Consider the following 140626-nt stretch of genomic DNA (forward strand, 5'->3'; position numbering starts at 1 on the left):
ACGCTCAAGTCCAGTGTTCTAGCCTTCCAACCACATGGCTTCCCAAGTAATCTAGCATCTCAGCATATGCTAAACGGATTTTGTGGCCTTTCATGACAGTCACACCTCACTATCTGTGATGCAGCACAGGACTATCTGGTCCAGAACGGGGCTGTTTGAAGAAGTGATAACTTATTGCAGTGCCATAGCTGAAAGTGAAAGATATTAACATCTGCAGTGCTAATCCCAGTGAAAATATCAGCTTTACAGTTAATTACAGAATTTGAGGGTTGTTTCGTGGATTTGTTTGTTTGTTTTTTTCTTCAGCCTCTACCAGTGCAGGTGAAAATACAGCAAATGAAGTGGAAGCAAGATTTAATTCAATGCATTAATTATGGGGCCCAATTCTCATCTACACTGAGACCTACCCTAGCAGTGTAAAAAGGCCATAAAATTGATATAAATGACATTTTCAGGTGCAGTGTAAAAGGGTTGAGTGTATATACCACTCCTGGGGAATTTCTGCACCACTGTGCGCGTGCAGAATTCATGTCCCCTGAAGATTTTTTCACTTCCCTACAGAAAATCACAGGGAAGCTACAAGTGAGATCCCACGCCCCTCCCCAGCACTGTGGGTGCATGGTTTCTGGCACCTGGAGCAGCTCTTGGAGAAGTAAATCATCGGGTGGGGGCTGGGGATGTCCATGGGTGTCGTTTGGGGGAGCAGGAGAGGTATTTTCCCCCAAAAAACAGAGATGAGGCATGTTGGGGCATGCAGAGTCATATGCCACTGTCCCCCTACCCCCCTTTCTGCACGCACAGAGCTGCCCCGGAGAGGGAGAGCGTCACTCTGACTAGCTGACTCTGCAGATGGATGCTGCTTCCTGGGTCCTAGTACCGCTTGTGCTCCCCTTCTGTGTGTGCTGGGAGCCAGCCTGTTTTCACCAGGGGTGGGGTAGGGCAAGGAGGGTGGAGGCATTAGGGGAAGAAGCAGTGGAGAAGGAAGGGGAATGAGATAAGGCAGGGGAAGTGGAATGTAGGAGTGAGAGGCGGCAGATGGGGCGGGGGGATGGGGGAGGGAGGGGAGGGGGGCTGGGCAGGGGACGGTGGGTAGAGGAAGGGGGTGGGGCAGGATGGCAGTGGTGAAGGGATGAGGAACAGAAGGTGATAGGAGAATGGGGGGAGCAGGAGCCCAGAATGTGGTTTCCCCTTGACAGTAGCTGGAGCCCCCCCATTAAGTAGGTCCATTGAATCCCCACCCCAATAACCCCCACACACACCTGGACCACCCTACCCTGAGCCCCCCCAACCCAGAACTCCACCCTGCTGAGCCCCAACCAGCTGTACCTGGACCGCCACTCCATCACCCCCCACAGCCAGACACCCCCCCCCCGCACTCAGCCCCAACCACCTTCAACTGGACCCCCTGCAGAGTCCCGTTGCCCTTGGGCCTGGAACCCCCTAATGAGCCCCTGTGCATCCAGATCCCCCACTGAGCCACCTGCACCCAGACTGCCCCACACAGAAACCTCTCACCCCACACCTGGATCCCCCCACTAAGCCCCTCCACACTTGGCTCCTGCTAGGCTGAGCCTGGCTGCCCGCACCTGGTGTGCCTGGCACAGAAGGGCAGGGCCCCGGGGTGGTTCTGTGGCAGGCCTATCCCTTGTGCTGTGTCAGGGTTGGGTGCAGCCCCACCGTCGAGTCCCTGTCCCGGTGGAGTGGGGTCTGCAGGGTAATCTCCTATCTCTGTGCAGCCAGTGGCCTGTGCTCCCAAGTGCCATGCTAGAGCCATTTATTTATTGACAAATAAAATTTGCAGAATTATAAAATATTGTGCACATAATTTAATTTATTTTATTTTATTGGCACAGCATTCTCTCAGGAATAATATGCCTACCCAGCCCTTATTGTCAGTTTCACAGAAACTGTCTTATCAGACTTTTGGCAAAATATCTATTTTTCTCCCATTGCCAACACAAGTGCTCCACTGCTGAAGGTGCACCTCAGGCAAATATCATTTAGAGTGAGCATCCTATACAGGAACTAAAATTAACAGAACATATTATATATCTTCATTAGAAAACCACAGATTCTATTAAATGCAGAGATTCACCAAAACCAGAACCTTTGCTCTGAATCCTCTTCCTGAACTTCACTAGCTGAAATAAAATGGAATCCAAGACCCAAATCTCATCAGGTTTTGGTTTAGGTTTTGCAAAACCAAAACCTGACTCACAAGGTTTTTCAAAACCAAAACTCATCCTCCTCAGCCCATTTCTAATTAAATGTAATTACATCCCCTGCAGCTTAAAATGAAGGGTTGCTCAAAATGAAAGCAGCTTCTGTTAAATGGAATTACTTTCCCCTCCAGCTTGTATGGTAAAAGTGCAGGGAATCCAGGGAAGCTTCTAAATAAACACAAAGGTAGTTTGTTTTATACTTTGCACCTCTGTAGTGTTTTTCATCCAACATTCCTAAAGAGCAGTAGAAATACCAATTAATCAAGGCTCTGACACACCCATGATGGAGGTATTAATTATTAATTTATTATTATTATTATTATTAAACTACAGCTGAAGAACCTGAGGCATAGGGAAGTTGAGGCCAACACTTTCAAAAATGGCCATTGAGTTTAGCTGCCTCTGTTTATGGTTGCCTGTCTTGTTCCCTCTGGCACCTGATTTTCAGAAGCGCTAAACACCTGCAATTCCAGGTATATTAGTGGAAGATTCAGGTATTCAGCATGTCTAAAAACTAGGACCAAGAAATCACAGCTGAGCACCCAGACCCAAATTTACAAGCTACATTTGAAAGTGTTGTGTGACCTGGACCAAGTTGCTTAGGCAAACAATTTTGTGATAGAGTCAGGAAAAGCCTGCAGTCCTCTGGACTTCATCCTATGCTTTAACCATGTGACTAAGACATGTTTTCTCTCCTGTAGGTTTCTGTTTTAATCTACCACACTTTCATCATGCAGGTCATTCTTCATGCCAAAAGCGCCAAATCTCAGTCCCATTGACTTAAATGGGAGTTTTGTCATTGACTACAATGAGGTTAAGACTTATGCCTCAATGAAAAAAACAAACTGGCTTTTTTTACTTTTCTTCAGGTAATGTAATAGTATTTGTCAGATTTCCCTGCAAGGCATCACGCATTATTTGTAATTTGTAATACATATGAGTAATTTTATAATGAATGCTGCATCGTTGTTGAGCTGGACAGGGATGGTGATTAGCGGTTTTGTAAGCATTTTGTTTAAGATTTGTGTCACACACACACACACTCAGCTTCTTTGAGGTGTGAAGGACCATTCTGGAGATCCCTTAATTGTATCTAGAAAAGTAGGAAATACATTAAACCACAAAAACTTTGATAACCTAACACACAGGTTCTGACTTCAGCCCACAAGAACTTGGAAATGGATTTAGCTATGGAAAAATATTCTGGATTGACAAAACACTATGTTCTGAAACTTATAGATCGCTGGCAGTTCTTTAAAAATAATACCAGGACAGTGAGTGCAGCATGAGATCCAACTGGGAATTTTAGACTCAACTCTAAATTCCTGACTTTTGTGAGATGACATGAAAATCTTGTTTCTTGCTTTAAACTATTTTATAGTTTAAATCTCCCTTTTGGTATGGTTTAAACAGTGGTCTTCTGGAGGTACCTTAACTCATCTACGTATTTGTTTAGTTTTACAACAGGCTACATGAAAAGCACTGGTGAAGTCAGTACAAACTAAAATTTCATACAGACAATGACTTGTTTATCCTGCTCTATATACTATATTATACGGTAACATAATGTGTGTGTATACACACGGTATTAGACATGCTTTTTATGTCATTTATTGATGCATGCAAGCATGTTAATGAGATTGAAGTTGTCATGGTATGTATGCGGTTGCAATTAAAAATGGATAGGTTTTTAAAACGAGGAGCTGGAAGCAGCAATAACAGCGACAGAGAAAATTGTAAGAAATTCAAAATAACTGGCAAAAAAAGCCATTGTCAATTCTGTGAGGAATATATTGCTTTTGGATTCACATCTATAAATAGCGATCCACCCCAAGCTTTGTGTTTCCTTTGCGGAGAAATTGTCGAATAACAGTATGAAGCCAGAGCATTTACAATGATATCTGAAGACAAAATAACTCATGCATGCGGGCAAGCCAGTAGAATTTTTTTAAAGAAAGCTTTGCATTCCAGACTTGCTAGCTTAAAATGGAAAAAAGCTTTTGTAAGCACTATACCATCTGCAAGTAGTTTTTAAGTGAAGTGAACCTTGGGGTACACAAGACAAATCAGACTCCTGAAAGGGATACAATAGTCTGGAAAGGTTGAGAACCACTGCTTTAAGCAACCTGCCATCAGAACCTGTGCTATATAACCAGAGTTGTGAGGCAGCCTGGATAATGTGGAAGACTAATGAGGGTTGATCACTCCTTTCCCACTGGTTGCGACCCTCTCTTGTTTCCGAATTACTGATATTGACCTGCCACCCTCTTGCCCAGAGTGCATTGCTACCACACTTGCAGCAAAAATCATGTTTCAGTTGATTCTTCCCATTGGCAGTTTTGACAGAATTTCTGCAGCATTTGTCCTTTCTGGACTGTATTATTTGGGGAACTACTACAGGTCTTCCCTGAACTCATGGTTTTTGTGAAAGCAGACATTTCAATTGCTAGTTATCAGATTGCTTCACTGTTCTGTTCCACCTGAGTAACTAACAAATTTGGCCTTGGCAGTTTATGGCTGACAGTGATGAGATCTTTCATTTCTCCTTCTTTCAAAACAGATTGCATAGCATTTATTTGTAATGGTCTCGGATGCCCTGAGGCTCTTAATTTTTGCTTGTACTCCATTTCAATGCTACAGGCAGTATTCAATTTTTCCCAAGAAAATTTCATCAGCTACATTTAAATCCTCTAAGTACAGGTTTTAGGTCAGTTTTAATATTTTCATTATGCAACCCAGTCCAGATAGACTATAGAAACTGACTTTGGACCAATTCAGGATTATATTTTAATATAGACTGTCTTCTCTGCCACAAAGATTATTTTTGATGAAGATCTACTGCACACATGAGGAAACCTGCCTTAGTTAATTTTTGATAGAGATCAATGGCATTTGCTTCAAAACAATGTGTTTGTGGGATCTGCCTTAGTTTGGGCAATGTGAGATCACTCTTGCCCTCCAGGTAACTTCAGAGTTTTAATCCGGGGCTGCCTGCACCAATCACATGGTCTATAATGTCTTTCTCCGGCTAACCCTTCTTTAATCCATTTTCAGTTTTGTGTTCCAGATTACTACATTTAACTTGTTCTTCTGTGTGACATCACCAGTCTGCTCGCTAATTGTGACATCTTTCCTAACTACTGATAGCAGGTGTGGATGGAGCTGAGGCAACGTTCCATTATTACTTTCAGTCATTGCTCTGATTCCATTTTCAGCAGCTTAGCTCTAAATTGCCCTGGTTTTTGTTGCTGCAGCACTATCTGTTCCATGTTCTTACAAAGTAGCAAAGTGAGGTTTTCCTGTTTAGCCTTTTCTGACTCTGGTTTGACTTTCCCTTTCTGAATCAGATCCTAGATTTGACCATTCAGATGAATAGACACATGCCCTCATCCTCCATTGAACAGATACACGCTCTAAATACTGCAGAATATACTTGATCTACCCTCTGCTGCTTGTGCGCCTTACATTTGCTAGATTGTATTCTGCAATTTGCATCCATTCTGTCCCGCTCAGGAGATCCTGCTCTGCTAGGAAGCACAGACAGCTTTCAGTCCCACACAGAAAATTTTCACTCTCTACTATTTTGTAGCCTGTTCAGCTGCACTCCTGCAGAAGGGCCCTGAACAAACAGATTCAGTGGGAACTCCTAATCTGTTCCACCCTTCATCATGAGCCTCAGCTTTTCAAAAAGACCATTGGTTATACTGGGATTCAAACTTCTGGCTTTAGGAGCTTCTTGCAGCCAGAGACCTCGTTGATGCACAGCTGTAGGCCAACCGCTTCCTGCAGCAGCAGCAGCTGCCTCACTTTAAACACCCTAGCCCCTGCAATGGCTCACTCACTGGGCCCCCACCCTATTCTTAAAGGGGCAGCTCCCATTTCTTTTATTATAGATTTTTTTCTGGGAAAGTCCCTTTCTTCACCTCTGTCCTGGACGTCACAACTTTTTTGGCAAAACTGGGCATTTGTCCCATTTGCTCTAGCCCTAGGTGGGCACAGAGAATGTTTAGGCAAGAGCAAATGGGACGAATGCCCAGTTTTGCCAAAAAAGTTGTGATGTCCATGACGTCAGCTCAGATAAGCAGCAATGCCAAGTGGCTCTGACTGTCAGCCCCACACAGCAGGGCTGGGGCAAGCAGTGGTGCCCAAACCACCTGAGAGCGCTGCTTAACCGGTGTCCTGTTTTCAATTTAGAGAAATATGGTTACCTTATTTATATCTTTAACAAAAACAGATACAATAATAAACAACTATTCAAAATTACTACTAAATACAAACAATATGAATCTACTTCTGCAATGCCTATTTCAAGGACCTCCCATTTACACAGCTCTTCTGTTGACTGTCTTCATGATGCTATGACATACATGCCCCTTTTAAAAGAGCACTAGTAGTTAACTGTGTTAATTTTTATAAGACAGGGCCAGCTTTACAGAGCCAGCATGCCTAGCTGTGTAAATCTAATCACCCATCGCGTCCTTTGTATGTATTTTTATTTAACCTGTTTTTAAATATGCACCGTGTACTCCACAGATTATAAAAGTGGTTTGAAACTAATGGACCCTAACTACCAATTATTCTCAGTGAATTTCATTGTAAGTGTTATGAGGGTGAAAGAGCTGTTATGCCTCAGGAAGCAGGTGTGCACTTAAGACAAACAATCCTGAGTTACAAAATCTGGATGTAGATTTCTCCAGGGATAGCACTGGATCTGGATGGGGTTGGCTCAGGCCTGTTGCTAATATAAGCACATAAAAATCATTAGGCCATAGCTACCTTTGTAGAAACCAGTGTTTCTATTTCATTATTGATGACATTTATAAATTATTCAGCAAACCCACCAATTAAACAATATTATGGATTTATTTTCTCTGTGAATGTAGTAGCACTTATGAATGATACTGGACTGATGGCCCTGGCGAATGAAGTCTTCTGTGATAGCTATGGCATGAGTAGCAGGGTTGCTTCTCCAGGCCCACCAACACGTCAGCCTTTATTCTCAGAGCCCAGGGGATAGCTCAGGATTATGATTATTCAATACTTGGTCTCTCTGCTGAGACTGCTAACACGGGTGTCACTTGGAGCCAAGTGTGATAGTAATTTTGTGGAGTGGATACCTGTCCAATAGGAAGAGGAATGACATGACAAACTCATTCCACTGCATAGCTGTGAGCTAATAATGATGTTCACAGTGACCTGTGACTCGAACCACATTGGAACCAATGACCTTGAGCTCCATATTCCATTAGTTTACCTATCCATTACCTCTATCTATTATTCCATCCTTGACTTGAGCCCAGCATTTTATTTCACATATATCAGTAAACTGATGGTTAGATGGTACTTTCTATTGATATGTGCTAGATTTGAACTGGTAACTTGATTAAGTTCCTGGAAAGGTGGAAAGAGTAAATGGCAGGATACTTACCTCCACAAGGCAAAAACATGACCATGAAGCGAGCACTAGATAGAAGCCAACTTCGGCAGCAACTGCACTGGAATATACAGACAAGCAGCTATAGGTCCGGTCTCCAGAGTGAATTCCCAAAACTCTCCTTCTTGCAGGACAAATATTGTGAAAACTCTATGTGGACTCGTGTGCACTTTATCCCCAACAGGAGATCATGTAGTCTCAATTTATGGATCAGATAAACATTATTTAGATGAATGCCATTTGTAAGGCAGGAAAAAATTTGTACCAAATTGTTACCCAACTGCTAAGCATTTATTATTGTGACACTCTCCCTCCCACCCTTCAATAAATGACCAAACTTTTTTATAACTGTTCTATTAAAAATGAAGAGCCTGAGTCGAAGTCTATTGAAGGGAATGAAAAGAATCCCATTGGACTTTAGTCGGCTTTGGCTCGGGCCCTTAGTGTCAGAGGGATTGAGGGCTTGCACGCCAAATTCCAGCCTCAAGCGCTTTGTTCAAGTTGAGTCATTATAATCATGTCACCGATAATAACAGGTTTCTAGAGCTGTGAGAAAAATGGAGCCCAGTCAGCAACACCACCAGGACTTTTATTTTGAATGGCTTCACAAAAAGCAAAGTATTTTACAGCTTCTGTTCAAGGATTCAACCCTGCAGCCCTTATGCTTAGCAGTGCTTACCCACAGGAGTCAATGGAGCTAATCACATAACTGAGACAGAGCAGGAAGGAGGCCCCTCCTGCAGAGTCAGGTCCCAAATGGTTTGCTGCTTTTACACACACACACACACACACACACACACACACACACACACACACACACACACACACACACACACACACACACACACACACACACACACACCCTAGACAAAAAACAAACAAATGCTGATTCACAGCAAAAGTGGTGATGTTTCTGTGCAAAAAAGTCTATTTTCACAAGGGGCAAGTATATGAAAAATATGCACTCTGATTGAAATTTGCTATGAAAATGCTACTCATTTGAAGCGATGGAGGAACTTTGCTCTTACCAAATTCTCGTGCAGGGATGGGGGGAGGGAGAAATCCATTAAAGCTTCCATTTTTTGCAAGTAAAATGAAAATGACAGTTTTGTGCCACTGTAGATCCTGATCCACTTCTCCCTTAAGGCCTGATCTAAAGCTCATTGAATCTGTCCATTAAATTCAGTGGACTTAAGATCAGGCCCTTAGACCAGCTTTATGTTGGTATCATGTATTGGCTTCAAGGACACTTCTGATTGGCACAAGGGTAGTGAGAAGAATCAAGTCCTACCTGCTTTCTAGCATAAATGCTGTCACACCTTTAAGGAATCAACCCCATAATATATGATAAGTTATGTTTTAAATCTGATCATAGTTTAGCAGATTCCTACTGCTTGCACATTTCCTTTCCTGTTACTGCAACTTGTCCAAATATGTATTTAATAAGGTTTTAATCGTATATTTTTAATGTCTGAGTACTGTAGGCCAGGAGCTCTTTTATGTTGTAGTCATTCACATTGCAGGGTTTAACTAGAACAGTTTGATCTCTACTGTAAGAGACCAAAATACAGAGTAAGGAGTCTGAATACTCAAAAGTGACCAGAACATTTATGAGTTCTAGAAGAGATACTGGATCAAGATACAATTGTATTTAACAAGGATTAACTAATATGTCATCCACATTGTATTATATTATCTAAAATGTATTTCATGGGGGAAAAAAACAGATACCAAATGACTAACATGCAATAACTGTTTGATTGAAGCCAACATAATGGCATATTTGAGAATGTTGTTTGAAGTGTTCACTCCAGAACAAGATCATCTCTGAAGCCGTGCAGTGAAGCTGTGTGCATATAGGTTGCAAAACTCTTCCTACTGGTTTAGCCTGCTGTGCCTGGCATTTCTGGACCAATTCTGTATTTGTCCATGTGGAAAAGGAGATGGAATTAAGGAAATGTTCTGATCCCCCTTCCTTATATTTAAATATCCTCTTTTAAAGTGCAAAGAGAACATTTTGTTCAATTTCTTTTTGAGTATCATTGCTTTACTAATTCTCAGAAGGTTATGAGAGGAGATGGGGATGCTGTTAAGTATTGTTTTGCAGAATCCCCTGTTGAGCACCTTGTCATTTTCTGTTCTGTGGGACACTCTCTTAGGCCTAGGACTTCGTACTGCCCCCATCATGTCTTGCACAGAGTACAGCTAGGACAGGGTGGCCATAGACTTCAGTGGAGCTTCTCACAGCAATAGGTGACCTGCAGTCAGATCAGAGTGAGTGGACCTACACGCCCATGCAAATCACATTGAAATCAATGGAGCTCAGCAGGGATGCAAAGGATTTAATTATAAAACTGGGATCTAAATCAAAGAGAAAAAGTTTGCAGGCTCAGGCCAGGTTTACAGGTAGGGCAGTTAACAGATTTGGGTGCAGCTTCAAAATTACTATAGATTATTTTCTTCTTTAAATTAAATGGGAATTCCAATAGGGGTGTTGTGGATATTAACATTAGGGCCTGATCTAAAGGAATTACAAACCAGTCAGTTGAACTTCAGTACCCGGAAAGATAATGGAGCAAATAGTCAAGCAATCATTTTGCAAACACCTAGAAGATAAGGTGATAAGTAACAGTCAACATGGATTTGTCAAGAACAAATCATGTCAAATCAACCTAATAGCTTTCTTTGACAGGATAACAAGCCTGGTGGATAGGGAGGAAGCCATAGATGTGGTTTATTTTGACTTTAGTGAGGCTTTTGATACTGTCTCACATGACCTTCTCATACACTAACTAAGGAAATGTAGCCACCTTAGATGGAGCTACTATAAGGTAAGTGCATTACTAGTTGGAAAACCATTCCCAGAGAGTAATTATCAGTGGTTCACAGTCAAGCTGGAAGGGCATATTGAGTGGGGTCCTGCAGGGATCGGTCCTGGGTCCGGTTCTGCTCAATATCTTCAGAAGTGATTTAGATACTGGCATAGAGAGTACACTTACAAAGTTTGTGGATGATACCAAGCTGGGAGGGGTTGCAAGTTCTTTGGAGGATAGAATTAAAATTCAAAATGATCTGGACAAGATGGAGAAATGGTCTGAAGTAAATAAGATGAAATTCAATAAAGACAAATGCAAAGTACTATACTTAGGAAGGAACAATCAGTTGCATACATACAAAATGGGAAATGACTGCCTAGGAAGAAGTACTGCAGAAAGGGATCTGGGGCTTACAGTGGATCACAAGCTAAATATGAATCAACAGTGTGACACTGTTGCAAAAAAGCAAACATCCTTCTGGGATGTATCAGCAGGAGTGTTGTAAACAGGACACAACAAGTAATTCTTCCACTCCGTTCTGATAAGGCCTCAGCTGGAATATTGTGTCCAGTTCTGGTTGCCATATTTCAGGAAAGATGTGGACAAATTGGAGAGAGTCTAGAGGAGAGCAACAAAAATTATTAAAGGTCTAGAAAACATGGCCTATGAGGGAAAACTGACAAAAATTGGGCTTGTTTAGTCTGCAGAAGGGAAGACCGAGTGGGGACATAACAATTTTCAAGCACATAAAAGATTGTTACAAGGAGGAGGGAAAAAATTGTTCTCTTTAGCCTCCGAGGATAGCACAAGAAGCAATGGGCTTAAACTGCAGCAAGGAAGGTTTAGACTGGACGTTAGGAAAAAATTTCCTAACTGTCAGGGTGATTAAGCACAGGAATAAATTAGCTTGGGAGGTTGTGGAATCACTATCATTGTCTAACCTGCTCTTAAAAATCTCCAAATACATGTCAGAGATGGTCTAGATAATATTTACTCCTACCTTGAGTGCAAGGGACTGGACTAGATGACATATTGAGGTCTCTTTCAGTCCTATAATTCTATAAGTGTGTTTGAAATAGTCATAGATTGCTTGTACCGGACACGTATTCCTTTTACTGTTTTTCTGATGATTTTTTCCCACGAAAAGCTCTAACATGATACTGCCAAATTATGCCTTCATTCCAACCCTGTTTTCTCTCTGGATTATATGATCGATTTTAAATCATGGAGTTGGACAAACTTGAAGTTAATTAACTGATTTGGAAAACTGACCTGGACCAGGAACCAAATGTGATCCTTGAGAAGAAAGTGCCTTTTGTCTATATGGAAGGAAAATACCATCATTAATTATAGCTATAATCAAGGTGAATTGCATGTACCTGTTTACAGATGACCCACACAAGTATTTGAAATTCCTATCCCAGACTTTTAAAGCTCTTGTGAGTACGTAATAGGCACCTGAAGTAAAAGTGGCCCCAAAAAAGTCTCGAGCTTTTCAGAGACTTTAACAAGCTGCTTGTACTTTTTACTGACTTACAGAAGGAAATAGAATGTAGAGGAAAATTCCAGTAAAACTGTATGTAAGCCAAAGGTTTGTTTTTGTTTGTGTGGATGAGCATTCACACATTTCCTGATACTAGACTTCCTATTAGTGATGTCTAACTTTAACCACAGATCCAGAGTTGAGGAATAACTCCCAAAGTCAGTTTCCTGATTAAGCTGGGAAAGATCAAAGGTTAATTTCACAGCCTCATGGTTAGACTGCCAACAGCTACCACATAGCCATGTTTTAACTGTAACATATACATTTATTACAAATATTAGTTAAGGGAGGCATTGTGGTCTAGCAATTACACCGAAATGTTGGAAAACAAGGTCTGTGGGGTTCAAATGTGGCTTCAGTTGCCTACTCCCTCTGGGTAAAATGCCCCTACATATAGCCTGTGTGAATGGACAGGATCACTCACTAGTGTGGTATATGGCAGCCCTGAAGCCAGAGTCCCTGACATCCCCTTACACAAAGTTTTGTGACCACTGGAGGCTGTGCATAGTCACAAGCTAAGTATCCAGGACACCCTCCTCTACACCCGATAGACCTCTCCTGCGCACTCACTCCATGGGAATAGGAGCAGGCAGTAACAGACAGACAGGTAAGACTACATGTACTAGAAAACCCACTGTCTCAAACTCAAAATATTTTTGAACTTTTTTTTTGACTCATTCTTTTAGTTGGTGGTTAACATGGAGAATGGATGAATATGCAAATAGTACTGAACTAGATACTACTACCGTACCACAACCAGCAGACATTGACAGCTCTGTCTTTCCATTTAGCTGTCATAAAGGACAATCCACAGGACCGATGCTGTATTGTAAATAAAATAATAGATAGCTGAAAGGTATCAGTGAGCTTGTTGTCAGGAGGAGTGTTTGCTTTTAAAAGTAAAAAATAATGTAAACAATAGAGTTTGACACATACCAACAATTGCCAGGAAACCCAAACTGAAGGCTGACACTCCATGTTCAATTTACACTACTCTGCCTTTTCTTCCCCCATCAAGCCTTGTCTACACTTTCAGATTGCACTGATTAGTTTCAGCTAAACTAACATTCAGAAACTGGCTTCCCTAAATCAGTGCAACCCTATAGTATGGCTCTTCTTAAATCAGTTCAAGAGTAGAGCTGGTTGGAACCAGCTAAAGTTTGGGTATTTTTGAAATTGCTTTTGTTCTATTCGGATTTACCAACATTTCTCAGCAAAACCAGTAATCCTCAACTAGTTCATTTCAGAAACACCAAAATATAATGTTTTGAGTCATGCCAACGTTCTGTGCTGGGAGGTCACAGCGTGTGCTCATTCATGTGTAAGCCAGTGCTGGAGGTGAACACACCTGAATGTGTCTGTGGGACTCTGGGACTTTGCTGATCTCTAAAAATAAACCGTGAGTAGGGTACGGCTAGGGGAGGAGTGCGAAGGGACATTTCTCCAGTAGACTTTCACACTGCAAGTTGGGAAAACAAGGCAAAGGACACTAGCCAAGATACTGTGGGATGGGTGTCTTACCCCCTGATACTTTACTTATTATTTGCATGCTTTTCATTTATTATTACTGTGGTCCCAAATCAATGCTGTGTTCCCTCTCCCCTCAATACAAAAAAAAACACCTTTTCTTTTGTTATACAGAGTCAGTGCTTGAGAGTGGGGAATCGTTGCCTATTACGAACATTCAGGGGAGGTATTTCATTTTCCTAGGTTTCTGGGTGGGTATTCAAGATGGTTTTGTCTTGAAAATTTAAGAGGAACCCTTAGATATTGAATCTGGCTCTTGCTTCTGCAGGCACCAGCTGCATGCATATAAGAGTTCTTCCCTAAATATTCATGCAAACAAAATCCTGTCACCAGAGTACTCACCAGAGAGCCAATGAGTATGAACACGGTCAGATCATATCACAATTTGGAATTCCCTAACAGGTTTGTTTGATCAGATCAGAATTCCCTAATGTGTTTGTGCACTGTTTTCCCCACTGTTTCTCCAGCTCTAGGTACACCTGGATAAACCCAGAGTTACTCCAGGGAAGCCAGTGGCATTATTCCGTATTTACAATAGTGCATTGATAGAAAATATCTGGCCAAGTTTGGCTAATGAGTGGCTATTTTATCTGTTTAGTTCATGCTGTCTTTTTAATGAGACTAAAACAGAAAAACAAAAGTCCTCCTAAAGAGACCAAAAGAAATATATGTATTTCTTTCTAAGCATTATGAATATTTTTGATCTGTGGATTTCCATAGTGCTTATTTACTCTGTTCAATATTTTGAGTTGCTAGAATACATAATAAACAGTGCAACAAAAAGAAATGGAAAGTAAGTTATCAGTGAAAATAGCTTTTGTCATTTTCCCCATACAACACAGAGGCTATGAATATACCTACTATCATTTCACCACAAATAAATTTGGTCCTAAGCACCACAATGTCCATTTGGATTGATACCAAAGCCAAGGTTTCAGACAGTACGAGCTTGACATGAATTCAGAGAGAAAAAACAACAGCAAGACCCAACATTCATGGTCAACAGCTAGCCACATTGTGGATATTCCTGGACTAAGAAGTAAATAGTCTGTACTCAGTAAACTCAACTCATCTAACTAGCATTTATATGAAGGGAATCACTCATTGCTGGCACCGCCTAGTGGTCAGGCATGGCATAGCAGGTTCTCGTCCTTCCTGGTGGCCCCTGTTGACAGCTGCTCTAGCCCTGCAGCAGTCGGCACCTTCCTGCAACTCAGACCTCTGGCCAGGCCATGAATCACATCCACCCTTTTCAGGGTATACAGAGAGTCCAATAAAGGACAACCCTGCTGTCAGGCAAGGGGTCCCAGGCCTCACCAGGCCAAGGTTCCAGAGTCATGGCCTTCCAAGTTATATGATCTTCCAATCCAGATTCCCCTGTATCTGAGGAAGCTTTTCACCTTCAGCCCCATCCAGATGTTGTAGGAGAATCTTGGCTCACCCTCTCCACCAGGTGCCAGTCCAGGGCTCTGTGGTGGGCAGCAAGTTTCTGCACCCCCAAAGAGTGCTGCATCACTGCTCCTCTGGATTGTTTTCCCCTAGTCTCCTTACAGAAAAAGGCAAAGATAGAGAAACAAAATACATCAAAGGACAGAGCCCAGACCATGCAAGCGTCCAGAGTCTTTCTTCCCCTGAGCAGATCAGGTAAATTCTCAATAGTCAGGAACCCAAGGCAGCTGAACCTCCCGTAAATCTCCCTCTGAATCAGGAGGCCCATCGGTCTATTCACCTCCACAGGCTGCCTGCTAGTGAGCTCCTCCTCCAGCCCATGCATGCTTTTCAGATGTGGTGGGGTGGGGTTGCCTTGTTCCAAAGTATCTCTTTAACCCCTTCCTTTCCAGGGAGGGGTTTGTACTCCCCATTACAAGGTGGGTTTCTTTTTTCTAGTGTCTGAAGTCACTGTATTATTAATAGTCTCTTTAAGTTCTAAGGATTTTTTTTAACCCTCCATATTAATATTTAGCATAGAATCTTGACATGTCACCTCCCTGTTTTTTTCTTCTTGGTTCAACAGTGCTAGATTTTTATTTGTATTTAGGTTATTTGTTGTTTACCAATGCTAACCTTCCTCTTTCAAATGCCGGTAGACTAGGAAATATTGGTGATGAGCTGTTTGCTTAGGAAAGGTGTAGCATGCTTGACTGCCCCCTCATCAATCTCTGTTGTGCTTTTCAGCACGAAATAAACAGGAGTATAAATCATATTACTCTGGAGGCCATACCTAAATGCTTCTTGTGGGCCTGCTCTCCACTTTTCAATGGGCCTCCGTAGTAAGGTAAAGTGAAAGCTCTCTTTGTTACCATAGTCTATGGCAGGGGTAGGCAACCTATGGCACGTGTGCCGAAGGCAGCACTCACACTGCCCGGGTCCTGGCCACCGGTCCGAGGGGGCTCTGCGTTTTAATTTAATTTTAAATGAAGCTTCTTAAACATTTTAAAAACCTTATTTACTTTACATACAACAATAGTTTAGTCATATATCATAGACTTATAGAAAGAGACCTTCTAAAAACATTAAAATGTATTACTGGCACGCGAAACCTTAAATCAGAGTGAATAAATGAAGACTCAGCACAGCACTTCTGAAAGGTTGCCGACCCCTTGTCTATGGGATCCGAACGGTGACAAAAAAGACCAACGGATTATTGATTTGGAGCACTTGGGGAATGGAATTCTTCCTCAGACTTCTCCCTACCATCCAAGAATCAAAAATAAAATTATTTTTGTCAGTCTTCACTAATAGCTAAGGCCTGGTCTACACTAAGAGTTTATGTCGAATTTAGCAGCGTTAATTCGACTTAACCGTGCACCCGTCCACACCAGGAAGCTAATTAGTTCGACCTAGAGGGCTCTTTAGTTTGAATTCTGTACTCCTCCCCTACGAGGGGAGTAGCGCTAAATTCGACATGGCTATGTCGAATTAGCCTATGTATGGACGGAAATCGACCTTAGTAGCTCCGGGAGCTATCCCACAGTGCACCACTCTGTTGACACTCTGGACAGCAGTCCGAGCTTGGATGTTCTGACCAGCCACACAGGAAAAGCCCCGGGAAAATTTGAATTCCTTTTCCTGTCTGGCCAGTTTGAATCTCATTTCCTGTTTGGACATCATGGCGAGCTCAGCCGCACCGGCAACGATGCAGAGCTCTCCAGCAGAGGAGTCCATGCAATCTCAGAGTAGAAAGAGGGCCCCAGCATGGACTGACCGGGAAGTCTTGGATCTGATCGCTGTGTGGGGCGATGAGTCTGTGCTTTCGGAGCTGCGCTCCAAAAAACGGAATGCAAAGACCTACGATAAGGTCTCCAAAGCCATGAGAGACAGAGGATACAGCCGGGATACAACGCAGTGCCGCGTGAAAATCAAGGACCTGCGACAAGGCTACCAAAAAATCAAAGCGGCAAACGGATGCTCCGGAGCCCAGCCCCAGACATGCCGCTTCTACGAGGCACTGCATGCCATTCTCGGTGGGTCTGCCACCACTGCCCCACCAGTGTCCGTGGACTCCGACGATGGGACAGTGTCGACGGCCAGTTCCTTGGCGATGTTCGCGGACAGGGAAGATGAGGAAGGAGATGAGGAGGAGGAGGCAGTCGACAGCGCTTACAACGCTGGTTTCCCCAACAGCCAGGATCTCTTCATCACCCTCACAGAGATCCCCTACCAACCCTCCCCAGCAGTTACCCCGGACCCTGAATCAGGGGAAGGATCAGTCGGTAAGTGCTTTAAACATGTAAACTTTTATTATTAATGTAACAGGAATCTGAACTATGTGAAAAGGAGGTCTATATATATGGGGATAGAACAGAAATCCTCCTGGGAGATCTCCACGAAGCTCTCCTGGAGGTAATCAAAAAGCCTCCACATGAGGTTCCTGGGGAGAGCTGCCTTATTGGGTGCTCCGTGGTAGCACACTTTTCCGCACCAGGCTTTCATGAGGTATTCTGGGAGCATTGCCTCCACGAGCATGGCAGCATAGGCCCCTGGTTTGTGCTGGCTTTCACGCAGCATGCGCTCTCTATCTCCTTCAGTGACCCTCCTCAGGGTGATCTCGCTCGGCGACTCCTGCATCTAATTAGGGGAATTAGTGTAATGTTAGGCCTGGTCCAAAGTATTTTTAAAAAAATCTCCAGACAGACGCCATAGCAGAGACTCAGCACACTGCTGCGTGACAAGCATAACGGAAAGCCAAAGAAGCAAATGGACGCTCATGGAGGGAGGGAGGGGGGACTGAGGACGCAAGCTATCCCACAGTTCCTGCAGCCTCTGAAAAGCATTTGCATTCTTGGCTGAGCTCCCAATACCTGTAGGGTCAAACACATTGTCCGCGGTGGTTCAGGGCATAGCTCGTCAATGTACCCCCACCCTCCACCCCCAGAAGGAAAAGGGAAAAAAATCGTCTCTTGACTCTTTTAAATGTCACCCTATGTGTACTGAATGCTGCTGGTAGACGCGATGCTGCGGCACTGTACTGTAACATCCTCGCCCCCCCTCCCTGGTGGTTGATGGTACAATATGGCTGATATCTGTCGTCATCATCAGCCTTGTGGCAGATGGTGTAGTGCAATATGACTGCTATCCGTCCTCGTCATCAGCCCATGAGTGCTCCTGACTGGCCTCCCGGTCATTCCCAGTAGACGGTACAGAACGGCTGGTAACTGTCTTCATCATAGCAACAGGGGGCTGAGCTCCATCAGCCCCCGCCCTTCATGTGTAAAGAAAAGATTCTGTACTGCCTGGACTATCATAGCAGCAGGATGCTGGGCTCCTCTCCCCCACACTGCTTAATGTCCTGTCTGGACTATCATAGCAGCTGGAGGCTGCCTTCCCCTCATTTCATTTCACTAACAAGTCACTGTTTCTTATTCCTGCATTCTTTATTACTTCAGCACACAAATGGGGGGACACTGCAACGGTAGCCCAGGAAGGCTGGGGGAGGAGGGAAGCAACAGGTGGGGTTGTTGCAGGAGAACCCCCTGTGAATGGCATGCAGCTCATCATTCCTGCATGATCTGACACGGAGCGGCTGTGCTCTCTGGTTCTCTGGTACACTGGATCTCTAGTACACTTGCCCCATATTCTAGGCAGGACTGATTCTATTTTTAGATACCATAAAGGAGGGATTGACTCGGGGAGTCATTCCCATTTTTGTCTTTTGCACCCCCGGCTGATCTCAGCCAGGGGCACCTATGACAGCAGCAAAAGGTATAGTGCAATAGGACTGGTAACCGTCATCTCATTGCCAATTTACAATGGCATGGTAGATGGTACAGAACGGCTGCTAATCATCTCTGCTGTCATGCAAAAGCAAATGAATGCTGCTGTGTAGTGCTGCTGAATCGCCTCTGTCCGCGGCATCTAGTATACATACGGTGACAGTGACAAAAGGCAAAACAGGCTCCATGGTTGCCACGCTATGGCGTCTGCCAGGGCAATCCAGGGAAAAAGGGCACGAAATGATTGTCTGCCATTGCTTTCCCGGAGGAAGGAATGACTGACGACATTTACCCAGAACCACCCGCAACAATGATTTTTGCCCCATCAGGCAATGGGATCTCAACCCAGAATTCCAAGGGGCGGGGGAGACTGCGAGGGGGTGGAACAGGGGCAGAGTTTATGCTTTCCGGATTGCCTGCAGCAGGAGTGCGCATGAGATAGGTGCTGTGCATGGTCTTGTTCACAGAGACAGACTAGACTGTGTTCATTGTTCGCAAAAATGTATCTTTGCAAGGAATTCACTCCCTTTTTCCCATCACACAGCTTCGACTGTCTCCAGACCTGCCCCAGCATCCCCCTCACAGAGGCTGGCAAAGATTAGGCGGCGAAAGAAAAAGACACGGGACGAGATGTTCGCTGAACTTATGGGCTGCTCCCGAGCCGAGGCGGCCCAGCAGAGCCAGTGGAGGGAGAACCTCTCTCAGTACCAGCGCTCACACAGCGAACGGGAGGAGAGGTGGCGTGAGGAAGACAAGCAGGCGACTCAAACGCTGCTTGGACTAATGAGGGAGCAAACGGACATGCTCCGGCGCCTTGTGGATGTTCTGCAGGACCGCAGGCAGGAGGACAGAGCCCTCCTGCAGAGGATCTGCAACCGCCCTCCCCTGCCACAAAGTCCCCCTCACCCAAAATAACAAGAAGGAGGGGCGCCAGGGGCCGTGAAAACTGTCACAGCACCCTAGCAGAGTGCTCAACTACCCAAAAGCTCTCATTCCCTAAATTTTCAGAAATCCTTCCCTTCCTGACTCACCCAAGCCCCAATCCCAGTTTCATCCCCTAACTGTCTAGTTGATTATTAAAAATACTTTGCTGTTAATTACTGTTTCCGTCATGTTTTTGTACAGAAGACTGTGTTTGAAGGGGGGGGAAAGGGGGTTGGTAATTGCATAGGACAGTCACCTTTACCAGGGTACAGACACAGGGGCAGGATCAGCAGCAGGTCACACACACAGTGCAGTCAGTAGGCACCCTGGTCGGTATGGGAGGTGGTTTCCATGTTCTGGGTGGGTGGGGGGGTACGTGACTTTGTAGCGGGTGAGGGCGGTTACAGATCTTATGCAGTGGTCCTTGTCCTGGACCACAGAGCCACGCAGCAGGGGAATCTGTAACCGTCCTCTTCCGCAACAAGGTCACATAGCCCCCGCACACAGAGTCCCAAAAAGGAGGGATGGCAGGCTCCGTTGAAACGACCAGTCCGGCACTGCGGACCGCTCTAGGAGCAGGAGGCTGTCATTCCTCGAATTTAGAGGCGGTCTTTACATCACTGCACACCCTACCCAGCACAGTCTGCATCCCAGTTTCAACCCTTTAACTCAAAGTCATTAATAAAGAAACCTGTGTTAAGTAACAATGGAACATGTATTTTATTTTTACACATGTGTTGGAAGGGGGGAAACGGGGTGAACGGGGTATGTAACTGCAGAGGATAGTCAACAGTAACTGGGTAAAGAAACAGGGGCAGGTTCAGCTTCTCTGTAAAGAAACTGAACAGTCACAGGTCACACTGCTCGCTGAGGAACCTAGCTTTCAAAGCCTCCCGGATGCACAGCGCTTCCCGCTGGGCTCTTCTAATCGCACGGGTGTCTGGCTGAGCATAATCAGCAGCCAGGCGATTTGCCTCAACCTCCCATCCCACCATAAAGGTCTCCCCCTTGCTTTCACAGAGATTGTGGAGCACACAGCAAGCTGCAATAACAATGGGGATATTGGTTTCGCTGAGATCCGAGTGAGTCAGTAAGCTCCTCCATCTCCCCTTGAGACGTCCGAAAGCACACTCCGCCACCATTCTGCACTTGCTCAGCCGGTAGTTGAAGAGTTCCTTGTCACTGTCCAAGGCGCCTGTATAGGGCTTCATGAGCCAGGGCATTAGCGGGTAGGCTGGGTCCCCGAGGATCACTATAGGCATCTGCACATCCCCAACAGTTATTTTGTGGTCCGGGAAGAAACTACCTTCCTGCAGGTGTCTAAACAGACCAGAGTTCCTGAAAACACGCGCTTCATGAACCTTGCCCGGCCACCCGACGTTGATGTTGGTAAAACGTCCCCTATGGTCCACCAGTGCTTGCAGCATCATTGAAAAGTAGCCCTTTCGGTTAATATACTGGCTGGCCTGGTGGTCCAGTGCCAGGATAGGGATGTGAGTTCCATCTATAGCCCCACCACAGTTTGGGAATCCCATTGCGGCGAAGCCATCTATGATGACCTGGACGTTTCCCCGGGTCCTTTGAGAGCAGTAGCTCAACGATTGCGTGGGCTACTTGTATCACAGCAACCCCCACGGTAGATTTGCCCACGCCAAAGTGGTTCGCTACTGACCGCTAGCTGTCTGGCGTTGCAAGTTTCCAGAGGGCTATGGCCACTCGCTTCTGCACAGTCAGGGCTGCTCGCATCCGGGTGTCCTTGTGCTTCAGGGCGGGGGCCAGCAAGTCACACAGTTCAAGGAAAGTGCCCTTACGCATCCTGAAGTTTCGCAGCCACTGTGATTCATCCCAGACCTGCAGCACTATGCAGTCCCACCAGTCCATGCTTGTTTCCCGGGCCCAGAATCGCCGTTCCACAGCATGAACATGACCCATTGCCACCATGATCTCCACGGCGCGGGATCCCGTGCTTTCTGAGAGGTCTGTGCCACTCTGAGACTTCATGTCCTCACCGTGCTGCCGGAGCCTCCTCGCCCGATTTCTCAGCAGCTGACTGTGGAAGAGGTAGACGATAAGGTGCAAGGAGTTGACAACGGCCATAAGTGCAGCGATGATCGCAGCGGGCTCCATGCTCGCAGTGCTGTGGCGTCCGCGCTGTCTCTGACCAGAAAAGTGCGCGAACAGATTTCCCGCCGGCGCTTTCAGGGAGGGAGGGCGGGAGTGATGGTTGAATGATGACAGTTACCCAAAACCACCCTCGACACATTTTTTCCCCCAGCAGGCATTGGGGGCTCTACCCAGAATTCCAATGGGCAGCGGGGACTGCGGGAACTGTGGGATAGCTGCCCACAGTGCACCGCTTCCAATGTCGACGCTTGCCCCGTTAGTGTGGACTCACAAAGTCGAATTAGTGTCCTTAGTGTGGATACACAAATTCGACTTTGTAAAGTCGATTCCACAAATTCGAGTTAAGTTGAATCGAACTACTCTTGTAGTGTAGACATACCCTAAGACAAGATTTCACACACCCCCCTAATTTGCATTCAGGCAATTTCCATGTTTTCTCTTAAACTTCTGAGTCTTTTTGCTTCAACATGAAACCTCACCACTTTCCATTTGATTTCTCAGAGTTGTTAATTGCCTCCAGTAGGGTGTTACATCTTAAGGTCTTAAGTGGATTTACTTGGTATCCTTATAATTCAGCAACTCAACACTGGGCCAAAATGTGTTATCTAAAAATGCAGTGGTTTCAAAATTTACAAATACTTATTTCCGAGGGAAATATAATTTCTCTTTTTACTACAACAACCACATAACCTCATCAGGAAGATTTTGAGTTTAGGGTATTCATTATACACTTAATATTTTGCACTTTTCCAAAAGACTTTGCAAACATTAGGAGCCAGATCCGGCCAGATCCTTTACTCACAATGAATGGTACTGAATAGTGAAATAAATGGAACTACTCAAAGAGCAAGTTATTACTCAACACAAATAAGGGTAGGAAAATCTGGTTCTAGGTCATTAACCATCACAAAATCTCATCAAAGCTGTTTTCATTATATATATTTTACAGATGGAGAAACCAAAGCACAGCCATTAAGGGACTTCTCCAAGGTCACACAGCAAAATGGCAGGGCCAAGACAAAAAGCCCAAGAGTCCTGGTCCCCCTGATCTCCCATTTAGTTAGAGATTTTCAATGGCAGAAAGGGCTTTCAACCACCAAGCAACCATTGAAAAATCAATGGCAGCTGGGCACCTAATTCCCATTTTTCCTTTGAAAAATCTCCCTTTTAGGAATAGTTTGGACAGGCCAGCTTTTTATTCATGCATTGGTCAAATATCTGATGACACACCTGTATGCAGAAGACAGGAAAATTAGTTAAGAACAACATCCAAAAGCTTGAAATATTTCAGCTGTACCCTTCACACAGCAAAAGAGCTCGGTATTTACTCAAACTACACACTTTGCAAAGACATCAAATAGCACTCAGTGTAGTTAGTCTCTTCTATATTAAACCTTTACCTTACAGAAGGGCAGATACTGAATATGGTACATCTACTTAAATTAGCTAAAGTATTAGCAGAAATACTAGCCAAGCCGCTGTGACTGTAGACTCAAGGTTGAGTTGTAAACTCAAAATGCATTATCTGTTTACAGAAACTACATACTCACCAAAGCAATGAGCAAATATAAAAACTCAAAATATATTTTGATTCCATTCAGAAACCCTCAGTTAGGTTGTTGGAATAGTGTTGAATCATATTTTAGTAGTTTTGAAAGAACAGCATAGATTCATGATTTCCACAAACTAGGCAAGTGCTTAAAATATTGGTCTTGCCTGAATTTCCACAGGAAAGTAATTCTCAGAGGAAATTATCTGTCATGTTACTTCCAATCTGGAGATCTAAACACAGTCTTTCCTCTAGCCTATGGCACAACCCATAGTAATTGGACCATAGGAAAGAGCAATAAAAAAAATGAAACAAGATGCATGCCAAACATCACTGTTTGCGATATGACTTGTTTTATCATACCCTCCCCTCAGGTAAAAGACACCAAGTATAACCAGCATCCTAGGTATTAGATGACGTGTATAAAGGTAACTGATAGATGTCATCCTTGGGTCTCCCGATGACTAGAATAGTCATGAAGATGCACTGTAATAAGAAAGAGCCACCCACCTGCATGCACTCATTATGATACAGATTATAGTTACTGATCATGCCCTCAGAGATGACAACCAGATCTAGCTAATAATAACTTGGAAATATTTCATGCGACCTGGAACTTTTATGAATATCTTACTTCAGAACCTTCTAAGTGCAATCAATCTGGGTTGGGTTTTGACCTACTGTAGACTAAGCATGATATAGGTCTTGAGAGTAACTGCATTATTTTAGATGTGCAAGCTTGATTGCTGTTGATTATCTATGCTCATCTATGATAATTTCCCTTTGACAGTAACACTCTGTATGGTTTTCTGATGGGGTGCAGCTTTTGAGAGTTGTTTTTTCCGTTTTGAGAGATGAAGATGTATTCCAATTACCATGCATCATTAGGGCAGAGGAGGGAATGCATTCCTAATATTGGGGCAGAGGATTCATTCCAAAACGCATTACACTAGAGTAACCATGAAGCGAATTCTTCTTGAAAAGCCTATGGGGAAGGGGGGGGTGTTAATTGGCGGAGTTATTGTTTTCACCTATGAAGGGGAAAAATCACTTAAAATAAATAGATAAAATACTACCATCTATTGATATCCTGTCTGGCTAGTGTCAGGCTACAGTGAATTTTTATGGTTCAATTACTAGCTGCACAAAAAAATTGAATTTAGAACCAAAATATCACCAGTTGAGCCTTAAATATGATGACATGGTGTAGCTGACCTTACAAATCATTAAGCCATGTTTCTTCAGTGTAATGTTGTCATTAACAATATTGTCTGACTTTTATAAGTGCCTTTCTAATGAAGTTTAACCCCACGTAAAAACCCTGTTCCCTTTTTATGTTTTCATTGAACAATGAATGGCAGATTTGTTCCATTATTATGCATGAACTCTGCAATAGCTTCACAACTAGGTCTGGTGAAAAAAATTCCATCAAAACTGGTTTTCAATGGAAAATTGGGGTTTTGATTAATTTTTTTCACAAAAAGTGTCTGCTTTCTGCAGAAAATATTGACTGTTCAATGAAAAAACAAATACCTAAAAAATAAAAATTGGAAATATTAACACACTGACTCATGGGAGCTGTAGTTTGGATGCCTCATGCCCACGTTTCCAATATGGATCAGGCTCCCCAGCCAGACTATATCTCCCATGATGCATCACAGCAGTTCAGCAAGAGGGGTGATCCTGGTGCATTATGGAAGATGTAGTCCTGCCAACAAACCCAGTTTATAAATGAGAATGGAGTCATGAGGCACCTGAACTATAGTTCCCATGGGGCACCACAGCAGCATTTCCAAATCGATATGTGCCATTTTACAATTTTCCCAGAAAGGTCAAAAATTCTGCAGAAAAAAAAATTTCCACTCAGCTGTATTCATAGTGTTCCTCAGTGGTTTGAGCATTGGCCTGCTAAACCCAGAGTTGTGAGTTCAATCCTTGAGGGGGCCATTTAGGGAACTGGGATAAAAATCTGTCTGAGGATTGGTCCTGCTTTGAGCAAGGGGTTGGACTAGATGATCTCCTGAGGTCCCTTCTAACCCTGATATTCTATGATGTCCCAGACACCCCAGGGCTCATGTGACTGCTAGTCATAATCAAGAAAGAAACCAACACACCAAACCACAGTGTCCATGAATGATTTAATCCATCAGATACTGAGCATTTTGTAAAATTACTACAATAGCTTCTCCTGGAAAATGGCCACAGTTAAAATCTAACGTGTTTTGTTTTTTTTTAAATGGAGAAGCCCTTTCGTTGGATTTGTGTATCTCTTGTATTATATTAAAACAGATAATAAAACATTTTTTCTTAAGGCAAAGTACCCTAATTCTCCAAAGAGAAGATGAAGCTTTTGTTTTATTTTCTTGATAGTAAATTTCTTAGCATCCAAATAGCAAAAACAAAGAAATCTTCAATCAAAATGAATTATGTAGCAGCAGGTTAATGTCATCTTAATTACAGAATGTAAATAAGAGCAGAACTAATTATTTCAAAACTCTACACCAATCTGTTACCCACACATGTTTTCAAAATAGAGATGGCTAATTTTGGATTTCTTGGTATTAGAGAATGAAGTGGTCTTTAAAAACAAAAACAAAGAACTGAATGTAGTGATTTTGAGAGGTGCTATATAGGCAGTCCTGGAAACTAAGGCCAAATTTTTCAAACTTGAGCGCCTTATGTTAGGCTCCTAAACCCATATTTATGTCCACTTAATAACAGGCCTCATTTCCACAGGTGATGAGCTCCTACGATTGCCCTTGAAGTTAATGGAAGCTGCAGGTGCTCTTTGCCTTTAAAAAAATCAGGCCATTTATTTAGGGGGGCTAATTAGAGGTGACGGGAACTAACTCTAGGCACTCACATTTGAAAAGATTTTGTAGAGGTTTTAATTATTTTTAAAAATGTATTTTTTATAATTAAACTCTTTCTGTCCTTTGTCGCCCAACTGATTTAAATGCATCTATGACCCACAGTTCCCATGTCACAAATGAAGTCTGACACTCATCTTTACCTATTTCATTTTAATGCACAAGTTTTCAGCATGCTTTTGTGGGGCTTTGCTCCTACATGGAAAGAAGGAAATGCCAGAGATACTCTTGCAGATCACAGCTGTACAGCTTTAAAGCAGCCATTTCATGGACAAAGTCATATTCTGCCCTCAGTTACCCCCATGCACGCCACTAACATCAGTGGAGCTAGATGTCCATGAATCAGAGGATAATTTGACCGCCTACTGCTTGAGCTTTAATGCTAAAATGTTAGTTTTGGTCAGTTATTCTAGTGTTTTGGTAGCTTTTTTAAAAAAAATCTCAGAGTTGATCCACAGGGCATTGTCATTATGTTGCTGTCTCACCTTTCAGTTGATAGACAGACTTCCTGCTGGAGAGACATAATTGTTTAACCGGATCCACTCATCCTGCCACTGATTTGTTTTACTTTTGTTCTTGGCAACAAGCAGCAACTTCAGGTAATTGTTTCTTTTCTCATTTGGCTAATTCTTTCAAAACACTTTAGCAAATTAACCCATGTAGTTCACTTCTAGTAAACACAGGATCTCCTGAAAGGATTTACAAACCCAAAGTACCTCAGATTTTTCAGACAACCTTTGTTTTGCTTTGGTTTTGTCCTGTGCACACTTATAGAAAAGGCTTAGGAAACAAGCTGGATTTTGTAATTCCTCATCAGCCAGGAGTTGTAAGCAGATAAAGAGAGAATCAAAGTTGAGGGGTGTCTTTTGTGCAAGACACAGATTAAGACAAACAATATTGTACCTCTGTCTCTGAACTACATAATAAAAGTAAAATATATCAGGCAATGACCTATTTTTACTACAACTGTCTCCTCGAATTAAAGGTTTCCTATTGGACACTGATCCATCTGGAAATTGTCTCCCATCTGACAGACTCCACTTTAGCTCTAACTGGGTTAGAGTTTAAACTATCTTTATTTAAACCACAGTATCACCTTGCCGTGTGATTTCAATAGTATACCTTCGAGCCGTCTCCACAATACCACTAATTGAGTTTATACTAAGGTACACTACACGACATGCTATTGCTCAAGCAGAAGTTATGAGCTTGAGGCAGGAATCATCAGGTAAAAACCTATGGCCTCTGTTATGCAGGTCATCAGTTTAGATGATCATAAGTGTATTCAGCAAGAAAGAGTTCAAGGGATACCTTCCCGCAGTTAAGCAGGATTCAAAAACTACCCTGTAAAGAGGCAGTAAAACAGCTTTAAAACTTTGTGAGACCCATTAAGGGCCCAGTCTAAAATTCATTGTAATCAATGGACAGACTCCCATTGATTTCAATAGGTTTTGGATCAGGGTCTAAATTGTAGAGTGATAAATTAGCTAATAACTCTCGCCACAAATACATATTTTCAGTGTTCTAACTGGAACTGAAACTTATTTTTTTCAATTATTTCTATGCTCCACATACAATATGGGTTGGGTTAACTACTTATGCTAAACAATCTGTTACCTTGCATTTAGTTGTGATACTCTGACTATCTTTCCCAGACCTGAAAAGAGCTCTGTGTAGCTAAAAGGCTTGTCTCACTCACCAATAGAAGCAGATCTAATAAAAGATATTACCTCCCCACTTTGGCCCCATCTACACTGGCAAGTTCCTGTGCAGTAAAGCAGCTTTCTGCGCTATAACTCCCGAGGTGTCTCTCTATGTGTCTCTCTATGTTCCACACAGGGCTGGCTCAGGCTTTTTTGCCGTCCCAACTGGCAAAAAGCCACGATCGTCGGCACTTCGGCGGCAGCTCAACCACGCTGCTTCATTCCTTGGCGGCAATTCGGTGGCGGGTCCTTCACTCCCAGAGGGACTGAGGGACCCGCCGCCGAATTGCCGCCAAAAACCTGGACGTGCCGCCTCTTCCCATTGGCCGCCCCAAGCACCTGCTTCGTTCGCTGGTGCCTGGAGCCAGCCCTGGTTCCACATGAGAAATCTTTGTTACCCTTTAATAAGATGTGCCAATTGTATCTCTATAATACAATCAAGTCTGTAGGATATCATTACATACAACACAGCATCCTTCCAAAGAAATAACTACATCTGTGTGAACACTGCAATAACTAACTATTTGTGATTATTCACGCAAATAAAAATTGCAGATATCCTTCTAGACTGTGATTCTTTTTATTCATTTTCTGCAATCATTTTTCATTTCTGCAAATATGTTCATGGAACTAAAAGTCACACAAAGTTTCATGCTGGAAGTGTTTGCACAACCATCTTGAATTTCCTTTGGTTTCCTGTGTATAGATAGTTCAGTCATCTTGAGAGAAAGAAGAAATAATACCATATGCTTTAGGCAGGTAATCACAGAATCATAGAACTGGAAGAGGCCTTGAGAGATCATCTGGTCCAGTCCCCTGCATTCATGGCAGGACTAATTATCTAGAGCATTCCTGGCAGTATTTGTCTAACCTGCTTTTAAAAATCTCCAATGATGGAGATTCCACAACCTCGGTAGGCAATTTATTCCAGTGCTTAACCACCCTGACAGTTAGGAAGTTTTTCCTAATGTCCAACCTAAACTGCCCTTGCTGCACTTTAAGCCCATTGCTTCTTGTCCTAGCCTCAGAGGTTACGAAAAATAATTTTTCTTCCTCCTCCTTGAAACAATTTTTACATACTTTAAAACTGTTATCATGTCCCCTCTCAGTCTTCTCTTTTCCAAACTAAACAACCCCATTCTTTTCAATCTTCCCTCACAGGTCATGTTTTCTAGACCTTTAATCATTTTTGTTGCTCTCCTCTGGACTCTCTCCAATTTGTCCACATCCCTCCTGAAATGTGGTGCCCAGAACTGGACATAATACTCCAGCTGAGGCCTAATCGGAGTAGAGTAGAGCAGAAAAATTACTTCTCGTGTCTTACTTACAACACTCCTGCTAAAACAACCAGAATGATGTTTGCTTTTTTTGCAACAGCATTATACTATTGACTCACATTTAGCTTGTGGTCCACTATGACTCCCAGATCCCCTTCCGCAGTACACCTTCCTAGGCAGTCATTTCTAATTTTGTATGTGTGCAACTGATTGTTCCTTCCTAAATGGAGTACTTTGCATTTGTCCTTATTGAATTTCATCTTATTTACTTCAGACCATTTCTCCACCTGGTCCAGATCATTTTGAATTTTAATCCTATCCTCCAAAGCACTTGCAACCCCTCCCAGCTTGGTATCATCCACAAACTTTGTAAGTGTACTCTCTATGCCAGTATCTAAATCACTTCTGAAGATATTGAACAGAACCAGAACCAGGACTGATCCCTGCAGGACCCCACTCAATATGCCCTTCCAGCTTGACTGTGAACCACTGATAACTACTCTCTGGGAATGGTTTTCCAACCAGTTTTGCACCTACCTTATAGTAGCTCCATCTAGTTTGTATTTCCCTAGTTTGTTTATGAGAAGGTCATGCGAGACAGTATCAAAAGCTTTACTAAAGTCAAGATATACCATGTCTACCACTTCCCCCATATCCACAAGGCTTGTTACCCTAACAAAGAATGCTATCAGGTTGGTTTGACCCAATTTGTTTTTGACAAATCCATCCTGACGGTTACTTATCACCTTATTATCTTCTAGATATCAGAGGGGTAGCCGTGTTAGTCTGGATCTGTAAAAGCAGCAAAGAGTCCTGTGGCACCTTATAGACTAACAGACGTATTGGAGCATGAGCTTTCGTGGGTGAATACCCACCTCGTCAGATGCATGTGTATCTTCTGCATGTTTGCAAATTGATTGCTTAATTATTTGCTCTATTATCTTTCTGGGTACAGCAGTTAAGCTGACTGGTCTGTAATTCCCTGGGTTGTCTTTATTTCCCTCTTTATAGATTGGCACTATATTTGCCCTTTTGCAGTCTTCTGGAATCTCTCCCGTTTCCCATGACTTCTCAAACATAATCGCTAATGGCTCAGATATCTCCTCAGTCAGCTCCTTGAGTATTCTAAGATACATTTCATCAGGCCCTGGTGACTTGAAAACATCTAAATTGTTCAAGTAATTTTTAACTTGTTCTTTCCCTATTTTAGCCTCTTCTGATCATTTTCACTGGCATTCACTCTGTTAGATGTCCAATTACCACCAACCTTCTTGGTGAAAACAGAAACAAATAAATTATTAAGCACCTCTGCCATTTCCACATTTTCTGTTATTATTTCCTTCCCCCTCCTCCCCACTGAGTAACAGGCCTACCCTGTCCTTGGTCTTCTCTTGCTTCTAGTGTATTTGTAGACTGTTTTCTTGTTACCCTTTATGTCTCTGGCTAGTTTGATCTCATTTTGTGCCTTGGCCTTTCTAATTTTGTCCCTACATACTTGTGTAATTTGTTTATATTCATCCTTTGTAATTTGACCTAGTTTCCACTTTTTGTAGGACTCTTTTTTTTATTTTTAAATCACTGAAGATCTCCTGGTTAAGCCAAGGTGGTCTCTTGCCACACTTCCTATCTTTCCTACGCAGTTGAATAGTTTCCTCTTGTGCTCTTAATAATGTCTCTTTGAAAAACTGCCAACTGTCTTCAATTGTTTTTCCCCTTAGACTTGCTTCCCATGGGATCTTACCTACCAACTCCCTGAGTTTGCTAAAGTTTGCCTTCTTAAAATCCATTGTCTTTATTTTGCTGTTTATTTGCTGATAATCACATATCTAAAATGATGAATGGTTAGTAGCCAAAAACATAGCCAAAGAGAATACTTTCTGAACACCCACAGAGTGAAATATGTTGACATAAAAAGTGTTTGGACAATTTCAGATAACTAAATAGTTCATAAAAATCAGCATGTGTTTGCAGGCTATTTACGAACTGAATGAAATGGCATGGTGACTATCGGAAGACAGGATACTGAGCTAGATGGACCATTGGTCTGACCCAGTATGGCCGTTCTCATGTGATAGTCTTGCACACTAGTACAGTGGAGATTTGTGAACTTGTTACTCTCTAAACAGGTCATCACCAGAGCTTGAAAAATGAACTGTTTAGCCACTGGGGAGAGTTTATGAGAAGTCATAGAAGTGCAGTGCTCATATTTCACCTTTATTATACCCTCCTCGTCTTGCCCCCACCTCAAATACTTCAAGTATCATACACAGTGACCTTGGATGAGACTACATTATCTACCATGCTGATAAATGCAGTAATTACTATCAGTGTTGTGCTTGCTAAAAGAAAATAGAAGCAATAGCCCCAGAATAGAAAGGGGAAAGGACAGACCTTCACATGTAGACCAGAACTAATTGTTATTCTCATTTCTGGAGACTTAGTAATTTTCAACATGTTTATCCAGAACCTAGAACAATGGGGCCCTGGCATACCTGGCTACACAATGTAAGTGTTAAATAATAAGAGGTTCACATTTTTCACAAATAAAAATGAGTTTGATGGCTTCACCCTAAAATATATCACAATATGTCCACTCCCGTTGAGTGGGTGTAATAGGGAACAACTGGCAACCTTTATTCAGAAAGGACTCAGTCCTGCAGTGGGGTAGAAGAGGATGATAAGAGACAGAGGTGAGTTGTTGAAAAGTACATAGAACATGGTGTTTTGTGACTAGAGCTGGTCAAACAACGGGGGGAAATGTTCCACCAAAAAAGCGTTAATGTGTTTCTGTCAGACTTTGTCAAGAATTACTCACACAGCTCTCTACTTTGTTCCTTGTGGTCCAGTAATATGAAGTGTGGGAAGATGGGAGGAAGCACATCGTGTTAACAGGCTAGCAGGAACACTGAGGCCAGCAGAGGCCAGGAGGCCTGGAGCCAATGGCTGAGGGAGACAGAACGTTTCACAGGAGCCTTCAGAGACAGATCAGTCAGTGACTGCTGCTGCTATCAGTTTCTTCTAAACATGATCAAATAAGCCCCAACCCCACAACAGCAGAGGAACAATTGCAAATCCTAAAAGCAATCACTGCATAGACCCTTTGCATTCACTGGATTGTATTTAAGCAACTATTCTCAGCTCCCTGGTCGTGCCACACATACTCACCAGTGCTCTGTTCTGTGTGGACATAGAGGTTGCTCACATTGCTTAGCAATGTATATGTTTCTCTGAACTATGCTCAGGCTCTCTTCACAGACCCTGAGCAAACCCAGCATGAGGAGCACCAGCACTTTGGCAAATCCAAGCCAAAATATGCAGGATTGAAACACATCCAGGCTCCAGGCCAAGGCTGGTACATAGGTAACGCTGTGCAGGGGACTCTGTACAATAATGGCCTACACTCTCTAAGTAGTTCAACCCAGTGCCAATTGCCCCTTACTTTATAGAGCCACTAAAGTCACACAGTTTTTTTCCCCTTTTACCTTTATGTCAGTATATTAAAAATGTGAACATGTGAGGTGAATAACTTTTGACTTCGACTCACAGATGCAGTGGGATCAATTTCCTAATTATGTATATATACAAAATCATTTTCCCCTCAGCAAGAAAACAAATTAATGAGCTGACCACAGCCATTATAACATCACCACCTCCCAGACACTTATTTATAATGAAGTCAGGACACCAGAACCAGAACGGTTTGCAGTAACAGTTTTCAAGGAAGTATAAACTTGAATTCCCTCCACTTTCAGTCTTCCTGCACTGTTAACAATTACTGTACTTCAAGCCAAAGCTGCCTGAAGGAGAAAAAAAGCTGAATTGCCAGCACAGAGGCTTAGAAAGCCAGTTAATAATTTAGTAGCAGCAAGTGATCAGGCTATTCCAGTATGAAATCCTCCCTCTCCCCACAGAAATATCTTCCTTGTGAGGGACTTTCTTCCGGATATTTCTGCTAGAGAGGAACGCAGATAGTTCTGTCTGTAAGCAAATGCAGATTCCAGACTCCAAGAATGAATCTGGAAACAGTGCAGGGTTTTTGGTTTTTTTGTTTTGTTTTTCAAATTAATGGTGCTTACATTTTTCTTTAGGGATATGAAATCTTGTATGCAGTCCCTCTTTAAAAGGTCACTTTTCTGCTACACTGTAGCATTTTATTTATTGTCTCTTTCATTTGAAAATAGTCTAGTTCTTGCACCTGTGAAAGTCCATCAAGTATGCTTGGTAAAACACTTAAAGAAAAAAAGTGTAATGAATCTCTTCAGAACCTACAATTTTAGGTTTAGATGGAGAGAGAGCAAGTGAGCAACTTGTGCACCCAAATCTTAACCGCACACTTTGTATTACTGTGCATTATTATTGCTCGCTGGTTATGCCTTAAACACTCAGATCTACATAACTGCCAGTAAATGTACGTACAATCAGGGCCGGCTCTGGCTTTTTTGCCACCCCAAGCAAAAAAAAAAAAAAGGGGGGGGGGGGGCGCCGGAGCGGCAAAGCAGGGGAAAAAACAAAAACAAAACCACAGTGCGGCCAGAGCGGCAAAGCGGGGTGGGGTGGGGACAAAAAATGGCGGGGCTGGAATGGCAAAGGGGGAGGAGGGGAAACTGCAGCACAGCCGGAGCAGCAATGCAGGGGAAAAAAAAAAAACAACATAAAACACGGTGGGGCTGGAGCGGTAAAGGGGGGGGGAACAGGGAGCTGGAGCGGCAAAGCAGGGTTGGGGGGAACAAAAAAACGGCGCAGCTGGAATGGCAAAGCAGGGAAGAAAAAAACCAAACCTGCAGCACAGCCGGAGCGGTGAAGCAGGGTGGGGGAAAAACAAAAAAACCTGCACGGCTGGAGCGGCAAAGCAGGTGAAAAAAAAACAACCTGCGGCGGGGCTGGAGCGGCAAAGCGGGGGTGGGGGAACGGCAAAGCAGGGGAGAACAAAACAAAAAACCCTACAGGGCGGCCGGAGCCAGGGGACTCCCTGTGCTGCAGAGTACGCGCCCGCTCTAATGGGGGGAAGGGGAGGGAGCGGGGGGGAAGAGAGAGAAGGGGGCAGCCAGGGCTTCAGGGGGGCGCTCACCACCTCCGTGCTGCTCCGGTCGGTGGGGAGGGAAGGACGCGGGCTGCCCTCCTCTGCCCCCTACAGGGCGGCCAGAGCAGAAAAAAAAAGCGTCAGTGCCGCCCTAGGACTGGGCGGAAGCCGCCCCCTAGAATCTGCTGCCCCAGAATCAGCTGGTGCCTGGAGCCGGCCCTGCGTACAATGGTATTATTCTATATTTCCCTGTAAGAAAGGGAATGCAAAGCAGATTGAGTTTTGTCACTGTTTTCTACAGAGGACAACTATTACAATACATGCTTAACAATATATTTATTGAAAATTCCAAATGCACCTCTCCAGAGTTTAAGTCCATGTTCAAAAATAGTTATGTTAAAAATCAAAATAGACCAAAAGGAAAAATTAGACTCTGCCTTTTGACTAATCAATTCAGCAGCATCATTGCCAGCAGAATTTGGCCAGATGTGAGGTGAAACTCATATAAAATCATGATTTTAACCACTGATTCGCATCATTAAGAATATCACACCTTTCTCTTAATCTTACAAAGGCCCTAATTGCCACTGTATGGGCTATTGCCACATACAGGAGAGGAAACTGAACAGGTTTTAACTGACTGAGGTTCCTAGGAATTCTTCCAATGAGAGGTGGTTGGTCCCTTTTCATCTCTACTCCCTGAAGAAGCTTGAGGTTCTCCTCAAGCACCCATGGGACATAGCTTCTCTCTGCCACCTGGCCCTGACCTGTAGAAACACTGTCCTTACAGGTGCCATACCTCCAGGGACACCACCTAAGGGAGATGCCTCAGACTGTATTCACTTTTGCTTGATTCCCCTGGGGGTCTGAAGGGAAGAATCTAGAGGTCCCCTGAACTTCAGTCTGCCATTTTCAGACCAGGGGCGGCTCTATGTATTTTGCTGCCCCAAGCCCGGCAGTCAGGCGGCTTTCGGCGGCGCACCTGTGGGAGGTCCGCTGATAACGTGGATTCGGCAGCATGCCTGCGGGAGGTCCCACAGTCCCGTGCCTTCAGCGTACCCACCGCCGAATTGCTGCTGAAACCACGGGACAGGCAGACCTCCCGCAGGCATGCCGCTGAAGGCTCCCTATCTGCCGCCCTCACGGCGACCGGCAGGCCACCCCACCACGGCTTGCTGCCCCAGTCACGCACTTCAAGCACTGTGCCTGGAGCCGCCCCTGCTCCAGACTCCTCCCTCCATTTCCACATCACTGGAACACCATGGGAAGAGCATGGAGCAATGTGGTGGCAAAGGATCACACTTGGTATCAGAGACATAAATATTCATATAACCAATACATTGGAATACACATTTACTACCCTCCACCTTCAAACTACACAAATACAGCAGCCTTGCAAACCACCATCATGAGCAGGGCTGGCTCCAGGCACCAGCGCAGCAAGCAGGTGCCTGGAGCAGCCAACGGAAAGGGGCGGCACATCCGGCTCTTTGGCGGCAATTAGGCAGCGGGTCCCTCAGTGTCCTCTCGGAGGGAAGGACCTGCCACCGAATTGCTGATGAATGAAGCGGTAGCACCGGTGGAGCTGCCGCCGAAGTGCCACCAATCACGGCTTTTTTTTTTTCTTTTTCTTTTTTGCTGCTTGGGGCGGCAAAAACGCTGGAGCCAGCCCTGATCATGAGTCTCATCAACTCAGTCAAGTCATATATTCTTTTTCAAAGTATATACAAAGGATTCACTGAGGGCAAGTCTACACTGCAGTGCTACATAGACTCAGCTGCACCAATGCAACTGCACTGCTGTAGCACGTCTGGTGAAGACGCACTATGTTGGCATAACTACCTTGGTGAGAAGCTGCAGCCATGTTGGCGGGACAGTGTCTCCCACCAACATAGCGCCTGTGTGGACAGCACAAAACTTGAATCACTCAGGGAGCAGGGGGACTTTTTCACACTCCTGAGTGATCTAAGTTAGATCAACTTGGGCTGTAGTGTAGACCTGCCCTGAGAGGAATATGGAGAGTTGGCTGCAGTGATAGGGCTGCAGAGTCAAGATGGTTTAGGAAATATTAACCATGAATTTTTGGATTTCTAAAGATAGTTTTTGAACAAATTATATTCAATTAAGGGTCTTTTCCCAAAGTAACAGAATCTTTTGACTCTAAAAGGTGATCCACAAAAGGAGGGAAAATGGATGTATTTCTACTTTATTCTATACACAGAAGACCTACAACGTTTTTTTTTTAATCAAAAAAGGAGGATTTTTTTTTTTGGTGGGGGTGGGGAGAGAGGGGTTGTTTGTTTTTAAACACATTCAGAATTCAAGTCTTTTCTACACCACAACATTCTATAGTGACTGGAACACTTCAGAAAGTAGAATATAAGAGGCAAGAGACTGAAAAAGAGAACAACTGAAGAGATTTTTATTCAGATTATCTAAAGCTCTTTGACCAAGATTTTCAAAATTGACCAGTGATCTTGACTGCCAAACTTGAGTTACCGTAAGGAGGACTGATTTCCAAAAGGTACTGAGCACCTTGCCTCTAAAAATCAGGCCTCTATAAGGCATATCTAGTTGGGAACCTAAAAATCACTAGTAATCACCTATTGAACTCCAGTGACAGAAGAAATCTTGGTTGAAATACGATAGTTGTTAAAGGTTCAAAACTGACACCAATTCAATTAAGATGTAACAGCTGACAATAAGTATCCCTGAGATCGTCCAGAGGTCCTTGATCAAAATTAAGGAAGACTAAAATTGACATTTCTGATATTTCTGTAGGGTTAAAAAAACAAAAAACCCTTTCGGGCCTCTTTCTACAGCATGAAGAAGTAAAAAAACTACAATTAAAAAAATTCCTTTGCAGGTCATGTTTTACTCAATATTAATGAAGTTTCTTCCTGCAATTTACTATCAGTTTAATTTACTATATTAACATTGCTACAAATAAATTACATTATTTTACAATAGCATTTTTGCAGAAACAACAGGATTATTTGCGCTACTAGGGTTTCCAACAGTCCCTTATTACAAGAGACGTCCCTTATTTCCTCATCTCTGTACAACAAGATTGGGAGTTGTTGAGTGCTGCAAAAAGCAGCAAGAAATACTCCTGGGGAATGTAGGTGAGTACTGCTTATTATTATTTTGCTATTATTTGTTTATTGAGTATGATGATAATAATAATTAATAATAATATCAAGAGGAGGTGTGGGGCTGGGGTGCTAAGAAAACAGTCCCTTATTTTTTAAATACAATGCTGGCAACCCTACAGAAGTCAACAGGTCTGATAGTCATTTACACTACAGCCCCTCTATAGCAATGAAAATCAGGCCCAGCCAGACTACTCACATGAATAAAAATCAGCAAATGCATAAATCTTTGCACGCTAAGTATCTTACACATGTAGCATCGTATTTACTACAGGTCAAGTATCACAATATTTATTATAGGCCCATGAAATATGTACTGTAGTGCACACTAGCTATTGCTATAGTTTATATAGCAGTTTTTACCATCACTATGGTTTCTGACTTCACTGGGAATTGAGGGAACTCAGCAATTTACCAGGCAAATACAGCCCCTTAAAGCAGTGATTCTCAGCCAGGGGTATGTGTACCTCTGGGGGTACTCAAAGGTCTTCCAGGGGGTACATCAACTCATCTAGATATTTGCCTAGTTTTACAACAGGCTACGTAAAAAGCACTAGCAAAGTCAGTACAAACTAAAATTTCATACAAACAATTACTTGTTTATACTGCTCTATATACTATATACTGAAATGTAAGTATAATATTTATATTCCAATTGATTTATCTTATAATTATATGGTAAAAAAGAGAAATTAAGCAATTTTTCAGTAAAAGTACGCTGCGACACATTCGTATTTTTATGTCTGATTTTGTAAGCAAGTAGTTTTTAAGTGAGGTGAAGCTTGGGGTACGCAAGACAAATCAAACTCCTGAAAGGGGTACAGTAGTCTGAAAAGGTTGACAGCCACTGCCTTATAGGATCAGTCCCCTAAATAATGATACTACATATGTTGTTTGACACAGGTTGTTCACACTCTAGCTCCATTACACAATGTGAAGTGCCCACCTGTCAAATTACGGTGAATGGTGCCATACCAGTCATCTGTTTGGAAGATAAGAAAATATGCTGTATATATAAATTAAGTCATTAAAAATTGCACCCTTGAATTCCTTTTTCAGATTAAAAAAGTGTGAGGATACTGATTTATCACTCTAACTATGTGTTTCTTTGAACATACCAGTGCTTTAAAGTAAACACCAATGCCAGTTCGTTATGACTACTAAAAGCAAAACATCTCTCCAAACTAATCTGTAGAGTGGTGGGAATAGCCTTCGATTCAGTATCGTAATTAGTAATGGATACTGAAGAAAAAAATACTAAAAGAACCTTGACCATTTCAAATGGAGTTAACAATTTTGTTAATCAAATCCCAAGGCTGTCAGACAATACATTGAGTGGCTTTGTTCAGATCACTAAGGGGGGGTTTCCTCAAGGGCCACAAATTCCATCAGCCACCCAAAATTCACAAGATTAAAAAAAGGAGCAAAGACTCCAGCTCCTGTACATTTTGGTGGCTGATGTGGAAAGATAGGTGCAATTTTACTAACAATGGAAGAGCTTTGCTTTCCTATAGCCAAGTTCTTTAGTACTAAAAGGGAAGATTCTTAATAAGAGACAGAGTCTGCCTGGTTTTTACGTGGGTGCAGAGTAGAAGTGGGAGAGTGCAAGGAAATTTCCTGCTCTTGTGAGGCCCACAGCAGGATCTGGCAGGACATGTAATGATCATCTTGTACCTGTTGACCTGGATGCACAAGGGGAGGTGGGCGAAAGTTCTGAATGACACAAGAGGCAGCAAAAAACTATAAGGTCTATTCTTTATTGGCTTGGCTTTCAGAGACACTTACCCCTCACTGCTCCCACTGAAATTAGTGAGGGCTGCAGGTGCTCAGACCATAAATGTCCACAGTTGAATCACTTTCCCTGTTTCCTCAAAAGTGCCTTCAGGTCAGCATTTTATTTTTCTAGTATATAGCAGGGAGTTTGGAGATCTCCCTGCTGCTCTGTAATTTGTGTCACGGGAGGACTGATGCTTTGCTGTGAGATTTTTGGTTTAGAAGCACTGTGTAATGTGCTTTGTAAACAATTAATTACGCCTCTTAACATCCCTATGAGGTAAGCAAGTGCAGCTGAATCCCCTTCACCCTTTTGATAAACTGAGGGATGTAGAAGATAAGTGTTTTGCTCAAGTTCACATAGAAAGTCTGTGGAAGAGGAAAAAACAGAATCCAGGTATCCAAACTCTGAATCACCTGTTCTAAACACTAGACCTCACTACAGACAACGCAGCCAGCTTAATCCTCAGGAGGTTAAAAAAGCAAGTTGCATTTGAAAGGCCATATGACTGCTTTAATATTATACCACAGTAACAAAATATATGAAGGAACTGTGATATCCTCATGCTATAAAAGCATAAAAGAATCGCTGTGGAGAATATCAGTGTCATGCCACAACACATAGCATTGGTTTGTGCTGGTGGGTGCAACCAAAATGGAGAAACTGAAACTAAGGATTGTCTTTTAAAATAAAGTGCTCCTGCATGGATCCAGCATAGAACATGTATTTAGCACGGAGTGTGGCAATAGAGATCATGTGACATCACTAGATTACAAAATGTTCCTTAGATTATAGTTTATGAATTGTGAAGGGAAGGAATTTGGGTTACCAGTGAATAGCAGAAGACTCTGCCAGGCTGCTCAAATGATTGGGGAGATCTCAGATGGAAGCTCAAAGAGATGGAAAGATCTCCTTCTTTCTACAATGCTAACTATTCCTGATGAGGATTAGAGGCAATTAGGCGAAGTTGTGCATGCTTCAAAATCAAAGTTTTCATCCTTTGGACTTCACAGCTGTTATGCATCCTGATGTCTGTAAAACATAAAAGTAAAGCAACAGAGATTTTTTCTCACCCGTTATTATTAGACACAGAAAGATTTTACCTATGACAAATTCAGCTATTTTGAATTTGTTAAACAATATCAAGAAGCAGCTGTGTGCTTCTGGGAATATGCCCATTTTCAAAAGACTGATACTAATGCATGTCCTTTTCAGTGTCTCTGATCTGGAGCCCACTTCCAGCATGGTGAGGAAGGATAAAATGGAATTATGCCAAATGTACCAACATAAAACCGCTGAATTCACAGCAGACAATTAAAATGAATGGGGAAAGGGATCATTTCCATCTTAAATGGCAGTAAAGGAAAAGCTTGAAGAAACAAAACCCACCACCTCATACACCAAAGATCTTTCAATCACAAGTCAGTGCACAGCCTGCATAATATCTAGGGACATGTGACCAAACAAAAATAAAAAATATGCCTTGTAAATGGTGTATTGAAAAATTGATACGTTCTTGGCTCCATTCCAACTCTGGTTTTGATAGTCATTCATTTAGGATTAAAATGAAAGTTGTAACGCCTTCAGTCATAAAACACTTTCAACCTAAAATACACATTATTCAATACCAACATTCTAAATTACATTATTTACCAGGGATGGTTTTGTTTATGAGTCCATTACAGGTCTGAAGATTCTGCAGGAGGTTTTGATTCAAGTTTCGTGCATTTTAATTTTTGACATTGACACATGAAGAGGTTGAGATTGAGAGGCATGAGGATATGGCCCTCCCTGCCTTCAAAATGCATAAAAGCTGAAAAGTAAGTCAATATAAGAAAAATCATTATCTGTGTGCACATTAAGAAAGAAGCAAAGATTATGGGATTTAGGAAGCTACAGGCTCATGGTAAATGTATTTTTGTTGGTTATAGTGGCATTTAGACAAAAGATTTCCGAAAAAAATCACAGGGTTTTGGCTAAATTGTTACACTATTTCTAGAAGAAATACGGCTAGAAGAATTACCAATTCAGGTCAAAAACTAGTGAGAGGCAAACCAAACTGATTTCTGACATTTGGATCAAATAAATAATGAGAAGTATGGCTGCTTATCCAACCCCTGAAGTCTCTCTTCTCCTCTTTTCTTCCACAGTCTTTGTCTCTCAATCTTCCATCTCATTCATACATCCCTTTGCCCTCCCAGTACCTTTCTTTCTTTCTAAAATATGCAGCAGAAATTCCACAACACCCCTTTCTCCTGACCATAAATAGGTGTCACATATTGGGTCTTTGAAAGAGGGAAGTGGCATTGCATTCAGGAGATGCCCTCTAAGCTTTCAAACTTTGTCTATGCTGGAATGAATTCTAGTTTAACATGCATTAGAGTTTCTGCAAGCCAGACATGCTCTAGAATTAACCCAGCCCCAGCCTTTGGAGATGCTCTAGAATCAAAGAAGGACCCAGTCCACAAAAATTCAGATCCACCTCTGAATCTGAACTTGCTCAAATGTTTAAGTTGCTTGGATCTGGAGTTTTGTTTCAAGCTGGAATTCTACCTGGAATTCACATGATTTGAGGATAGAATTGACAACAGATATCTATCATAATGATTCATTTGCAGCTGGTATTTCTTAATGTAGAAGAGTAGCTACTTCCTCCTACCAAAGCAATTATCTGATTTGCAGGATAGATGGTTCAGCGGATAATAATGAGCTGTTGCAGGAGCCTTTCATCACTTCACATTTAGTCCATGTTGATTGTAACTGGGGTCCTGTTTTCAAAATTGGGCACCAAATAATAGGCACCTAAATCCATATGACATTTTAAGTGTTTGAGACACTTAGTAGGCTGATTTAAGCATCTGGATACTGAAGTTGGTCAAAAAGTTCTCACTGGATCAGTTTTCTGTCTAAAAATACAATTTCATCCTAATTTAAATGTTTCATGGGAAGGTGTCAATTTAGACAAAATTTTAGACAGGAAAGTATCAAAATGAATCATTTCAACTTTCTCATTTTGTTTTGATAAGGTGATATTTCATTTCTACTTTATCATTTTGTCTTAAATTATATTAAATATAACATTAAATTTAATAGTTCAATCATTTGTGTATTCTATTTAATAAAATATTTTGACATCAAAAGCAAAACAATATAATGGTTTCAGAATTGCCATTCTGCATGAAATTTGACTTTTCATTCAGATTAAAAATAAAAACAAATTTCAAATGTCATAATTTCCCACAGAATGGAAATTCTATTTTTTGACCAGCTGTACCGCATACCTACTTAGAAGTGTAATTGAGCAGATCTAATTTGACGCAAAGATACCTAACAGTAGATTTAGGCCACATTTGGGGAAGGGCTCGGCATGCATTAGCTCCATTGAGAATAAGAGGAGATGTTGGGTACTGAAGTCTGGCCACCTCATTTGAGCCAAATATGAGCTCAGCTCTTGTTGAAAATCTGGCCCCAGTTGAGAGTGCTGATGTCTTTGGAAAATCTGTCTCATTAGGAACAGAGTTTTGAATCTGGTACCTGTTTAGTGGCTTACATAACATGAGGAGGCCTTCTCAGTCCAGTTCCTAATGGAAAGTTATCCCTACCACAGAAGCATAATCAAAATTAGCATTCTTGTTAGGTAATCTCATCATGGAACCCCAGGGATGAAAAAGATATGAAAATTGACCTATCCTATTATCCTTAGGCCTTGTCTACACAGGTAGACTGACCTGCATAACTATAGTAGAATAAACTCACACAATGCAGTAAATATTCCAGGATAAAATCATTTTTACTCCAGAATAAAAAGAATCCACATTGGAAGCTATTCTAGAATAGCTACAGTGAAATAGCTTATTCTGCTATAGCTATGCCGGCCAATTTCCCAGTGTACACAAGGCCTTACAGGTGGTCCCTTCCAGCCAAGTGGAGGCAACTTGGTAGAGCAGTGCACTGCCAATAGCCATGGTGCACCTGACCCTGCTGTCAGCCCAGCTCCTTGCAACGGCACAAAATTCACTTAAGCTAAAAAGAAAAAAAAATGCTTGTCACCTTCCACACCTCTCTAAAGCACTGTCATTGACTAGAAAAGTGCCTGCAATGAAGGTCAGTATGGAAACTATTCAGTGACCCAAGACCTAGTATTTGCTGTGGAAGAAGTTTACTGGGTTAAAATTTGCTCCTGATCTGATGTAGCACAGCTTAATCATCACTTCTCAGTAATTTGATTGATGAAACAGATTCCAAATGCCTTTGAAAAGACTATTTATCCTGAAACCCAGCTACACTTAAATCTGCTTTAAAAGCTCATTTTTTATCTTGTGCGTTAAAATATATTTTCCTCACCATTTGCAAGAATTTGTAGGAGTCTGGCCCATTTCCTTCAGAAGTCATCAGGGTGCAATAAACGGAAACCATACACAGTGTGTCATTGTGATTCTAATTCCATTAACAACTTTATTTCAACAGAATCTCTGGCCCTCCATATACGTGTTTTTAGATTCTGGGTTTTTCTGCCTGGCATTATTATAAATATGTGCTCTTATAGCAGTTCAGAATTATAGCACTCAAAGGGGAAAAACTTCAGTGGAAGGAGTTGCAATCAGCAACATTCCAGAAAAAAAGGGAGCAGGCAGGAGTATTTTAATAGCTTTTTCATATTGGTACTTGCTGTATCTTCAGAACAAACATATATGGAAATTTAATCAAGACTTTTTCAGACTTCCTGCTTTCTTTGCAACCTTCTCTCCTTTTTAGGCCTGTGTACTGGAGAATACATTTAGCTCCCTGTTAATTTTCCATCTTAGATCACGCTATCCAAAAGGGCATTTGAAGGACAACTGTGCCAGTTTAGCTCAGCCCAGCAGTACAAAATTGTATGGAGTAAGAAGCTCAGTGAATAAACTGTGACAGGTATTGTTACACTTTTAATTATAGCCCAGCATTTCTGAGTTTAGAGATGGAGGCACCAACTGAAGGGCAACTGTGCCATCTTGATGAAAAGTAATGTTATTTGTGATGTCACCATGAAAGGCCAATACCAATGGAAGTCTGTGTGTACAATTAAAAGTTGCTGTGTTTGATGCCAGATTTCCCCTCTACCTATCTTAGTGTCTGGCTACCTATCCCAGGCCCACCTAAAACTAATGTTAGAAGTGTTATTCCATTTGTGCAGACAGGACCGACCACGTTCACCCTTCATTGTATTGTATAATAGTGTTATCAACCCCTCCTAGAACTAGGGTTTGACCATGCTTCCTTACAATCAGATTTGAACTCACCTGGTGGCCCTTTCTCCAAGTGGAACAACCATTTTCAACAGTGACTGGAGCCATGAGGCAGCTGTACCCGATAATGAGTGTCAAAAAGGGTACTGTTTCCTAGTGCAGTTGTGGCCAAAGAGACAATAAGCCAGTATCAACCTTGATTTAATAATAGTTATGAATCATAAACTGAGTGCTGATGTTTAAACAAAAGTGTTAGCTGCTTCTCTCTGTAAAGCAGCTTGGAATCTAGTTGACGCACACTTCTGCGAACAATGTCACCAGCTATTCAGATATGACTGGATATAAATAGCTATGATGACTGGGTAGTTTAGACAGATTAGATAAACTTTCAGAAAAATCGCTACTTCCACCTAGACTCAATCATTATTGTTCTTTGTATTACAGCAGCACCTACAGGCCTCAACCAAGATCAGGGCTTCATTGTACTAGGGGCTTTACCCGTCATGTTAAGAGACAGTTTCTGCTGTATAGAATTTACAATATAAATAAACAAGACAGACAGAGTGGAAAGACAGGCAGACAGAAAAGAAATACGACTATCACTAGTTTACTGGCGTGGAACTCAGGTACAAAGCGATTGAGTCACATAGGAAGCAGGGGTGCCAGAACAGAGGGGGAGGGGCAAGGGGCCAGGGCCCTCCCACTTTTGAAAGTGGACAGGCCTCACCTATCCACTTTTTGCCACAAGCCCTGCCCCCCCTCCTATGCAGCCCATGAGACCCCACACCCCGGCCAGGCTGGAAGCTGGAGCCCGGCTCAGGTAAGAGCTGCCCAGGGAGCCCAGGCAGCTGGGGGGAGCCATGGACCCTCTACTTGGCCCTGGGTGGAAGGGCCTGAGAGCAGCCCCTGGCCCATGTCCTCGGCCCCTGGTTGCCCCTTCCCAGGGCAGGTGGAAGGTCTGTGGCTCCCCACTGTTGCCTGCATGGCTCTTACCATTGCCCAGCTGCAGCTCTTTGGCCCCGAGGCCCCACCCTCAGGCCAGGCCAGAAGCCAGAGCAGGGTCAGGGTAAAAGACACATGGGCAGCTGTGGGGAGCTGTGGACCCTCCACCTGCCTTGGGCATGGACAGTGGCCAGGGGCTGCTCTTGGCCTCCCCCGCCCTGGATAGGTGGAGGCAGAGCCGGCCAGAGGATTCAGGGGGCCTGGGGCAAAGCGGGGGAGCGGACATAGAAAAAGGCGCCACCTGCTGCGGCGCTTGTACTCACCGGCCGGCGCTCTGAGTCTGCGGCGGCGGGTCCTTCACTCGCTCCAAGTCTTCAGCAGCACTGAAGGACCCGCCGCCGAAGTGCCGCCGAAAACCTGGAGCGAGTGAAGGGCCCCACCACCGGGTGAGTAGCCAGGGAAGGGATTCTCGGCCAGGGCTGGCGGGGTCCCTGCAGGGCCTAGAGCCTGGGGCAAATTGCCCCACTTGCCCCCCCTTCTGGGCGGCCCTGGGTGGAGGGGCCCAGGCTCCCTGGCCCAGCTCTGGCTTCTGACCTAGCTGGGGGCAGGGCCTCGGGGGGAAGAGGGCGGGGCCTCATGGCTTCCCTACTTTTAGGAAGAATCCATCGCCCCATAGGAAGTCTGTGGCAGAGCAGAGACTTGTACCCAGAACTGGAATCTCCTGTGCCTTAGCCACAAAAAACTCAGTCCTCTTAATAATGGCAATTAATTACATGTTTCATGCATTATACATTTTACTCCTGCTGAGAAGTGCTTATTATGTTGTGAACGTCCATATTTCTGGCCTGAATAATATGCCTTTAAAAAAGTAGCCTAACCCTGAAAAATAGACTTTTAAAATTAAACCCAGTCCTAGTTTTCATTTATCCTCATTCAGGGTTCAATCCTACAAGGTCCTGAGCATTTCTTGAGGGTTCACAGCACTTCCCATGACCAGACCTTCCTTGCAGTGTTGGTGGCTGGGTTTGCTGTGTTAAAGGATTCACACCATCCCAAAGTCCCAGTTCTAGATAGTGTGTGTAAGGGTGAGAGGAAGACATGTTTTGTAATTATTAAATTCATTTGATAAATTATGTTCAACCTAAAAAGCATATCTTGCCTAAGTGTTCATGCTGCTGAGTGACATTTGTACAGGCACATTTTCAAGAAATAAATCTCCATGTCACAAATCTAGCCAACGATGGCATCGATATTTTAATTTTACTTGCTGTTTGAAGCTGCAAAGATCCCGGCAGTTTGTCCATAAGAGATGCCAAAAGAACAGAAACTTTTTACACTATGTTCACAGTGTGGGTGCAGCTACATTATCAGCAAAAAAGGGAAAAGGCAAATTAGGCCATAGCAGGAGAACACATTTTTTAATATTACAGTCACAATGAGCTAAATTGTCACAACTGGCTGGGCAGTGAGGTTAGTCTGTGCACTTGATGAATTACAATGATAGCTTCTGGGCACAAAGCACACAAGATATTTTTGAACAACTATTCACACATTCAAGTTGAGAAAAACTAGGTACAAATACACTCATTAATTTACCAGGTTCACATGTGCATTTTTCGTGCCCTTTTCCAAAAGAAACAAACTGTGCAAACTCTCAGTACTTCTAAGCACAATCCATATTTGCTGCTCATTCTGTATATATTCTCCCACAGTGGTTTTCAACATTTTTCATTGCGGACCCCTAAAAAACCACTGTTCTCTGGTAATGACAACCTTTTGAGGACCCCCTAGACATAGTCCACGTCCCACAGATTGAAAACCACTGTTCTACCCAGTTGGTCATGTGTGTCCAATGTCAAAAAATGGCATATCTCGGAGAATGTCAACATACCCACACAAGGAATTAATTACCACCTAGAGGACTCTGCTATTGCCATTATGCGCACACCACTGCCGCTTGGTACGACAGGGCAGCAGTAAGATAGAACTCAGATCGTTATCCTGCAAAATCATAGGACCTTCTCACTGGAGCTAGAGGATAATGCTGGGTTGCTCTCTGCAGCATATTCTCCATTGTTTTTGTTCAACCATACCCCCCAGGATTAAAGTGAGCCACCAAGGAAAAGAAAGGGATGCAACAGTCACCAGGACAAGCAGAAAGAAATAAGAAAGGAAGCCACCAGGGAAAGGATTGTAGCAAATGGGGTAGGAGTAAAGTTATACCACAGACCCACTGTGGAGTACTGTGCTGGAGGGCACGCTGCTACCTTTTGGATGAGATGCAAGAGTAACTTTGTGGTTATATATAATGCATCTTTTTCAGTGGCTTGGCCAAATTCTACCTTGGGTAATTATGTTTTGCTTACTTAAAATTTCCCCAGGAATTTCAACTGAAGAATTTCCTGATTTAGAAACTTCTATTTAGTACTCAGGGCACAAAACAGCATCCCAAGCGGTGACTAAATGCAAATTAAGCTATACATTTATTTGTTCAGAAAAAATACAAGGCTACTGATATACACACAGGATGGTCTGATCTGGCTAGGTGGAAATGAACAGTCCACTATAGGGCAAGAAGTGCAGAGTATATTGATAGAGGACTTCAGTATTCACAAGTTCACGCAACATTGACAGGTTCAATATCCTGTCATTTTGTAATAATTTCCAGAAGAGACAAGCTTATCATGGCTCACCTGGTAGAGTTGCTGCCTAAGGATAAAGAGTTCCTGGCTCACGTGCTTACTTTGTTAATATGCCTGGGGAAGACAGACAGAGAGAGAGACATTTCATGTCCAGTCACCAGTGGACATATCTGCTCTAGTGTCTGGCTACCAACTGGCAGACACAGTAGCATATGATTCAGAATTGTAACTAATCTCCTGATTATTAAGCCAATGTCTCATTTAAAATGCTAAAAGTGAATCATTGTCCAAAGTAAGCAGCCTGCTGCCATTAAATATTTCCTTTATGCAAACTAAAGAATTCGTACTACAGAAGGAATTCAAAACGGCGTCATAATAATCAATTTAGAAGTCAGCAAATTGTTATTTAAAAAAGCAAAAGGCTAGCTGCTGTTCACGATCGATATTCAACGTGTTTGCGCCTCTCCTGCATTTCTGGGCTTCTTCCAGGAAATAAACTATTTGAGACCTTTCAGTCTCTATTCTAGTCCAAAGTATTGCGTTACATGAGCAAACAAATGAAACACAGCAATTAAAGTGGGGAAGAGGTGTTTGTGATTCTTGGTATCCTGAAATGGAATTAAGTTAGCAGTGGCACTCATGTATCCAACATATTATCATCACTGGATATTTACTTAATAACATTGTGGGGCCTCAAATCCCTTACATTTAATTTCTGTGGCTGTTTTAAAATACTGAATCAGTGGTGTACACACCAGTGTTGTTTGAAATGTGTCTAGTTAGCTGGATTGAATGATCAAACAAGCTGGCACTTATTTTTATGATGAAGGGCAGTGATCTGTTCAGTTATATATGCAAATCCTGTAACAAAATGGGCAAGTTAAAAAGATACTGGGCCCAATTCTCCTCTCACACAGGCAGAAGTCAGGAATAACACTACTGAAGCCAATGGAGTTACACTGTGTGAAAACAATACAAGCAAAAGGAGAATCAGACCCACTCATACTCTGCGCGAAAGTGATGCCAAAAAGAAATATATGTTAGAGATGCCAAATTGAGACTATATTAGTGATTTCAGGTTGTTACATGACAGTGTACTGAGAGGGAATGCCACATTCCCAGTAATTTAAGCTTTTTTAAAAATTCTGGTAAACAAAATATTACCACTTGGTAAAGGCCATAAAACTTATGCACATTAAGGAAGCACAATGTGATTCCAGACTAAAGCAAAAGAAGCATTTACTAGACAGATTTTTTTTCAACATTCTGATAACCCATTGATGCAGCAAAGACAGCACTTGCCCTGCCACTGACTGAAGGAAGAGCCTAGAATATATTAAAGATAGCAGTTTTGGTTATGCAAAAATGTCTGCATGATCCATATTCTGATGGACCAATGAGATTACCAGGTCATGGGGGCATCTACCACTCATTAGATGTCACAAATATAACTGGAAAGTAGATACCTCAAATCAAAAGGATGTTCTAGAGTGAAGTTCAGACAATACATCTATAATGTTATAAGAATGAAAGCTGGTCAAACCGCTCCGTTATGTTTGCTGTTTTGCTACAGTAATATTCGGAGTCCTTATTTTGAATGTTAATCCAGCATAAAAGTTGCTCCATGACTTTTGCATATTAGGTATCTAAATAACTGTAGCTGAACCAAATGCAATCTTCCACTCTTGCTTTCAATATATTCTTTTTAAAGTAACTAATCAGTATCCCTTTATCTGATAGCAATTGATGTTTTTCCATGGTGTAAGAAGATACATACTGTTTGTGAAATGAAAGATTCTGGTACAAGCTGTATTCAGCTTTCAGGTCCTTTACGTATGATAAAGGAAGATTGCTTACCAGCAACTCTTTGAGAGTGTCACCTCTGCATGTTTTTCTTGAGGCAAGGAAGACATAATGGGTCAGACTCTGGGCTATTTCTCCACACTGAAGTCAGTGGAACTACTCCAGATTTACACCCGCATAATGGAGATCAGAATCTGGCCCATTATGTTCAAAGCAGAAAAGCTGCTTAAATTAATTATAAGAAAATTGCTTTTGTCCATGCAAACATAGACCTCTGGGATAAAACTGATCACTAGGGATTCTTTGAAAAGGAGAAGTATGGCTAGGCAAATTAGTTTGTCATGATATAACAACTGACCTTCAGAAGTAATTTAAGGGTAAACATAATCCAATTACCCAAGATGGAATTTGGCCAGGACATTCAAATTAACACTAGAACTAGTCAGGAATTTGTTTGAAAACAAAAAATTTTCTGTTGGAAAATGCTGATTTGTCAAAACCGAACCCTTTTGTGGAAATATATCAATTTCAACAAAACTTTCATTGGGAAGGTTTCTCAAGTCCAGGATGGAATTTGTGGTCAAAATGAGAGAGACCAATTCCCCAGACTAGTCAATTGTCCAGTAGTTAGGGTACTCACATGGGATACCCAGGTCCAAATCCCTGCTCCAACTTGGGTTATTGGCTATTCTGGAGTGGGCACGGTTTCTCTCGCTGAAAAAATCTGAAAGGTCTTGGTTTTGTTCCACATCAAAAGGGAACAAATTTTGAAACTGACATTTTTTTTGCAAAAATGAAATTCCACTGTTGACCAGCTTTTGTTAACGCCCAGAATCTTCTGAAAAATTAAATGGGCTCTCCAACAACCACATACAGTTCAGACATTGGTTTCAGGCCTGATGTACATTTAAAAGTTTTCCTGGCATAGCTATGTCAGTTAGGAGTGTGACAATAAAAAAAAAAAAAAAGAATCACATCGCTAATTGGCATCTGCCAGCAAAAGCCCTAGTGCATATAAACAGGTATATTCCTTTTGTTGGCATAGTTTATTTTGCCTGGGGAACCAGTATGATGTACCTAACAGCAAGGTCCAATGTACACTGGGGCAAGCTAGACCTGAATGATAAATGTTCATGGATTCTGCAACACTATAGTGGAACAAACTTGAAATTTTGAGACAGCTTCATCTACATTGAAATATTGAAGTTTTTAATTAATTAGATTGTAAACTCTTTCGCCAAGGACCATCTTTATAGTATGCCCGTGCAGTGCCTACCACAATGGTGTCCTGGTCCATGAGTAGGGCTACTAATTCAGGGATGGCAGAAGTTTCCTAACAGTGGGGGGCCACAGGCACCTAAACTGTGGCTCCACCTCCTGCGCCACCCCTTCCCCCCAGGCCCTGCCCCTTCTCCCCGAGTCACTGCTCCACCTCTTCCCCCCAAGACCCTGCCCTCTGCTTGCTCTTATCAGCACTACCCTCCTCGCTCACCCTTACAGCCGATAAAAAGTGGGAGGGCATAGCCTTCTCACTTTTAAAAGTGAGGGGACCATGGCCTCCTGCCTCCCCCCCCATTCCAGTGCCCTTGTACTTAGTACAACCCCAGTACAAATAAACAATAATTCTACAATCACTAGACTAGCCCATGCATTGTTTATTTCATGTTAAATTCCCCTCCTGGGGAGGTAATTAGGACTGGGATAAAAACATATGCTGGAAATTTCTGCTAAAATGATCGTTACTGAAATAGCTAAGAGGGTTGATATTTGAGGACTAGATTTTCAGAAAAGCTCACTACCCAAGAGCTCCCATTTAGGCACTGAAATATATTGGTCAGATTTTCAAGAGCTCAATTCCATAAGGTGCGGGGCATTCTGACCCTGATCCAGCAATGCGTAATAGTCCCATTAAAGTCAGTGACACTACTCATATGTTTAAAATTACTCACATGCTAAAAGGCTTTGCTAGGTCAGGGCCAAGGTGCTCACCACATTATAGGATTGAGCCCAAAACAAGCTGTTGTGAGGATGAACTCTTTTGAAAATCTGCCCTAGCAACTGCTCAGGAGCCTCTAAGCTTGTCTAGATCAGGGAAATTTGAACTAGTGTGATGGGTAAATTCTACCAGCTCAAGCCCTTGTTGACCAGTGCAATGTACCTACAGTGGGGGTTGCATTGTGTAACTATATTAATGAATTAACAACAATGCCAGTTTCCTTAATCTAGACAAGCCCTTCATGAAATTTGCATACTCACATTAATTATTACCATATCCTCCCCTTGCTTCTTTGGCCTGAGCGGTTAGCCAATATTTGGGGCCTTCCCAGGTTCTTTCCACTATAAGAAGAAATTGACTATACAAGTCAAGTATTTTTTTGGTGCTATCCCATTTACTTACAAAGAATGCACACAAAGTCCTGTTTCCCTGAACACAGTAGAAATAAACAGAAGTCTAAGTCTGCCTTTTCAGAGAGTTCTGTGCTTATACGAAGCTCTGACTTTCAGCTTCCTCCTGGGACCAAACTCACCTCTGCTTCTCTTGCTCACTCTCCTTCCCTCCCTCCCCATCCCTCTCTCTCTTGCTCTCTTACACACACAATCTTAGTTCCTGTGTTTACGGTCAATCCCAGGAAAATCCCTCAGCCTTCATGGCTTGGTTTCTGATTGGCTTTATCACGCAACTCACCCAAAGTGCCTACATTTATTCATTCTGTTTGAAGGAAGAAAGGGCTAAACTGAACAGAGTACAGCATAAGGAAGTTAGGAGACTGTATGTAAGTGCCACACCACCCCATTTAAAGAGAAGCTGAGGGCAGATTGGATTCAGGTGAATTATTTGCATTGACCTATATAGTCCACTAATGTTTTCTGTTTGTGAGTTATCCATGCACACAGTTGGATACACTGTCCGCTATATGAAATTATTCCACGGATGGTCCCTGCAAATATACTTCAGCCCACAGGTTGCCTCACAAACTAGTCATCAGAACGTTGCTTGGAGTACTTTCTCTCTGTAATTTGCTGGGTTCGCTGTGTGCTTTGCCACCTACATTACATGGTGATGTTTTAGTTCCCTGATTTCCAGGTGAAGAGTTCTGGGTGAAATCCTGACCCCATTGAAGTCAATGGGAGTTTCTCCGTGGACTTCAATGAAGTCAGGATTTGACCCTGGCGCACATTCACATACAAATACAGAATCACATAATTTTTGGCGTCACTTTCTCTTTCCCGAAACATTTTTACAAAACTTCATTAAGATGAATGTTTGTAGAAACTGAATAAAAGGTGACTCATATACCAAGTAACCAAATATATGGTTCTTATTCAAACAAACTGTCACAGTTACCATACTGAAGATTGGTAAAGGGTACCTGCCAAGGGGGAAAAAATAGGATTGTGCCCTTTATTGCTTATATATATGCTTAATAAAGATGACCTAAAAATATTTTTGTAAAATAAAACTAAAAAATGTTTTCTTATTTATTTTTGACATTAGAAATTCAAGTCTTGTCAATGCTAAAATGCCGCTATAGCAGGGTGTCAAACTAATTTGATGCTAAGGCAGGGATCGGCAACCTTTGGCATGTAGCCCATCAGGGAAGCAGCATGGGCTAAGGGATATGCTGGACGCTGCTTTCCGCAGCCTCCATTGACCTGGGACGGCGACCCGCAGCCAATGGGAGCTGTGATTGGCCAAACCTGCAGACACTGCAGGTAAACAAACCATCCTGACCTGCCCGCAGATTTCCCTGATGGGCCGTGTGCCAAAGGTTCCCGATTCCTGTGCTAAGGGCTGAATTCGATGTTAATTTAGGTTTTTGTAGGCCAGAGAAAAAAATTAGGACTCCATACTCCCCTCAATCCACAGCAATCTCCTGCTGATGTCATTGGGAGGTTTCCAGACAGACCAAGGGAAGCATTATATAGCAATTGAATTTTTAGGTGTTATTTATTCAGTACCTTATTGTCAGATTCAGCAGCACTCTATGAGAAAAATATGTTCCCCTTTATCACCACCACTGTGTCTGCTGTTTGCTGCTTTTCCTTCATAGTTTTGTAGAGTTTAAGGCCAGAAAGGACCATTAGATCCTCTTGTCTGACCTCTAGTATATCACAGGCTACTACTTTCCACCCAATTCCCCTACACTGAGCCCCACAACTTCAGTTAAACCAAAGCATTTTAGTCCTCCCCGCCTCCTTTTTCAATTTCCCTGCCTCTTTCTTGTCTGTCTCCTGGGTTCTTTCCTCTTCACTTCCTCCCTGCAGCAACTCCCACCTCCTTGTGGGCTTCACTGACCTGCTCCCGCATTGAATGATCAGCATTCAAATAGCTAGTTGATAATGAAATATCATTGGTTCTTAGAGTGGACACCACAAGGAAATCAATAGGGTGCAGGGGAGTTGATTTGCCTGAGTCATTGTCTCAGGCTCTCTGAAGACTCAGGCAAACATTAGATTAGAACATTGATTTTATGAACGCCAATCTTACAAAAAAACAACCCCCCCCACACACACACAAATATCCACAAGCCGTGATTCTCAAACTTTTGTACTGGTGACCCCTTTCACATAGCAAGCCTCTGAGTGCAACCCCCTGCCCCAAATTAAAAACATTTTTTAATATATTTAACACCATTATAAATGCTGAAGGCAAAGCGGGGTTTGGCATGGTGGCTGACAGCTCACGACCCCCCATGTAATAAGCTCATGACCCCCGGAGGTGTCCTGACCCCCAGTTTGAGAACCCCTGCACAAGAGTAATGTAGACAAAGAACAAGTCAACATCCCTTTATGTTCCAATGCCTTCAGTGCACTGGCAATGGCTTTGCAGTGGTTTGAAGGACAAGAGGAAAGTGATGCAGTGCACCATACTGTAACTTATGCACTGGGCCTTCTGTCATTTTGAGATGTTCAGTTTTATGAACTCCTCAGTCCCCAATTACTTAATGCTATAGGGGTTCTACTGCACTCAGTTCACATTTGGAAGCTTTTCTTCAGAACAACAAGACCTAGAAATGTACCTTTAAAAAAATAAAGATAAGATTCTGAACAATCTGAATATGTCCTTCAGATCACATACATACATCAAGCTGACCATAAGGTGAACAGCGCTGCTCTTTAGTGATGAAACCCTTGGTGCCACTGTGGCATCAGGAGGGTAAAAACTGAGCAATTGGGTGGAGAAGGCATGTATAGGTGTGCTGTCTAAAACTCTCTGGGCCAAGGTTGTGCTGCAGCCTCTTTGCACCAGCTTGAGGTGGTGGGCAGAGAATAACACTGGAACGGATAGCCACTGCATATGTCCCAGACCTAACTCTGCCAGCTCTGTGCCATCTCTGCGGCAGCCATGGACATAGGGGTCACAGGAGGTGGGGAAGAGAGCCGGGTCATGCTAAAGGAGGGAGGGGCATAGCAGGATGGGAAGAGGTGTAGCTGCAACAAATCTGCAACCCAGTGATTCTGTGACTCTGGCAAGCCCTATAGGGACACATTTTGGGGCCTCCCTCCAGGATTACATCATTAAATCTTGTTACCTATTTGAAGTTTGTTGACAGGTAAGAACTAGGGGGCATAAAAAGAGAGACCATTTATAAGAAGAGCGTAAGGATGTGCTATTTTACCAAGTGGTAAACCAGTGAACTCAGCTTCCAGTTGAAGTAGGGAAATTAAGTGTGTTAATGTATTTAAGCAATAATTGGATAGCTACATGGAACTAGGGGCTTGTCTACACTTACAGCACTGCGGCACAGCTGCACTGGTGAACTGCAGTTCTTAGTGAAGAAGCTCTCCCATTGGCATAGGTACTCCACTTCCCTGAGAAGCGATTGCTACGGTGACTGGAGAAGCCCTCTCTAAGCTCGGGGTTAGGTTGGTACAACAGTGTGAGTGACATCTTTATACTGACATAAGTGGCTAGTGTAGACCAGTGCTTAGTAAGATCAAGGAGTATTAGTTTTGTGCTTGTAGGAGCCCATCCATCCTTCCGGAAGTCCAAAGGGAATTTTTTGCTGGTCGTGGTTTTCTTCCCCCGGACTAGCTATATATTTTGCTTTCTGGTTTTATAGGTGAGATTTCTTGACCATCTTTGGCACAAATTGTTTTAGAAGTTTACATAATGTAGGTGAAAGATTGTCAGACATTCCCAGACAAGGAATGCACCTGGTATGTCCCTGGGTCTACAGTCCATTAGGCCAAATGGTGCTGTCCTTATTAGAGATGTGTTCCATTGATGGGAAATTTGTTCAAGAAAGCACAGCATAATGTGGCCTTATGTAACTATAGCCCTAAACCTGCAATCAAATCCATACAGTGGATCCTTATGTCTGCACAGACTTGAAGTAAAGGGGCGCTCTGGACAGGTGCAGAGGTCTGTCTTCATGGATCCATTTCTAGCACTGAGGCCTTTGTAAGCACTAGCTAGTTTATTTCTCTGAAAATACAGGATAGTATCCTACAGTGTATTTTCTACTGCTTCCTCCAGTCAGCTTAGAAAGGCCTCAAATGATGGAACTTCCAGCTCTTCTCCTGGAAGACAATGATTTTCTCTAGCCTTGGGAAAGTAAACTTGTTGAATTGCTTATATATAGACACAGCCAGCAATTATTATGGATCAGGAAAACAAACAGAACCAAAGAAAGAAAAATAAAGCTATTTTATTCTTAAAACTGGTCGTATTTTTGTTGTTTTCAGTTTTTTATACCATAAACTTTATGTATAATTTATTAATACTGGCAGAAATGTATCTCCAGCTATTTGGAGAGGGGAGAATGGGTGGTGATGTGATTAATTACAATTAATAAAATATTTGTTAAAAATATAAAAGTTGTGTTTTTTTTAATGCTGAGGCCAGTATGTGATAGTTCACCCCGCTGCAGCATGATTTCATTATTCCTACACTATCTCTAATAGACAAGTGTCTTGTCTAGTCTTAAATATTTCCAGGGATATTGGTTACAAAACTTTCCTTGGCAGCTTGTTCTATTGCCTAACTGCTCTGATTAGGGGTGGGTGAAGTCTGTGGAATTAGATGCTCTATGCTAGTGTCTCAACCAGTTTTGGGGAGGTTCACAAAAATAGTCTGAATTTGTGATCCATTTATTTTTAACTTAAACCAATTGCACCTCTCTATTCTCCACCCAATGGCTGAAAGCTTGTGCTATGTGTTAGGGATAGAAGAAACCCCAAAAAGCTAGACTGCCATAACTTGGTGCCCATTATATGGTATGCATGCTATATTTTTGCTGTGCAAATTCTCCCCCTCTTCCCCAGCCTCTGTGTTTTTAATCTGCCACTCTCTGCTTCTCTTTTGTCCAAAGAGCCTCTCCAATACAAAATGCAAACAAAGACTGAACCTTCAGTCCTACAATGTGTTCAGAAATTAGGCGAGGGAAGTTTGCCTATTCTTACTTCTCAACAATGGAGTTAAAGGCTTGTTGATTCAGGCCTTGAATAATTTTTTTCCTTCTGAAGCTTAAGACCAACTTCCCTTGTTCTACCCTAGCTGAACAATGAAAATAATTGATCACTGTAATTCATATATATTCCTTTACATATCTGTAGAATTTAGCATGCAGTAACTGCACACATAAAATTCTATTTGGAGCCTCATATTAGTTCAAAATATATAATTTTGGGGAGATACGTAGGGTGACCAGACAGCAAGTATGAAAAATCAGGACAGGGGGTGAGGAGTAATAGGCGCCTATATAGGAAAAAGACCCAAAAATCGGAACTGTCCCTATAAAATCGGGACATCTGGTCACCCTAGAGATATGTTTCATATTACATTTGGAATGAACATTCCTTATACTAGAAAAGGATAGTGCTATCAGTGATGTATTTTGTACTGAGAACAGTTAGCCAATTAAACAACAAGGCACATCAGAGGGTGTGGTTTAAGCTAATACCATGTTTGGGGCAACATGAGGCATTAGAAACCATTGCCCCCTAGAAACTCCCTGGCTGCTGTTATGAAATTTATTTCAGTTTTACCCATAAGTTATTTCAGTCATTTACTTTGATTGCTGGAAATTGTCAATTAGCGTTCTAATGTTTTAACGCCAAGGTTCACAAAGAAGTACTTTACCACTTCGGAATAAAGAACCTGACACAGGCTCAGCTGCTTTCTGTAACTTATAGAATATGACAGTGGATAAATGTTTTAGAATGTTTTGTTGGCAAGCTTCAGTCAGCATTGTTAACAAGGTGCAGTGGGTAAAGTTCCACACAAAGAATATTTCTGTTCCTATGAGCCAACATTATTTCTCCTTATAAATATATGGAAATACCTTCAAATACCTGACTACACAGTCTCCAAAGAAGGCTTTTTACCTTTGCAATTAACACCATCCTTCACTAGTTGTTAGAGAAATCTTTCTTCTTCTACATTTTCTAATGGCACAAGCTGTCAATGTGTAATTTAATGCTCTGATCAGCTCTGGTCACATATTGTGTTTTAACAAGAACGATTCAAGGACATTTCTCACAAATTAATACGCAATATATCCTAAATGCTTAAATCTGCTTCAAGGTTTAATGTCAAACACTTGAAGATGTAATTATTCAATCTAAAACAACAACAAAAAATTACCTTTGAATTAATTCCATGCTCCAGTGCAGTGAAAGTCAAACAAACAAGTTACAGTTCAAGGCATTGTTTTTTGAGTGTTTTGGTTTTTTTCCCCATCTGATTGAATGCTTAACCAAGGCGCTCACTTTCTCAGTTCAAATGTAGCACAGAGTTCACCTACTGACAATTCATGTTAATATTTAACTTGGACTGGTAGAATGGAGAATTCCCTGCACGTTGGAGGAATCAATGCACAGTGACTGGAAGAGCTAGCTCTGACATTACATTCACTTAGAGTAAGGCCAGAACTTTCCAGCATATCAGTCTGTGTATTAAAATGAATGCTGCTGGTTTTCCAGTTTAAACTAAACATTGCTTTGACAGTCAGCTATAAATCAAGCTTTGCTAATAAATGCTGCTTAGTCTTGGCACAATTTTTAATCACACACTCCAAGCATGTATATCTACACTGTGATCTGAGGTGGAGTGGGTTTTTTTAGACATACCTGTGCTAGCGTGGCTAAAAATAGCAGTGTAGATACAGCAGTGGCACAGGCTTCAGCAACACAATTAGGCATGCAGGGTCTCTAGCGTGCTTGTACAGCCTGTGACAAGGTACAAAAGTGGGAGGGCCGGGGGCCCCGACCCCCGAGGCCCTGCCCCCAGCCAAGCCGGAAGCTGGAGTGGGGTCGGGGGCCAAAAGCAGCTCCCTGCCCACCCACCCAATGCCCCCCACCCAGGGCAGGTGGAGGGACCCAGGCTCCCCACAGCTGCCCATGAAGCTCTCCCCAGCCTGGCTCTGGCTGTGGGTGGGGGGTGGGGCCTTGGAGCAACAGCCCGGCCATGATAAGAGCCATGCAGGCAGCTGTAGAGAGCCGCAGTGGACCCTCCACCTGCCTTGGACAGGGGTCCTGAGCAGCCCCCAGCCTGTGTCCCTGCCCCCCGGACCCTCCGCCCAGGGCAAGGGGAGGGACTGCGCCGCAGTTCCTCACAGCTGCCCAGGTTGCTCTTACCTTGGCCGGGCTGTGGCTCCGAGGTGCCCCTTCACCTCCCCAGCTGGAGCCTGGGCAGGGAGAGCCGTGCAGGCAGCCGTGGGGAGCCAAGCCGGAGTCATGGACCCTCCACCTGCCCTCAGCTGGGCAGGGAGCCCAGGGAGTGGGGACATGGGCTTGGGGCTGCTCTCATCCCCCCTCCCCTACAGCCCGGGTAGGTGGCGGGTCCCCCACAGCTCCCCACCACTGCCCAGGCTCCCCGGCGGGGCTGCATGCTGGCCTGGATTGGGGGGTGGGGCCTTGGGGAGAAGAGAGGAGGAAGGAGTGAGTCCACCCTGGTGAAAAGTGGGAGGGCCCTGGCCCCCTAGCCTCCCCCACAGCACAGGCCAGGGTTCCGTCACTCCGGCCTGTGCTGCCAAATCTACACTGCTATTTTTAGCCATGCTAGCACAGGAATATCTACCCGAGCTGCAATTATACCTCAGACTGCACTGCAGACATACCCAGTCAGCAGCTTCCATCTGCTGCACATCCATGTAATGCTTAAAGAGTGGGTTGATCTGACGGACTGAGGCCAAGTTTTCCCATTTCTGAAGCCCCGATTGAGATTGCCTGATGCTGTGTCCCCATTCTTCCAATCCCCACTTCCAAAAACCTAAATTCCATTATACCTTGGGTTCCATCTTGCTGTGCTAGGTCAGGCATAACCGCTACCTTCCATCCAGGATAAATGCAAAGAAGCCATTGCAATCAGGTGGCTGAAACAGTTAAGCATCCTCCACCCCAAACGCAGGCCCATGTCTCCTGACAAAAGGTAGGTACATCCAAAGCCACTCAGGAATTTGAACTATGCAAGCAGGGGATTGGGTGGGTATTGCGTGGGTGTGCGAGTGAGAATCAGGACAGCAAGACAGAAGCAGTGAGAAAGCCAAGCTGACAGGGACAGAAGCACTGGTAATGTGGCCCTGAAAGAAAGAGAGGGGATACTGGAAGAACAGGCTTGTAACAGTGAGCTTTTTCCTACTGTTTCATTCCCACTGTGTTCAGGGAACCAGGACTTTATGTATAATCATTGTAAATAAACAAAACTCTATCAAAGGAAATACTTATTATCAGTTTTTATCTCCTAACTGGAATAATCCCCAATATCCCCAATCTAACTAATTGCCCAGCTCAAATGGGATAAACACTTTCCTTCCTCTTCCTCCTTGTTTCAATTAAGTGAAAGCCTACTCCTGCTCCCACTGAAGTCAATAAAATATTTGTTATTCATTACAGGGAACAGGGTTAAGCCTCAAATCAACAAACTTCAGAATACTCAAATTATAAACAAACATTCAGGTAGCTAAAGAAATTCAGCCAGGTTTTCAGTCAACTGTAAATTACAGAGAAATCTCCAAATGAAAGCAAAGACCAACGATGAAAACCTTATCAATTGCTATCACTTCAATTTAGATGAAAAGTCACTCACTTTCCAGCTCTATCTGGTGCCCAGAAGAGAGGAGGTTAACAAATAAATCAGAAAAAAAATCTAAACAAAAAAACTCCCAAATTTTACAGTTCTAGTAAGTATCCACAATTAATCCTACCATGTAATTCAGACTCCCAGCAGTGGGCAAATACAATTTCCAGAAGGGCTGGGATAGAAAAGGAGTTGTCTCCACTGTTGAACCTTAACAGGAAACTTAATATAGTTTGTCTGCAATTAAAAGTGGATTTCATGTTAATCTGACTATTTGTTGAATTTCTGGCCCTGTCTACAATGGATCTTTGGAACCATGGTTGAAACCTGGTTGGAATTTGGTTACAGGCAAACATGTTTTATACACCATGCCCACACTATTCCTAATCAAAGGCCTGGTCTACACTACACGTTTAAACCGGTTTTAGGAGCGTTAAACCGATTTAACGCCACACCCGTCCACACTAAGAGGCCCCTTATATCAATTTTAATGGCTCTTTAAATCAGTTTCTGAACTCCTCCCCGACGAGAGGAGTAGCGCTAATATCGGGATTAACATATTGGAATAGGGTTAGTGTGGCCGCAAATTGAAGGTATTGGCCTCCGGGCGGTATCCCACAGTGCACCACTGTGACCGCTCTGGAGAGCATTCTGAACTCTGATGCACTGGCCAGATAAACAGGAAAAGCCCCGTGAAGTTTTGAAATTCATTTCCTGCTTCCCCAGCGTGGAGAGCTCATCAGCACAGGTGACCACGCACAGCTCATCTGCACAGGTAACAATGCAGTCTCCTGAGAATCGAAAAAGAGCCCCAGCATGGACTGCATGGGAGGTACTGGATCTGATTGCTATCTGGGGAGAGGATTCAGTGCTAACAGAACTACGTTCAAAAAGACAAAATGAAAAAGTATTTGAAAGAATTGCAAGGTCTATGACGGATAAAGGCCACACCAGGGACTCACTGCAGTGCAGAGTGAAAGTCAAGGAGCTCAGACAAGCCTACCAGAAAACCAAAGAAGCAAACGGAAGGTCCGGGGCAGGGCCAAAAACATGCCGCTTCTACGCTGAGCTGCATGCTATTTTAGGGGGCTGCGCCACAAGTACCCCACCCCTGTCCGTGGATTCTGAGGTGGGGGTTGTAATCTCTGCCATGGCTGAGGATTATGCGGACGGGGAAGATGACGATGAAGAAGGTGAGGAGGACGACCTTGCAGAGAGCACACAGCACTCCGTGAGCCCCAACAGCCAGGAGCTTTTTCTCACCCTGACGGAATTACCCTCCCAACCCACTACCCCAGACAATGAAGCCATGGAAGGGACCTCTGGTGAGTGTACCTTTGCAAATATCAAAGATTGTTTTTTAAGCAAGCGTTTTTTAATGATTGATTTGCCCTGAGGACTTGGGATGCATTCGCTGACAGTATAGTTAATTAGAAAAGTTTGTTAACATGTCTGGGGATTGAGCGGAAATCCTCCAGGGACATCTCGATGAAGCGCTCCTGGAGGTACTCCAGAAGCCTTTGCAGAAGGTTTCTGGGCAAGGCAGCCTTGTTCTGTCCACCATGGTAGGACACTTTACCACGCCATGCATGTAGCAAGTAATCAGGTATCATTGCATGGCAAAGTATAGCTGCGTATGGTCCCGGTGATTGCTGGCATTCAAGAAGCATCCGTTCTTTATCTCGCTGTGTTATCCTCAGCAAAGTGATATCATTCAGGGTAACCTGGTTGAAAATCAGGAATTTAAGTAAGGGGGATGGCCATTTTCCTACTGGGTTCGTGGACTGCAGCACCTTAGAAGAAAACCCTTTCCTGCACGTAGCCAAGCGGGGGGAGGGGAGGAGTGAAATACCGATGATCTTTTTCGTGTTTGGTCAGTGGGGATCTTCCCCAAGCTACCAGACAGGCAGTGGGGCGGGGGGGAGAAGGGTGTTGATTAGCAGGGAGCTAGCATGGTATTAGCCATACATTGGGGGGAGGGGTAAATCACTGCAGAAGCCGAAAGACAGTGGCTTACCATGGCCGCATGCAAGCTGAATTCTGATGCCCGGACCTGTGTCTGTGAGATCTGTAACCCCAGAGCTGCAGGCACTCAGTATTAAGATGAAAAATGCGACCTTGTAGGGAAATCACATGTGCTATGTAAGGTGAATAGTGCTGTTCACTGTGAAAGAGTATAACCATTGTTCTGTAAAATGTATCTTTTTAAATACTTCTCTCTCTCATGCAGCTGAAAAATTTTTCAAGCCTCCCTACTCCATCCCAAAGGCTAGCCCAGATAAGGCGGAGGAAAAAGAAGACGCGAGATGAAATGTTCTCGGATATTATGGAAGTTACACACAAGGAAAGAGCTCATCTGAATGAGTGGAAGGACGTGATATCAAATTACAGGAAAGATGCTAGTGAATGTGAGGACAGGAGAGACACCCGAGATGAGAGGTGGCGGCAGGAAGACCGGCAGGAAAATCAGCGGTGGCAGCAGGAAGATCAGCGGTGGCGGGATGCAACTCTGGGGCTGCTGCGTGATCAAACTGACATGCTCCGGCGTCTGGTGGAGCTTCAGGAACGGCAGCAGGATCACAGAGTGCCGCTTCAGCCCCTGTATAACCACCCTCAACCCTCACCATGTTCCACATCCTCCTCACCCAGACGTGTAAGAACGTGTGGGGGGAGGCTCCATGCTCCCGCCCACTCCACGCCCGTGGACAGCCCAACCAGAAGGCTGTCGTTACTGTGAAATTTTTTTACTGCCCTTCTCCATCCCTCCTATCCTCCTCCCAAACCACACCTTTACTTCTCTCCCTCTTTTTATAATGAATTAATAAATAAATCATGATTTTTTAAAATATAGTGCCTTTATTTGCATAAGTAAGCTGTACTCGAAGGGGGAGGGGGAGTTGCTTACAGGGAATGAGTCAATCAAGGGGGGTGGGTGTTCATCAACAAACACAGCAGTCACACTGTACCCTGGCCATTGATGAAGCTCGTTTTCAAAGCTTCTCTGATGCGCACCACTTCCAGATGTGCTCTTCTAATCTCCCTGGTGTCTGGCTGCGCGTAATCAGCGGCCAGGTGATTTGCCTCAGCCTCCCACCCCGCCATAAAGGTCTCACCCTTACTCTCACAGAGATTGTGGAGAATACAGCAAGCAGCAATAACATAGGGGACATTGGTTTGGCTGAGGTCTGAACGAGTCAGTAATGTGCACCAAAGCGCCTTTAAACGGCCAAATGCACATTCCACCACCATTCTGCACTTGCTCAGCCTGTAATTGAACAGATCCTGACCACTGTCCAGGCTGCCTGTGTATGGCTTCATGAGCCATGGCATCAAGGGGTAGGCTGGGTCCCCCAGGATAATGACAGGCATTTCAATATCCCCAACTGTTAATTTCTGGTCTGGGAAGTAATTCCCTTGCTGCAGCCGTTTAAACAGAGTAGCGCTTCTGAATATGCGAGCGTCATGAACCCTCCTTGGCCATCCCACGTGGATGTTGGTGAAACATCCCTTGTGATCCACCAGTGCTTGCAGCACCATTGAAAAGTACCCCTTCCGGTTTACGTACTGGGTGCCCTGGTGCTCCGGTGCCAAGATAGGGATATGGGTTCCATCTATCGCCCCCCCCCACAGTTAGGGAATCCCAGTGCAGCAAAGCCATCCACTATGGCCTGCACGTTTCCCAGAGTCACAACCTTTCGTAGCAGCAGCTTAATGATTGCTTTGGCTACTTGCATCACAGCAGCCCCCACAGTAGATTTTCCAACTCCAAATTGATTCCCGACTGACCGGTAGCTGTCTGGCGTTGCAAGCTTCCACAGGGCTATCGCCACTCGCTTCTCTACTGTGAGGGCTGCTCTCATCTTGGTATTATGGCGTTTCAGGGCAGGGGCAAGCAAGTCACAAAGTTCCATGAAAGTGCCCTTACGCATGCGAAAGTTTCGCAGCCACTGGGAATCGTCCCACACCTGCAACACAATGCGGTCCCACCAGTCAGTGCTTGTTTCCCGGGCCCAAAATCGGCGTTCAATGGATAGAATCTGCCCCATTACCATCAGGATCTCCAAAGCGCAGGGGCCCGCGGTTTGAGAGAATTCTGTGTCTACGTCCTCATCACTGTCATCGCCGCGCTGCCGTATCCGCCTCCTCCTCGCCTCGGTTTGAAGGTCCTGGTTCACCATATACTGCACGAGAGTGCGCGAGGTGTTTAAAACATCCACGATTGCGGTATTGAGCTGAGCAGGGTCCATGCTTGCTGTGTTATGGCGTCTGCACAGTTCACCAAGCAAAAAAGGCGCAAAATGGTTGTCTGCTACTTTCAGGGAGGGAGGGGTGAGGCTGTACCCAGAACCACCCGCGACAATGATTTTTGCCCCATCAGGCACTGGGATCTCAACCCGGAAATTCCAAGGGGCGGGGGAGGCTGCGTGAACTATGGTATAGCTACGGGATAGCTACCCACAGTGCAACGCTCCAGAAATCGATGCTAGCCTCGGACCGTGGACGCACACCACCGATTTAATGTGTTTAGTGTGGCTGCACGCACTCGATTTTATACAATCTGTTTTGCTAAACCGGTTTATGTAAAATCGGAATAATCCCATAGTGTAGACGTACCCAAAGTTTATAACCATGCTGTAATGCATTGTTCTAGCTCTATTCAAGACTTAAGCTGTAAAGTAGCTGTGGCACAATCAATTTACTCCAAAGCCCTCTCTCTACACTAAAAAATGTTCTAAATTTCCCCACCCCCCACACGCTGCTAGCATCAGTTCAGCTTTACTAGCATTAGCTACCAGATGAACCACCAATATTTTTAACACTGTTGTGTAACCTTGCTCCTCTTGAATCAGATTCTGAGGCCCTTACTCAGGTTGGGTACAGCTTACTCCACAAGTACTGCCATAAGATACTAGTCAGTTACTAGTAGGACTGATAGCACCATCTGTTAAGGTTGCCCAACACTTCCCATTATAAAGACCCTTCTTTCAGCTGCTCATAACTTTGCCAGACTAACTGTCCAGGCTGAAATTTTCCATGCTGGGTGTTTGCTTCATCCTAAATTTTTTTTTGAAAATTTCAGCCTAAATAGTTCAGTCATTTCTGAGAAGGAGGCTAAAGGAAAATACACAGTTTCTCTGTGTTAAAAAAAAAAAGACCCGGTGATCTAGTGCCCCATATTTTGGAGCAAGGAGTTCAAATTTGGAAGGAGGGTGGCCTTTGTGTCAAGGATGCTTGAACAACTGCATTTTAATTTGCCCATGCTCAATAGAGACTTGCTAACTCTTAAAAGAGCAACTAAGTATGTTACACCCCCGGCAGCTCCTAGTTTTAACAAGTTGCAGTTGCCCTAACCCCTCATAATTGGACTGCATGTGTGCCATCACTGCAGAGCAACAAAGCATGCTCCCTCCAGCTCGGGGCTACAGGGGCAAAGGTGGACTTTCCCTGCAATGGCTGCTCCAGGCAAGGGAGGGGCTGGGCACCAGAACTGAGTGGGGAACCTGTCTTTCCTGTGCTCTCAGTGTCCTCGCCCCCTGCTGGCATTCAGGCAGTGTGGAGGAGGTAGCCATCTGAATCAAATGTAGAGAGGACAAGAGAGGAGCCTGGAGCAGAGACTGGGACTGGAGGCTGACCAGGGTGGAGATTGGGAAAAGAAACTAGGTCTGGAAGCCAGGAAAAGAAACAGACTGAGACAGGGAGACAGTGGGGGACTGAGATCTGAGGAGGAGCCAGGGGGAGACTGTGACTGGGATGGAGATTGGTGGCTGTCTGGGTACGCACCACAGAACCTTCTCAGTGCACACTAGCAGGGTCTACACAGACCAATTAATGTGCATCATGTTACTGCACTTTAGAAAATCACACACCTCTAGTTTGCATTTCTGCTCCATATTGACAACCACTTAGATACAGGTAACCATTTTTGGTATTTTTCCAGTGTTTATTGGATAAACGCCATTTTGTTTTGTTTTTTAAAATTGGTAGTGTTTTATCAGGATTTATACCTTAAATACCAAAAATCAGAAGCCCTATATAAAATGCTAGGTCCTAGGTGTCTCTGATTGGGGACCCAAAATTAGCAGATACTTTGACCTTAATTTCTTTGAGAAGCAGCTCCCCATCTATAAAATGGGGAGAACACCATTCCCTCACCTCACAGGAGTGTTTTCAAGTTAAAATTATTAATATTTGTGAAGTGCTCTGATATTATACCGAAAAGCCCCATAAAACACCTTTGTGGAAGTTAACAATTCTGTCTTCAGAGCAGGGTTTGATGAATGTGTGGTAGTTAAAGCATTGGGCCACAATCTGAACAATGAGGAGAAAACAAAATATTGAATAGCTGCTCATTAAGTGAGCATCATCCACTCAGTGTACTGAATGAGGCTGGGGCCTGTGGAAAAAAAATAATATGTGATCATGTAACTAAAGACTGTTCCGTAATGCGCACACACAAGGGAGCTGTACAACCTTACTTTTGGAATTTCCTAGCTTTTGAGTGCTTGACTTTGCAACCTTAATAATGTTCTCTTAAGATATTTTTTTGTATGCGACATAATAAGGGTATTGGAATCTAGCCCATAGGGATAAAGAAAGAAGAGAGTGCATGTTAAGGGAGAAGACTTCCCTTTTATTTCATGATTATTGCATTCCCACTGGATGAAGTGTCTCAAAATGGTAGAAGTTGTCCATAAAAACCTCAACTGCTTTCTTAAAATATTGGTGAATAAAACTTAATTTATTCCACACATTCTGAGTGTGGCCCCAATACACAGAAACTCAGACACTAATAACATTGCTCAGCAGGTAGGATCAGCACTGAATGAAGTATTTTAGTGAGAACAGTAATTAATCGTAGATTTGATCTGTTTTCTGTTGCAATTTGCCACCACACCAAATCAGACACCCACTGATCTATGTGGGCAGCCCCTATGCTCTTACAGATTGAGCAGTGCTCCTGTAGTGAGGTAGGAAGAGATCAGATAACCCATCCTTATACTGCACCACTTTAGTTGCAGGTAGGAGAAGGAAACACTGAGACCAACGCTGAATCAATAACCTACAGAGGTAAAAGAAAAATATCACAAGAAAGAGCATTCCTTCCAAGATCACCCACAGCAGCTGCTGGACAAAGAGGCTGCCAGTTCAATAATACTGATTGTTTCCACAAAGCATGAGACATCGTGGTAAACCCTGAGGACCATCATCTTGCCAATAAAGCAGCTGAGTGAAGTGACCTACTGTCAGTGCACACCAACTGCAGGGACTGAACCTACTTATATCTGCAGGCTAAGTCTACACTATTTACAATGGCTAGCAGTAGCCAACATACCACTCAAGATGACCATTGCTGGTGTCCCCTGAAGGTGTAACAGATGGAGCCCAGGGATGAGAAAGAAGAACAATGACACAAGACTCCTCAAGGAAAAGGCTGTAACTCCAACACATGGCAGGCCAAGAGGGGCAGAAGGAAGACAGGATACAGCTTAACTGATGGAGCCTTTCTTATGCTAGGGCTATGCTGGTGCAACTGCTCTGGTGGTAGCACTAGTGGGACTTTGGTAGGCCTGCCCCTTCTGAAATCAAGGGGGCACATACAAGAGTCTCACTATGAATTGACAATGACATCTAATGGAATAAATGCCACTGCCAGTTAATTGTGCGAGGGTGTGTAGAATATTGGAATTTCTTCAGGTTGTAAGTATCAGAGGGGTAGCTGTGTTAGTCTGGTTCTGTAGAAGCAGCAAAGAATCCTGTGGCACCTTATAGACTAACAGACATTTTGCAGCATGAGCTTTCGTGGGTGAATGCCCACTTCTTCGGTTGAATCTTGGGATCCCCAAGGATTTTGGGGAAGGACTGTGGATTTTGGGGAAGAACTCCAAATCCATGGAGTTCTTACACCTAGGAGAAATAAACCATTCCCCCCTGCTTCCTCCCCCCTCACCCACGAAAGCTCATGCTGCAAAACGTCTGTTAGTCTATAAGGTGCCACAGGATTCTTTGCTGCTTCTTCAGGTTGTAAATGTTTTAGCTATCACTCTTTACTGCAGTGTATTACTTTTAGATAGCCAATTTTTAAGTGCCCAGAGTTACAAATGTCAGCATTTGATTGATCAGTGTGGCTTTGCTGGCTTACCCACTCCGTTGATTTGAACAATTCATTCGTTAATATAGTGAAACACATGTTCAAGATTACAAATTGTTTAACGAGTTTTGACAAACAATTCCCTTGGTGGTCTTGACGTTTCTGAGAAGCAGATGGATGAGGTACAATTTTATAGATTCTCTCTCCTATTTGGGTAAAGCTGCAAGGTCTGAAGTAGGCTTTAGTGTAAACAGGGGACATTGTCAGACAATAAAGAGACAATTGCCTGTGTTAGCACAACAATTAATTTTGTTTGCTGAGCACCAATCTGTCTATTTGTTACCAGGAATGTGCTAATTATTCCTGCTAATTACATGCAAAACATTCATTATCACCTATATGTGGAAGAGGACCCCTCAGGTTTCAGTGACAAATTAATTACTGTGTTTTCCTTCTGAACATACTTAGACTGTCCCTGTTATTATCTACAAAATAAATTGGTTAGCAGGAAGCTTGTCTCTTAGAGACGTTCTGCAAACTGAAAAGTAGATGTACAAATATTGTTATCTAGTTACTATTCCCATTTTTTTTTCCAGGCAGTTATTTTCTGAAGCTCTCATAACTATAATATTAATTTACAAACTCTTAATTCTCATAAAATAGACTATGTACTGTGCTATGTTCCATTATGTAACTGCTTTTAAAAAAGCAGAGCTTTATAGGCATCTACAGTACAGAACAACGGTGAAAGACAGGATGTATTCAGCCAAAAGAAAGAATATAACCAACACAAATCTAATGGTCTAATACTCCACAGCCAAATAAAATTCAGACTTAACCTCATTGACTAAAAGTCACTTAAAATTAAGAATATGTGAAATAAACAGGAGGATGTAAGTGCCTATAGCTATACAGATTTTCATTACCAAATCTCTAGTTCAATAGTTAAGTCATTTTCCCCATGTCCTTTTTGAAATATCCTGAGTTAGGCCTGGTTTACCTGCCTGTATGATTATTTTCAGTTAATTTTAGTTAGATATGGGATTGGGTTATTTGGTTGGTTGTCTTCCCCGCCAAAGTAAGTATATCAGTCAACTTCTAATGTGGACACAGTTATATCAGTATTTATAGGGTTGCCAATTCTGGTTGGATGTATTCCTGGAGATTTCATCACATGACATAATCTTTAATTAAAGATTAATCTTTAAATCCTGGAGACTCCAAATCAATCCTGGAGGGCTGGCAACCCTAAGTATAAATGTGCCCTCTACCATGGTAGCTCACTGCCCTTCCTACATAGGAATAGCTATAAAGACTTTTATTCCCTCATATAGCTGTGTCCACACTGGGGGGTGTATCACTTTAATTATGCCAGTATAGTTAAAGTGGTACAAATTTGTGTATAGACAGGGCCTTAGGGATGGAGAGAGGTTACAATGCCAAGAGCCTTCACAGAGGGTGTACACTACCTGGACGCTCAAAACTTAGCTCCGTGGGTGTTACCAGCATAGCCATATGCAGCCAGCCACTGAGAGAGGAAGGATGAGGAGGGGCAAGCGGGGTCACAGGATCTATCCCTAAACAGATTCTCCAATCCTTAACACACACAATTCTTAATCCCCACGCAAAGAGGGGGATACCAGTCCCATGGTTCCTACTAATTGTCTATTCTGCAGCCTAGGGAGGGAAAATTCCTTGCATCCACAGCGATCCCCAGTGCCATTTTAAGTTGCCTGGGCTTGTTTCTGTGGGCAGTTTTTTGGGCCTTGTCTACATGACAAAAATATGCCATGTTTGAACAGGGATAGGTGCACTCAAGTTAGCTGACATGATGCTGAAAACAACAGTTCCTGGGCTACACTGACTGGAAAGTTGTGGACAGCATGGTGTGAGCTACCTCAAGTACTTCCAGTTGTAATTAAACAATAATGTTCGGCAATGTCAACAAACACCAAAAGGTTTAGTAAAATTAACTTAATATAGAAGTATGAAAGAGTTGACAGCAAAAAAATGAAGGACAATAATCAGAGCTAGAAACCTGTATCAGATGACACAGAATTATTCAAACTACTGTAATATACGAATCATTTCTCTTCCAAAAGAGTAGTCATGACCTTTTCTGTGATCACATCCTCCCCTACAAATCCTTTCTGGTCTACCTCTTGAAAAGTATTGGCATTATAGTTTTATTGCAATTATTATGGCCTCATTTTCCACTGTAGGTTCCTGTGGGTAGGCACCCAAACCTGTTCTGAGGCACTTAAATATAAGTAGCCTGACAGTCAGAGGTGCTGAGTACCCACAATCCCTCCTGAAGTCAGCATTGCTATTACTAAGTTTGAAAGTTTTGGCCTAAATCATGAACATAATATTATTGGAATTTATTTTTAAAAGAACAATATATTTTATATGCATAGTGTAATCCTAGATAATCAAAATCTATATACAGTAAAAGCCAAACTAAGTAACTTTGGAACCATGCAAATTCTGCATTTATCAAAGCTAATTTAAGTCCTACATGTTTCCCTAACATTTACCTTCAAGTTTCTGAATATTCATGCATACAGGATTCCTGGAACAATATTGTATTTGCTCACACCTTAGTTCATAAACACAGATATGTATTCCTGGCTATAGAGAAAATAAGGTTATAGAGAAAAAATTTAGTATCACATAATTTTTCATTCCCAGGCAAGATTTAGAAAGGGACCAGCCATAACTTGTTGTGCATAATCAGCACTGGAAGCTAAATAAATGACTATATCATTTGATTATCCACATAATTTTAAAACGGTTTGAGTGGTAGTTGGCGTATTTCCTGCTAAATGGGATTATGATTGCACAACGAGTTTGTTTTAAACAGAAACAATATGTTTTTGGAGGCACAACGCTCCTGGAATTTTGGTTTAGTTATTTTTTTCCCTCGGACTATGTACCTACCCCAAGCTCTCACTGCTCTCTAGAAGAGTGGTTCAAATGAACCATTCCCTGTTGGGGCTTATATGGCCAGCAGCTACCCTGGAGACACACTCCAACCTTTCCTTCCACATAAATGAGCAGTTAACTGATAGGCTAAATACATTAAGAATAAATAGTGACTAAATGAAGGGGAAGTAAATTTGTAGATGACTTAAGCAGATCGTTTCTTGCAGATGTTGTGGAAGAAGTGGATCTTGAGGAGGAATTCAAACAGGGAGCGAGAGAGAGAGAGACTTTGCAGTCCAGTTCATGGAAAAGAACTCCATGTACAGGGAGCAGCATGGAAGAAAGTGGAGGAGGCTGTTGTGGGAGAAGTGAACAAATAGGTCATCAAGGCTTGCCCGGCCCTATTAGTCAAGTGAGGGTGGGGGCAACACAGTAACACAAAGGTGGATAAGTAGGGAACACAGAATTATGTGGAGCCTTAAAGGCAATCACAAGAATCTTGAAATTGATGCAATGGAGAGGAGAAGGAGTGAGCCAGTGAAGACATTCAAAGAAACAGGAGGTGGGAGAATATTATGGTTAGGACAACAGGGAAAAGGGGGGATTTTAGTTGCTGCCTTATGCATGAACTGAGTTAGAACATAAGAACGGCCATACTGGGTCAGACCAAAGGTCCATCTAGCCCAGTATCCTGTCTTCTGACAGTGGCCAATTCCAGGTGCCCCAGAGCAAGACTCCCCTAGAGATTGTTGTGCCCTACGCAGCTCCCTGGAGGGGGGGCCGGCCCTGGGCCTCTGAGGGGGCGGGGGGTCCCAGGTCTCTGCAGGGTGGGGAGGGCTGCGTCCAAGGGCTTTGGGAGGCAGAAGCAGCCAGTGCAGGAAGGCTCCACTCTGTTCCCCTGGCTCCCAGGCTTGGGGGAAGAGGGGGAAGTGCCCCCCAGGACTCACTGACGGCACGGCTGGGAGCTGGCATAGTGGAGCGGGCTGGGGCCGGGTCACTCCACTTCCCGCCGCCCGGTGAGTGCAGGGCGGGCCCGACCCCAACCCCTGCTGTAGTCCCCTGTGTTCACATAGCTCAGGGGACAGGGAGTGGGGGTGGAGCTGGGGTGGAGCAGGGGCAGGAAGAGGCAGGGTGGGGGCGAAGCAGGGGCGGGGACTGAGGAGTCGGGCAGGGGCAAAGGCAGCTTTTCTGGGCCCTGCTGTGCACAGCCCAAGAGCGGCCGGCTCAGCTTTCCAGGGGATCGGGCTGGCCGCTGGAGCTGGGGCAATTTGGTGCCCCAAATTTCCTGGTGCCCTATGCAGCTGCGTGGTTTGCGTATGGGTAGGGGTGGCCCTGCCCCAGAAGGAACGAATAGAACAGGTAATCATCAAGTGATGCATCCCCTGTCGCCCATTCCCAGCTTCTGGCATAGGCAAGAAACACCATCCCTGCCCATCCTGGTGGACCTATTCTCCATGAACTTATCTAGTTCTTTTTTGAACCCCGTTATAGTCTTAGCCTTCACAACATTCTCTGGCAAGGAGTTCCAAGTTTGACTGTGCATTGTGTGAAAAAATACCTCCTTTTTTTTGTTTGTTTTAAATCTGCTGCCTATTAATTTCATTTGGTGACCCCTAGTTCTTGTGTTAGGAGAAGGAGTAAATAACACTTCCTTATTTACTTTCTCCACACCAGTCATGATTTTATAGACCTCTATCATATCGCAAATCCCCTCCTCCCCCCAGTTTTCTCTTTTCCAAGCTGAAAAGTCTCAGGTCTTGTTAATCAGTCCTCATATGGAAGCCATTCCATACCCCTAATCATTTTTGTTGCCCTTTTCTGAACCTTTTCCAATTCCAATATATCTTTTTTGAGATGGGGCGACCACATCTGCACACAGTATTCAAGATGTGGGCGCACCATGTATTTATATAGAGGCAATATTATATTTTCTGTCTTATCTATCCCTTTCTTAATGATTCCCAACATTTTGTTTGCTTTTTTGACTGCTGCTCAGGGGTGAAAGTAACTGAAAGGACTTACCGGTACGCCAGAGTCCTGAGTGGTGGCATGACCTCAACTGTTGGAAGAAGCATGGCCTCAACCAGAAGAGGTGTTTAAAGGCCCTGGGGCTCCGGCTGTGGCTGGGAGCCCCAGGGCCTTTAAATCACCCCAGAGCTACCAGCTGCAGAGGTGGCTGGGAGCCCCGGAGCTCAGGGGTGAAATAAAGGGCCCAGGGCTCCGGCCGCCGCGGAGCTCCGGGCCCTTTAAAGCACCACCCGAGCCCCGCTGCTGGAGCGCCGGCGGTGATTTAAAGGGCCCGGGGCTCCCCGCAGCAGCAGGAGCACCGGGCCCTTTACATTCCTGCCTGAGCCCAGTAAAGAACTGTCTGGGGATTGGTCCTGCTTTGATGACCTCCTGAGGTCCCTTCCAACCCTGATATTCTATGATTCTATGATTCCCCACCAGCACAACCTGTTCTGTCTTTCTGATATATTTTGTACCCTGGTATTACTGTGTCCCATTGATTATCCTCATTCCACCAAGTTTCTGTAATGCCTATTATATCAATATCCTCATTTAACATGAGGCACTCTAGTTCACCCATCTTATTATTTAGACTTCTAGCATTTGTATATAAGCACTTTAAAAACTTGTCACTTTTTAGCTGTCTGCTACTATATGATGTAATTGAATGGGACTCTTTTTCATTTGATTGTTTCCCATCAGATTCTACCCGTATTTCATCATCTTCCATCCTCTCCTCTTTACTAGGACATAGAAAATCTCCATTAATAGATCCTCTCCTAAGGGAGGCCTCTGTCCGAACCACGTGCTCCTCTGTACCTCTCGACTTTCCCCAGCCCTTAGTTTAAAAACTGCTCTATAACCTTTTTTAATGTTATGTGCCAGCAGGCTGGTTCCATTTTGGTTTAGGTGGAGCCCATCCTTCCATATAGACTCCCTCTTTCCCAAAAGTTTTCCCAGTTCCTAATAAATCTAAACCCTCCTCCCTACACCATTGTCTCATGCACGCATTGAGACCCTGCAGTTCTGCCTGTCTAACTGGTCCTGCCCCAGAGTTGGGGGATGAGTCCTATTAGATCCTTCACTGCTCTTAGATATTCAAGTAGCAATGGTGACAAGAAATGCCTTCTTTCAGCACAGATCATGAGAAAGGCTGCCTTTTGCTCTCAGAGGAGGACCTAGCTATGCTGATCCATGCTCTTGTCTATGTCAGGTTGGACTGCTGCAGTGCAAAGTATCCGACAAGTAACGTTTACATAGCAATTGCAGCTAGTAACTATGCAGTGGCCCACATCCTAAGTAGGACATGCTACAAACACCACATAATACTTCACTGTCCACATCCCACAACTGCTCACCTTACTGATTCTGGATCCAAGTCAAGGCACTCATTCTTACCTTCAAAGACATCAATAGACTAGACCTGTTCTCTTTCTATGGTGGCCTTTCCTTCCACAGAGCGCTGAAGTAGCTACAATCAACTGGGACCGTGTGGCCAAAAGCACCCATACAAAAAAGTCAGAGAATGGATCAAGTCACTCTTAGTGGAAGTCCCAAGTCAAGCCATTTACCACCAAGGATCAGGCTGAGCTTGTGCTGAATTTTGGACATAATGCAAGATGTATTTCTCTAAGCATGCTTCTTCCCACCAAATAAGAGCAGTAGAAAAACCTACCAAGCAATGGTCTCCTCCAAGACAGGCACCAATCAACTAAAATAAGGGTGGGGTAGAGCATTTAGACCCATCTTCAGCCAGAAATCATTGTGTACATTAGTTGTGTAAATGGCACCTAAATAGTATGGAGATGGGTGCATTTTATATCAGTTAATATCAATGCTAATATTATCTTAATATGATCTAACAAAGGTTTTTTCCATTTCCATAGATCCCCCAAACCATCTCCATTGTTTTACTCTCATACTCTCATGCTGCATGTTATTGAAGTAAACAGCAGTATTTAGGAATAATGAGCAAATTCATCTATCATCCATGAATCAACAGACTTACAATGGAATCATAAATAGACCTACACCAAGGATTAATGCTGTTCAGATTTTCTAGAGTCGGACAAAGTAACTGTCTACTCACAGATAACTAAAATGTTATACTCCTAACAGTAGCAGATGCTCTCATCTTCACTGCCATAAGCCTCATGTAAGCAGGTAAACTGCAGCATCTGCAGGAGGAGAGATTTTAATTTAAAAAAAAAAAAGGACAACTTTTAGCATTTTAAATAGGCAGGCAGAAAATATAGCTCTAAAAACATTATTCAATCGTATGCTGATGACAAAAATTGGAGCAGTTATCTCCCTCTCTCTCTCTCTCTCTCACACACACACACACACACACACACACACACACACACACACAGAATCTGGTTCTCACTCAGAGTGAATGCCATCATAGCCAGGGCCAGGAGAGGCCTGCTGGGTTTGGTTCTTATGAGTTATTCTGTTCTATACTGTTCTATATAGGTTTTTATACTGCATTCCTCACTGTAGAGTTTGAGCCCTTAGTGCATTAACAATGTGACTAATATCTGTCACGTGTTTGTTCATTGTTCATGCTAAATCAATCAATGCCTAGTGGGATTTTCAAAACCACCTAGACACCTATTAGCATCATTATGCACTTAAATACATTTAAAAATCTGTCCTTAAGGTCTTTGGGGAAGGGATTAGCTTTTCATTGTGTGTTTACAGGGTCTAACACAATGGGGACCACCTGATCCCCAAATTGGGGCCTCTAGCCAAAACTGCTATACAAATAAGTGAAAATAAAAGTTTGGAATTACTTTCAGTACATACCTATGAGAGTCACACTGCTATTACTTTAGCAAGGGAATTGGGGAAGTTTGCAACAGGCATTCTTTGAAACTAATATGACTACAAGTATAGTGAAAGACAAGGTGGGTGAGGTAATTTATTTTACCAGAACAAATTCTATTGGTAAGAGAAACAAGCCTGAAGAAGAGCTCTCTGTATGCTTGAAAGCTTGTCTCTTTCACCAACAGAAGTTGGTCCAGTAAAAGATATTACCTCACCCACCTTGTCTCTCTAATATCTGGACCAACAAGGCTACAACAACACTGCATTCAAATATAGTCACAGTTACATTTTTTAGTCATTTGTGTATTTTCTCTTCTTTTGGAATCTTACAGTCTTAATTTTCAGCAAAACCATTGGTCTGTGTCCCTGATACCAGACATATATCCATGTCTATATTCTCAGAGAGGAAAAAAAGTCAACCAACCAGCCATCCAGAACCTGGAAAGCAATCTACCCCCAATAGATCTAACTATCATTCTGCCTTTGTAGACTGTCAGTCAGACTGCAACAGATTGGTTCTAGCTGCTTAAGAAAATCAAGATTTTTATTTTTAAAACGTTCAAAGAGCTGTGATCTCTCTTTACACAGCACATAGTATTACACATTTGTATTATAATATACAGACAGTTGTAACATTACACATTTTTTGAAGATTACCCATTAATCTGTTGCCTCCCCAAGTAATATTTCAGTGACTTTGGAGTTATTCATGCCCTTCTGCAGATCACTCAACTCATGTGACTGAACCTGTGTTTCAAAATGTATATCAATATTTTTTTAATTGCTTGCCTTGTGTGTAAAGAATACCCTGTTTATTAATAGCGACAGAAGAGGCAACTTCTCTGGTGGCATCAAATACCACGAGAAATCCCAAACTTGCTTGGGATCAAAATGAGAGCTATGTCTGGTTCAGAAATTGGAAGTGGGATTATTTCCTCAATGTACAGAGTGGATCGGTCCTATTTCCTTAACACAAGGCAAAGCAATGGGAAATGTGACCTTGGAGAGATTTCCTGCAGATTTGCGGCGCTCAATCTGAACACTGATATTCCCAAGATTCAATAGCCCTTAAATGCTGCATAAACAGATGCAGAAGAATGAGATTTCAGACTAGTGGCAATGTTTGGCTTGAACAAAGTACCCTGAATTTCACTCAAGTATTTTATATTCAAGGCACAAGTTATGACCCACATATTTCATTAAATCTATTTAATTTATACCAAAATCCATCACCTTTTTGTGTTTCAAAATTAATATTTCTTATGGGAATAAAATCCAAAGAAGAAGAGAGACAGATTTAGGCTTAATCTTTCTTATTATTTGATAAGAAGGATTTTCTGAGTAAAGGTACAAGTCATTTGTAGTTCTGATCACTCTAGTATGCTGTTCCTTACCTCAGAGTAGAAAATGTTTTAAATATTTAACAAATCAGACTAATTATATAGAATAATTGAATCCTTAGTATAAAGCCTGAGAGACTTCATTTTTCTAACGTTATTTGCTGCTGATGTGAATACCAGGCGGAGAGATAAAAACTACTGACATGTTAATACTAAGAAGACAGAAAAAAATACTTTTAGTTTTGAGAAAAACATTTGACTCAGGATATAAGTTAATTATTAAGTTACATTCTTCCCCCCACCCCTGCAAAAGTTATTTTAATTGCTACTTTATGCCAAATGTGTGTTTTACTTAAGAGTAGGAATGTCATTCTATTTGAAGCAATACTTAATAGAACTAAGAGTTATTCAAGGGCAGTGTTTTATTAATAAAGCATTTTCTGGTATAATCATCATGATATCACATATATAATATTTCACAGGATTCTTGAGGTAACTTTCAAGTAATTTTACAGAGAGAAGGAACAATTGGAGCTTCTAATCCAAAGTGTTAAAAAAAAATCTAATGTTGGGGTAACTTTTGTTTTTTAAATGCTAAGTGATTTAATTCAAGCCGGTGGAGATGGGGGGAGGTTAGTAAGACCAATAAGAGCTATTTGTTGCCATGAGAGCTGCCATTTTTAAACTATTATGAATATTTGCATACATTTACATGCATTGAAAGCAAACCATTCAGAACAAACAAGGTTCACTTTATGAAGACAAACTTGCAGCGTATGATTGAGTGACAGCACAATGGCTGATTTAAACTTTATTAGTCTCCTCCATTCATTGACTATTTTCTGATGACAGAGGGTCAGTAAAGGATGTCTTAGGTCTCTCTGGCCAGTTTTATTTTATTTATTTTTTTGATAAACCCTCTGGCTGCCATTATTGAGTGAGAGAATGTACTGAGCAACTCTACCAAAACCTCAGATACGGTCTCTGATCTTTAATAGTCAGTGCTGTATGAAGCTTTCCAAAATACCGGAATAAGCAGGAAAACTGGTTTAGCAAAAAGACTTACATAGTTCTCTTAACCAGTTCAACATTAAGACATGTCTGCATGCATTCCTAGTGCCTGTGACAATAGCAACACTTCCTTTCAGCCTAATAGGTCCTGAGCCCCATCCTTTGTCTGCTGATTAACTGCTCTATTCATTGACCAGACCACTAATTGCATGCTCCTTATAGTTACCCTACATTACTGTAAGAATTAATGAGACACAATTACAGCTCCCAGAAATCTCAGGCCTAGCCAACTGCAAAGCACTCCAACTGAATAAGAACTCCCCACGAATAAAGAGAAAAATTCAGTCCATTGTTCACAGGAAGCAGAATGTTTTTTGTTAAAAAATTGTATTTATTTGAAGCTGTTTCATAATTAGGCCTTGGCGGAAAAAAAGAGAGAGAGAGAGAGAGAGAGAGAGAGACTAGAGAAAGGACTTGGGAACCAGCATTCATTGAGAAATCACAGTGTATGCTAAGAGACACACAGACACTTCACATATGAGAAAAAACACGAGGAATGGAGTGCATGAAAAATTAGTATTATGAATAATACAAACATATACAGCCCATCAGCTGTTTAAACAGAGCATGTGGGAATGTAAGTGAATCATCTCCAATCCTACATTTCTCCAAGGTACCTGAAATATGTGCAATTTAAACAAAAATGTGACACGTCACAGCACTCATGTTTACGCTTAAGGGCTGCTTTTCTTACCCTAGCCTACAATCTAGCAGGCACCAAAACCTAAGATCATTAGCCATGAAATGAAGCCAGATGGAAGCACTGGCTCAGGTGAGCACTGTGGACTCTTCTCCTAAATGTTGTTAGGTCTTGAAAAATTGGACATAATTATTAAAGAACCTCTGGGCACCTTTAATTTGTGTAGTCAACATTCAGAGATATTCAAGGTCTTGATGCCCTGGGATGTATTATGTAAGGAATATATTCATGTACATTAATGGTTCTTGAACAACTTCTCCAATACACTAGGAACAATCAGTCTTTTCCTCATAGAATCTCAGGGTTGGAAGGGACCTCAGGAGGTCATCTAGTCCAACCTCCTCCTCAAAGCAGGACCAATCCCCAGACAAATTTTTGCCCCAGATCTCTAAATGGCCCCTCAGCAATTGAACTCACAATCCTGGGTTTAGCAGGCCAATGCTCAAACCACTGAGCTATCCCTCCCCCCAATGTTAAACTAATGAAGTCTTCTTCTTCCACCAATTTATCTTCAACATATTTTCATCAGATTTTATCTTGAAATTATATTTATAAAATTCCCTTATTCCAAAGTCACTGAATGCTTAAGATATAGCTTAAATATAAACACTAAAATTTTAAAAGCCCCAGTAAACGCCTCTCTCAACATACAATGCACAACAACCACCCAGAGATCACAAACAAAGAAGGATGTTCTACACTGCCCTGTTCCAGAATTACAACCTTGGTCAGAAAGTATGCTGTCCCCTTCCTTGTAGAACTGTACAGAAGAATACTCACCAATTACAACCCCACTAATTGTAGTGATGGCTTAGATTTGTGAAAAATGAGTGTTCTTCTGATGCCATCACTTATTGATATCACCACAAAACTCTTTCTTCGTGAAGCAGATTGTTCTCACCATGGAGTACTGAATCATGAGTGCTAATCATGGTACCAATATTGGTGGAGCATCCTCATGGCTACAGTACAAAGGTCTGCAATACCTCTGTCTCAGGACAGGCATCATTATTCTCTGACTCAAAGAGTTACGGTTATACTACAGGCAAGCTGTGTTACACCGCATCACTGGGTGGGGGTCTCTGGCAGTAAGGATCAAACCTGAAAGCATGAGCCGCTATTGCTTGAGTTAAAAGACCCAGCTCTATTACCCAAGGGTGTAGCTGGCACATCAACCTCAATGTGGCCTGAGCTCCACTAGAGAGGGACATAATGCCACACTGAATGGGTGTGAGTAGCCTGCAGCTGCAAGTTTGACAGCATTATTTTAAATGGGTCTTCCTGGAGGGCTCACCCTAGTGGTAGAAGAGAAGTCCCATCTCCATATACTGTATTACTGTAACATCCTTGGTCCACACCTCTCTGCCTTTCAAGGCCCAAATATAGGACAAGGGTAAGGGACAGAAGAAATGTATTCCTGCAGAAGGCTTTAAGTAATGTGAGGTTCCTTCCTTTAGCACAAATAACATTTTCTGTTACTTCAATTTCAGCAGTCATCATTTCTGATGCAAATAGTATATAAGGGTAATAGTGAGCTAACACCAACTTTGCGTGCACTTAAGGCAAGGTTGATTTTTACTGAGGACCATCTTCCATACTGAGAAATATTGTGCAGACAATCCTGTCTGCTAGGACGGCTACTAAATGCCAAATTTAAGGCAGAGAGTTAGACATTTTGAGAACATAATGCCATCCACCTAAGATTGACCTAGAACATCTTAAAGAATGATTTTTAAAGATACCTGTGCATGCTGCAACTTGATGCCAGAAAAAGTCTCCCAGGCCTGATTCTATCTCATTTACACCACTTTCACATTGATGCAGTTCTACTCACTTCACTGGGCGTACTCCTGATTTACATTGCTGTATGTCAGCAAGATCAGAATCAGCCATAAAATTGAAAAGCTATGGGGCAAAAAATGCCCCTGATCCTGCAACTAATGGTGTGTGAGGTTAACTTTCTGCACACAACTGATTCAGTTAAATTCAATAGACTACCCATGTGTGTAAAGTTAGGCACGTGTTAGTGCTTGCAGGATCAGAGCCTATTTCCTAGTAAACTATTGATCTAATCCAATAATTTATCTACACTAGAAAGCACTCCACCAAACCCTTTCTAGTGTAGATAAATTCCTGAATAGATTAGTAGTCTACACTGAAATGGGCCCTGAGTCTGCATACACTAACACCCATAGGTGCCAACTTCTGCTGGCACCAGTGGGTCCTAGACCCCCCTCTGCCCCCGGCGCCGCCCTGACTCCATCTCTGCCCTGCCACCTCCCACCCCTGCCACACCCCCATTCCAGCCCCTTCCCCAAAGTCCCCGCCCCAACTCCACCCCCTCCCTGCCCCTATTCCAACCCCTTCTCCAAATCCAGACCCCAGCTCCGTCTCTTCCCAGCCTCCTCCCCTGATTGTGCCACATTCCCACTCCTCTCCCCTCCCTCATAAGAACATAAGAACATAAGAAAGGCCGTACCGGGTCAGACCAAAGGTCCATCTAGCCCAGTATCTGTCTACCGACAGTGGCCAATGCCAGGTGCCCCGAGGGAGTGAACCTAACAGGCAATGATCAAGTGATCTCTCTCCTGCCATCCATCTCCATCCTCTGACGAACAGAGGCTAGGGACACCATTCTTACCCATCCTGGCTAATAGCCATTTATGGACTTAGCCACCATGAATTTATCCAGTCCCCTTTTAAACATTGTTATAGTCCTATCCTTCACAACCTCCTCAGGTAAGGAGTTCCACAAGTTGACTGTGCGCTGCGTGAAGAACTTCCTTTTATTTGTTTTAAACCTGCTGCCTATTAATTTCATTTGGTGACCCCTAGTTCTTATATTATGGGAATAAGTAAATAACTTTTCCTTATCCACTTTCTCAACATCACTCATGATTTTATATACCTCTATCATGTCCCCCCTTAGTCTTCTCTTTTCCAAACTGAAGAGTCCTAGCCTCTTTAGTCTTTCCTCATATGGGACCCTCTCTAAACCCCTAATCATTTTAGTTGCTCTTTTCTGAACCTTTTCTAGTGCTAGAATATCTTTTTTGAGGTGAGGAGACCACAACTGTACACAGTATTCGAGATGTGGGCGTACCATGGATTTATATAAGGGCAATAATATATTCTCAGTCTTATTCTCTATCCCCTTTTAATGATTCCTAACATCCTGTTTGCTTTTTGACCGCCTCTGCACACTGCGTGGACATCTTCAGAGAACTATCCACGATAACTCCAAGATCTTTTTCCTGACTCGTTGTAGCTAAATTTGCCCCCATCATGTTGTATGTATAGTTGGGGTTATTTTTTCCAATGTGCATTACTTTACATTTATCCACATTAAATTTCATTTGCCATTTTGTTGCCCAATCACTTAATTTTGTGAGATCTTTTTGAAGTTCTTCACAATCTGCTTTGGTCTTAACTATCTTGAGTAGTTTAGTATCATCTGCAAACTTTGCCACCTCACTGTTTACCCTTTCTCCAGATCATTTATGAATAAATTGAATAGGATTGGTCCCAGGACTGACCCTTGGGAACACCACTAGTTACCCCTCTCCATTCTGAGAATTTACCATTAATTCCTACCCTTTGTTCCCTGTCCTTTAACCAGTTCTCAATCCATGAAAGGACCTTTCCTTTTATCCCATGACAGCTTAATTTACGTAAGAGCCTTTGGTGAGGGACCTTGTCAAAGGCTTTCTGGAAATCTAAGTACACTATGTCCACCGGATCCCCCTTGTCCACATGTTTGTTGACCCCTTCAAAGAACTCTAATAGATTAGTAAGACACGATTTCCCTTTACAGAAACCATGTTGACTATTGCTCAAGAGTTTATGTTTTTCTATGTGTCTGACAATTTTATTCTTTACTATTGTTTCAACTAATTTGCCCGGTACCGACGTTAGACTTACCGGTCTGTAATTGCCGGGATCACCCGTAGAGCCCTTTTTAAATATTGGCATTACATTAGCTAACTTCCAGTCATTGGGTACCGAAGCCGATTTAAAGGACAGGTTACAAACCTTGGTTAATAGTTCCGCAACTTCACATTTGAGCTCTTTCAGAACTCTTGGGTGAATGCAATCTGGTCCCGGTGACTTGTTAATGTTGAGTTTATCAATTAATTCCAAAACCTCCTCTAGTGATACTTCAATCTGTGACAGTTCCTCAGATTTGTCACCCACAAAAGCCAGCTCAGGTTTGGGAATCTCCTAACATCCTCAGCCGTGAAGACTGAAGCAAAGAATCCATTTAGTTTCTCCGCAATGACTTTATCGTCTTTAAGCGCTCCTTTTGTATTTTCATTGTCAAGGGGCCCCACTGGTTGTTTAGCAGGCTTCCTGCTTCTGATGTACTTAAAAAACATTTTGTTATTACCTTTGGAGTTTTTGGCTAGCCGTTCTTCAAACTCCTCTTTGGCTTTTCTTATTACACTCTTGCACTTAAGTTGGCAGTGTTTGTGCTCCTTTCTATTTGCCTCACTAGGATTTGACTTCCACTTTTTAAAGGAAGTCTTTTTATCTCTCACTGCTTCTTTTACATGGTTGTTAAGCCACGGTGGCTCTTTTTTAGTTCTTTTACTGTTTTTCTTAATTTGGGGTATACATTGAAGTTGGGCCTCTATTATGGTGTCTTTAAAAAGGGCCCACGCAACTTGCAGGGATTTCACTTTAGTCACTGTACCTTGTAACTTTTGTCTAACTAACCCCCTCATTTTTGTATAGTTCCCCCTTTTGAAATTAAAGGCCCTCCTGGAGCTTGTTACACCACTGTTTGCATCAGCAAACGCTGGGAGGAGAAGCAGGGACGTGGCGCACTCAGGGGAGGAGACGGAGGTGAGGTGGGGTGGGGTGGGGTGGGGAGGGGAGCGTGGCTGCCAATGGGTGCAGAACACCCACTAATTTTTCCCCGTGGGTGCTCCAGGGCTGGAGCACCCATGGAGTCGGTGCCTATGCTTACACCCTCAGTTAACTAGTATATTTATACCAGGAAACCATCCTTGTGGAGAGCAATCTTATATTGGTAAAAGTGTCCTTTTGCCAGTATAGCGTATATCAGTTCCTTGAGTGAAATAAACCATACTGGCAAAAGGACTTTTGCTGACATAATTGTGTCTACACTAGATCTTTTGCTGGCATAGCTAGTTACAAAAAAATCATATCCCTAACCATCATTGTTATGCCAGCCAAACTTAAGCATAGACCAGGCCAAAGTGTTTCAACTATGAGAAATCAAGTTCTGTACTAGACATGAAATGAGTCTGCACTCTGCAGCCTCTCAGGACCTGAGAAACCCTAAGCTTTCTTGAAGATCAAATCACATCATCATGTTTTCACCTAGTGTAATCTCTCACCAGCCCTGAGGTTAGTATTGTACTATTTTTACCACTTATAGAGCAGGTGGAAATACCAAGGCAATCTGCAAGCCAGTTCTAGACCACATTCACAGCTAAGTATGATCATTTATACTACAACAAAATTATAAAAAGTGAAAGTATCGGAAACCCCAGAATTTTCCATTTTAATGTATGGTAGTTTTTGGATTAGACTAAAAACAAATTCTAAATATGTAACTATTGAACAGTTTCTCATTTTAATCAGCTATGGTTGACTTTCACAAGGTTGACTAAATAGATTCCCTGTATTTGGTTCTATTAGGTGCCTGATATTTTAAAGGAAAATAAGGAGACTGATTGATACAATATGAATTTTTTAAACCCTGCTAGAGCTAGGTGGAAGTTACTGTTATACATTGGCTTCAGAGACCAGACTGTTTTTAAATACAAGATTCACCTGTATATTCACAGGGCTAGAGTATGGCATTTAGCAACAACCCTATGGCTGAGTAGAGGCCTGGGCAGAGCCTCAGCACGAGATCTACAGGAGATTATTCCTCAGAAGGCACAATCCTCCCACATAGGCCCAGAGATTGTGGACAATGCTGTACAGTTCTTTAAACCACTCCAATTTAATCCTTTCCTATGTTCACTTCAGGATTCTATAGAGGCCTGGAAGGGACATGGTGCTACCTCCTCCCTACCCCCTTTGAGGCAATTTATGGAGCACGGGGATTACAGCTGTCCTTAGGCCTTACATGGAGTGTGCAGTTGGGTGAGGTAGAGGGAAAGCTCCTTAACCACCTTTCCCTTCTTTCTTCTCTGTGCCATACAAGGCCTGTGCACAATCTGGGACATGTCCTTCAGCAGAAGCCTGGTCTTTTAGATGGTGCCTGAAGGCTTCATGAGCTAGGACTCAGACGACTAAGCAGCATGTTTTGTAAGTAGGATAACAATATTCATGAAAACAACAAGGAGTCCGGTGGCACCTTAAAGACTTATTTGGGCATAAGCTTTCATGGTTAAAAAACCCATTTCTTCAGATGCATGGAGTGAAAATTACAGATTCAGGCACCAAGACATCAGTACATCCATAGGCGCCGACTTCTACTGGTGCCGGTGGGTGCTCAACCCCCCTCTGCCCCGCCCCCTCCCACAGAGTCAGTGCCTATGAGTACATCAAGAGTTTTCCTGGCGCTATTCCACCAAGGTGGAAGCACCATGGGGGCTCGTGATGCAGGATTAATGCACTTGCAGAGTTTCCATCCCACCTCACATAACCTAAAACTATGACCAATAAATGAGACTTTCAAAAAGATATTATAGTGTAGAAGTTGAATTTAAAATCCATAATATATCAGAAAAGTAAGAGCAATAGTGAAACAAATATCAGGACTATCTAAAACTCAGTGTGAGGACATCTTCCACGTTTACTTCTACAAAACTCCCAGTCTTTCTCCACACACAAAATGGTATATACACATCAGCAGATGGGAAAGGAGAGTCATAAAACCCAAAGGTGACAGGCCACAGTACTCTTGCTGTAATGTATTTCCATGTTATTGTTTTGTTCTGAATAATTCCAAATGAATTCTGCCTATTGTAGGAGTACCATAAGAGAACATGTTTCAACTATAGCAAAACAGGTTTGGAAACTTTGTGCATACCAATAGCAGAATGAAGACTATCAGATTGTTACAGGGCTTAGCAATGCACAAATTACAAACTAAGTTGCAGTGAAATTTGCTTAGTGATATTGTGTATTTCCCTATAATATAGTTCCACTGTACATGTACTATAAAAAAATATTCCAGGTCACTGAACTTAAAAAACAAAAATGGTGGAATGACAAACCTTGTGACTGAAGTCCACTATTGGCAGAACTTTCCTGAATTGAGATTATGTTCATGTATAAATCTATAATATATGCTCCCCCTAGCCAGGGGGTGGCTCTAGGCATTTTGCCGCCCCAAGCATGGCAGGCAGGCTGCCCTCGGCGGCTTGCCTGCGGAGGGTCCGCCGGTCCCGCAGCTTCGGCAGACCTCCCGCAGGCATGCCTGCAGAGGGTCCGCTGGACCTGCGGCTTGGGTGGACCTCCCGCAGGAAGCCGCGGGACCAGCGGACTCTCCGCAGGCAAGCCGCCGAGGGCGGCCTGCCTGCCGCCCCCGTGGCGCTGGCAGAGTGCCCCCCCCGCGGCTTGCCGCCCCAAGCACGCGCTTGGCGTGCTGGGGCCTGGAGCCACCCCTGCCCCTAGCAGCAAGTTGACCTTTTCATTCTAGACCCCACTTCATATTTGCCATCGTTAGAATCAAAAAACCTCAAAATATACCTTATTCATTTAGCAGCACAAGAAGTTTGTAATTGTTGGACACAGATGATACTACTAAATCTATATTATAGTTGGTGCTAGAGTTCAATAGAGAAGCTTCCAGCTGAAACAGACAAACTATAAAGGAAATATTTTATTTTGAACCCTAAGTTTCATTTTATCTTACCTCACAGGAAAATCAGTAGTTAATACAGGAATCCATGACATGGGTTTTTGGAATTTGCCATTTATTTGCAGTCTCTACTTTCACACTGTCTAGTAGTTAACTGTCAAATACTATAAGAGTTTTAAAAAGTTAGATGTTCTTGTCTTATCACAGAAATGTAAAAGTAAACAGTATAAAATTATATTTCCGCTAGTTAAAATTGTAACAAAAAAAAATTAGGGCTCTGCCTTATTTTACTTTTCCCCAGAATATATAAACTCTTGTAATTAAACTTTTCACCTTTCCAAGTAGCTGACTGTGTATTCCTGCACAGTGGGTGGTTTTCTCTGCAGACATATTGACTTGGAACAATATACAAAGCAGAAATCCCTGAATGGAATTTATGGCTAAATTTAACCATGCATATTTTTTAATAAAATTTGCATATCTTGCTTGCAACATTAAGAAAAAAAATAAGCCTAAATTCAGTTAATTGTAACACCATATTGCTTTGTCAGAGAGAAATAATATGAGATTTGAAGTTATAATTTCCATATTTATTGATGATGTGTGTGAAAGGAAATCTGTGCAAATATTCCTGGTGCTGCCTTAAAGAGATTTCAAGAATAGGAGCATATTAACCTTTCACATGGAGCTTAGATATGGAAAAGGAGCTTCTCCTACTCAAAGATGACTTAGAGGGCAATTATAAAAGTGTTGGTGGAGAGCCTCTGGAGTTCTGGAAAGCGACAGCTCTAACCACTCCTTCACCAGATTATATTAATAAAAAGTTAACTTGTTTTGAAAAAAAAATGCTTTTTTAAACCTTTCAGGCTAGTATTGAATGAAAAGTCTTTCCCACAAACAGATTAATCAGTGTCAATTTCTTGACGCCAGGTTTTTCTTTGATACATTGCCACAGCATCTCTCTACATTTTATTCCTGAAAGCAATTTAGCAGACAGTGATCAGTAGCACAAAAATTCTCACCTTCTCCCACCCTCTTTTTTTACTGTTTGCTATGTTTTAAATAGGGCTCTTCCCATGCACCATCTGACCTTCCTTTAAATCGTTCAAAATGAAATTCTTAGTTATAACAATATAAATGTGCTTAATATCAGGCATGGTCTACACATAAAATGTAGGTCAACATAGCTACATCAGTCCGGGCAGGGCGTGAAAGATACACACACCTGAGCAACATGGTTATGCCGACCTAACCCCCAGTATAGACACAGCTAGGGTAACAGAAAACTGCTTCTACTGATCTAGTTTCCATCACTCAGGGAGGTGGTGTTCCTACACCAACAAAGAAAAAACTCTTCCATCAGTGTAGGCTGCATCTACATGATGGGGCTATGCCAGTATATCTACAGCCTTGTAGCTATGCCGCTATGGTTTCTGTAGAGTAGACATACTCTCAGCACAGCAATTCCCACATATGAAGAGGAATAAGGCATTTTTATACCAGTATAACTGTCTCCACATCAGAGCTTGTACTGGTATAACTTTTTTGGTGAAAAAAAGTCATCCACTCAGTCAACAGATATATCTGTACAGAAACTGCATTTAGACCTGGCCTTAAACCTTCACTGCTGATCTCCTCTTCAACATTGTCTGCTCTCTCCAGCCTGGTCTACACTTAAAGTCTAAGGCCAACATAGCTATGGTGCTCAGGGGTGTGAAAACCTCAACATCCCTAAGCATCATTGCTATGCCAACCGGGCCCGTGGTGTAGATGCAGGAGTTAGGCGCGTCCCTACTTGCCACAAATCGATTTAACCGGTCTTAGCGTGGTTTCTAACTTTAACATTAACATACTTTTTATACGCTTTTTATCGTATTTCATTATCGGTATTATTTGATGTGTTATATTGGTATCGGTTTAAGTGTGGGGCTATACATGCTGTAACGCTGTGCCATTGCTATCGTTGGCATCCCCAGACGCTCTGGACACACCACTGACCACAGTGGACAGCAATCTGAGTCTGAGCGCAGTGGCCAGGGCCAGGTGAACTGCAGCAAATTTTTTGAAGCAGAAAAGGGTGAAAATATTTAAAATTTTAAAAGCAAAAAAAAAAAATGCTAAAGAAAAAAAGCAGTTAATATCAAATCCCGATAAAGAGAACCGCATCGCAAAATCCTCGCTCATAAAAGGAAAAATTGGCAAATCAATAAAAAATCTCCAGCAGAAAGAAATCAAAAAATCCAAAGCAAAAAGCCGCGTGACAAGCCAAACAGCCTGAAATGGAATGGCGTGAGCGGACAAATCAAGACAAAGTCTAGAACACATCTCCTGCATCTGAAAAAAGTATTGCATTCTTGGCTGATCTCGCAGTTCTTGGAAGTCAAACACAGTGTCTGTAGTAGGGGGGTTCAGGTCAAACACAAGTGGGGCACTACACACACCTTAACACAAACAGGCACACACCTACCCCCACTCTCACAAACAAAAAACTCTCCTCCTCTGAACATGTATCTTTCACCCGCATGCTATGCTGCAGACAGATGCAGCATGCAGCATGCCTTGCCAACTTCCTACTCAGGTGTGGCTTGTGTGGTACAAGACTGGTCATCAGCCTATTGTCAGCCTCAGTAGTGCAAAAGGAGTATGAAGCATGACCATGAACCAAGGTGACCAGCATCTGTTAGGTCATGGTAATTGGTGTGGGTCATGGGAGATGTCATGATATCATGGTCAATCATCATGGCATCAGCCCCAGGGGGTCATGCCCATCAGCCCCCACCCTTCATGTGTAAAGAAAGCCCCAAGATAAGAGAGCTGGGCTCCTGCTCCTCTCTCTCTCTCTCCCTACACTCCTCTCTCCTATCCTGTCCTATCTGTCCTATGGAGGCTGCCTTCCCATATCATCTTCACTAACAATTCACTTCTCTATCTTCTCATCTCATTTTATCATCACACATTACTTGCTGCTGTACAGAAGGAAGACACAGGTGGGGAGGAAAGAAGGGACAGGAGGGAACAGGAAGGAGCACCCTGTTGCTGAGGAAGAAGATGCACCTCTCTGCAGGATCTACACACACAGAGCAGCTGTGCTCTGGTTCCTCTCTGCAGTGGTTCTCTCTACAGTTGCCCTCTAGCCCACATTCTAGGCAGGACAGACCCATATTCTGGGGACTTGGACTTGCCCATATTAGGACTGATTCTGATTTTTGATACCAAAAGGAGGGATCATTGAGGGAGGGATTCAAGGATTTACTTTTTTTGCGCTGGCTAAGAGCAAGCCAAGGGCACTTAAACAAAGCAACACAAACAGTGCAAGCAAAAGGACTGGTAACCACAATCATCTTATTACCAATTTATGGTGGGATGGTAAAATATGCTAGATAACCATCCCTGCTATCATGCAAAAAAAGCATGCTGCTGCTCAGCTGCCTAGCGCTGCTGAATGCTGGCATCACTGCCACATCACACTGACAGTCACAACCAAACACAAAGGCAGGACAGGCTCCATGTGATTGCCATCATGGCATCTCTGCGGGAAAAAAAGGGAAAAATGGGAAAAATGCTTGTCTGTTGTTGCTTTCCCAGCGAAGGAGACGACATTTACTGAGACCACACCCAACCAAATGAATTTCTCACCAAATTTTTCAAAGGCGGGAGAGGGGCGGGGAGGGGGGGAACTACTGGGATAGCTATAGAGTAGCTACACATACTGTCTGATGCAAATCTCTAGCTAGCCCTCGGACGTGCACACCACCACGATTTAATGTGTTGTGTGTGGTGCACGACACTTATTTTATAAAAATCTGTTTACAAAAACGGTTTATGCAAATCGAATAGTAGTCGAGTGTAGACGTACCCCCAGATAGGTCAATGAAAGAATGTTTCCTTCAACCCATTGCTCCGGGAGATGGAGTTCGTATAGTAATGGAAAAACCTCTCCCATCACTGTAGTCTGAGTCTAGACCAGGGGTTCTCTCAACAAATTTTTGGTGGCCTCAGAGTGCAGTCACCAACTCTTATTGGTGGCTGCACTGACACTTTTTTCCTAAAATACTTAATTAACTTTAGGGGGAAATTAAATGTGCATGGATTCACATCCAAATCATTGTAAAGTATATTTGTAGGGGTTTTTTTGTAGACTCAATAACAAAAATAATGCTGCCCCCACCACCACCACCAATCCAGGGCTTAGTGGGTCCCGGGGCTTACTGTGAAAAGTGAAATTTGTATATTTCTTCATATCACAGCACACTTAGTAACTACCTGGGAGGCTGTGAAAATTGATAAGTGATATTAACAAACATACAAGTCTCACTTTTCACAGATAGCTAGTAAGTCTGCTGTGAAAAGTGAGACTTGCATGTTTGTTAATATCACTTTTCTCAGCAAGCCCCAGGACTCATTAAGCCCTGGATGTGGGGGGCTGAACGGGGAGGCAGCAGGGACCTGGGGCAATTGGGGGATGGATGTGGGGCCAGGGGAGGCAGCAGAATCATGGGGCAGGGAGATGGATACAGGGCCATGGGAGGCAGTGGGAGCCGGGGCGATTGGGGTGGCTGATGAGCCCCACTGTTGCATGGCCAGAGCCAGAGCCTGGTGTCTGTTGGCATGCAGCCAGGGCTGGGTCTCAGTGCCCACGGCCAAAACCCAGCTGGGACAGGAATTGCATGGCGGAGACCAGGATCGGAGCCTGCTGCCATGCAGCCTGAGCTGTGGGTCAGCGCCCAGGGCTAGTGCCTGCTGCCACATGGCCAGAGCCCAGAGCTGGGTGCCAGGGCCCAGGAGTGCATGGCTGGAGCCAGGAGTCAGCACCGGCTGCTGCGTGGCTGGAGCCAGCACTGGCTACTGCATGGCCAGAGCCAGGGGCGGCACCCAGGAGCCCGGGAACAGAACTGTGGGTCAGCACCTGCTCCGGTGAAGTTGGGGCAGGGGATCAGCACCAGGGCTAGGGCCACATAGCTGGAGCTCGGGGCCAGCGCCTGCCACCGTATGGCCAGAACTGGGGGCTAGAGGTCAACTGAAGCTCCGCAGCCAGATCCAGGGGTCAGCACCTGCTGCCCTGAGGCCAGAGCAAGGGGTTGGCGCCCAAAGCCCCGTGCTGGGAGCCCGTTGCCATGTGGCTGGGGCTGGGATTGCCGCCTGTGGCGGGTCAGTACCCGCTGCCCCACCGTCGGAGCCTGGGGCCGCATGGCCAGATTCCTGAAGTCCTGCCACTGGAGCCTGCTGCCCAAGCCTCCTCCACACAACGTGGGTCAAGAACTCACCTTTCTCCTGCAGCGTTTTTCCCCACCTCTCTTCAGAGGTGGTGCAAGGCGGCGCATCCAGGAGCAACAAGGAGAGAGGGGGAGGGGCCAATGCTTCGTCGCCTGCCATCACCACCCAGGAGGCTCTCGTGGCTGCATGAAAAGCCCCTGGTGGCCGCATTTGAGAAATGTTGGTCTAGTCCAGTGATTCTCAAACTTATGTACTAGTCACCCCTTTCACATATCAAGCCACAAAATAAGCTCCACTCACATGGATCATCAAAATGAGACATTGCTCTCAGCAGATTGTGCAGATATTTAAAGTGTGTGCTCACGCGTGTGTTCATTTGTTCTGTAAGCGCCACAAGTTTGGCTCCCCCTTGACTGAGTATCAAGGCACTCATGTACTTTGCTTGGGCTCAGCTCCTTCTGGACTAAGGAAAGGAAAAGAAAAGTGGCAGTATGTCCCAAATGCCACCCCTCTGAGTAATCAAAATAACACATCATTCCCAGTATATTGTGCACATTTGTGATCCACCTTCTCCTGTCTTACGTGAAGAACTGAAATAGTCAACAATGTTGATATTTAAATTATCATTACTGGACATCTCAGTTAACATCTCATGCAGATGAATGGGGCAGCTCAAACTTCTCAGAGTTGCTGTTCAAAACATCCTGCAGACTCACGGACATCTCTGCATCTGTTAACCTAAAATGTGAACCAAGTGTTTCTTCACAACTATAACCACTATGGACTTATTAAAAAATGAAAGGTGAGATTATGGAGAACAAGATGTCATCTCTCTCCAGATGCTAGGCATCATATGAATCCAAGACCCAGCTGCAAGCAGAATCTACCATCTGTGCAGTCCTACTGAAACCAGTGAGATTCCATACAGACATAAGAATCTTCCCACATAGTTTCCACTGCAGGATCAGAACCTTACACTATTACAAGAGGGATTTTTTCAAAGCATCATATACACATAAGGCATTACACAGATAACCAAGGGGAAAAAGTCATTTTATTCTGTAAAAGTGCAAAAAAAAAATTTTAGTGTGCAATCTCAGTAATACAGTGCATTTAAGTGGAGGTCACCATGAAAATCATGTGTGCCCAGATCTTGCCTTACCAAAGTAGCTCTCCTTCTTAAGAAAAAGGTAAAGTATGGTAACCGACAAGGATCCAGTCAAGCAAGGTGCTGAGTGCCTCTCAAGATGTGCTTAGCACCCTCCACTCACATTGAAGTCAATGGGAGTTGAGGCCCCCAGCTCAGGGTTTGGCCACAGATCTCCAAACATCAATTCCTAAATAGAAAATGAACCCAGCAGTCAGTCATTCAAATCATAAGCTCTATGTACTGACAGTAATGAGTTAAAGATGAATTGACTTACTAGGTGTGTACATGGTCACTTCATGGGGCCACAGTCAGGAAGACAACAGAGCTTCTTAGAGGATCTGGCTCCATCTGAAGCTAAGTAGCGGGTATGTTGAATGTCAATAAAAGCAGGAGGTGGTAAATGGAAGAGGATGGGAAGTTATACAGAGCTTCAAACTGATGCTTTGTGTCAATAAATGCCAATAAACTGCTGTCTTTCAGTGAACTAGTTTAGAACACATGTACAGATGGGCTGCTGATTTTTTCCCCTAAAATATTTAACTCCAGCTGTGGGGGTGGAGGGGTGGGGTGGGGAGTGTTCTTTCTTTCTTTTTCTTTCATGGACCTGATCCTGCAACCTTTATTCATGCAAGTTGTCCCTTTGAAGTCGTTGGAACTACTGGTGTTAGTAAGGATTACTCACAGATGGAAGGGTTTGTAGGATCAAACTCTCTATTCTTTATTTTAAATTTCAGCAGTGACAGAAATTACTAACCCATCTGATCTATGCAAGATGAGTTGGTTGGTCCCGGTCCAGTTACTAGTGGACAGACGCCCACATTATAATCAGCTCCCTTGTCCACAATCCTTGCTAGAGATGCAAAGGACTGAACAGACCTGGAAACCCAACTTCCCTCTCACCTCTTGACATTATCCCTCCAAGTCAGGGTTACAGCACATAAGGGACATGAGGAATGTTGCACTGCTATTAACTGTGCTGTATCTGTTCTCTAGATTTAGATCTGTATTGTCCAGAAACTCAAAATTTAATGTTAAGATGTATTTACATTTTAAATTATTTTAAGGACCTGTAAACACCATTTAGTCTCTTGTCTTTCAACCTGACAGATTTTATGTACTTTCTGATTCCATAAACAATTATTACCTTGAATAAATATCTCAGTGCATAGATGCAAGCCACCAAGAAGCTACAGAGCCACTACACAATTAATTGCCATTTCAAGACTTATCAGAAAACCTCGCTCTTACAAGTAATCTTTTAGGAGAATGAGGAATTGCTTTTTAAGCCACACTTCCTTCAAATTGCAAGGGCTTAGTGTACTACTACAACTACTTTTCTGGAATTTTGCCTGACAATGATCCTTCCCTACAATTATTATAATTATTTCAAGAAAGTATAAAGTAGTACTGGGAAAGGAGGAGTATTAAAATAGTTTCTAGTCACATTGGGCAGTAATCATTCAATACATTCCTGTTTAGAATTCTAAAGAGAATAGATATAAGCATAAGCTATCCTTGTTAAACCTCATGATAACAGCACCAAGTCTCCTCACGCTATAGAAAGTGTAGTCTCTAGGCAATGGATATATTTATTTCAAGTTATGAGAATCACTTTAAAAAGGTTTAATTTAAGTGTAAAACATTTAGTCCCATGCTGCAAATGTGTAAGCACAGGCATAGCTTTACTTACATGTGTGGACCTCAATGGGATGATGAGGCTACTCAAGTGCAGAATCTCACTTTTAAGATTGCCAGTCTTATGAACAGTTAAACAACCCATTTTTTTCCTGAAGGGATTGGGGAGGGGGGAAATAGTCAGATAATGGAAATGATGTTGATGAGGAACTAGTTGATAACCCTTCACATACCAATGCCTTGGTGCATTGGAAATCACTTTGCAATGGTTTGAAGGACAAAAAGAAAGCAATGCAGTGCACCATACTGCAATTTATGCACTGTACCTAATGGAATTTTGAGTCATTCCATTCCTGAACTCCTCAATCCCCAATTAGTTCATAAAACAGGGAGTTCTACTGTGAGTATATACAAAGCTTTACTTACATTGTTGTTTGTAGGTTTGGGGCCTTAAATGCTCGCAGAAGGGTACAAGAGTGGTATTGCTAATCAAACAAGAACAGAGAGCTACAAGTATGTTGTGCTTTGTGACACAGTAGTGATGATCCTCTAAGCAGACTGAAGAAATGACACATGCTGCTGGTTCCTTTGATAATACTGGACAAAGTCTGCTGTAAAAAGAAACACTGAACTGACATTACATCACTCAATCCTCCTTGCGTGTTGACATTAGCACAGTTTTAGTTTTTTCTTTTTTTGGTTACGGCCTGATCCACAGTCCACTGAAGTGAGAGGGAGTGATACCATTGACTCCAATGGGCTTTAGATCGTAGTCATAATTATACGTTAATACATGTAGTAGGTTTTAGACATTGTAACTAGTTGCAAGATTTCTGTAACAGTGAACAAGATACTTGAGATACAAGACTTGCAATTTAGTTTATATTCATTAGAACCTACTATAGTCACTACTTTATCATTCTTGTGAGGTTTATGCCTTCCTCAAAAGCATGTAGTTTTCATGCTGGGGGGGATTAGGAACATTAGCTAGATCAGGAACCTCTGTTTCTGAAGATTTAGTTCTGCTAAATATCAGTGAATAATTAGTTGCCAAATCCTGGATTAAATCTTTGTCTCATACACCACTCTGCTTGAGCATGGGAGAGAACTACATTTATGTTGCTGATATTATCTGTTACCTATATCTATTATTCAATCAGTGCAATATCTTATATTTGGTATCTGAACCCATTCAAAAAAAGCAAAATTGTCACATCCCTTGAAACAGATGTGTTGGTAATGCACAAATCACCAGTCAAAGTTCAGCCCATTGGGAACTAGCATTTTGAGATTTGTAAAATGCTGCAATAGCAAGGATAACTACAACAAAGTTGAATGCAGCTGGAAACAGAGGCAGATGTCCTATCAGTGAAAACTAAACAGATACCCTAAAAAGGAAGAAAATCCCTACAGGCTCACTCAGACAAACTGAGTCTGTGGAATTAAGAAGATAAAATATAGGGCTGGCCAAAAATTTTTGGTTGGAACTTTTTTTTTTTAATGGGAAATTTGGTTTTCAGCTAAACAAAATTTTTCAGGAAAAGTGTCTACTTGCTACAGAATATGTTTGTTTTTAATCAAAAAAGCCAAACACCCACAAGTTGAAATATTTTGGCTGAAAACGGACATAATTCAATTTAGAAATATTGCTGCAGTACATCAAGGGAGTTGTAGTTTGCTTGCTTCATGTCCCCAGTCTCCTCAATGGACTGGGCGGTCCAGTTGGGTAACATCCCCATGATGCACCACAGTTAGGAGCTCCCCCAATGTACCATCTGCCCTCTGCAAGAGAGGAGACCATGGGACAGCATCACGGGAGATGAGATCAGACCAGGGATCCTGGCCCTTGGAGAAGGGGAGGCATCTAAATTATAACTCCCAGGAGGGACTGCAAAGCATTTCCAAAAGGAGATTTTTAAAATTCCAGCTGAAGTTTTCAGTATTCCAGTTTCCACCAAAAAATGGAAGTTTTCCACAGAAAATTTAGAAAAAAATTTCATCAGAATTTTCTGTAGAAAAAATGTTTTTGACCAGCTCTGGTAAAATGCCTTTCACATTCACATTCAGGTTTTAGGATCCACTACAGTAGCTCTCTCCACTTGCGTGGACTTACACTCATTCTGAGGCCTGATTCAGGACAAAGGTGCCGCTTAGAAGTTTTAGGTACCCTGTACCCGCACATAGAAAGGTGGTGGTAACATGAAAACAGAACATTTGTATGCTGTGACTTAACTGCCAACTTAATTTAGGCCATGTGAGGGCTGCACAGGTCTCTTAGCGTCCCCTGTGGGAATCCTGAAGCCCTACTACACCATACCCAAGGGGCATCCCTAAGTGGAGGTCAAACCAAGCCAGGCAAATGCCTGAGCTTTCGGGAGTTAATACCCAGCCAAAGCTAAGAGAAAACTCAGGGAGGCACTAGTATTGGGGAGCTAGTTAAATTCAGGTGAGCCTATTTAGGCTTCATGGAGGGGAAAGAGGTGAGGATTATGCTAAACAGAGACTATGAGCACTTAGGGAAACAGACCCTGTCCCAGGAGGTCTGTTCTTTATTATTTGAGTTTACTGTTTTTAGATTCAATTTTAGATTGAAAATAGCTAAACTTGACAAATTACTGTTAGCTTGGATTAATCCCGAAGCCCTGCACTGTCTTTCCTCATTGTTCCACCCTGGCTTTGCAATAGGCTGCAATTTAGATTTTGTTAAAGCTTCTGCAAAGTTTGATAAGAGAAACTGCATTTTAAGTGTTAATAAAAAGTTGTAAACATTCCCCAACCGTGTTGGCACTACCATTGTGCTAGAGCCAGAGAGCAAAAGGCTGAGAACAATTAGTGTCCAGATCAGCAATCCTTCTCTTGTTTAGTAGCACCTTACTCCACAAATTGTCCTAATTAAATCAGTAGGGCTACTTATGGCTGTAGTTAGCTTAAGCATAGTGGTAGGATCAGGTCCTCAGAGATCATGTTTCTTTCTCCAAGATAAGTAAGTGAAATACAAAGAGTAAATAGGCTGGATGAATGATAAGAGGTATAATTAGAAACTTGGGTAAGGATTTTCTTTAAATGTGATTTTTATCATTCTGTATTAACAAATTATTACTATTGTGCATCCTGTATCTAAGCAGCAATTAGGAACAGGAAACAAGTTAAAATGCTTGCACAAACACTTGGCAGAAGTAAAACCCATTGTTTTAAATGATACAAGCTCACTAATGGCTCAATGTACTTCAGGAAAAAAAACCCACTAAACATAGTATCACAATTTAAGAACAATTTTGTATTCCTCAAGGTTCTAACACTATTACAAGTTTATCCCAAAGCAGCTAGTTGAACTAATGTTCTTTCTAAATATTGTTCTACTTCACATTATCAATTCAACTGTATAAATGATGTGAAGCATCACCTTTCTTTTTGTTCAAGTTAATGGTATGTTTCCTCCTGTTGGTCAGTTAAGGTTCCCAAGACAAGGTGAGTGAGGTAATAACTTTTATTAGACCAACTTCTGTTAGTGAGAGAGACAAGCTTGCACAGAGCTCTTCTTCAGGTCTGGGAAAAGTACTCAGGGTGTCACAGCTAAATACAGGGTGGAACAGATTATTTAGCATAAATAGTTAACACATTTCAAGGGGCCATTTACAAAGGTGAAGTGGCCAGTTAACACCTCTCTTGTCATAAGGGGAAAGAGGGGTGGGGAATAAAAGGCTGGGTGAGGAGGGGATTCCTGGGTTATAGTTTCCTTTAATAACCCATAAATCCACTGTGTCTATTCAGGCCATGATTTTTAGTATCTAGCAAAGTTATGAATTTAAGCTCTCAGGCTTATCTTTTGAAGGTGTTGTGCAGCTTTCCCTTGAGGATGGGGACTGAGGCCCTGTCTACACTGCCACTTTACAGCGCTGAAAATTCTCGTTCAGGGGTGTGAAAAAAACACACCCTTGAGTGCTGCAAGTTTCAGCACTGTAAAGTGGCAGTATAGACAGTGCACTGGCAGCTGTGCTCCCAGCACTGGTAGCTACTCCCCTCGTGGGGCTGGATTTTTTACTGCGCTGGGAGAGCTCTCTTCCAGCACTGGTGCCACAACTAAACAGCCACGGCAGCGGTTTAATGTTGGTAGTGAAGACATACCCTGAGAGGTCACATATAAAATGATCCCTTTGTGACAAAGTGTTCACCCACAGATGATGGTGTTTGTCTTTTATCATTTTCCTGTAGAAGTTCATTCAATAGCACAGCAATTGTCTCATTCAGGGCTGTAACCAGGGCAGGACAAGCGAGGCAGCCACCCAGGGTGCAAAGCAACAGGGGCAGCTTGCGCTGATGGGGCTCAGGGAGGGAGCGCTACCTCCAGTCCCTGACTCACCTCAGTGGGTCACCCAGGCTGTGGAGTTTTTATAGCATGTTGCGGGAAGGACAGGACCTCAGAAAGAATAAGACTGAGAACCCTTGACCTACAGCACATGTTGTGATAGGCATGTGTAGGGCCCAGGGCCAAGGAACTTGAAAAGTGTGTTGCAGGCACTGTTCATCATCATACCAATGGAGATATGTCTTCAGGTTTTGCATCTGTTGTTCTGGCAGTGTCTGGTGCTGCTTTGGGTTGGTGTCTAATGGTCTATGGCAGGGGTGGGCAAACTTTTTGGCCTGAGGGCCACATCTGGGTATAAAAATTGTATGACAGGCCATGAATGCTCACAAAATTGGGGGTTGGGGTGCAGGAGGGGGTGAGGGCTCTGGCTGGGGGTGTGGGCTCTGGAGTAGGGTTGGGGATGAGGGGTTTGGGGTGCAGGAGTGTGCTCCAGGCTGGGACCAAGAGGTTTGGAGAGCACGAAGGGGATCAGAGCTGGGAAAGGGAGTTGGGGCATGGCAGGGGGGCTCAGGGGTGCAGGCTCCGGGTGGCACTTACCTCAAGCAGCTCCTGGAAGCAGTGGCATGTCCCTCCTCCAGCTCCTAAGTGGAGGTGCAGGCAGGCAGCTCTGCACACTGCCCCATCCACAGGTGCCGCCCCCGCAGCTCCTGGTGAATGGGAGCTGTGAGGGGCGGCGCTTGGGGTGGGGGCAGCATCCAGAGAGCCCCCCGGCTGCCCCTACACGGAGGAGCTGGAGTGGGGACATGCTGCTGCTTCTGGAAGCCATGCGGCAAGCCCCCAACCCTGCTCCCCAGCTGGAGTGCCAGAGCAGGGCAAGCCTCTGACCCCACTCCCCGACGGGAGCTCAAGGACTGGATTAAAAGGTGTTTTTTTTGCGGATACAGACTAACACGGCTGCTACTCTGAAACCTGTTAAGCAAGAGATCACCCTGGATGATCATAAGGGTCTCTTCTGAACTTAGTCTATGAACTTCAGTGGAGGCTTTATTCCTATAAATTTTGGGGTAACGGACCTAAATTGATTGTGGCCTCCCTATCAAAGTGTGTGCGTGTGTGTGTATGTGTGTGTGTGTAAATGCATTTCAATTAACTGATCTCGCTAATGTAGACCATGTCATAATAAAGCATAATACAGCACATTAGACAGGAATTTAAAAGGAAGTCCTGCTGCCCTCCTGGATATCATGGAAGTGTCTCAGTTAATAAAGAGAATTAGTCAAAAGACACTTTTAAAGATAAGGTTATTTCAATTGAAGCTGTTGAGATTTTCCCTTCAAAGAATATTCAGGAAACAATCACTAGGATGTGATATACTAAACTTCCTGTATCATTGGTTATTTGGTTGCTATCTGGTAACATTCAGGGCACAAGGTTATGTCTAATAAAAGTTGCTTTGTGGACATTTTAGAGGTAATATTAGACTATCCCTGGAGAATTATTCAAATCCTTGGGCACATCAAACTATCAAGAATTTGCTTTCCTAAAGTAACAGAATACCTGTGACAGTTGGAGCATGGGGGAGAGTTCTATCTACTTGCTAATCAATACTCTTGCAAAAGATTATACTATCTGTAACTGTTCCTTGCCTTCATCTGGTGGCTTTATACTTTTGCATGATTTGATGACTGGACATCTGTTCTGAAATTGCTCTAAGTTATTTACCTTACTATAGTGAAGCCTAATTTTTTCAGAAAGGAGCTGCTTTTTTTCCTGAGGAAAACACACACACAGTTAAGACCTGATCCTGCATTCCTTGTACACCTCAAAATGTCCATTGTCTTTAGGGAAAGGATTAGGTACACAAGAAATGCAGATGGAAACAGGCTCTATTGCTTTGAATCAATCCAAAGCTTTCTTCAGCTGATTCCACAAATATCCTCACTCTATTTCTTCTTAATTTTTACAATGAGATAGTAACTGGGATTGTCAAAACAGACGTCAGGGGCTTTAGACAGACTTTAGGGGCTTTAGACACATCTTTCATTAATAAGCCAAAGGAATGATCAAGTTCTGAATTTATAACATGCTACAAGCTTATTCTACGATTTTCAAGTTTATGCTTGTTTTACTTAGAAAACTTCTTAAATACAAGAATTCTGTTATTGAATGGTTTCTGATTTTTGTAGTGGGGTTACATCTCTTTTCACAAAATATAAAAAAAGCAGGAAACATAACAGTGAATAACAGTAAAACTTAAGCCGCACCTACTACTGAGAAACTCAGTGATTTCTAGTAGAGTAATTCTAAACTGTAGCATTCAACACCTCTCCTGAGTTTCCAGGCTGAAATACAGCAATGGAAACTTTACAGAATCTGTTGCTTTTGGAAACAGTCACTTCACATCTGTTGTCTCTGCAGTGCAATGTCTAAGCAGGGTGTAAAACGTACTTTATAACAACCAGTAGTGTTCCTGTCAAAGTGGTAATTTACAGATTCATACCAGATCCTAGGACTGGGTTTCCTCATTTTTACACCCCGTAGAAAAAGTTTTAATTGAGGTACTTTTTGAAGTAGGCAACAAAGCAACACCTCCTAATATGGATAATCAGATCCAGTTCTAGGGAGTGACCTGGAGGAGGTTTTCCAAATGATTAAGGGACGAAGTTATCAAAAAGGTGGCAAGTTTTCAGAGTTCCTTTCCTTGTATTTTTAACATTAAGCAAAATCGTATGGGCCCAGTAAACTATCAATATTTCTGAAAAGGGAGCTTTCAGACTCTTTAGCAGTAGTTTTGAGTTTGACAAAAAGTAACAGGGAAACTCTGTAAGATTAATTTTGTGACCTGAAATCCTTGTAACACAAAATGGTAACGCATGGTATTTAAATGCGGATCTGCGATGTTTTGCTTGTAATTATCGGGTTTCCCTTGGGGGAGGAGGGCGAGGGAAGGAGAAATTGAGTTTGTTTGGCAAGTTACCGAAATGATTACATAGGAAACTTGTTTATTGCCTCATTACTACCCATTTCCTTCTAACTAGATAATCTATGTATTCATTTAAATCCAAAAGGAAGGGAGAGGAGCCTGTTAGCAGAAGCAGCAATAACAACTTCTCGCTCTGGGTTTGTGCCACGTGTTTAATTTCCTACAAATACTCATTTAATAGCTTGACCGCCAGCTTCTGAGGAAGATTTACATTTCTCCCCTCAACAACTTAATTTCCTAACACTAGATTTTTTTTTTGGTTCGAAACCTGACAAATCACAAAATTTGCCACCACCAAAAATAAATCCCACCGTATTGCCACCCTCCTGGCTCACTGAAACGCTTGTTCCTGCGATTACAGTAATTACAGCCCCAGCGTGAGCTCCATACAAGCGCTAAATGAAACAGCACATCAATTAAAAAATAAACACTCCATTCTAGGAGTAAGACAACCCCCTGGGATGTCCTAACAAGCGTAAATGAACCTGCCAGGCTGCCGGCCTCCCCGCCTCCTCCCTATCCTCTCTCACTTAAGGTGGTTCGGAAAGTGAGGGGGAAGGGTTAATCGAAGCACTAACAAGTGGCAGATAAAGAAGCCAAAATCCCCACCGCAATCTCGTTTTACCTCCATCCTAGAAGTATAGCTTGAAAGCGAGCGATTAGTTCGGAACCCATGAAACTATTAGAATCAAACGAGGAACAGGAGATAGAATTAACTAATAAAATATTGTCACCTCCTGCCTAGATATTGTTACCTACTGAGTACCTGTTGGAGAGATTTGGCCAATCGACTATTAAAAACATGTTTATTTTACATATCCGCCTTTCTGAGGGCGATGCTGTGTTTATTATTATTAATTTTCAGTCTTTTATTGAATCTTCCCCCCCCCCCCCGAAAGGATATTCTGGGTGTTTCACTGAGCCATTAAATCTCCCTCACTTTCGGGATTCTTACACTCAACTAGGCATAATTTTAGGCTCATTCAAGTAACTACGCTCTGTATCGTGGGCAGATCCTTCCTGAAATGAGACTTGGAACAATTCTTTAGAAGGTGGTTAGCAGTCCAGTGACAAATCGATGGCAGGCTGTATCTCCCCCAATGTCAATTGCTCTGAGCAAACACCGGGCAAGAAGATAGCCTATATTATCAACAACGTTCTGAAAAGTTTCTTTCAATTCCTTCCCCCCAAAACCAGCTGGTCTGATTAAGACCAGCGTTATCATTAATCCAGCAGAAGGAGACTTTACAAGAAACAGCCAACCACCATGTGGAGCAGTCAGATGAATAGGGTTTATAAAATCAAACTTTAAACATTAAGGATGACATTGTGCCATCACTTATTAAGCAGAAATTCTTCTTAATGTCACTATCTGAACTCAGCAGAGACTTCTACTTTACAGCTGATGCCAAGATCTGGCCCCTAAAGAGATGACAATTTGGGGGCACAAACATGGGCATTTATATAAACTATCCATGTGCTTTGATCTCCAGGTTCCAGTAATGACTGAAAGACTGTGTCAGGGTTTACAGGATGGGTCCCCCCAAGGCCTACATTGTATTCATTCAGAACTGATTTAGTTATTCCTTAGACTTTCAAAGCCATGTACAACATATGGAGTTGTGCTCCATCAGCTCCCCTTAATCCTTTATCTGTGCCGTTGCAAAACAATTCTCAACAACACTGTAAACTTGTTCTCTCCAGGCAAGAGACTTACGTAAACTTAAACTTATCTATGTTCCACTGCGTAGAATCCAAGCTCCGACTGAAACTTTCATTGCAGGGCGATATGATCCTGCCACCAAGGGTAAACAGTATCTATTTTAAGCAGCTCCTGGTGAGGAAGTACAGCCACTCTAAAATGACACACAAAATTTAACCAGCTGTCAGTTTCACTGGGATAACTCAAATTCTATATATCTATCTATATATATATCAGCTTAATGAATTGCTCTGTTTGGTGAGTGCATTTTTATGACTTTTTTATATCTCAGGGACTAAAACTTTGTTGACTTATGCTTTATCTGCTACATATCCTTGGTGGTAGCTGACATCATTAATAGCTTACACTTTTTTTTTTTGACAGATGCATTGTATATGGAAGCCCTAAAGGCACAGTTTTGGTTTTAGAGAAGCGCTGATTTAAAAACCCAAACAAAATATGTAAGACGAGGAGGCTAAATCTACCCTGAGCAGTGTTTTCTGCCACCAGTATTCCCACTTTAGCCAGTGAACGCTATTCCCAGGATTGTCTGCAGGTCCAAGCTCTGACCTGGTTGGGATTTTGTAGTATATTCCAATACAGGCAGAGGAACTTGCAATGTTTTACATTGTTTGCAGAAACCACTGAAGTCGACGCTCACTGGGAACGCGTTCTCAGGCACGCTGGCGCTTTGATACCTAGAGGATTTTAAAACACAGATGAAAACTTATTCTTACTCCTTCGCAAAGCAGTAGCCAGAGATCTCTGAAACCATACCACGAAAAGAGAAAGAAATGCCCCCAAACTAGAAGGAAGTCTCCTCTTCCTTGCTTAAGCAATTCTCATCACTACTTGCCTGCCAGGAAACATTTACAGCTAATAAACTGCACCTTAAAGGAACAGACATACATCGCCCCTAGAAAATCACGAGGGATACCGAGCCCATCGGATTTTGCAAACAAGGTGCTGAGGGCAGAGCGCTGGGTCCGTTCCACCTTAACGGAGGTTGAGGGCCGGCTTCCCCGCTCCCCGCCCGGAGCCCGCGTGATAGGTGGCTGGGGCGCGAGGGGCGGGGCTTGGCAGCGCTCGGTATAAATATTCATGAGAGCGCGGTGGCCGGCCTGGCGCTGCCGGGGCCGGAGAGCGAGAAGTTGTGCAAAGGGCGCTGTGGCTGCCGAGACCCAGGTGGCTCCGCAGCGGCGCGGGGGGATTACAGCGCCTGCGGCCGGACCGTGCTGCGGCGGGCTCGGGGAAGCTCGCGCGGCTGCAGGGGCACCGGGGACCCCCGGGCGGTGCGGTGCGGCTGCTGGGGGCCGCGCAGGCTAGGTCCGTGGCTCCGAGAGCCCTCAGCCATCTTGGCTGGGCACCGCAGGGACAGAAGGCGAAAGTTGCGGCGCCCGGCCGGGAGCGCAGCGGCCGCTGGAGCAGCGCGGAGCGCGGGTGCAGCCCCCGAGCCGACAGGCGATGAGAGCGCGGCTGACAAGCCTCCCCCGAGCGGACTGAACGCGCCCACCCCCGCGGGCTCTACGCGCTGCTCCCTGTACCCGGAGCGCTGCAGGAGACGCTGAAGGGGGCTGTTTGCGGGGCTTCCCCCTGCCCCGGACAGGCCAGAAGAGGCGGCCCCGGGGCTGTATCCTTCGCGGCCCGGCGAGCCGTGCGGAGGGTGGCGGTGCGTTCCCGGGCACCTGCAGCAGCAAGCCGGGGGGGCGGGGTTCGCCCTGCGGGCAGAGGCGGGACGCGGGGCTGCCTGCAGGACAATACACCCCGGCGGCGGGGCGCCCCGGGAGAGGCCGTTCCTCAGGGCGTTTGCGGTGCCCCCGGCGCCTTCCGCTACTAGGGGGCAGCGAGGACTCGGAGCTGCCGGGCGGCCGCCGCCGCCTCTCGCCGAGCATGGAGCGGAGTTACCTGCTGGAAATCACCTCGCTGCTCGCTGCCTTCTCCCTGCTGCAGCGCTCGAGCGCCGCCGCCGCCTCCTCCTCCTCCGTTGCCGCCGCCGCCGCCTCCTCGGCCAAGGAGCTGGCGTGCCAGGAGATCACCGTGCCCCTGTGCAAAGGCATCGGCTACAACTACACCTACATGCCCAACCAGTTCAACCACGACACGCAGGACGAGGCGGGGCTGGAGGTGCACCAGTTCTGGCCGCTGGTGGAGATCCAGTGCTCGGCCGACCTGCGCTTCTTCCTCTGCAGCATGTACACCCCCATCTGCCTGGAGGACTATAAGAAGCCGCTGCCTCCCTGCCGCAGCGTCTGCGAGCGGGCCAAGGCCGGCTGCGCCCCGCTCATGCGCCAGTACGGCTTCGCCTGGCCAGACAGGATGCGCTGCGACCGCCTGCCGGAGCAGGGCAACCCGGACACGCTGTGCATGGACTACAACCGCACGGACCTCACCACCGCCGCGCCGCCCCCGGCCAAGCCCCCGCACCGCGGCGGGAAGGCGAGTGGCGCTGCAAGGCCCCCCGCGGCCGCTGCGCCCCCGGCCGAGCCCCCCCGCAAGCCCCGGCCACCTCCCCCTTGCGAGCCGGGCTGCCAGTGCCGGGCGCCCATGGTGTCCGTGTCCAGCGAGCGCCACCCGCTCTACAACCGGGTGAAGACGGGGCAGATCGCCAACTGCGCGCTGCCCTGCCACAACCCCTACTTCAGCCCGGACGAGCGCGCCTTCACCGCCTTCTGGATCGGCCTGTGGTCCGTGCTCTGCTTCCTCTCCACCTTCGCCACCGTCTCCACCTTCCTCATCGACATGGAGCGGTTCAAGTACCCGGAGCGGCCCATCATCTTCCTGGCCGCCTGCTACCTCTTCGTCTCGCTCGGCTACCTGGTGCGCCTGGTGGCCGGGCACGAGAAGGTGGCGTGCAGCGGCGGGGCGGGAGCCGGCGGAGCCGGGGCTGGAGCAGCGGGGGCCGGCGGGAGCGCAGCAGCGGGGGCCGCGGGCGGGCGGGGCGCGGCAGGGGGCGCGGCGGAGCTGCAGCCGGAGCTGGCGGTGGCCGAGCACGTGCGCTACGAGAGCACGGGCCCGGCGCTGTGCACCGTGGTCTTCCTGCTGGTGTACTTCTTCGGCATGGCCAGCTCCATCTGGTGGGTCATCCTCTCCCTCACCTGGTTCCTGGCCGCCGGCATGAAGTGGGGCAACGAGGCCATCGCCGGCTACGCGCAGTACTTCCACCTGGCCGCCTGGCTGCTGCCCAGCGTCAAGTCCATCGCCGTGCTGGCCCTCAGCTCCGTGGACGGCGACCCCGTGGCCGGCATCTGCTACGTGGGTAACCAGAGCCTGGAGAACCTGCGGGGCTTCGTGCTGGCGCCGCTGCTCATCTACCTGGCCATCGGCTCCATGTTCCTGCTGGCCGGCTTCGTCTCGCTCTTCCGCATCCGCAGCGTGATCAAGCAGCAGGGCGGCCCCACCAAGACGCACAAGCTGGAGAAGCTGATGATCCGCCTGGGGCTCTTCACTGTGCTCTACACGGTGCCGGCCGCCAGCGTGGTGGCCTGCCTCTTCTACGAGCAGCACAACCGGCCCCGCTGGGAGGCCACGCACAACTGCCCCTGCCTCCGCGACCAGCAGCCCGACCAGGCCCGCCGCCCCGACTACGCCGTCTTCATGCTCAAGTACTTCATGTGCCTGGTGGTGGGCATCACCTCCGGCGTCTGGGTCTGGTCCGGGAAGACCCTGGAGTCCTGGAGGGCCCTCTGCACCCGTTGCTGCTGGGCGAGCAAGGGAGCTGCAGCCGCCGGGCCCACGGGGGCAGGGGGCGGGGGGCAGGTAGCTGCCGCGGCCGTGGGGGGACTGGCGGGGGGAGGAGGCGGCGGGGGCTCCATGTACAGCGATGTCAGCACTGGTTTAACGTGGAGATCGGGCACTGCCAGTTCTGTGTCCTACCCCAAGCAGATGCCCTTGTCTCAAGTGTGAGAGCTGGAGAGGCTTGGGGGGCCGCTGGCCTGTATGAAATGCTTCCTCACTGTTTGGTGCCATTAATGAACCCCTAATGGTCCCCATTAGCTACGGCTTGTGCAGAACAATTCAGCCGGCAGAGGCCCCAAGCACCAGCCCCCCTCCTCCCCCATCTCCATTCATATGCAGGGAGCATGTACTTCAAGGCGTCAGCTTATTATTGTGCTGGCAGAAAAGGGTGGAGGAGTCTCAGCAGTTTCTGGAGGGAGCAGGACAAGAAGTAGTTTGAGTCTCTCTGTGGACTTGCAGTAGAGCTCCCTTCAACGGGGGTCCTCCTCATACCTACTCCAAGGGAGGAGGTTATTGGCCTGATGGGACTGCAGGTTTTGGGTATTCTTAACAACCAGGCAAATGCCTTAAACACACAAATCATGTCTTAATTATACACCCAAAATAAATACGGGTTTTGCAGTAAACAATGTATTTATATAATTATTTGTTACTTTGTACAAATATGTAAGATATGTATATATCCAAAGCTATACAGTCTGTACATTTTTTGTAAAGTTTAGAGGCTCCCCCTGTAAGAGCAAATATTTGAGTATTCTATTTTGTCAATAAAATGACTTTTGATAAATGATTTTTTCTAAGCTTCCCCCTCCTACCCTGATTATTCCAGATGTTGTTAGTAGTTAACTGTCACTGAAAGATATCACTATAAGCTATATTACCAATGCAATCCTTAATGCAGTTACTTATCTTTAACTTAAAATGTGAGATTTTTTTAAAGAAACAAATTTTTAGACTGACTTGTTGAATGTTATAAAACCTGAGCTGCCTTATAATAATTCTTTGCTGCTCTATGTTCTGTAAGCCATCACACTTGTATGTAAACTAAAGTTGGACAAGGCAGTAATTTCCCACATGCCTTGTTATGTATCCTGTAAAATAGATGTTATTTTAGGAATGTGAACACTCACCCTACCTTTCATAGCTATTGTCTGTTTTTTGTAAGCACCTGCCTTTAGAGGGGCTACATAGTGCTAAAGTGTAAAGGTTAATGTTTCAAATCCATAGATCATGTTTTACAGTAGAACAGTGAGTTGAGAATTGTTAGATCAGTCTTTCCTTAACAGATTAAACTAACAGGTTAACATCTTAACCTTTCATACTTAACTTTTGTATATCAAATATGGTCCTTTTTCAAAAGAAAAGGTATTGTTCTTCTGTCAAGACTAAGCTAATTTGAGTAGAAGGCTGTTGAATTAACAGAAGAATGCTTTGGCAATTGTTGAACTTTTTACCTGTCTGCTCAGCGGCTCAGAACATCATTCCTTTAAGAGGAGCTAACTGAATAGGGTTAATCTGTAGGGAACTTGGTCTCTTTTGAGTTTAGAAAAACTTTGATCTTTTCTCTTCTGCAAACATGATGTATAGTCTGAAGTTTCTTTCCCTGCTGCTGGGTTCCTCTTGTTGCAGAATTGGCCACCATGGAGCCTTAAAGTTCTTCAATTAAAGAGATGTGAGATTTTAAAAAAAAATAGAAGAGGAAGACTTGTAACAGTTAGTGAACAGGAGAGGGAAAAGGGAGAACAGCCTTTTAAACAGCTTTTTCCCTCCATTGTTAGCCAGTCTGCAGGCAGCAAGGCATGGGTTGGAGCAGTATAGAAAAAAAGGCATGAATGCCCTACAGGTGGTCTGCTCACATAATCTACCCAATTTAAAGCATTTTTCTTTGCAGGACAATTGCATTACAAAACTCCCTTCTCTTTTACTGCTAATTGAAGCAAAGAACAACTATTATAAATGAAAAGTTTTTCTTAAAAAAAAAATCTTTTATTGCCTGGAAAGTGATGACTAAATGCTGGTATGTTTTCAGAACTAGGCTTCTGTAGACCATAAAAAGTAAAAGCTGTAGTAAACACTTCTTTGCCCCAGAAATATATTTTTATGTATTTTGCTTATTTTCTGAGAGATTAGCAATAATTTAAAAGCAATTGGTTAGGTTGTGTGTTAGCCATGAAAAGATAGCCCCAGGTCCCTTATTAGCCTGTCAATCAAGATAAGAGATGGGCAGCTGCCCTACTAATGACATAGGCATCAATCATCATTGGTGGGAAAAACTTTGTCCCAGTGAGTTTTGACTTGATTATGGTGTCCTCTTCAGGAGTTCCCATAACTAAACAGGAACTTCTAGTTTTATGGTGTTAATTGAATCATGGGGGTGGGGGGCACAAAAAGGCTGGCCCTGTTAGCTCTGTGTACAGACAATACTTAAAGTGAAGTGTCTCTCCCTGTAAATATGAGCCACTTAAGCCTTCTAGCTAGTGCTATTTTTGCAGCATTGTAGCAAAGCCTGTACTAGCATAATATTTTAGTTCAATACTACCTAACTGAACAAGACTGTTACAGACAAGCCTTTTTCTTTAGGCTAGTCAGATTGTGGTTTTAAAAACACTTCCTACACCATGTGCACCACATATAAAACTAATGGGGTGTTACCTAGCACTTAGGAAAAAAACCTCCATGTGGGTTTGGAGGGAGTTTGCTCCTACTAAGGAATGCTTAATAAAGTCACATTTTTTGCATCATCTATTGCCAGATAGAATTTGGGCTCCTCTGACTCCAGTCAACTCTAGAATGAAGGTTTGAAGAAACTTATTCTGAAGTATTATTACGAGAGTTTGTTGAGTTATAGCGGCATGTGGTTGCTGTAGCAGCACACCAAGTACTGCCATAAAAGCACTTTCAGCAAAAAGCTGGAATGTGGTGGCTCTGTAGCTTGACCCGCCTAGGCACAAGTTGAGGGAACCTCCTTTGATTATGCAAGTTTAGCCTAGGAACTAGTACAATGCACTCCTCATACTGCCTCTTCAGCACAGGTACCATCTATTTCACTTAGTTATAACCATTAAGTAGGTTGCAAAATTGTCAGTATTATTAGATATAAAGGTTCACCTCATAGTCATAATAGCGGACTCGAAGCTAGTTAGCAGTTGGCTTTGCTTTTAGCAGTGGGAAATAGGGTCAGAACTGAACAATGGTGCAATGACAACAAAGTGTGTTTGAGGCTAGAAAATCAAAACTCATGTTTGGGCTGGAGAATTTATATGCAACGATGGCTTTAGAACAGAAGGAAGGCACTAGGAATATAAGAAAAGAAATAAAATAAATCATACTGTATTGTTTCTCAACTAGACAATGACAAGTCATTCCACCACAATTCATCAGTGTTCAGAATCTGACTCAATTTCTAGATCAAAATAAGGAATGGGGGTACTGTGAACTATTTCAGAACAGTTTTAACGTGTGATGACAATCTATCATATATCTAAAGTTACAAGAGAGTTACTAAAACAGTCGTAGTAGAAACACATGTAATGCAAATTTCTTTAAAATGAACTAAAAGCATTTATCAGTAATTTATACTACATCGCCACCTACTGGCCAAATTATAATAGATACATTGATCACATCAGGCTTCAATTAATATGTTAATCATGGGATATACATGTTTAAACTGAGAGCTGATGCAAAGCTGTATTGTTTACAGTCTTTCTACATAACTGATTATGTGACAACATTTGAAAAGTTGGGTGTCTTAGTGACAACCCCCAGGGAGTTAATAGGAGGATCTTATGGCTTAGTATCCAAGCTGAGTTGTGTAAATAGGAAGACCTGTGCTTACTTTATTCCCTCCCCACCCCCCAATCTATGGGCCAACGTATCTTTTAAACCTTCCTTCTCTTCCTGGACCCTTGTCCTTATATGGTCTATCAAAAGGAAAATATGTGGGTTGTTAACCATAATACACTAATACCAATGCAGGGCTGTAGTTTTCTAAGGAACTAGCCTAGCTTCCTGTGGGCTTTTTAATGAGGCAGAACTTCACAGGTGTGCTAGAGCATGCAAATGAATAACAACTCACAGTAGAGTTGGTTCCCTTAGAGCTATATGTTAGCGTTCTGGCCCCTGCTTGACATTTTCCTTGACATGAGCAATGCCAGCAGCTGCCACATATGATTATAATGAGTTAGTGAAACTGGAATTTGGGTTGGCAGGAGGGTTTTCTGTATAACTATATTGAAAAAGTATAGATGTGGCTTTAAGAGCCAGGCATTCTGGGAAACTCACCTTGGCCCATGCCATAACTCCCCCTCCCTTCTTTAAATAGGCACTACAAAAGCAAGAGATGCTTGAAAAGAGGTGTAGAGAATAGTGTGTGTCTGTTGTGGAATCTTCCTGTGTAATACTTTAGAAAGCAAAGTATCATGGTGCTTTCTAACTCCAGAGTTCTTTGAATGTGCTTGACAAACTTTACCAACACCCTATGGAGAGAGGTAAGCAAACATTGTGTTCATTTTTACATGGGGAAGGGAATTTAAGGCTGAAGGGCAAAGTCTAGTGCCCAAGCTCAGAGAAGATGTCCATGTCTGAGTTAGAGTAGGATTCTGAAGCTGGTAATCTGGGCCTCAGTGAAGTCTGTACCATAACTCCTATTGATTTCAGTGGGGTCAGGCTACCACAGCCTTGCTTCCAAGGCTCATGAACAGTCTGCCATCTTAATTTGTAAAAGCTCCAGAGCAGAAACAGGGTGAGTATCTGAAGCCCGTGGTGCATTTTATGTAGTTTCTGGGAAGAAAAGTAAGAGCTGATGGGAATGTCTCTGCTAGGGTCTTTTTGATAAGTTATTAAATGCAGTGCAAGGAGTCTAGAGACTGATGTAGGCTATACACTCTGCCCAATGTAGAGTAAATAAAAAGATGTAGGACCTTAAGGAAAGCCAAAAAGCTGTGGAGTGAAGGCTGCTTCAGACCAGGAGGAGGAAGTCCAGACTTGTAGTAGAAGTTATTTGTTAAGGAAACAGACTCCTGGGAATAGTGGGAGGAGGATAGAGGACAATTCTTACAAGATGGGTCTGTTTTCAATATGTTTAAAGTACCAGACAGCTCTGTCTATCTAGGCTTTCATGAGAGTGCCCATCACTGTAGTGTACTGAACTCGTATAGCTGAGTGAAGTTGCTTTGAAGCAGGAACTGTGCAGTACATCACAAACTTTTTTTTTTGCCACACTCTCAGTGTCTGGTATTTAAAATATGGAGTTATAATTTAATGTAATTTAGGCATGGCAAACTGCCTTAGAGACTATCTCAGATCCAATACTGAATTGACCCTTCTGAAGGCTGGGATAATAATATCTTCATTCCTATAGGACTTTAATCTATGGTCTTGGAGCACTTTACATGCACTAATGAATTAATTCTTGCAAAAGTCTCCATGGGATGCAAGCACAGGGAAGAGATTACCCTACATTCACATTCATTCTGTTGTGGGTCTGGAAATAGAACCCATGTTTCCTGACTCTGTGTCCTGTGCTTTAGATGGTCATCTTTCCTCCTTTCTCCCACGTGATTTAAGATGTTCTACCTTCAGTAGCCCTAAATGTATCCACACTTTCTTAGCTATGACACTAAATCTACCACTGGATCTGACAGCCTCTGCTAGCAACCAAACTACTATCTTTAAACTTTACAACCCCTGGGGCATAGGTCAGAGATGCAGACATAATTCATCCTGAGATCTGGAGTGATTTGAGGAGGGTAATTAAAAGTGAAACAAAACATCCTATTGAATAGGTTTCTCTGAGTTCAGGAGTGCGAGAGAAAGGGGAGAAATAGGAACATAGGATAGTACAGAACAAAGGGGAAAAGAAGAAATGAGAGAGGCTGGAAACTTTAGCCTAAACAGTCCAACTTCAAAGTGTGTTGATGCTCTCCAGTCACCACAAGGTGCCTGGTTATCATTAATATGTAATCAGGCTCACATTAAGGTGCACTGCATGGGTAATGTTAATCTGAAATAAAAAACGATTGGGAGAGCAACTGATTCTTCCCTTTCCCAAACAGCTGGTAAATCCTTATGAACAACTCTCAAATGAAAAATCCTTACAAATAGATTAGTGTCTGATGAAAATCAGTGTCCAGAACAAGTTTCCTTTGGCCTGAAGTGTGTGTATATGTGAATGGCAGGAAGATGGGCTCTGGCTTTCGTCTTCCTGCTGTGTGTTAATGAGCAGGTAGGAGTGCCCTCAGCTGGCTCGAATAGTGAACTTCATCCTCTTTCTCCCTAACTGCGATGACTAGCAGTTGCAGATTTATGCTCCCATTCATCAAAGCCTGCACATAAAATCATAGAATCGTAGGACTGGCAGGGACCTCAGTAGGTCATCTAGTCCAGTCCCCTGCACCGAGGCAGAACTAAGTATTATCTACACTATTCCTGACAGGTGTTTGTTTTTTTTTAAGAACAGGTTAGACTAGTGGTGCTTAAACTTTTGTACTGGTGACCCCTTTCATAGCAAGCCTATGAGTGTGACCTTCATAAATTAAAAATAGATTTTAATATATCAGGGTTGGAAGGGACCTCAGGAGGTCATCTAGTCCAATCCCCTGCTCAAAGCAGGACTGAGCCCCAGACAGATTTTTGCCCCAGCTCTCTAAATGGCCCCCTCAAGGATTGAACTCACAACCCTGGGTTTATCAGGCCAATGCTCAAAACACTGAACTGTCCTTCCCCTCCATTTAATACCATTACAAATGCTGGAGGCAAAGTGAGGTTTGGGATGGAGGCTGACAGCTCATGACCCCCATGTAATAACGTCACAACCCCCTGAGGGGTCCCGAACCCCAGGGTTAGACAATGACAGAGATTCCACAGCCTCCATAGGTAATTTTTTTTCCAGTGCTTAACTACCCTGACAGGAAGCTTTTCCTAACATCTAACCTAAATTTCCCTTGCTGCAATTTAAGCCCATTATTTCTTGGTCCTGTCCTTAGTGGTTAATAAGAACAACTTATCACCCTCCTCTTTGTAACAACTTTTTATGTATTTGAAAACTGTAATCATATCCCCTCTGTCTTTTCCTCTCCAGATGAAACAAACCCTACTTTTTCAATGTTTCCTCATAGGTCACATTTTCTAAACCTTTAATCATTTTTGTTGCTCTTCACTGGACTTTATCTGGTCTGTGCATATCTTCCCTAAAATGTGGTGCCCAGAACTGGACACAATACTCCAGTTGAGGCCTTATCAGTGACAAGTAGAGTGTAAAGAACACGCAAAAAGTAGTTCTTCCAACACGCCTGCTAATACGTTCCAGAATGATGTTCTTTTTGTTAGTTGGTTTTTTTGTGACCGTATTACATTGATTCATATTTAGTTTGATCCACTATAACCCCCAAATCCTTTCTGTGGTATTCCTTCTGAAGCAATCATTTCCCATTTTGTATTTGTGCAATTGATTATTCCTTTCTAAGGATAGTACTTTGCATTTGTCCTTATTGGATTTCATTCTGTTTATTTCAGACCACTTCTCCAGTTTGTCAAGATCATTTTGAATTCTAATCCTGTCCTCCAAAGCACTTGCAACCCCTCCCAGGTTGGTATCATCTGCAAACATTATACGTGTAGTCTTTATGCCATTATCATCCTAGACTTCAGCGGGACTTAGGCAGACGCTTAAGCCTTTTGCTATATCAGGGCCATAGGAAACATCTCATAATTACACTGTACACCTGACACACTTTATCCATGCAAGTGTTACAGGACAGTGGTAATGGAAAGGATTTCTACTTGCCAGTAGGTCATGGGTGGAAGTCTCCTCCAGAACTAACCACTTCTTTAAGCCCCCAGCCCTACAAACACTTAAGTATATGAGTGACTTGTAGACAGTGGGACTACTCACATGAGAAAAGTAATGCTCAGGATCAGAGCTGTGAAGAGAAATGTTTATTCATGGGAGACTAACATATTCCTATATTTAGATAGACAGGCTCAGGCAGCTTGCTCCCTACTCAATTATCAGAGGAGCGATAACCACAAGGTCCTTCACCTTCTCCAACTGACTTCACTACCTGTCCTATTTCCTGCCAATTTCTCCCAGATTCTCTTGGCCTCTTCTGTTCCATATCTTTCCTTTCCTTTCCTCATTTCCCAGACAGTTTTTCCCTGATCCCATCTCTCTTCCCCTGCTGCTGGGGCTACACTTTCTTCCTCTTCTATTTTCTCTTTATCCAAACTGCTGAACTCCAACAGTTTCAGAATCTCCTGGTTCCAGAGTTACACCCTTTCACCAGTTAAGTGAGCATCACCTGAGACATTTTGCTCACCATGAATGAAATTCACATGGGTGCAGTGGGCCAGTACAAAGTCTGTGCACATCTAAGTCCTCCCTGAATGCTTGAGTGATGGATAGGCTTTGTGCTGGCCCTCTGTCACTCTTCTTGAATAGCAAAGAAGAATGTCAGAGTTACTTATTTCTTTAGTACAATATTTTTTCCAAGCAGAAGTGAAATATAGGGGCAAAAATATGATAACATATCTGAAATAATAGTTTTATCACAAAGTAGAGAACTGGAATATCTTACTTGAATAACTCCGAATTAAGTGATTGGAAAAAAGAACATTACATTAGTTGTTCTTCCTTACAGGAACATGCAACTCCAAAGGCAAGTGAGCTACCAGCTGAGTACCTTACACCTTCCAGCACTGCAAGTGTGATAGTCCATCAAGGTTATGCCCTAGTTTTGAACTCCTGTAAAAACTACAGAAATAGCTGCATAACATTTTTACATACTTAGACCATAAAAGGCTTATTTGAAAAACTCACAAAGTGTATAAAATATACCTTTAAAGATTGCAGGCTCCTTCAATTCCTCTAGAGAGCAGCAAATAGGCTTAAATAAAGTATTAACATGAACCTGTCAAATACTCATGAAACAGAAAAACCTGGTATGGGAAGAGCTGCATACACTCACTACCTTCATTATGTGCACTAGCTGGAGATCGACATGATGCCGAGAATTCTGAGCAGGGGGACCTCTGGAGAAAAGCATTATAACCAAACTTTCTGAGACTGGCCTCTCTCTAATGGAAATATTTCACACACAATTCTGTATTATGGAAAAGTCTCTTACTTCCACACTGGAAAGTCAAATTTTGGATAAATACAATATCTAGGGCCTCAGCCTCGGATTTTCCAAGCAACCTAAGGGAAGTAGGCCTCCCAGTGAGTAGGAACTGGATGCCTAACTCTCTGGAAAAGACCATCCTAATTTCCCAAAAGCCATTGAGGGAGACTTAATTTCGCTGAAGTGTATGCTATTGTAAATAGGAATTCTATTCTCTGTGTTGGTTCCAGAAATAATTTGCCCATAGTCTTTCAAGATCCCACATGTTGTAGGAGAAAAGTATTACTTAGATGTCTTCCTATATGCTGTTTTCTTCTTTTCTTCTGATCAGAACATTGTGCTGATAGGGAATCAAATGTAAACTCCTAAATCTGAACAAGGCTACTACCAGATTTAAAATATTGGTGAAGCATCAATGGCAGAGGAAGCAACCAAATAAGAGGCAGGTGATTATTGCTTTTGTCCCTCTTAATGAAACCCGAGCCAATATTATTGACCAGGCATCATGAAATATGGTTTCAGTTGTAAGGCATTTGTTCAGTTGCTTGGAAAGATGGTTTCTCTATCTAAGTATTTATATGGCCCATATCTCTGTAGTCACCAAACATTTGAAGATATGGATTCTGTCCATCTTGAAGTGGTAGAATACCCCCACACGTGTTCAAGAACATCAGGTTGACCACTAATCTGTGGCAGTCTTTTCTTGATTACTAGGAAGATCATATCTGGAGGAGCCAAGATCACTCCCTATTTCCTGGTTATCTTTTCAACTTCGTATTCATTTTGAGGGTCAGTCATAATATTTAGAATGCAAGGCCTTTGTCAGGGTCCCTCATACCCCTGTCAGACCTGCTGAAACAGGTAACTAACATGGAGTCAAACTCTAGGATTTTGGCTGGTAAGCTAAAACCTTTGTGTTGTAGCAAAATGCTTTGGCCGGACAAGCTCTGGACTCATTCCACAATGCATCCTTATCCACCTGGCTTCCCTCTCTGTCCTTAGGGATTTAATTTGACTACAGATGGAGTGTGGGGTGGGACAGGTATAGAGCATTAAGATGGGAGGAGGATACTGGAGCCAGTAAGGGAATAGACTATCAGAAGCCTCAGAAACAGTGCTATGCTGATATTTAGAGAGGTGGGGCGCAGTGGTGCCTAAAATTGCAGGGGCAGGAAGGCTGCTCCCTGGAGCATCCTCTTGAATGAGTCTGGCAGTGTTTACTTCCTGCTTCAGCATACAGTGCTCTGTAGAGAGGAGGGATATTACCTCCTACAGTGCTGGGTTGGGGAAGACCGTAATAGGAGTCACTGCAGCGGCTCCTTTTGCTTGGTCAGACCCACCTGCCTTTCTCCACTATTATTATTGTTGTTTTAATACCAACAAAAGTTCAGCACTGTACAAGATAGAAAATAAACAGTCTCTTGCCTGATGTGCTTAGAATCCCAAGGACTGAGGACATGACACAATGGGAAAGCCAGATGTGGATAAGTCCATTTCCCTCCCTATACATTCTCTTCCTGAGCATGTAGGAAGTGGGGGTTTTCAGGAGGCATGTGATATTCACCGTCTTGATTGAGGCCAGATTTTCAGTAGTGAGAGCTTCCTAGGGTGATTCTGATAAGGCCTCCATCCCTGAGCTACAGGAACCTTGTCTGCTGTCCCCTGATATTTTCATGCTGTGGAGAGCAGCAAAGAGAAAAATGAAGCTCCTGATGCAGGTTTTTTTTAATCTGGAGTTTTCCAGGAGTAATTTACCACTGGACTTCAGCATCTGTGGGGGAATTCCTTACCATGTGCTGGATGGATGGATGGGGAGAGAGAGAGAGAGAGAGAGAGAGAGAGTGTGTGTGTGTGTATTATTGTTCCTCTGGCAAAGGAAGAGAAGTCGCTTGATTGAGAACCTCCTTGGCTTACAGTATTTTTACATGTAACAATTCACAGTGTGACTGATTGTTAGTCATAATACTTTGTGAAGGTGGATTTACCCTTATCCAGATATCTATGCACTTCTAATTAGACAAGAATATATACCCTCTCAGTAGAAGGACTTCCTTGGGAATAAGTTTGAATTTTGATTTGGGTCAAGGAGAAAAAAATTCCTAAACAACATTCCTCAACCAGTGAGGATCTTGAACATAAAACGGGGAGGAAGGACAATATTACAATGACAAGACTATACAGTAGGGCAATGTGGGTGATTCCATTAAATTAGTATCTGTACTTTCAAAAAAATCACTATTTGTAGGTGAAGAGGTGGCTTGGAGAGATCATTCGAGGTCTATGGGGCCACCATGGAAGAAACAGAGATGAGGGTGGGAGAAAGACATGAAAGGGTCATCATGGTGGTGGGAGGGGAAATTAAAATGCAATGTGTATTATGGAGATGATTATACGGGTACAGGTATTATTAGTATAAAGATATAATCAATACATGGTTATCAGGCTCTTGTACTGCAAAACCTATTTTCCAGAATCTGTTTAATGGTACATGGTAGACAGAAGAAGAGTTTGTTATGATTTGGAACAGATGCTCCAGAACATTGTTAGCAATTCAATTAAACTTGAGATTATTACATTGTAAAACTACAGTACTTTATTGCTTAGCAGGACTATCAAACATAGTGCAGAAGATAGACATTAAAGAATAGCCTCCCATAATTTCCCTTCCCCTTTTTATTTTATTTTATACACTATATTTTGATGGCTAAATTATCCTAAAACAACATATGCACCAAATAACTAATCTATTCATAAAAATCATTTTAACTGTGTAATTTAATACCCCCTTTTTCCGATCAGATAATCATTGCAATAATTATCACACACGGGGAGACAATTTTAATAGTTTGTTATATTACATTAAGGAACTCTATACATCTGTTAACTCAAATTTTAATAACTTCTTGCTCTGAAGCTGGAGAGACCATGGAGGACAACTGCTACTATGGGTAATTATACATTCACCAGCCAATGATGTATGATCTCACTCATAAAAGAATAGCAGTAGCAATTTTCTATTAAACCGGTGTGGGAAGATAACCTCCAGCCAACGTTAGGATAAAAGGGCAGATGTTGAGCTTCCCGAGGAAAAAATAAATCAATTTGTCACCATACTATCTTAAGTCAGCAGTAAGCTTCCCATATTCTATAGCACATGGGACTGACCCATGAGCAACAAATACAACTACTGTTCTACACCATGAAGTAAAACTAGAATATCAACTTGTTGCTGGTGAGGTAATTCCCTTGTGACCTGGATCTCTTGCCTTGTCTGAGTGCAAAATCCAAACTTCCCCAAAGCTTGAGGAGGACCATATCCTATAGTCTAGTTTGGACCCATCTTTAGAAAGGTTTTGCTAAAGAAGCAAGGTTAAGGTGGGATTTGAAGGAGAGTCAGAAAGCTTAGCATTTGGTCAGTGCTAGGTTCTTACTAACATAAAGGGACACTCTGAAATAAGTCACAAAGGCAAGAGTAGCAGTAGATCTAGCTATTTCACTGTTCTATTTCTAAGCCAAGTTCCTACAATATTTGTCACAGCTAGGTCTGGTTTAATTTTCTGTCAGAAGGTAATTATCTGACCTCCAGATAGCCTAGGAAGGGTAGAAATGTTCTCAGGGGACTTGCACTCTTTCAGTACCTGACCTTAATATTCAGGGATCCTAAAAATCAATAAAAGATATTCTGTTCCCTTTCTCCCAAGTAGTTGAATACTTTTTTCCTCCTTTTTAAACTGCCTTACTTTGCTGTCTCTTGCTTCTGTCATAGTTTTTACCCCATCAATCACCACTTCTAATCTGCTTCCAGCCATCCATGCACATGACCAGGGGCGGCTCTAGGCACCAGCGGGCCAAGCGCCCGCTTGGGGCGGCATCCTGGGGAGGGCGGCATTTGGCCCCGGTGGAGCTCCCGCCGGCATGCCTGCGGCAGGTCTACCGGAGCCCGGGACGAGCGGACCTGCCGCAGTCATGCCTGCGGCGGGTCCCGTCTTCCCGCGGCTCCGGTTGAGCTCCCGCAGGCATGACTGCGGCAGGTCCGCTCGTCCCGGGCTCCGGTGGACCTGCCGCAGGCATGCCGGCAGGAGCTCAACCGGGGCCAAATGCCGCCCTCCCCAGGATGCCGGAGCCGCGGGAAGAGGGGACCCGCCGCGGGACTGGGGAAGGGCGGCGCAGCGCTCCGCGCTGCTTGGGGCAGCCTACTTTGTAGAGCCGCCCCTGCACATGACTGCAGCTGTGAGCAGTATAAACACCTAAAATCATCAATGGTCTTGGAGTTTTTAATGTACAATTTATGATCTTTCTACATTTCCACCCTGTTCACTGAAACTGTTTTTACAATGATTTTGATGAACCTACTGTAACCTTTCTGCCAGGGGGAGCCAGCAGTAACCAGGGCCAGGTCTAATATCTAGGGCTTCCTTTTCAACAATACAGCACAGAACTAGCTCGAACCTCCACCCAGTAACCTGGGAAAATTACACACCACCGCTGGGTGCCTCTGAGAGGCAATACTTCCCCACTCGCAAGCACAGAGTCTGAGCAAAGAAACTTTTAATGAAAGGAGGGAAGTCACCTGACAGTTAGGGTAAATGCCACAAGCAGGATTCATAAACATAAAACTGTGAGCAGAACACCCACCTGAGAGTGCACGGGGCAGTGCCTTCTGCCTCATGTTCTTCCGTTCTACAACCAAAAATTCCTTTAATATACTCCTTTCTGCTCCCTCACCGTACCCCATTCACCATAGTTGTCCTTGGTCAGTGAGAGGGCTCAGGGTTCAGAGGTTCATCTGTGTGAGTTCACCTCCCACTTGGGGAAGAAGGCACCTTGCTTATGCTACCATCTGAGTACTTGCTTTAGCTGGCCACCCTGCCAGCCGCGGTTCCTCGTTGCCTGGCTGCTCCACCAGTCGCCCGTCAGTTACCTTCTGCCGCCATCTGGCTCCTAATGAAGGCTATTTAGCTCTATCTTTGAACAGTGGGGAAGAACAGGTTAAACCAGACGAGAGACTTTTAGGGAGAGTCCACACCTCCGAGGTAGGACACCTGTCCCCACCTCTCTTACTTTCACAGGGGTCTGACATTTGAGTCCCTGGCTTAGCGAGTTCCTTTCAGCTGAGGGTGACCCCTCAATCGGGACAAGCTCAGCACAGTTCTGCTCCCCTTTACTCATACAATGAAGATAACATTGATAACATTTCACTACTCCTGCATTCAGTACTAAAGTGATGTCTAACCTAACACCAGCCAAAGCTGATCACTTGGAGATACACAGCTCTTGTCTGCTAGATACCTACGCAGAGTAGGTGTGTTCATGTAATACAGTTTGCTCCTGAAGTCTCTCCCCATCCCAAACTAGGTGTCAGAGGAGAGTTAATTGAGATCCTGTTTACATTGCTAAGCAGGGGACTACAATCCAATCACCCCCTTTCAACTGCACATTCCTGGCCTATGGTGAGGTAGGAGGAAGAATTCTGACCAGGAAGTGAGTGGGCACTGCTGGGAAGCATCAGTGGCATGGTGAGCCAGGAGCTTCAGAGAAGCTGAATGCAGAGATAAACCCCCAGGAACCGTACACAGAGCTTCATGTGGAACATTACAGCCAGACATTGCAGCTAGCTGCAGGTCTCCATGGAACTGGGAATAATGGGGGAGCAGCAGCAACTGGGCAGGGAGCCAGTGCAGAGGAGCCCCAATGAAAGAGACAGTACAAACAGATTCTGGCTTGGAAAACTGCAAGCTTGTATTTGCTTGAACAGAGACTGAACTGGAGAGAACACCCTAGACACTAGGCCTGGAGAGTCCTCCTAACCGTGAATTGGACTTCCCCAGGGGCCCGAACAAGAATCACCATTGCTCACTTTGAACTGGAACTGTTGAAGCCTCTGTACCTAGAATATTTGCAACTTTTTCCTTTTCTTGCCAGCCCTAGTCAAATACCCTTTCACTTTAGCCAGTGTCTAAGTGGTTAGTGGGACACACCAGGACTAGCACAGTACACCTGGCATGCTACAGGTACCTTAGAGGTGGGGTTTACTCCAGCACTGAGCAGCTATAACAATTTTAACACAACTGCATCAGAAGTAAGCTTGAGTCAGGCAGATCTTCCTAAGATTGTATTGGCAGTTTTCAGAAGTTTATATTCATATTTCACACACACACACACACACACACACACACACACACACACACACCACCAACCACAGAAAGTTCCAGTGCTCTCAATATGCAGTGAACTCCACATCCACTGTATGTTTACGGAATTGGTCTCACACTATGGGGATTTGCAGGAGGCTAAAAACTGGGCAGCAGCCTGACCTGCAATTAAGGGATAGCGTTATTAGTGTAGGTCAACGTTTAGTAACTACAAACCACTGAGCAGGAGGAGGAAAAGGACTATTAACTTTATTATCCCTTTCAGACACAGTCAGGCTCTTTCTGATTTATACTACAGACTCTAGTCATTTAAAAATAGATAGGTATAAAGACAAATAAGCAAGCTCTGGAGTTCTGCCACAGCATCTGCATTATTTATCCACCTGTCTATCCATGTATCAGTTTGGGAGATATACAAGATACATTCAACCCATGTTTGTTCCCTGCATTCCTTCTCACAGCTGATAAAATACAATGACTTACAAAAGGTTTCTTTGTCCTAATGTTTTGTGATATTACAGCAGTAATCAACACAGATCCCATTAAAAAGACTTCAGGGACTAGAGAGCTAAATATTTAATGCTTTTCTATCTATGATCAGTTTAATAATTAATGTGGTTCTTATCCAGGAAATGATAAAACACATCACCATCACACATGAAAAGCTAAACAAGCTCAACTAATATAAAGAAAAATATTATGCTTGACTACAACAATAATGAAATGAATATATATCTGAAAAGAACAAGTTAGAAGCCACATCAGTATAAATCTGTGGTGGTGTTTAGAAAGATCCCTAATATTCAATATCAAACATTCCAAACAGCAAAAGTTACCATCTTAATGAAATCTGCCACAATGTGTTATCAAAGATTTCCATACAATCCTGTCATAGTCACAAGAAGTTCTGCTTCCTGCTCTTCATTCAGCCAGGGGGCTGTTTGTAAAATGGTATTTTTACAGGCACAAAAATGGAATTTAACTGATACCGAGGTTTCCATTTGAAACTAGATGGTGTGAAATGTGTGTCATTCCAGGACAGTAAACGCAATGCTCTGTCACGGCTCTTTACACCCATTCTGATTTTTTTGCTCTCAAGTAGCCAGCACTGCTACAACTTGATTGCCCAACAGAAGCTTTTAGCTCAACTGAAGAATAAGGCCCTAACAGCTTGCTCTGATCTACAGAAGAGTAAACCCCAAGATGGGACTTGACTTGGGGTCTCAAAGTCAGGGAAGCCTCTTTGGTGAAGGTTTGCTGCTGCCCATGTCTCAGCTGCCTGTATGGAATATGCTGCTGGTCACTTATACATAGGGGCACTTCATTACTGCCTTGATTAGCAGCAAGGCGTTCTGCTATACAGGGTTTATTGCTGTTACTGTTGAGGTTAGAGATGGCAGTTTGCTGGGACATGATCTTCTCGTCCTCCTGAAGTTCTTCTTCATCTTCAGAGTGGACTGAGCAAGACGCTTCACTGGTATGACTGTCATGTGTCACTAGATGTTGATGGCCTCTGTCTTCTGGAGATGGTGGAGAATCCTCCAGCTTGTCAGCTGGAGGCAGAACTGATCTGTGCTCATCCTCTGCATGGAGACCTTCCACTGGTTTATTTTGTCCATTTCTTACTACCATTCTTTGGATGGCAAAGGCTAGATCAACAAGGCCAAGCAGAAAAGAGAGGCCACTCACCCCCCAAATGAAAATCATCATGATGGATTTCTCAGTAGGCCTGGAGATGTAGCAATCGACCATGCTGGTACAAGGAGACTGGTAACAGGAAAAGCGTTTAGGAACAAAAAATCCGAAGAGATAATACTGACCAGCTCCAAAGCTAGCCTCTGCCAGTGTTCTTAGAAAAAGATGAACAGTATATGCCCAAGAAAAATCAGGGATATTCAGAAGATCTGCTTTGCAGGATGGTCTAGTGACTGCAACATTTTTGCAGGGTTCCTTCAAAGCTGTATGGCCAGCTAAGGCCTTGATTCCTTCATATCTACATGGCAAACAATGTGCTGTCACAACATGCATGGCTACTTTGTGCAGAACATAGACACTGAACACAGCATAAGGTAGCAGAACAGACACTGTCTGAATGAGCCAGAATCGAAAGTGAGAGACAGGAGAGAAAATGTCATAGCACACATTAGAACATCCTGGTTGCAAGGTATTGCAGATGAATCGTTCTTGTTCGTCTTGGTAGAGGGGGTATCCCGCTAACACTATCACCACCATTCTCAGCAAGATTACTAATGTTAGCCAGATCTTTCCTACAGAGGAAGAAGAAATGGTGATAGACTCAGAGTACAGAAAATGAAATCTAGCAAGGAAGAGGCTCATAATGTAATCCTCCAGTGTGTACCATATTTATGAACAAAAATCAACTGGAATCTTTCCATTGACTTCAGTGGGCTTTAGATCAGGTCCTTAATTCTACAGTCCTTACTCCATTAAAACCCTTAGTAATATTGTGGCAGGATCAAGCATAAATTTATCTGAGTACCTCTCTTTTTATTTATTTTTTTCACCAGGCTCTATGCTTCTCAGGACCGGATCTTGGCTTTGTTAGATCTTTGCAAAGCAACATGTACACACAGACATTGCTCTATAAAGATGTAAATAATAATTTTTAAAAATTACCCTTCTCCATGGCTGTGGAGCTCGGTTGGTTTGAAAAAAAAAGGGCAGTTAGAACATGGAAGCTTTTCTCAGTCTAATATATCAAATCTTTGGACAAACACTGACCACAGGAAAATTCAACCCCAATATCGGATATTTTGCAAAGGGAAAAAAAGCAAAGCAAAAAAATTAGGACTTGAAACGTTCACCGGAGTAGTTACTGAAACTCAGTACTACCCCTATACTGATCAATATATGCAGGTAGAGTTTGAAGCCAGGACATCCTGAGTTTCAGTCCTGGATCTGCCACTGACTACCTATGGTCTTTGGAATGTCATTTAATTTAATAATCTCTCTGCCTCAGTTTCACAACTTAAAACAAAACAATGAGGGGGGTTGAGTGATTACTATATACTTATCTACATGAACACAGGATAAAGGTTAAGGACTCAATTCTGCTTCCAGATAAATGCAATAGTAAAAACTTTTGACAAGAGTTGAAGCAGGAAGGGGTCTGAATTAATGGTTGTACAGAGCCCTAGAAATCTAAAGTACTGAGTGGTTCTCTCTGATATAAACACACATGGTTTTACAGGCAGAGAGTTGGTAAAATAGCCCCTGTTGGTATTTTTAAAAATAACTCTTTTTAAAAGCAAAATCCTAATACTTTTTCTGTAGAGTGTATGGCGTATGCATACTTACAGTCTTATTTTTTTGGCAAGTAGGAGAGGCGATTGTCTAAGTACTTTTTATAACATTTGTGTGAATCTTAAACATTTAAATGTTTGTAAAACATTGCGGTGTTAATATTTTATTGGCATACATTTGAGATGAGCTACATACCTCTCTTGTGGCCAGCAAGAGAGACTATTCCAACAGAATAACAATAACACTGCTCTCAGAAATGGTGAAACTAGGCAAGAACATATAAACAACTCAGTAGCTCTGTGAGACTGCAGAATAGCTGATCATATTGAAACCCTTCCACAACCAACTAAACAATATATTTCCTAACCACAAACTATTTCTGATGGCATTATTGGTGTTTTCAGTTGGCTATTCTGGTGGAGAAAAATGGCTACTATATGAAATCAAAAGTAGCCCTTAATAAATAATACTCTGTATTTTATTACACTTTTTATGCAAGGATCTCTATTTCAAAACCATTCATGAATTAAGCCTCTCAACACCCTGGGATGTGTTAGAGCCTCAGTTTTTAATTAGAATGTACACATGAGAGAGTTCTGCTTAAAAACCACTGGGTACTATAGAGACAAGGTGGGTGAGGTAATAACTCTCATTAGACCCACTTCTTGGTGAGGGGGACAAGCTTCTTACAGATAACTCCTGTGCATTGTTTTCCCTAAGGGCTCGGTTCTGCAGACCGTTACTACAGTGAGCCATTTCATTGGGAGTTAGCGGGATTACTTGCTGTAGTGAGCAATGCACTGTAATAAATATTTACAGGACTGAGCTGTAAAGGCCAAAGTCCATCAAAGTCAGTTGTCTTCAGTAGTCTTTGGATCTGGCCCTAAGTCACTCACTCAAAATTACACAGTGAATCAGTAACAGAATCTTATTAAAAAAAAAAAAAAAGACTGAGGTCATTGTCTGAGAAAATTAAAGTGCATTTTTAATATGCACTTGAATGCTGTAAACTTTTAAAACCCAACTGTGAAAAGCAAGATTGCTTAATCACCAAATAGTTTATTGACAAATGTTTTCTTTTCTTCTCCCTGTACTATTTAGTTCACTGTTAAAGCGGGTTATGTCGCATAATGGGAAAATGTACCTTTTACACCTGCCTTGAGCTTTGAGTGTTTCATTACAGCTCTCAATAGAGCTGGGAGGAAACTTGGTGGGTAAGAATAGCCAGATTTGAAAGCCTCCCCCCAGCATTCATTTGTAACATTTAGAAAATATTCACAGCAGATGAAGTAGGAATCTTTTTTTTTTTTTAATCAAACATCAACAGCTCTTCTATCCCATAGCAAAACAACTAGCTTTCTTTGGCAGGGGAGCGGAGAGCAGTCAGACTGATACCGGGAAATGAAAGCTGCTGAACAGGGAAGAAACTTGGATGATTTGGGGGTACAAAACTCAAAGAAAGAGCACACCTTTTAAAGATACTTACCTACAAACGTAACATTGTAGTTGAGAGTGATAATTAAAAAGCCCAGTGAGTCCCAGCGCTCCATCTTTGAACTAGTTCACTACACTTTCAGCTTCTGAAAGCTTAAGAAAGATTCTGGCATTTTCAAGGCAAATTAGACCTAGACAGAGAAGGAAGAAAATAAATATTTGGGGAGAAAATACCCAACCACTAACAAAACAACATGATTGATGAAGAATTATTTTGATGAAAGAGCTAAATAGGCCTGCTGACTTTTGCAAATTGGGAACAAACCCTTCCTAGGAAATACAGTTGATTCACAAAAGTTCTAGCTTCACAGATCTATTTGCTGCACTTACCTCTGTGGTCCCCCTGTCCTGACAACTGCAACTAGACAAAAGGCAACAGGAGTAATCTCAACCATTGTGGGCTATTCTTACCCTCCCAGGGCATTCCAGCCTCCTGGCATTGCTGGGATATTTCAGTGGCAAAAATGAGACACGAGTACAGGAAATAATAGAAGCCTCTCTGTTTCCCCAAGGAGACTACAGATGAAAAATACAAGGAAAGGGGATACGATGGGACCAACATCCCTGTCTTCGGAAGGCATTTTCTGTTTAGCAACTCTTTACTAGGAAGCTATCCCACTGCAATTTTCCCAAAGTAGTTTTATTAATAAAACACACCCTCTCTGAGAGGACATCATGGTCTTGTCAATCACAGTTGCACCAAAAATTCCACAACTTCAGCCTGACAGGAGATCAATCTCTACCCTGCAAGGATATGGAGGATGAAAGTGATGAAATCTTTAATAGCATCTTGGAAAATAAAAATCTTCTTTTTAAAGTCATTTTCATTTGGACGAGTTCTTCCTGTCTGAATTATTTTGCATTGTAGTCATCACTGGGAAGAGCCTAGTAGAAATTGCCTTAATAATTGACAATCTAAGCAGATATTTGTGATGTTTACTATTTAAGAAGTAAGCCACGGCATGAAGCATGTTAAGGCTAAACTATACTTTTACAATCTGTTCTGAGTAATGGGCATAGCACCCCAAGAGCAAACCAGGAGGGAATTATGACTCTAAGGCAGTGGTCCCCAACCTTTTTGTCTGGCGGACGTCAGACGAAGGACCATGGCGGCGGTGGAGCATCCGCTGAAATGCCGCCGAATTTCTGCGGCGTTTCGGCGTTGCCTCCTCTCAATGACGCCGCTTGTCGGAGGCAAGCGGCATCATCGAGAGGTGTCGCCGCCGAAATGCCACAGAAATTCAGCGGCATTTCGGTGGATGCTCCACCGCCAGCCAGGACGCGGGCACATTTAGGTGCCCCCGCGGGCGCCATGGTGCCCGCGAGCACCGCGTTGGGGACCCCTGTTCTAAGGCCTTGTCTGCACTTGCGATGGCATGTAGATGACACGTAGCTACACACTGCAGTGAAAAGCAGGCTTTTCCGCATCGTGGTGCCTGGCTACACACAGCAATGAAAGGCTCCAGGAGCAAAGGGGCAGCCAAGACAGACTCCAGCAGTGGGGAGGCAGTGAGATACTACGCTTCTAAAAATAGCAGTGTAGACGTGGGAGGCCCTGTTTGGGTAGATAGAGAGCAGTCAGGTATATACTCAAAGGTCCTGGAGTTTCTGCACTCTACTTGCCTGAGCAGTGCTTCACTATCTACACTGCTCTTTATACCTGTGCTAGATGTATATGCAGCGTATGTACTATACACATTGTCAGACGTGTAGACATAGCCTGAGTCACCCCTAGCTCCAGAAAGAAAATAATCTACTACTATTATAGAGCCAAGGCTCCTTCCACTCCTCACCCTGCATGGTGTGGTGGGGGTGAGAATAGTGGCCCCAGAATCTGCTTTTTCCTTCCCCTCCACCCCATCTGTAACCACAGTGTGTGCTGTGGTTGCAAGGGTAATTCATATCTGGGCCTTAAATTACTGGGTGGGAGGGGAGATTAAAGTAGTGTGTGTATGAATCTATTCAGTGGTGGTTTGACAGGCCTGAAGGCCTCTATTGTGCCATAAAACAGGCAGACGTGTGAGCTTGTCAATGCAATCCTGCGAATGTACTTCTACCTGGAGACCCTCACTGCTAAGGGAGTGGAGATAGGCCAAGGTTTGCATGGACATCAAGAGTGAACTATTTGTATGTTTGGCAGAATTAGATTTTTTTAATAATACTTTGATAATATCAGTGATTACTTTTAATCGAACACTTGATTTTTATAGATTTAAAATTTCACAGGTGTGGGATATTATGTGGGGGTGCTCAGACAATGTGGGAGATCAGACAATTATTTAGTAACAGTAGACATTGATTCAAAAAGTTAAAGCTTTATAACGATTAAAAAAAATTGTCAACACGTCAAAATATACAAAGTAAATTTCCTTAAACCAGACTAAGACATTCTCAAGCAGCATTTTCTTACTTTGTCTATCTGTAAATATCAATTATTAGCTATGGAGATATTTTTTCATTGGTTTGTGTGAATATAGTAAAATTGACATTTACCCATTTTACTGGAACTATCAACAAGAGTGTCAGTGGAAGTTGTGGCATGGCTGGGTTATGTGATGTGAACCCTGGTCCACTGGTAACGGGATAATTTCCCATTCTCCCCACCCCATATTCCCACAATATGTAACGATTCCAAAAACATTTTCTCTAGGCACTCTCTGAATTCAGTGAGACCTAATCAGGAATGCTCAAGGTCTCAGACAGGACAGCAAGAGAATTATTTGTGTTAGTCTGCCTAAGACCAGGGAAACGTAAAAAACAACGTACAGTGATGGAACGTCAAATAAATAAAATGATGATTTACCATAGTAAAAATTTTTAATCTGAAGTGATAAATATATGTAGTATTTTTTAAGTACTCTTGTAATTAATAAACACTTTTTTTCCAACCAAAGGGAGCTCTTTAGTATTGTATTGTACTGTTTTTATGGTGCTTGAGGTTGTGTTTTTGTGGTCTTGGGCGGGGGGAGGAAGAGTTTGGAGTGGGAAAGAGTGCAAATAACCATATTTTTAATTTTGGAAAAGTAGCCACTCATGTGAAACTTCCTTTATCAAAAATAGAATCAGGAATGTTAAGATGCTGACAGGATACTAATGCACAGCAGCTGCATTGACACAGTAGGTCATAAATTGTTCATCATGTCAAATAATCACAACTTAAAATGTCTTTAGCTGCTTTTAACATGTAGACCATAACAGTATGTGAAGATTAAGCATATTTGTTCCTTAAAACCTTATCTGCCACCATCTTGATGGTGGCAGATGAGGAAATCTGGGCACAATGGCTCCATGACAGGGACATATGCTGAGATAGGTAAGTGTATTTTCTTTTTAAAAATTAAAGCATTATCCTGTAGACTTATGAACAGTGATGCAATCTATACCCTAGCGAAGAGGGGATAGGGCACAGTCAGGAGACCTGTGTTCTAATCTGCTCTATCACTACTGTGCTGGGTGACTTTAGGCAAGTCACTTCAGTTCTCAGTGGATCTCTTTTCTCTGTCTTATTTATTTAGATTGTAAGCTCTTCGAGGCAGGGGCTGTCTTCAGGCTTGTCTCCACTTACTGTGGATCGACATTGCGGTGATTGATCCACCAGGAGTCGATTTAGCAGGTCTAGTGAAGGCCCGCTAAATCAACCGCCGATCGCTCTCCTGTCAACTCCGGTATGCCACCAGAATGAGATGCATAAGGTAAGGCAACGAGAGAGTTTCTCCCATTGACACAGTGCGGTGTAGACACCTCAATAAGTCGACCCACGGTACGTCTTCTCCAGCTACATTATTCATGTAGGTGGAGTTGTGTAACTTAGGTCGACTTAGCACTATAGTGTAGACCTGCCCTTTGACTATGTTTTTGTACAATGCCTAGCAAACTAGGGCCTTGATCTCAGTTGTAGCCTGGAGGTACTCAGTAATACACTTAACCATAAATGCAAGACTCAGTGCCATGTGGTATTTCTATTGTTACCTATGGAATTATGTAAAATATCAGCTGATTCTTCACTACCGTTCATATTCAAAATTTGTTTTTGTCTTTCAAATAACTGGTCAGAAACAGTTTCAGTTTTCCCTTAATTTATGAAAAATGTGAAGCAGCGATGAGAATTTTTCCATGCAGCTGAAGTTGTCTTTTCCAGATGTATCATCCCTCATGGTTACTCTTGGCCTTAACATAAGAACATAAGAAAGGCCGTACCGGGTCAGACCAAAGGTCCATCTAGCCCAGTATCTGTCTACCGACAGTGGCCAATGCCAGGTGCCCCAGAGGGAGTGAACCTAACAGGCAATGATCAAGTGATCTCTCTCCTGCCATCCATCTCCATCCTCTGACAAACAGAGGCTAGGGACACCATTCTTACCCATCCTGGCTAATAGCCATTTATGGACTTAGCCACCATGAATTTATCCAGTCCCCTTTTAAACATTGTTATAGTCCTAGCCTTCACAACCTCCTCAGGTAAGGAGTTCCACAAGTTGACTGTGCGCTGCGTGAAGAAGAAACTTGCACTCTTCCCTAGATTCCTATTTGTCAATAGATACCGAGGCTAAATAATCTAGAGATTGGGTTATACCAAAATCCCATATCTGATCATCCCCAAATGTTGGCGAAGTTGAGTGCTGAAATCTGTGATCCAAGCCCACGTGTACAATCAATGTATTTTTTTTAAAAAGAGGTGGCTATATTACATCACTTGAATATCCTGTAATAATTTCATCACTTTTTCCTTGCAGTTCCTTAAAGAGACACAGCACAGCCCTCACTTGAAGGGGTCAGCAATGAAACACAAGAAGGTGCAATAAATCTATTTTCAAATCCACAATGGCTGCCTGAGTTTAAAACCACTTACAACAAATTCAGGGCTTGAACCAGCAAATACTTACATAGGAATGACTGTGAGTATCCTATTGAGAGTGAAAACAGTTGTGCACATATCAGGACCGTACTTGATAATGGACAAAATTTGTCAGAAGTGGTTAAAACAATAATCCACAGTTACATACAGACCTACCTGGGTTGACCATGTCATGTTCTCTGCTAAAAGTAAATCAATGTGGCACAATGTATAATGTAAGGACTGGGCTTAGTCCTTGGCTCTGGGTGAGGACTCAGTGCAACTCGGTATTAACTAGCATACATGTTAGCGTAGCACACGCCACATTAATATGTATTACTCATGTATGGGATTAATATTGTATACTTCATATGGCATATGAATGTTGGGTAGTTTTGCTAATTAACTTGTGTGATGCTTTCTCCCCGAATGCGGGTTACTCCTGTTCTGTTCTCACTGAGACGTACATATCCCAAAACACATTGCAGAGCTGAATTCAGCTCTTAGCATAGGCAAATACAATACATTATTACTAGGTCCTGGTACAGGTAGGGAGTTCTTTCACAGCCCATTGGTGCCTGGAACACGGTATCCAAAACAAAGAGAAGAAAGGAACAGGTTGCTACAGAAAAACAAGACAAAACGCTGATTGGTGAGTTAAGTTTTGGTTGCTGCTTAGAATGTTCTCTAATTTGTAAATAACCACATGTGTATATACAGCTAGTTTTGAATACATATTTCTAGAGCAATATTGAATGTTGTGAGACTCTGCACTCCAGACTGGATTGGCAAAGAATTAACTCTTTCCTTTCTGTATAATACTGCTATGTCTTGGACTAATAAAATTGACTACGCTTGGTTATTTGGTCTCTTGAACAATTTCAATCTTGAATAAAAAATGTAGTTAAGCAATTGGTTGTATGTTTAGGAAGGGGAGATGCATAGATACCTTTTAAGCCACTTCTGGGCTTTCCTATCCTGGGGCAAGTCTATGCCAACCAATCCCCAGTTAGGAATTAGAGCAGTCAGAAGGCTGCTGTCATCTGCCTCAGTTGTGCCCATTCTGGCAGCTAGAAATGACTGATGTCACAGCCACTCTCTGTTACCCTGCAATGCACCCAGCAACAACTGCAGGAAAAAAGGGGGAAGTGGGAGCTGCTAAGGCAACTTTCTGTGATCAGTTAAAAGGGCTTTAGGGCAGCATTGTGCCAAAGTATCCATACTACGCTTTCCTAATGTGCCTGAGGATCTGACATCAGAATCTGGTTTCCTTAGCAGAAATGTTTATTTTTAAGAGCAAATGCACAGTCATGTGTCTTTAAAATAAAATAACTCCTTTATTTCAGATAGAGTTTTTATGCCTACTAATAGACCAATCTTGATTGGCTAGTGGCCAATCTTTCAGTGAACATAATCGAGCTCTTAAGAGAATGGTCTTTAAGTTCATAAACAAAAACATTCTCAGCAACAAACATAAATGGAAGCATTGAAAATGAAGATAATAAAGATTAGGAGGATACTATTAAAATTTATGTTCCTTTAAAAAATTGATTATAATTTTGTAAATGGGAAGAAGCAAAGCTATTTAACCAAACACTAATGAGCAATACAGAGCACTGATCGGTTAACAGAAAACCTAACCTAAATTAAGAAAACCTTCTACATAGCCAACACAGCAACTTGGCAACAAAAGTGCATGTGGTGTGTATACATACCACACGCGCACACACACATATTCTTTAATGTAGTCCAACAGTGTGAGTAATGGTCTCACGGCATCTGCCTAAAAGGAGCTAAGATAACATAAAAGTCTACAGGGAGATTTTTCAAAGGCACAAATGGGAGTTAGACTAGGGTGACCAGATGTCCCGATTTTATAGGGACAGTCCCGATTTTTGGGTCTTTTTCTTATATAGGCTCCTATTACCCCCTACCTCTGTCCCGATTTTTCACACTTGCTGTCTGGTCACCCTAAGTTAGACAGCCAAATCCCATTGACTTCCAGCAGGAATTGGGTACCTAACTGCCCTTTGTACCTCTGTAAACCTTTCCTTAGATCTTCATCTTCCATGCAGATATTACTGAAAGTGGAAAATAATCAAAAACCACCCTGACCAGTACTGGCACTACTACAATAGAAGCGGAAGAAGCAAGAAACATACAACTTGGGAGCCCAGGCTAGGCAACTCAAGTACTGTGCAGGTATTGGTGCTATTCTGGAGAGGTGTACGTTTCTCACTACAGTTTATAAACTACTTGATGAAGGGTTTGAATTATATTCTCTTCTTTACTCTATTAAAACAATGAGGAGTGCGGTGGCATCTTAAAGACTAACAGATTTATTTGGGCATAAGCTTTTGGGGGTAAAAACCCCACTTCTTCAGATGCATGCCCATGTTTTTTACCCCCGAAAGCTTATGCCCAAATAAATCTGTGTTAGTCTTCAAGGAGCCAGCGCACACCTCATTGTTTTTGTGGATACAGACTAAGATGGCTACCCCTCTGATTCTTTACTCTACTCAGGCTCTTTGCCTAAAGGTACGTCTACACTTCGGGACTATTCCGAATTTGCATAAACCAGTTTTGTAAAACAGATTGTATAAAATCGAGTGCGCGCGGCCACACTAAACACATTAAATCGGTGGTGTGCGTCCACGGTCCGAGGCTAGCATCGACTTCTGGAGCGTTGCACTGTGGGTAGCTATTCCGTAGCTATCCCATAGTTCCCGCAGCCTCCCCCGCCCCTTGGAATTTCCGGGTTGAGATCCCAGTGCCTGATGGGGCAAAAATCATTGTCGCGGGTGGTTCTGGGTACAGCCTCACCCCTCCCTCCCTGAAAGCAGCAGACAACCGTTTTGCGCCTTTTTTGCTTGGTGAACTGTGCAGACGCCATAGCACAGCAAGCATGGACCCTGCTCAGCTCAATACCACAATAATGGATGTTTTAAACACCTCGCGCACTCTCGTGCAGTATATGGTGAACCAGGACCTTCAAACCGAGGCGAGGAGGAGGCAGATACGGCAGCGCGGCGATGACAGTGATGAGGATGTAGACACAGAATTCTCTCAAACCGCGGGCCCCTGCGCTTTGGAGATCCTGATGGTAATGGGGCAGATTCTATCCATTGAACGCCGATTTTGGGCCGGGGAAACAAGCACTGACTGGTGGGACCGCATTGTGTTGCAGGTGTGGGACGATTCCCAGTGGCTGTGAAACTTTCGCATGCGTAAGGGCACTTTCATGGAACTTTGTGACTTGCTTGCCCCTGCCCTGAAACGCCATAATACCAAGATGAGAGCAGCCCTCACAGTAGAGAAGCGAGTGGCGATAGCCCTGTGGAAGCTTGCAACTCCAGACAGCTACCGGTCAGTCGGGAATCAATTTGGAGTTGGAAAATCTACTGTGGGGGCTGCTGTGATGCAAGTAGCCAAAGCAATCACTAATCTGCTGATACGAAGGTTGTGACTCTGGGAAATGTGCAGGCCATAGTGGATGGCTTTGCTGCACTGGGATTCCCTAACTGTGGGGGGGCGTTAGATGGAACCCATCTCCCTATCTGGGCACCGGAGCGCCAGGGCCCCCAGTACGTAAACCGGAAGGGGTACTTTTCAATGGTGCTGCACGCACTGGTGGATCACAAGGACGTTTCACAAACATCCACGTGGGATGGCCAGGGAGGGTTCATGACGCTCGCGTATTCAGAAGCACTACTCTGTTTAAACGGCTGCAGCAAGGGAATTACTTCCCAGACCAGAAAATAACAGTTGGGGATGTTGAAATGCCTGTCGTTATCCTGGGGGACCCAGCCTACCCCTTGATGCCATGGCTCATGAAGCCATACACAGGCAGCCTGGACAGTGGTCAGGATCTGTTCAATTACAGGCTGATCAAGTGCAGAATGGTGGTGGAATGTGCATTTGGCCGTTTAAAGGCTCGCTGGCGCACATTACTGACTCGCTCAGACCTCAGCCAAACCAATGTCCCCTATGTTATTACTGCTTGCTGTATTCTCCACAATCTCTGTGAGAGTAAGGGTGAGACCTTTATGGCGGGGTGGGAGGCTGAGGCAAATCACCTGGCCGCTGATTACGCGCAGCCAGACACCAGGGAGATTAGAAGAGCACACCAGGAAGCGGTGCGCATCAGAGAAGCTTTGAAAACGAGCTTCATCAATGGCCAGGGTACAGTGTGACTGCTGTGTTTGTTGATGAACACCCACCCCCCTTGATTGACTCATTCCCTGTAAGCAACTCACCCTCCCCCTTCGAGTACAGCTTACTTATGCAAATAAAGTCACTATAGTTTAAAAATCATGAATTCTTTATTAATTCATTATAAAAAGAGGGAGAGAAGTAAGGGTGTGGTTTGGGAGGAGGATAGGAGGGATGGAGAAGGCCATTAAAAAAATTTCACAGTAACGACAGCCTTCTGGTTGGGCTGTCCACGGGGGTGGAGTGGGTGGGTGCACGGAGCCTCCCCCCACGCGTTCTTACACGTCTGGGTGAGGAGGATGTGGAACATGGTGAGGGTTGAGGGTGGTTATACAGGGGCTGCAGCGGCACTCTGTGATCCTGCTGCCGTTCCTGAAGCTCCACCAGACGCCGGAGCATGTCAGTTTGATCACGCAGCAGCCCCAGAGTTGCATCCCGCCACCGCTGATCTTCCTGCCGCCACCGCTGATTTTCCTGCCGGTCTTCCTGCCGCCACCTCTCATCTCGGGTGTCTCTCCTGTCCTCACGTTCACTGGCATCTTTCCTGTAATTTGATACCACGTCCTTCCACTCATTCAGATGAGCTCTTTCATTGCGTGTAACTTCCATAATATCCGAGAACATTTCATCTCGCATCTTCTTTTTCCTCCGCCTTATCTGTGCTAGCCTTTGGGATGGAGGAGGGACGCTTGAAAAATTTGCAGCTGCATGAGGGAGAGAAATATTTTAAAAGATACATTTTACAGAACAATGGTTATACTCTTTCACAGTGAAAAGCACTATTCACCTTACATAGCACATGTGATTTCCCTACAAGGTCGCATTTTTCATCTTAATACTGAGTGCCTGCAGCTCTGGAGTTACAGATCTCTCAGACACAGGTCCAGGCATCAGAATTCAGCTTGCATGCGGCCATGGTAAGCCACTGTCTTTCGGCTTCTGTAGTGATTTACCCCTCCCCCCAACGCATGGCTAATACCACGCTAGCTCCCTGCTAATCAACACCCTTCCCACCCCCCCACCCACTGCGTGGCTGGTAGCTTGGGGAAGATCCCCGCTGGCCAAACACAAAAAAGATCATTGGCATTTCACTCCTCCCCTCCCCCCACGTGGCTACGTGCAGGAAAGGATTTTTTTTAAGCTGCTGCAGTCCACGAACCCAGTAGGAAAATGGCCATCCCCCTTAAATTCCTGATTTTTAACCAGGTTATCCTGAACGATATCACTTTGCTGAGGATAACACAGCGAGATAAAGAACGGATGCTTCTTGAATGCCAGCAATCACCGGGACTATACACTGCTATGCTTTGCCATGCAATGATACCTGATTACTTGCTACATGCATGGCGTGGTAAAGTGTCCTACCATGGTGGGCGGAACAAGGCTGCCTTGCCCAGAAACCTTCTGCAAAGGCTTCTGGAGTACCTACAGGAGCGCTTCATCGAGATGTCCCTGGAGGATTTCCTCTCAATCCCCGGACATGTTAACAAACTTTTCTAAGTAACTATACTGTCTGCGAATGCATCCCAAGTCCTCAGGGCAAATCAATCATTAAAAAACGCTTGCTTAAAAAACAATGTTTGCTATTTGCAAAGGTACACTCACCAGAGGTCCCTTCCATGGCGTCATGGTCTGGGATAGTTGCTTGGGAGGGCTGGGAGGAGGGTAATTCCGTCAGGGTGAGAAAAAGCTCCTGGCTGCTGGGGCTCACGGAGTGCTGTGTGGTCTCTGCTAGGTCGTCCTCCTCTTCTTCATCTTCATCTTCCCCGTCTGCATAATCCTCAGACATGGCAGAGATTACAACCCCCACCTCGGAATCCACGGTCAGGGGTGGGGTACTTGTGGCCCAGCCCCCTAAAATTGCATGCAGCTCAGCATAGAAGCGGCATGTTTTTCGACCTGCCCTGGACCTTCCGTTTGCTTCTTTGGTTTTCTGGTAGGCTTGTCTGAGCTCCTTAACTTTCACTCTGCACTGCACTGAGTCCCTGCTGTGGCCTTTATCCGTCATAGCCTTAGAAATTCTTTCAAATACTTTTTCATTTCGTCTTTTGGAACGCAGTTCTGTTAGCACTGAATCTTCTTTCCATATAGTGATCAGATCTAGTACCTCCCGTGCAGTCCATGCTGGGACTCTTTTTCGATTCTCAGGAGACTGCATTGTTACCTGTGCAGATGAGCTGTGCGTGGTCACCTGTGCTGATGAGCTCTCCACGCTGGGGAAGCAGGAAATGAATTTCAAAAGTTCGCGGGGCTTTTCCTGTCTACCTGGCCAGTGCATCAGAGTTCAGAATGCTGTCCAGAGCGGTCACAGTGGTGTACTGTGGGATACCGCCCGGAGGCCAATACCGTCGATTTGCGGCCACACTAACCCTATTCCGATATGTTAATCCCGATATTAGCACTACTCCTCTCGTCGGGGAGGAGTACAGAAACCGATTTAAAGAGCCTTTAAAATCGATATAAGGTGCCTCCTAGTGTGGACGGGTGTGGCGTTAAATCGGTTTTACGCTCCTAAAACCGGTTTAAACGCCTAGTGCAGACCAGGCCTAAACAACTTAGAAAATCTTACTCATGCCACAAGGAGGCATGTCTGCTGGGAAGTCACCTGCCCCTCTTGCCATCACCTCCGTCCAACATCTCCTGGAGCTTTAATCCTTAACTGGGTCTTCAGAAAGGGCCAGTTAGCCACTTCCCCATCAACTACTTTCAGGGAGCTACCTGGTGCAGCCAATGACCCTTCTGCTCCCAGAAAGCTATTGAGGAAATGTATGTGTGAATTAACAGTTAGATTCAAGTCTGGGCAGTGGTTGGACTTGATCCTCGACGCAAACTGGTTCACTCATCCCTAATTATTAGGAAACATATGGCAAAAACTAACAAGGTACATACGGTGTGCTGTACTTTTACTAAATAAGAGAAGAAGAGAAAAATAAAATCTAAAAGCAGACAGTTTTAGCATATGCCCACTGGGGTCTGATCTATTCTGATTCCTATTTTGCCTCAAGGCAAATTGCCTTCTCAGTAACTGTTTGGAAAGGTCAAGCTTCATAAAGAAATATAATACCCTATCCAAGAAGCAGCTCTTATAGACACTGATTCAGCAAAGAAATTAAGAACATAAACCCAGCCCTATTCAGCAAAGCACTTAGACATGTGCTTAACTTTAAACATGGTTAAGTTTGACTTCAGTGGAACTTAAGCATGTGGTTATGTGCTTGCTGAATCAGGCTCTTGGGGCCAGCTTTCTCAAAAGTATTTAAATGCCTAAAAATGCAGGTAGGCCCCTAGCAACATTT

At 43.4% G+C, this 140626-nt stretch overlaps 2 protein-coding genes and 1 long non-coding RNA gene across 5 annotated transcripts; 1 reads left to right on the forward strand and 2 right to left on the reverse strand.

Moving 5' to 3' along the window:
• Window positions 1-39143: 39143 nt before the first annotated feature.
• On the reverse strand, window positions 39144-104661 carry LOC120398765. 2 transcript variants are annotated; one of them, XR_005594690.1, is made up of 3 exons: window positions 104536-104661; window positions 75894-75981; window positions 39144-40180 (listed from the first exon to the last, which is right to left on the reverse strand). It is a non-coding gene; the product is annotated as an uncharacterized LOC120398765 (long non-coding RNA). The 2 variants fall into 2 exon arrangements; XR_005594691.1 differs by lacking the exon at window positions 104536-104661 and adding an exon at window positions 93907-94039.
• On the forward strand, window positions 98493-110960 carry FZD8 (frizzled class receptor 8). 2 transcript variants are annotated; one of them, XM_039526366.1, is made up of 2 exons: window positions 98493-98512; window positions 104905-110960. In XM_039526366.1, the coding sequence occupies exon 2, from the start codon at window positions 106411-106413 to the stop codon at window positions 108421-108423; it is 2013 nt and encodes a 670-aa protein (XP_039382300.1). In that variant the 5' UTR covers window positions 98493-98512; window positions 104905-106410; the 3' UTR covers window positions 108424-110960. The 2 variants fall into 2 exon arrangements, with proteins under 2 accessions (XP_039382300.1, XP_039382299.1); XM_039526365.1 differs by having other exon boundaries at window positions 98499-98575.
• Window positions 110961-124594: 13634 nt separating this feature from the next.
• Window positions 124595-128978, reverse strand: GJD4 (gap junction protein delta 4). The gene is made up of 3 exons (XM_039526367.1): window positions 128942-128978; window positions 128277-128415; window positions 124595-125793 (listed from the first exon to the last, which is right to left on the reverse strand). Exons 2-3 carry the CDS (start codon window positions 128338-128340, stop codon window positions 124595-124597), a joined length of 1263 nt encoding a protein of 420 aa, XP_039382301.1. The 5' UTR covers window positions 128341-128415; window positions 128942-128978.
• Window positions 128979-140626: the final 11648 nt, after the last annotated feature.

This window comes from Mauremys reevesii, linkage group 2 (assembly GCF_016161935.1).
Source record: "Mauremys reevesii isolate NIE-2019 linkage group 2, ASM1616193v1, whole genome shotgun sequence".
Taxonomy (NCBI): Eukaryota; Metazoa; Chordata; order Testudines; family Geoemydidae; genus Mauremys; species Mauremys reevesii.

Coding starts and splice junctions, on each gene's coding strand:
- FZD8 (XM_039526366.1), top strand. CDS start 106,411: ATGGAGCGGAGTTACCTGCTGGAAATCACCTCGCTGCTCGCTGCCTTC.
- GJD4 (XM_039526367.1), bottom strand. CDS start 128,340: ATGGAGCGCTGGGACTCACTGGGCTTTTTAATTATCACTCTCAACTAC. Junction 125,794..128,276: donor CTACAATGTTACGTTTGTAG/GTAAGTATCTTT, acceptor CTTCCTCTGTAG/GAAAGATCTGGCTAACATTA.